Source organism: Taudactylus pleione, unplaced genomic scaffold, assembly GCF_031769625.1.
Source record: "Taudactylus pleione unplaced genomic scaffold, aTauple2 ptg000454l, whole genome shotgun sequence".
NCBI classification, from domain to species: Eukaryota; Metazoa; Chordata; class Amphibia; order Anura; family Myobatrachidae; genus Taudactylus; species Taudactylus pleione.
Window position 1 is genome coordinate 13,001,660 of NW_028284856.1, and position 144,179 is coordinate 13,145,838.

At 44.8% G+C, this 144,179-nt stretch overlaps 2 protein-coding genes and 1 pseudogene across 2 annotated transcripts in view; 1 reads left to right on the plus strand and 2 right to left on the minus strand.

Moving 5' to 3' along the window:
* Positions 1-6,257: 6,257 nt before the first annotated feature.
* Positions 6,258-109,599, minus strand: LOC148505450 (uncharacterized). The gene is made up of 16 exons (XM_088448267.1): positions 109,549-109,599; positions 88,266-88,351; positions 72,787-73,003; positions 70,872-70,999; positions 68,901-69,021; positions 55,444-55,632; positions 53,024-53,244; positions 50,592-50,715; positions 47,217-47,284; positions 46,219-46,276; positions 35,349-35,416; positions 30,643-30,719; positions 30,456-30,538; positions 26,618-26,716; positions 22,245-22,367; positions 6,258-7,074 (listed from the first exon to the last, which is right to left on the minus strand). Exons 1-16 carry the CDS (start codon positions 109,549-109,551, stop codon positions 7,036-7,038), a joined length of 1,704 nt encoding a protein of 567 aa, XP_088304393.1. The 5' UTR covers positions 109,552-109,599; the 3' UTR covers positions 6,258-7,035.
* Positions 85,459-86,354, plus strand: LOC148505451 (uncharacterized; annotated as a pseudogene).
* Positions 109,600-118,955: 9,356 nt separating the features above from the next.
* The window catches only part of TEX15 (testis expressed 15, meiosis and synapsis associated), a 108,222-nt gene continuing 82,998 nt past the window's right edge, over positions 118,956-144,179 (minus strand). Inside the window, exons 8-11 of the mRNA XM_088448394.1 lie at positions 129,139-134,528; positions 127,855-127,925; positions 123,257-124,263; positions 118,956-119,812 (exon numbers count right to left, since the gene is read on the minus strand). Of these exons, the coding sequence (XP_088304520.1) occupies positions 119,799-119,812; positions 123,257-124,263; positions 127,855-127,925; positions 129,139-134,528 (6,482 nt within the window). The 3' untranslated portion in view covers positions 118,956-119,798. The remainder of the gene's footprint in view (positions 119,813-123,256; positions 124,264-127,854; positions 127,926-129,138; positions 134,529-144,179) is intronic.

A 144,179-nucleotide genomic window follows, 5' to 3' on the forward strand; every position in this document is an offset into this window, starting at 1 on the left:
AGACAGAGTAACAGCTTAGTCGAAGTTGATAATTATTAGTTATTAGAGATATGTGGTTCGGTTTTGCAGTGGAGATTGCATGTGCTGGGATCTATCCATGCTGCTGGTAGCTGATCCTGAACTGTTTGTTATTATTTTATAAGATTTTTGATAAATTATTTGCATGAACTATATGGTTAACGTCTTCTACTTCTACTTACATTGGCCTCACAAATGGTACAGATGCCTTGACAAATGTCAGAATTTGGGTAAAAATGATTCCATACGAAAGAGTCGGCTTTTTTGGGCTTATGCCCAGGCATGACAATGGCCTTCTTGTTATCACTGGCACTAACTGCTGCCACTGGTGGCTGACTTACTTTGACACAAACAACATCCTCCTCCTGAATTTTCTAAACTTCTTGTTGTCCAACACATTCATCATCAACATCCTCATTAGCCTCAGATAAACACACATCCCCCTCATCCTGGTGCACTTCCACTGTAGCATCCTCAATTTTTATCTCATCCTCATTACTTTTAGTACTACTCATCCTCACATTTGCAGAGGGTGCAAAGATGGTTGAAGGAGGCTTCTCTACAATTATAGCATCAGAAATGTCAGACTCACACATAGCTCTCATGAACACCCTTAAACTTTTCTCTGGGATATGTGAAGTTTGTGAGCACATAGTATGTTCTTCAGCCTCCATGTTATTTTTGTGCCCTGATTTGCCTATTTTAAAGGTGACACCTCTAGACTACGAGCGAGAAGGTGTTGCATGCGAGGTTACAGAAAATGCGTGACTGTGTTTAGCCCTGGTTTCTGCAATAGCCATTCTAGACATGAAACAACAGTAGCAGTGTTATATCCAATGCCTACACCACGTGAAACTCTAGAACCAGGCTAGCGAGAACTTCTGCCAATAACAACCGCCCGTTGTTCCCCTAGAACTGGGATATGTTCACTGGTACTTAGGCAGCCGCCTGGACTTACAGCTCAAGGCAGTAGCAATTCACATGGAGGAGCAAAAGGATTCAATGGTGAAAGCAACAGTAGGAATGGAGACTAAATAGTGGATAGTAGATATGAATATAGATCCACAACAGGAGGTGGTACACTATTGATGCAGCAAGAAGCTGGTTCAAGATTCTGTTTGTAGCAAATGTGGTATGGTTATAAGAGTAGAAAAAAATAGCATGAGGCCCATACTGAAGAGTTTAATAATTGATTTGGCTTTGAGAGCCGCTGTTGTGGCTTGGAGCCCGTGCTGAGGAGAGAAAAATATTTAAGTTGGCTTTGAGTGCCGAGGGTGCGGCTTGGAGCCGATGCTGTGGAGTTTGACAACTGATTTGGCTTTGAGAGCCGATGTTGTGGCTCAGAGTCCGTACTGAAGTGTTTGACAATTGATTTGGCTTTGAGAGCCAATGTTGTGGTTTAGAGTCCATACTGAAGAGTTTGACAATTGATTTGCTTGGAGAGCCGATGTTGTGGCTTGAGCACTGAACATGGTACAATGTCCTGATAAATAGTACCTAGATTTGAGTACAAGTTAGTGTACAAATTATCATCCAAAGTCCTGACAGACAGTACGTAAGTTTGAGTACAAGTTAGTGTACAAGTTTGTGTACAAATTAGCGTCCAGAGTCCTGACGGACAATATGTATGTTTGAGTACAAGTTAGTGTACAAGTTTGTGTATAAGTTAGCATCCAAAGTCTTGACAGAAAATACAAAGGTCTAAGTACAAGTTTGTGTACAGGTTGATGGTGCGGCTAAGGAGCTGTAGGACAGGCCACAAGAGCAGCTGGGAGACAAAACCGAGGAGACAGAGATCTTTCCAGCAGATTTAACAGGATTCTGCTCATGCCGCTGATCCAAGAGAACCCACAGGAATGCTATGGTTGGTGAGGTGGCAAAGGTCCAGCGAGTACAAATAGGAGAATCATCCAAACAGATTGTGCTATGGACACCTGAGGAGACCGGAACCACCGCATCATACACAGGTAAATTTCCGGAGAGAGACAAGTCGTGACCACGCCTTGTAACAGCAGGACGACCAGCCTCAAGGTAAGGTCATGGTCTGAGCCTTTCCTTGCCACTGCGTGTGGTGTATGGCATGTTGGCAGTTTTACAGTTTTTGGCAGTAATTTTTTTCTTTATTGTTGGAGGTAAAGTTTTCTTTAAGATTGTGAAATATTGTTTTAATTTCAGGTGCATGTTCTTAAACCTTCATTCCACTTGATGTCCTTTAGTAGATGTTAAATAAGTACTATGACTGACAGCAGCCGCAGCACTAGTACTAGGTTGCTCCTGCTGTTCTATTAACTGATCCATGATTGGTTTTATTGTTTTCAGCAGGACAGGAGTAAAGCTATGTTGTTCAATTTAACTGTCCACACACCAAGTGAACATACAACAATGAGATAGGGAAAGGAGGGACTGTTACCTTTATCATGCAGTTTTATTAAAAGACTGGATATTTTTTATGACACCACCAAAAAGTTGTTTTGCTTTCCACTTATGACTATTGGCGGCAGATGATGGGGGGATACCACAGCACACAATAACTGACACTGAAAAACACACTCTGCAATTTTTTTTAAATTCCTTTACAAAACACTGGCAAATGTTTACATGCACCAGAGGAATCGGTATGAAATCCTGCCGGCCACATGGCTGGCGGTTCGATTCCCGGCAGCGCCTGGCTGACAACAGCAGAGTTCCCGGCAGTGGAAGCCTGACAGTGCTGGAAATCCCGATCATGGATAGGTAAGTACTAACTAACTTAACCTAACCCCCTAACCCTCCTTAGGGGTGCCAACACTAACCTCCCCCCAAGTGCCTAACCCTAATCCCCCATCTAAGTGCCTAACCCTAACCCCCCCTTTCCCCGCTGCCTAAACCTATGTTTCCCGGGGGGTGCCTAACCCTAACCTTCCCTCCCCCTAGCCTAACCCTCCCAGGGGGTGCCTCACCCTAAGTGCCCCCCCGGGTGCCCTAAACCTAACCCTCCCCCCGGGGCTGTCCACTCGCGGCGCCCGGCATCCCTTCGATCGGGATGCCGGGCGCCAGTCTCCCGGCGTCAGGGAAATGTCAGGCGCCTACATCTAGACGCCCGGCATTTCATCCCTCGCCAGGATATGACAGTCGGGAAGCCGGCTGCCGGTATTAATACCGGCAGCCAGCTTACCGATTGTATACCGCAACAGGAACAGAACAAATCTCCTTTGCAAGAAATGTTTTGGGGTGCAGATGATGGGGGAATACCACCGCACACAGAACAATAATGTATACTGCATCTCACATCTCACACATTTCTTGATATATACAATATTATTAAATTGAATTAGAAAAGACTGCAGGGTTTGTTTTGGACAACTACAAAAATGTATTATTTTCTTTGCAAATATTTTTTTTTTAGAACAGGAAAGCACTCAAAGGAGGTTTTCGTAGGGTGCACTCAGACACAGTAGAGTTTTTAATAGACAGATAATCTTGAAATCAGCACTGTTCCTGCCCTCATTCACAAGTCACAAGCAATATACTGCAGATTTCCTTGAGAATAAAAAAAAGTGCAGATTCACTTTAACAAACAAACAAGAGCCTATTTTCTTTTTTGCCGGACCACACACAGGGCCTGATTCAGACTTGGGAATAGAGAGAGATATCTCTCTCAACTGATCATCTTGGTGAAGCCATGCTGCACTGCAGGTGGGGCGGATTTAAAATGTGCAGAGAGATTTAGATTTGGGAGGAGTGTTTCCCAACTGACATCTAAATGGTAGAGTAATAACAAAGCTGTGCAGTATTTGTGGGCTACATGCAAAATCAGCCAGTATTTACCCCACATGTTAAAAAATGTATATATTTACACCCCTTGCATTGCAACATGGTTTGTTCAGGTTCACAGTTGAGAGAGATATCTCACTCTATTCCCAACTCTGAATCAGGCCCACAGTACAGTAGCCTGTTTGCTTGCAGTGTGTGAGTGTGCATGTGCAGTGTATACTATTGTGGAGAACTACAGTAATAAAATGTACAGTATAATAACCAGAGCCATAGAGATCATATGGAACACTGTAGAAGCAGAAAGGACAGCCTCTAAGGCAAGAGCTCTGCCGAATGGGACTGCCTCTTCTGCTTAGCCGCTGACACCAGCCCCCTGCAGTTACAAGCTGCCTGCACCTCAGATACGGACGTCACTCACCGAATACAGGAACTTGCCAGCACGGGAAATGCAGCACGAAGAACCGACTGCAGCAGCAGTGAGACGACTTGGTCCACATCTGAATATCGACAGAATCCGGTATGCCCGCTGGATAAGTAGAAATGGGGCAAGGTAGGAGGTGCGCGTACCCACAGGACATTTATTTGTATTCAACAATTTTTTGTTTTTTATTTTCTATTTTTAAACCCTTTTTTCATTTCTTCCTTTATCCCCTTTTTAACATGGCTATCTGTTATCAACTTTAAAAACCTGAAAACCATATGGGACTTGTGACAACAAGAGGTTTTTCTTACAAACGGCATTGTTATCTGATGTAGTCAATTAGTAACCATTTGTTTCTGTGAGAAATACAAACTTTTGGAACACCACCTGTCTACATAAAAGAACTACTTGCCTATTTATAATCAACTCTCAAGGCATTCCAGGTTCTACGTTGAGGATTAGAATATATTCCGTGGATTGCAATTTACATTGGCATTTGGTTCACACCCAATTTGCCCACTTTTGAACATACTGCTACATACGTTACATCTATATTGCCATATTGTTGCCATTGACATTTGTAGTGTACATACAATCTTGTTTTTTATGATTATTTGCATATCAATGTGAAAATTTCACTTTACTATATTTTATCAGGAATACATTAAATACATACTATTTATTAATTCATGTGACAATGTTTATTTCATATATACATCACCACCTTGTTTGGTAAAGTACACCATCTGTGAGCCCTATAAGACCCAACCCACAAACCATCTTTGCTATCCTAGTTATCTAGAAAGGGATCACAGAGGTCTGTGGCAGCCTTAGAGATAAATTAATCCCTTTTGCTTTCCCTCACCTCTCCTTTATTCTCCCTTCCCTCCATCTTCCGACATCATTGAGCGCGGATACATCTCCATTATCAAGCATATGCAAGTGTGTACCCACTATGTTGACCCTTGCACACTCCCGTGGGGTCATTCATCGCATGTACAGATCTGCAGTACATGCTGGTCAAGTCGTCAATGTCTTGAACGATGGAAGGCAAGTGAATGGAGTCGGTGCTCGACATATCGGGCGGTGTACACGGCGATGTATCAGCCTGTCAGGCGTGGCTGCGTATGACTCATTTATACTGGCCAATGGCAGGAGTTGGGCAGAATGAGAATGTTAATTGTCTAAGAAAGAGTAGGTTCAGTGGTTTGTGGAGCAGAGAAAATATTTTATTTTGTGAAGCAAGACTATTGGAATAAGAGGTTTTATAGACATTATTTTCTGTGCAGAAGGGCGCACACAGCCATTTCTGTTCCACAAAAGAACCTGTATTATAGTAGATCACAGCTGATGAAGATCAGGTCAATGTACAGTAGAGTATAAAAAAAAAAAAAAAAGCTTTAAACAAACAAAATGCCCCATGGAATAATTATTTTATGTCCTCTGACTCATATGAGTAATTGATTAATTTTAGCCATAAACAAGATAAACATCAGTGTATTTTAGGACACAAACTGAAATGGGAGCTTGTAAAGTGCTTGTACCACTTCAGATGTTCCTTACAAATCTATATGCATTTCTAGTTTATGGCAGTGTATCAAAAGTAGAGCACTTGGTTGACCTTTTAGGTGCAACAATGTAAAGTGACTGAGGTCCAGATGATTTGATGTAGCAATCAGTATAAAAAGGTACTTTGAAAGTATACTAGTGATAACAGCTGTTTTTTTTCCAAAACAATAAAAACAATACTTAAATCTTGCTTGTCAGATAGACTTTGTGTGACTTATTGTAATGTGCCCATGGCATTTTGCTAAATGTACTGTATTATTTTCTTTTATTTCTTTTTTTTTCTTATATTACAATCAGTAACAGAACATCTACTATATAGCTAAACTATTATTTATTGTTCTATGTGATTAGGGACATCTAGTGTCCAGAAGGAAATATGAAAATAAACCTGTTAATACTTTCTTTAATAGTACATCAATAAAATAACAGGAATATTGAACCCATTATTTGAATACTTCTTTCAACCGGTTTGAAAGAACCAGTGCTGTACCTCAAAGTGTCAAAAAAAACCTATATGTTTAAAAATATTTTGAATTCCAAATGTAATGTGACAATGACACGTACAATTTCTGTTCCCGGTATGGCATCTACTGAACTATATGTGTCTCTAATTTAGCAATGAATGTTTCTTGATAGGATTTAACACCAGTGGCAGAGCAATTCAACTTTTAAATAAAAATAAAGAAATTGCTCACCAACATATACAGGTTGAGTCTCCCATATCCAAATATTCCGAAATATGGAATATTCCGAAATACGGAATAATTTTGGCATGACTGAGATAATGAAACCTTTGATTGTTGATGGTTTAATGTACACAAACTTTGTCTAAGGCACAAATTATTAAAAATATGGTATAAAATGACCTTCAGGCTGTGTGTATAAGGTGTAAATGAAGCATAAATTTATTTCATGTATGTACACAAACTTTGCTTGAGCACAAAATTATTGAAAATATTGTATAAAATTACCTGCAGGCTGTGTGTATAAGGTGTATATAACACATAAATGCATTGTGTGTGTATATTGGGATCCCATTCCCAAGATATTTCATTATGGTATGCAATTATTCCAAAATACGGAATATTCCATTATCCACAATACCCCTGGTCCCAAGCGTTTTGGATATGGGAGACTCAACCGTAATACACTTTCAAATTAAAGTTAAAAATGGCCGCACAAATTAGGTGAAAATCATCCTATGGAACTGTTGCTTTGCTTTCTTTAATTTTAGTGTAATTTTTCATAAAAATGTTGATGTCCTTCTTTTCCAACTAATTTGTTGTTTGATCTTGAAGGAGTTTCAAAGAATCCTGCAATTAGAAAACATAATGACATCATGCCACATATGCTACAACATGTAAAGCATCCAATACATTCGCTTTATGTTTTCAATTTATTCATTTTTTTACATATAGAACATGGGCTGCGTGGCACATATACCAGCAGCCTTGTATTCTCAGCAAATCAGAATGGGGGCCGCAAGAAGTAAGACTGTATCTCTGGGGCCCCCTCTGACATTTGCTATGGGACCCGGAAAGTCACACATGTAATAATAACATTAGTATAGTAACCCATCACTGTCATGATTAAATACTTTGGGCCTAATTCAGAGATGTAAATAAATTTGATATTTACGTACATTACTGATGTTTGCAGATTTGCGCATGCACAGGAGCCGCACTGCACATGTGCAGATCTTTGTATGCCATGTCGGTCGCAGTGCCCCAAAAGCTGCAGCATGATGGACATGCTGCTGGCGGTGGCGATGAGCATTCCAGAAAATGGGGGCATGTCGTCCCCATTTTCTGGGCAAGTTGAAGCCAGTGGCTGCGTCCTTGGACACAGCCTCATTGGCCCCTGCAGCATGATTTGCCTGGACATCCTGAGTAAACTGTTCACACATTTGATCCAATGCTGTGTCTTTGGATGCAGCAGCAGATCACAGAAGCCGGCAGGAGGTGTTTATATGCACAAGAGGCCTCCTGGGGCTTTTACGTATTACTGCACAGCCACTGTGTATAATAGAAATATTTAGGAGAAAGCTTAAAAGTTGAAACTAGTGATGGGGTAGTCTTACAATGGTGACTAATTTTTTCTGTTTTCATCATGTGCATTTGAAGCTGGTTCAATAAAACTGCAAAAGGTCATGGAGAGTGCTTTCCCAATGGTATTACTGCATAGCAGAACTACAGTGTGCTCTGTATTTGCTCTATGTTATGTACAAGATCAACAACTAGACACGTCTACTTAATTTGTAACTTATCAAAGTAGCCACCTTTTGCACATATAACCACCAATGTACATTCATTCTTTCTACAATGGAAATCAAAAATTGTTTGGTAAGTTATTCCCAGCACTGTTGCAGAAGTTGCCACAAATGTTTTGCACTTGATAGTTGCTTTGGTTGACTGTTCTGTCCAGCTCATGCCAATGCAGTTTAGTGGAGTATTAGTCTGAGGACTGTGCTTGCCATTCCATGATTTGAAGCCTACTGTCTTGTTCTTTCCCTTGAAGATAGTTTTGACATACACTAGCCTGTAGGCAGAGGTGGGCTGGTACGGCTATTGTCCAGGAAGCTGTGGCCCTCTACCTTTGACTAATGCCAGCCAATAGCCGCTGGGCACTAGAACCCAGTGGCTCTCTACAGAGGCGCAACCTCTGACATGCACATTCTATGCATGTGTAGCTCACTGCCACATCTCTCCCCAAGAAGATAGTAAGTTGAAGGTGGAGGGAGTTTGAGTGACCGTGGGCTGCAGTATGGAGTGATGGGGCAGGAAGATGGAGAGAGAGGAGGCTGAAGTGGCAGGGGGCAGAAGGCTGGAGTGATGGGGCAGGAGGATGGAATGACAGGAGGCTGGAGTGATAGGGTGGTAGGATTGAGTGACAGGAGGCAGGATGTTGGAGTGACAGGGGGCAGGAGGCTGGAGTGACAGGAGGCTGGAGTGATGGGGAACAGGAGGCAGGAGTGATGGGACAGGAGGATGGAGTGACATGTGGCTGGAGTAAAGGGACAGGAGGATGGAGTGATGCGATAGGAGGTTGGGATGATGGGGACAGGAGGATGGAGTGACAAGTTGCTTGATTGACAGGGAGCTGGAAAGAGGACACTGGAGTGAAAGTGGGCAGGTGGATGGAGTGACAGGTGACAAGAGGCTGGAGTGACATGGCATGAGGCTGGAGTATGAGGCACAAGGCTGGAGTGACAGGGGCTAGAGCCTGGAAAGACGGGAGGCTGGAGAGACAAAGGGGGCAGGGGGCAGGAGAGACACAGGGGGCATGAGACTGGAGAGATACAAAGGGCAGGAGGCTGGAGAGTACACTGGGCAAGAGGTGACATGGAGTCTGGTTGCACCACTGTTGTATGTTGATGACATTGGTTACATTCTTATAATAGTTTTGGTGTTATAGTTGTAATGCTTTGTCCTGTCACAGGATTGGCCCACGTGACAAGCAGCACTACTCAGACTGGTGGCAGCAGTACCTGAACCCACCACTCACACCAATGTCATAGTTTGCCATGTGCACAGACTGTTATGTAGCATATCCTATTCAAGTGAATGTGGGCCAGAAGCACCTCTCCTCCTACCCCTTACCGGCCACACACGGTGCCACACCTTTCTCTTGCATTGATTATGTCAATAAATTTTGTTTTTGTTATTGCTCAGCTTTAACTTGACGAATCAAGATGAAACATGTCATGTCCTTTCATCCAGGTACTGGGAACCAAATAACAACCCTAAATAGCTACCTAGCTGAGCTCCAGGAGTGGATGAGTGCCAGTTGACTGTGACTGAACCCTGATAAAACAGAGGTCCTAATGAAAGGTCACAGGACAAAGTTACAGCATAGCCAACCAACAGGACTCACGCTTCGGGGTTAAGAACTACAAAACACTCTGACTTCCGGCTACGCCCACTATGCAGTGAGTTGTGTGTGGCTAGGGCTCCGCTCCAGACCCGGTGAATTACACACCTCAAGGCTGTTTGACAGCCTCCACTCTGCCCCTGAAGCTTCCTCTGGCACCCGAGACCCCGCTTACCTGCATGGAAAAGTATTTCCCCTCCTCAATGCCGGGGAAATCACAGAGGAATCGTGCTGACCGCCGCCCCTCCGAATCCAAGATGGCGGCCGCGACTCCGCAGCAGGGAGAATCGATTCCTACTATTACACAACAGGCTGCTCAGTTATCCTCAGAGCCTGCTACAGGTACCGCTGATTCTTTCATAACTTATGGGGAGGTGGCCCAAGCAATTAAAGAGGCTATGAGACCTATGCTTCAGGAACAGGCAGATCTTTTTCAGCAGACAATGTCTGCCTTAAAGGGCCAGATGCAGCAGATCTCTCAAAGAGTCTCTGAAACTGAAAACTTGTCTGGATCTAATTTTCATGAACTTAACACTATGAAAGCTGAATTTGTCACACTGCATAAATCTCACCAGCAATTACTTTCTAAAGTCGACGACCTTTAGAACAGGTCGCGTCGGAACAATTTAAGAGTCGCAGGTCTCCCGGAGACCATTAAAGGGACAGACCTTGTTAATTTTTTTATCTACACAACTCCCAGCCCTTTTGGATGTTGCTGAGAACTGTCAGGATATCATTGTGGAGAGGGCTCACCGTTTGGGTCCACAAAGAAACACCCCTGACAGGAGACCTCGAGTTATCATATTTTCCGATGCCTGTATTATGTCCATAAAGATATTATATGGTCAGCATCCCGCAAATGCCGTAACCTCACATGGGAAGGTCACCGCCTATTTATATTCCAAGACTTTTCTACAGAAGTTACCAAGGCTAGGAAGGAATTTTCCCATATTTGCCAACATTTAATTCAAAATGGTCGTCACTTTGCTTTATTATTCCCAGCACGTTTGAGATTATATGAATGTGACACATATAAAGATTTTACCACTGCAGCAGATGCTGAAGCATATACTCGGGAGTTATTTGAATCCGAAAAAGACTCCACACTGTCTTCTCCTGCTTCTCCCACGAGGGTCTGAGCATAATGTGTTCTACTGACATTGCCGTTTAGTCTGTTTATATCCTGTGTCACCCTTTGGTTGACAATGAATAATATATTCAGTTATAATGCACGTTGTTTTACAAATTTGAAAATATTCTCTGCTGAAAGATAGATTGTAGGTCGTTTTGCTGGGTCTGGTTAGGAGTCCACTGGCCAGGACTTTTTCTTATTGGCGCTTATCCACCTGCGCCAACCGCAAGCCTTAATTTTGATTATGAAACAGCCTGTTTGCAATTACAAGCATTTATCATTGCTTTTCACAGTGGCTGTGTTTCTATTGCCCCATTGTATGTCTTCTCCCCATTGTGTTCACTCCTCCTCCCCCTGTCCATATATGTATTTCTTTTTCTCTTTGCCATGTCCTTGTGATGGGTTTGATATATTGGCTCATTGGAATTATAGCACATATCCTCTTAGTATCATCTTAAATTAATGTTATGTCACAGATAAGATTTGGCACTTGGAATGTGGGAGGATTCCACTCCCCAGTTAAATGCAAAAAAAATTATAATATATTTAAATAAATTACATCTAGATATGGTGTGTTTACAAGAGACGCATCTAGTTGCGACGGAGGTTGCTAAACTTAATATGTTGGGATGGAGAGTATTGGCGTCATCCCCATACAACTCCAAGTCTAGAGGTGTGGTGGTGATGGCCAGACATGATCTACCTGTTACATTCAGACCCGCTCGCGAGTGCAGGGTGCTCGCAAGCGGGTCGATGTTGCCCCACTGCGCATGCGCGCGACGGAGGGAGCTCCGTCGTGCGTATGCGCGAGACCCGGATAGCGACGGGCTCTCCGTCTCTCCGGGTCTCGCACCAAAGGGGGCGTGCTGTTGATGTTGATTGACAGCACGCCCCCTTTGGTGGGCGTGCCGGGGGCATGGCTGCCAGACGGAGGCATTCCCATGGGGATGCCTACCGTCTGAAGCCGGCCCCACTGACATCACTAGTGATGTCAGTGGGAGTGATTTTGGCTCTGATAGAGCCAAAATCACTCCAGGGCTTGCGGCAGCGAGACCCTACCGCAGGGTCTCCGTCACAAGATCATCGCGACCATCATCATGGACGCTCGCATAAGCTGTGGGTAACCAGGAGGACGCTCCATTTTCATGGGGGAGGGCCCTGATTCAGAGCGAGCGCTCTGGTCAGAGCATTTGGCTCTGAATCAGGCCCTGAGACAGATCCTGAAGGTCGATATGCCATCCTGGAAAATTCCATTTATGATGTACCTTATGTGATCTGTACTATTTATGCACCTAACCAGTATGACAGGAGATTTTTACGATCTGTTCTCTCAAAACTATACCCTATATGCAATGAAAACGTAATTTTTTGTGGAGATTTTAATTTAATAGCTTCAAAGGAGATGGATTGTCAACACCCATCCCGTCGATCTGCACACATGCCCAGATATGGTATACCGTATGTCATGCAGCAACTAAAGCTCATTGATGTTTGGAGAGACAAACATCCCACTGAAAAAGATTACTCCTGCTTGTCAGCTGCCCATGGCTCATTATCCCGTCTGGACTACATTTTGATGTCCGACTCCATATTTTTGAAATCACTTGATAGTTGCATCGAACCAATAGGTCTCTCAGACCACGCGTTGGTCTGGGTTGATCTTGCAGTCAATGTAGATAAAGGCCCATTTCGCCAATGGCGCTTCCCGTCCAGCCTAATGTCCTCAGTGAAATTTCGTAAAAAAATTGAATCCTCATGGCAGAACTACAGGCAGGATAACCTTTCACCTTAAAAGGCCCGCAACCGTCCACTTTGGTTAAAAGACTCCGTACATCCACCGGCTCTTACACTTCTTCTAGCAAACAAATAGTCGAAGAATTTCGTTCTTTTTATGCCAAATTATATGCTGCATCCCCCCCTGACGAAGCAAGCAGAGATTCGTTCTGGGCCACGTTTACCCCTCCTCAATTACCTTCCGACTTGGCTGCTTCCTTAACCGCCCCGATTTCTGCATCAGAGGTACAAAAAATTATACAAGGTATGAGTTCGGGTAAAGCCCCAGGCCCTGACGGACTTAGCGGGGAATTTTATAAATTTCTTTCCCCCAAAATTATAGATACATTAACGTCTGTATATAATCGCATTTTAACTACTAAGACCTTACCATCTTACTTCAACTCAGCAATCCTAAAAGTCCTACCCAAACCAGGCAAAGACCTGGAATGCTGTGGCTCATATAGACCTATCTCTCTTCTTAATAATGACTACAAAATATTATTAAAAATATTAGCTGAGCGAATGAAAATAATACTTCCCAGACTGGTTCATGAAGATCAGACTGGGTTTATATGGGGGCGTCACTCAACGGTCAATATATGTAGAGTACTGGCAGCGTCCAATTGGGTACAGTCATTAAATACCAGGGATTTACATACCATCTTATTGTTTGATGCCGAAAAGGCCTTCGACCTGGTGTCTTGGCACCATTTATTTTTCACACTTCATAAATTTGGATTCCAGTCAGATTTTATTATGCTTCTTACCTCACTATATACTCATTCATCCTCACAAATTGTCTGTAATGGCTATGCCTCAGATCCCTTCCCTATATACAAGGATACCAGACAGGGTTGTCCCCTGTCACCACTCCTGTTTGCACTCGCTTTGGAGCCGCTTGCTATGGCACTACGCGCTTCCATGGTATTTCGGGGAATCCGGGTTGGAGCAGTTACACTACAGGTAGCATTATTTGCTGATGACATGCTTTTATTTATGTCCGACCCAGCTTCCTCGATGCCGGCGGTGATGTGCCTTATTGACTTATTTGGATCTTTTGCGGGTTACAGGGTGAATGTGGCCAAGTCGGAATATTTGCCGCTCTCTGGTACACCAGATGATTTTCATTCCATACCCATATTTTCAAATTTTCGTTTAGCACGCCCAACCTTAAAATATTTGGGGATACACATTCCTTTTGATCCTGGGAAATTATACTCAGTAAACTTCACCCCATTACTCCGATCTATATCAAAATTATTGACAGACTGGTTATCTTTACCTTTGTCCTTACTGGGTCGCATTGCCGTCTTGAAGAGTGTTATATTCCCCAAAATGTCATACCCTATGCAGATGTTGATGATCTCTCTCACCAAAACAGATCTATATGTGCTCCAAAAAATATTCACTACATTTATTTGGAATCGTGGAAAATCAAGGATTACCTTGGCTAGACTTAGTTTGCCCCGTAGAGAAGGAGGATTGAGTGTCCCTGATCTTCTCTTTATCAGTTGCCTTTAGATATATCTCAGATTGGTTACTGAATCGTTCTGTTTATACTTTCCTGGATGTGGAGAAAGAGTTATTTAAACCATACTCCCTGAGTGCTCTCCTCCACACCCCCAAAAAATCAATTCCCCAATAAATTCTATCAAACCCTCTATTTAATAGCACCTAACTAGCCTGCATAGCGATTAATCTCAGGCTGAAAAGGGATTGGCATTACACTCCATTTATTTCTATTTGTGGTAATCCGCTATTCCCCCCTGCTATGACTAATAAGGGTTTTGCAGGATGGAAGAGGAAGGGGATTCTAATAATCAATTATGTATTCGATCCGGGGGGTGACATACTACCATTCGTCAATATCAGAAATACCTTTAATGTCTCAAACAATTGTTTTTATATGTATCTCCAACTGCGACACTATATTTCTAGTTAACCTAAAGCCTATTTAACCTCAGATGGATCTGACCCACTAGTCTCACTCCTGTCTCTGATAAAATCCCGAACCTACCATACTAAACTATTAACTGACATGTTGAGTAAGACTGACTCCCACAATGCCTGGAACTCTTTACATAATAGCTGGTCCAGGGACATTCCATCTTTCCCGGAATCTAACAGCTCTCTCTTACATTTTGATTGTACAATGAAGCACCTGCAGCGACCTACCTTTTTAACCCTGAACTTTTATATTAAGATTGAAAGTTTCCCTTGTTTTTTCCATTTAACCCCTCGTTACCTGTACCACCAGGAGCCTTTGTTTGCATGTGGACAGGCAATAAATCACATTTTTAATCTCCCTTTGAGTCCATGTACTAGTGTTTATATGGTTTAGCCGGACAACCACTCCCACACCCATACTCATTGGACCGTCGAGCAAAGACTGCAGGTGAATCAGCGGGCTTGCGGCAGGATCTGGGTAAGTACTCACAACATACTTTACACCATTCTTGCCTGCCTGCACCTGATGCTCGGGTCTCCCTTTTTTCACATATGGGATACGTTTGAGGATGAGAGCCGAGATACCGAATAATATACCAGTGGACAAAGGGAGATCCTCCTTCTTTTGCACCATTAACTGTCATTAAAAGAACCAGCTGACGACCCTATAAGAACATACTGCCACAAGTTATTGCCGACCCAGTTTTGTAAGATTACATAGTGACTGAACTGCCTTCAAGTGAACACCCTACCCACAGTTCATACGGTGGTTTACACCGGGACTTATATACTACATCCCCCATCCCCCCCCCTTTTCCCATACATATCCCTATATATACCCATGAGCCAGATATGTGTCATCGTCCACAACCACCTTACCCACAATTCTAAACTCAGAGTGCTCACACCTACCCTTGTCTATCATATTGTTTAGGAGGTTGGGATACCTCATTGTTTGTGTGTAGCAGCTAGACTTAGAAAAATACTCCTGTAGCGCAAAGCTTCAGGAAGTACACTATAAAGTACTGAATAGAGCATATATTTCACAACACCAGAGGAAATATATGGTCCCTAATGAGACAGGTCGATGCCTTAAATGTAATCATGAATCACAATTTTTGGGAGTGCAGGAAGATTCGCCGATTTTGGAATAAGATAATTGTGTTTATTAATAATATCTTTTCCTTACACTTACGCCCAGACCCTTTAGCGGTTCTATGTCTTATTTATACCAATTGGGAACTGGGCCCATACAAAAGATCCATTATTCCTTTACTTTCTATTATTTTAACTACTGCCAAAAAAGTTATTTTAAAACAATGGACCAGTAAGACCCCACCCTTTATTTCTGAAGTTGAACATTTATTACTTAAAAACTTATATTTCGACAGGAGGGCTTCATTTCCAGATGTCGAGAAGGGAGTAGTACAATTTTATAGGAGATGGGGTCCTTAAATTGATTATTTGCAACCACAGACCCAAACCCAAATATTACAGGCGTTTGAAAACACGAACTGGCATCTGCTGAGACAGCTGATTTAAATACTAAGGGTATGATTCTGTATATTTCACTATAAGTTAATAATACATATACTATCACTGTATATGTGACGTTATGCGATATGACTGACGGATACGGAAAAATAGGAGCCTGATTATATCCGGATTGAGAAATCGTGAGGTTCAAAATACAACTTCTTTTTGAGAATTTTCCCTATGTCCCTCCCACCCCACCTATTGTGTTTTCCTACTTGTATGTCTGTCTTGTGTACCCATCCCCCTTTTTTATTAACATTTTTACCTCTTGGATTGTTGCACAAAAGAAAAATGATGGAGATATTTGTTACTTTGCCTTATTTCTATGTAGACAGTGACTCTTTTTCTATTATCTGTTCAAACTACACAAATGGGTAAAAATCAGAGCAGGTCTTTGAGTACAGATTTTCATATATTCTTAAATCAGTATTAAAACCCCAATGTGTATCATTGCTATAAGTACCGTTACTGCTGTATAGAGAGATGGTTGTTCAACTATATATTTTATACTCTGTCTACACTATCCATCTATGCCGAATTGTTATTGTAATGCCTATTTGTATCTAATACAAAGCGTCTAATTCTTTTGTATGTAATTATTATATAATCTCAATAAAAAGATTTAACAAAAAAAAAAAAAAGAACTACAAAACACTTGATATATGTAGAATCTTGGTGTTGTCCTGGATAGCGGCTTGACAATTAAACATCAGTTATCAGTCACAATAAAATCCTCATTCCTTCATCTGAGAAATATACTATAGCCAGAATCAAGCACTTAATTCCCTCAGAAGATTTGCCTAAAGTCATACATGCATTTATATCTGTCCCACCATGCAGCTATCGGACATGGGCTGTTCTACTGATCGGGCGTGTGGGTGAGGCGTGCACGTTGATTGACATGCCCCTGCAGCAGACTGGGCTGAAGCTGCATTGTGGTGGGTCTTGGATTCCTCGGCGATGAAGTCACGCTGCACATTTTCTCTGTGTGTGACTGTGTCAAGTGCTGGGGGAGAAGACGAAGAGCCAAAGAGCAGGCAGTACACATAAAACTGGCTACCATGACTGGAGCAGTAGGAAGCTAAACTGAGAGCAAAAGGAGCAGTCCGGCTCCCAAAATGAATGTAAATTGAAGGGGGCTGAGGTTACTCAGGGGGCTGGAGGCTGGACTGATAGGGGCCTGGAGGGGAGGCAGGAGGTCGGAATGATGGCATGGACACGGGGCTGAAGGCTGTAACAACAGAGGGCTGGAGGGGACAGGGGGCTAGAATGACAGGTGGCTGGAGGGGACACAGGGGGCTGAAGGCTGGAATGAAAGGGGGCTGGAATGACAGGGGGCTTGAAGGGACACAGAGGGCTGAAGGCTGGAATAACAGGGGGCTGGAGCCTGGAGGGGACACAGGGGACTGGAGGCTGGAATGATGGGGCTGAAGGATGGAATGACAGGAGGCTGGAGGGGACACAGGAGGCTGAAGGCTGGAATGACAGGGGGCTTGAGGCTGGAATGACAAGGGCTGGAGGGGACAGAGGGGCTGGAATGACAGAGGCTGGAGGGGATATGGTGCTGATGCAAAAACAGGAGGACTGGAGGCTGTAATGACAGCGGGGTGGAATGACAGTGGGCTGGAGGCTGAAATTACAGGGGGCTGGAGGGGACACGGGGCTGGAGGCTAGAATGACAGGGGGCTGGAGGCTGGAATGATGGGGGGATGGAGGGGACAGAGAGGTCTGGAATGACAGAGGGCTGGAGGATAAACAGAGGGCTGGAGGCTGGAATGACAGGGGACACAGAGGGCTGGAAGCTGGAAAGGCAGAGGGCTGGAGGGGACACATGGGGCTGAAGTCTGGAATGACGGGACTGGAGGCTGGAATGATGGGGGGCTGGATGGGAAAGAAGGGGCTGGAATGATGGGGCTGGTGAGTACACAGAGGGCTGGAGGCTGGAATTACAGGGGGCTGGAGGGGACACAGAGGGCTAGAAGCTTGATAGACAGGGCTGGAGGGAACATAGGTGGCTGGAGGGGACACAGGGGGCACAATTCTGGTTGAACGTCTTTTGTATGATGATGACAATGGTTATAATCCTACACAAACAGGCATCTTCCGTACCATGTGATTTTCAGCGTGAATAATGACTACTAATTGAGGACACTGGAGCTCATTCAGACCCGGATGCTAAGCTGCGCTCTCTCGCAGCCGTCAGGGGCCAGGTAAGCAAATTCTGCGATCGCTAGGCCAGGCTTAAAGACGCCCTCTATGTCTTAGAGAGTGACGGCAGAGTGATCGAACGCCGATGTAAAGAAGCCCACTCTTCTTTTCATCTCCAGGAAGTGTATGATTAATCAGTAACAGCGAAAGCCAACGCTGCTGCTCGCAGCCGTTGAGATAGACCCTGCCCCACCGCAAGCACTGCGATCACTGCAGGCTGAAATAGAACTAGGTGACGTGTATAATGACGCTGCCATGCTAATTATGCACGCCCAAAGAATGGCGGTTTGACGCTCAGACACACCTGCATTCGTTCATCCACTCCCCCGTTTTCTTGTACCGTCCCCTGTTACCACTCACAGTAGCGCTCAGTCTTTGTGCTACAAGTGCATGATTCTTGATTGCAGTGACTGGCTCGCACACGAGCAATGCGACGCATACACATGTGCAGATGGGCGACTATCGGTCATAGCGCGCGATCGTGGCTTAGCGAGCGGGTCTCAATCAGGCCCACTGTCTGCCCATGAAAGATCATTTTCTTCAGAGGTTCCCCATTGCCTAGAAACCACCATATAGTGGGGCACCAAACGGAATTTTCGCCCTGGGCTCTACTTGGTCTAGAACCGGCCCTGATATGACACACAAGGTCCCCCTCCTACAGATGGCTAAAACCAGATTAATGAGGAGTGTGAGGACCCAGGCGACATGTACTTCACTACCAGGGCACCCATTGGTATCCATGATGAAGGACAGATCGCCGACGCGGTGGCAAGCACATCCGTGCCACCACTGCACATGAAGAAATGGGTGGGTACTTTGGTTGGAGGACCTCCCCCTCACATGGAACCACTTTTGCAAAGCTAATGAGAGGAGCTCCTCACCATATGAGCAAGAGATTTCTTTAATGTCCACTGTCAAGGTCAGCAGCATCACTAAGTTCTACTGGTTCTGCTTACAACGTTCTGCTGGTTCTGCTTACAATTCAGTTAAAAGGTTAACTCAGAGAATAATCATATATATGGGTCTGTGACCCAGCATATATATGTACAGTTGTATTGGTGGATTTCATATGCTGTGCATAAAGGGCCTGATTTAGATGTGGACCATCCAGCTAACATGCAAATGCAGCAGGAGGTGTCTGTAGGATATATACTCCTCCTGCATGCAGTTGCCATTTCAGTGCAGCATCCATAGATCACCATCACGATCATCAGTCGCAATGGTCGCTGCCCTTCATGACACGTAGCAATGCCGCTTGTGACACATACCCCATACCCCAACTTCAAAATTCCGACTGTATTGGATAGTTGAATTTAAATACATTTGTACTAGATCCTCTGAGTAACTTGATTTTTTGCATGATTGCAATGCAGATTTTACAAATGTTTGGCTCTTGTGTGGGTAAGTTGGGGAGCAGCATCCTTTGCAGTTCTTGGACATCATAGCCTAGTAGCACGCATTCTGTCCATCAGTGACATGGAGGATCAGCAGCCAGCACTTCCACTACAAAGAAGTTGCCAGCTGCTACTCTTTCATACTGTATATGCAGCTGATGTCTAGTGTGGAGAATAAGCAGGGAAAATTGATCTCTGGATCAATGACTTTATGGCACTCAGGGGCTGAATCAGAGTTGGTAGCACAGTGGCTGTAGCTGCAGGCAGCCGCAGAAGGCTGATGTACTACAATATGCTAATGTAAGAATCCAACAACTAATTTGGGGATTAGAGTCTGTACTAGCGATAACCAGTGCCGCCCCTTGATCAGGCCCGGCTCAAGGCATGTTCGACCAGTGTGGTCAAACAGGGGCGCCACCCCATAGAGGGCGCACCCCTTCCAGCCATTCCCAATTTCAGAGGGACAGTCCTGTTTTTTGGGCAGTACCCCACTGTTCTACCGTCCTGCGGGCGGTCAGGATGTTGGGCACCTCAATTGCTGCAGCTGTGCAGTGGTGCCGGCCCCTGGGAACAAGAATGAATGAAGCACGGGTACAAGTGGAATCAATTCAGTGCAGGGAGAGAGCTGGGGGCAGCCAAGCTACTGACAGGGAGCAAATCAAGCTGGAGCCGGCACTGCCCTTGATGTTATGCCGGCCACCGCAGCTGTCATCACTATTATCTGCACTTTCATTAGCCCCATGTTAGGTACAAGAGATACGTCAGGAAAAGTCTTCCCTTCCCCATACACATAAGCCAAAATCACCTGTGACACTCCCACAAGTCAGCGTTGTTGCATACAATAATATTGTCATCACCTAGTACATAACCCAAAACGCAATATTTCATGGAAAGGCAGATGTTGCGTCTGACACAGAATCGGTCAGACATATGCAAAGATGTATAAATTTATTTCTGCCACGCGCTGTATGTAAATACTTGCTGTCTGCATCCGTGAACAGAGGGCCTGATACAGACCCGCTCGCGAGCGTAATGGGCTCGCAAGTGGGTCAATGGTGGCCCAGTGCACATGCGCACGACGGAGCCAGATCCGTCGTGCGCAACGCTGAGACCCGGTTAGCGACAGGCAAACCGTCGCTCCGGGTCTCGTACCAAAGGGGGCTGCTGAGAATGTTGAGTGACAGCACGCTCCCAAACGGAGGCATTCCCATGTGAACGCCTCCGTTTGGGGCCGGCCTGACTGACATCACGAGTGACTCTGTGAGAGCCGAAATCTCTCTGGGGCTTGCGGCAACGAGACCCTACCACAAGGGTCTCGTCGCAAGCCCGGTGGTTGCAACGGTCTTGACCATCGCGACCATCTTCCTGGCCGCTCGCTATAGCTGTGGGTGGCCACCCACAGCTATGCGAGCGGCCAGGAGGCCGCTCAAAAAAACAACAAGGCCGGCCCTGATTCAGAGCGAGCGCTCTGTCAGAGCGTCCGGCTCTGAATCACACCAGAGATCCAAGAGACTCCAAATCAGATTTTAGGTCTCCACTAAACATTGGCTCTCTAGGTGACTGCCTTAGGTCACTTAATGGCAGCTCTGGCTGCGGTTGTCAGAGTTTATTAGGTGATACATAATTCTAGCAGTACAATTGTCTTATTTTGTATTATTACTCAGGTATATACTGTATTTTGTCTGATGTGTTAATGTCTAAACATGGTAGAACAGAAGCACAGATTAATCTATGGTGTAATACATGGAAAACTGAAGGCTGATTGTCAACTAGCCAGCAGAGCAAAGTTCGGTTTGGGTGGCACAACATTGTGGGGTTGAAAATATATCCACATTCTCACAAAATGATGCACCATCACCCTTTTATTAATTGTATCTTTTGTATCCAACTCACACCACATCCTGGTCTTAATAATTACACCCCCTGTTCTCTTGTATTGCTTCAGCATGGCCCTGCTCTACTAATGTAATAAACAAAAGCACTGGAATCTAGTGCTAGTGACACATACTGTATAATAAGGGCACTACCCGACTTTAGGATATAAATTAAACTTAAGCATACTTGCCTACCCTCTCGACTCTGGGTTCCCGGAAAGGCAGGCAAGCCTCCCGGCACCCGCCGACCAGTCCGCACCCCCCCCCTACAGTAACAATACAATCCCCCACAGGGGGTGGTGGTGACGAGATTCGTGCTGAATCGAGTCATCATGGCCCCGCCCCCTGGTTCACAATGCCGGAGCATCATCCCCCATATCATGCCCCCTTTCAGATGTGACACACCTCCCCACCATGGAAGCCTGACAGCTCCCTCCTGGAAAGAGGGAGCTGAAAGTAGGCAAGCAATCAATAACTGGGCCGACCCAGAGGAGGACTCTGAAGTCTTACTCCATGAGCATTCCCAGTCACACCTGCAACCCTACAAATGTACTGTAGACCCATGATTATTCCCAAGTCCGACTCCTAAAACCAGAATGGAGGATGAGTCCATGTATGCGCCATGTGGACGAAAAGGTAGATTTTCTCAATCAGAAAAGCTCTGTATGCTTACATGAAATGCAGTTTGAAAAATTACATTAGTATGTGGTTAATAAATAAATATAGTAAGCTATAGGAATTTTAACCTTAATTGCCTGTACTCTGCTTATCCATAGCATTGCCTTCCTGTCATCTGGATCCTTGGAACGTCTTACAATTCCATTATAGGCTTGTCTTAGGTGCTTCACTTCAATAATGACAGCAGTAATCTGTTTAGAGCAAATAGTACATATTTTATTACTTTAATATTCTTACATTTTCAACAATACCAATAAAAATATATAAATATATAAATAAAACAACTATACATCAGTACATGAGCTAACATAAGATAACAATTAAAAGCAAAGATTCAACCAAAGGCATGGTGGAGTATGGAGGAAGTGAAGTGTGGAGTACAGCGACTCAGTGTGAATAGTACAGCAAGTAGTGAAAATCATGACGTGGGGAGCAATAGGAAGTATATCAGCACTCAATGTAGCGTTGCCCATCAAGTGGATGGACAGACAGTGGGAGACAAAGGACAGATGGTGGGAGACAAGGGAAACAAAATCCATTGGTGGCAGGGATAGTGCTAGGAGGAGCGAAGGAGGGAAGAGGACTCAGCTTATGAGGTCTTAAAGCCTAACAAAGAAGCATGTAACAAGGTGGGTGAACTGGGAAAAGAGTAGATGGGTGGTTAAAAGACCTGAATAATGAATTATGGGGACTGCTGATATGATTTTATGAAGAGGTGAGTCTTAAGGGCTTGTTGAAGGTGTGGATGTTGGGAGAGATTCTGAGAGGTGAGGGAGCGAGTTCTACATCAGTGGGGCAGCACAGGAGAAATCTTGGTTGGAAAGAGAGAATTGGTGAGTAGAGTGGAGAGTACGAGATGCAGTTTGCAGAGGAGGTAGACCAACACATAGTGGCAGGACAGTTAAATGAGATAGGTTGCTCCACTAGGGTTACCACCTTTTCATTTTCAGGTTCCAGGACAGGGGGCATGGCAAGGGAAGCGGTCAAAACCACAGTAGAGTTACAACAAATTTATTTTATATTTCAGACTTGCACATGCACCTTTATATGCTTTCTGTGCCACAAGTACCTTATATGCCATCAGAGCCCCATCATGCCCTTATATGTCAGCCCAGAACACCCTCATGCCCCTTTATATGCAAATTATTCCAGATTAGCCTGATTATAGGTGTGTTGGCAAAAATGGAACTATTTATAAGTGTTTATAGTTGCTGCAAAATGTAGGTACCTGGTTCAGACCGAAGTTACTTGACACAGATTCACTTAATAACAGATTCACTTAACATAATATATACTGTATGTATAGGGCAGGTAAAGGATATGTACAGAGTTGTATATTTTCACTTCCTTAATGCATTTTAACAGTTGAATTCAGCCCTGAGATACTGACTGTGTGACAAACAGTATATCAACAAAACTACTAGTCATAAATAAATTCAATAGAGTATTTAATACACTGATAAACAATACTTACAATAATTACACAGATAACTTATTATTAGACATGTGCGCCTACCCTCGTGTTTTTTTTTTTTGTTTTGGATCTGGATCCCCCATCTGAATTGGTTTTGCCAAAACCTCACCTCCTTGTTTTTTTTTTGTGTTTTGGTTTTGGATCTGGATTTTTTCTTAAAAAATCATAAAAACAGCTAAAATCACATAATTTGGGCCTGTTTTTGTTCCTACAGTGTAATTAACTTCAATAACATTTATTTCCAGTAATTTCCAATCAATTTTGACCACCTCACAATATTATTTGCTTTATCTAGTTAAGGCCAAAAGGTTGCATCCAGCTAGCTGGCTGACTAAGCGAAGTGACACAGTGGGCGGCACTAACATGTGGCAGTTCAGCTTCTAATTTCCAACGCGGATACAGTGTGTTATACATTGTGGGTTGGATACACCTATAGTGCACTTACTCTGACAGCATTGTCGGCAGAGCGGGGTTGCTGACGGTGTCCTCAGTACATGGAATGGCAGTGTCCTCAGTGAAGGGTACCGGTGATGTCGGCAGTGCGGGGGTGCCAGCAGTGTCTTTAGTGCAGGTTTGCTGCCTGTGTCGGCAGTGCGGGGGTTGCTGGCGGTGTCCTCAGTACATGAAATGGCAGTGCTGCGGTGCTGGCAGTGTTCTTAGTGAAGGGTACCGGCGGTGTCGGCAGAGCGGGGGTGCCAGTGGTGTCCTCAGTGCAAGTTTGCTGACTGTGTCGGCAGTGCAGGGGTGTTCTCAATGCAGGGTGCCGGCAGAGCGGGGGTGCCAGCAGTGTCCTCAGTGCATGTGATGCTGACAGTGTCGGCAGTGCAGGAGTGCTGGTGGTGTCCTCATTGTGGGAGTGTCAGCAGTGTGGGGATCGCTGACGGTGTCCTCAGTACGTGGGGCAGCCGTGCAGGGGTGCCAGCAGCAGTGGTGTCGGCAGCAGGGGATGCTGCCAGTGGGGGTGCCGGCAGTGTCGGCAGTGGGGGGTGCTGGTGGGGGTCAGGCGGTGGGGTATGGCGGGCACCATCATCTTCTTCAGTGTTCATTTTCAATGGGCTTAACGCTGATTGGCTGAGAGCCGTGACAGACGGCTCTCTCAGCCAATCAGCGTTAAGCCCGCTCAATACAAAACCTCGCGACCCGACTGCGGGGTCGCAAGGTTTTGCCTTGGGTGAGGGATCCGGGGCAGGCAGGGAGATTCGAGCTTCGCTCGGATCGCCCCGGATCCCCGAAATTTGGGTGGGTTCGGATCTCTGAGATCCGAACCCGCTCATCTCTACTTATTATAGAACAAGAATGTCAGATCTGGCTTCATATTGCATCTCACCATCACTGACAGAACAAGTCATACAGTAAAGGTAACGCAAATTCTGGAATGTCCTACATATAGAGGGCAAACAAGTGCCATTCATCCACTATTGGTAGCATTAGTCCTCTACTTTCAGCTGGAAAAACCATACAAAACTTGATTTTGTCTCTTCACTTGCAATTTATTAGAAATTATTTTTTTTAATTTTAATTTGTTCATAGAATCAGTAATAAAATGACAGCTACCCCACATCATGAAAGAACAACCTGATCTTCTCAGCTACTCACATCATAAGGAGCAATATTTTTCTCCTACCTAATAGACATAATATTGATATGCAAACCCATTAACTCAAGAGAATCAGGTGAGAATCGCATGAGAGGAAGACCTGATACTGTAGGAGAAGGCTGTTGTAGTCCAGTCAGAAAATGAGAACTACACACGGGACGATTTGCTCCATGAACGGGGTGTGCTGATTGTTGTTAATGATGCTGAGCAGAAACACTGAACGAAATCATGAACGATTTTGTTCAGTGCCAGGCTCCCTCCCTCATCCCTGAACATGTTCAACCTGACATTAACGTCAAGTTGGACAGAAGGTTCGAGCTATGAACGTTAACTACCAACTACAAATGGGGATATCGTTATCGTTCAGTCATCAAAAAATTGCTGCGTGTTAAGATTATCAGACTGTATGTGGGGAGTGAAGAAGAGGGAGTATAGATGACTATTGACCATCGTTGGTTAACAACCATTGATGGTTAACTACCAGAGAGTGATGGTGTTACCATCAATGGTGAAGAGTCAATGGTTCTCCACTATGATGTCACAGATCCCCGAAATGTTTTCCTTTCTCCCTAGTTCTGCACCCTGGTGTGACTTTCAAAGTTCCGATGCCACCTCTGATTGGCCTGCTGACTATTGCGTAATACCGCAGGGATGAGACAAGATCGTCAATAGTTTACCATTTATGTTCACCCACCAATGGCCATCCATAGGAAAGAGTTGTGTCATTGTAGCAAATTTAAAGCTGTAAAGGGTAATCCAGCAATCCAACTTCAGGTTATATGAGATTCAATGGGATCTCCACTATTTGTAAGGGGATGTGTTGCATATTAAATCAAGAAGGGGTTGGGCAACACGGATGGTGTAATGGTTAGCATTACTGCCTCATAGCACTAAGGTTCTGGGATCAATTTACACCACGGCCCTAACTGTGTGGAGTTTGTATATTCTCCCAGTGTTTGCATGGGTTTACTCGGGGTACTCTGGTTTCCTCTCACAATCCACAAATATACTGGTAGGTTAATTGGCTCCTAACAAAACATTAACCCTAGTGTGTATGTGTGTGAGCATGTGGTAAGGAATATAGATTGTAAGCTCCACTGGGGCAGGGACTCTGCAGAATATATGTGCGCTATATAAATAACTGGTAATAAATAATCCAAAAATGGATTTGCAGATTTTGCATACACAATTATTAATTTCCTATTTACATGAATACATTTATTTTTCCATGCAAAACGATTAGCCAGAATATCAAAGTCATGAGTACCATCATACCTGTAGTACAACATAGAATGTTATAATTTGAGCTCTTTGTCATACAATCTATTTATGTACAAAAATTAATTGCTTACATATTTTATTCTATGTACCTGATTAACTCTCTTGTTATAGTTTTCTCTCAAGTCAGTGTGTTCATTCAGGAGTTGTTGTACTTCTTCCCTGCTTTTGTCACTGGTTATTTTACAATCCTATTATTTAAGAAAAAAATTAAAAATAATGACACTATTGAAACAAGAAGTATGAGGTGATCAGAGGTAGAACACTGCAGTTATTGATAACACTTACAGTGCATGATTACATTTATGTGACTTTAGGGGCGAGATGCACTAAACGGAAAATGCGGTAAAAACACAGTTTCCGGGTTTTTACTGCATTTTCCGTATACACTATTGTCCTGGCCGCCGGGCTCTGATACGGTGGGTAATGCCAGCTTTTGCTGGCGTTACCCTATAGAAACCTATGGGCTTCTACCACATCGCGCTGCTATGAGGGATCAGATCGAATCCCCCCCAGCATGCCCCGCGGCCACTGCGTCACTCTGCGTCACTCTGCGCATGCGCAGATGGACTCCCGGGTCATAAACCCGGAAGTCCAGGGCGCAGCGGACATCGCAAAGGGTAGCTCTTATCGGAAGAGCTGTCCTCTGCTGTACTGATCACATATATTAGTGCATATGCGATCAGAACAAATGCGGTGTGTGGCAGTAAGTTTTGCACAGTTAGTGCATCTCGCCCCAGGTAACCTACAGTATTTGAAGAGCACCTTGGGCAAGGAAGCGGCTGTGCATACCGCATACATGCCTACCCTCCCAGGAATTCGCGGGAGGCTCCCGATTTTCCAGGTAACTCCCCCCCCCGGAGGGGTAGGCACTTCTCCTGCGTTCTGCCCACATCCTAGTAAAGTGGGCAGAATGGGGAGAATTTCCACAGCGATCGCAGGTCTCCGTGCAGGGGGCGGGGCTTAATGACACAATTCTTCATGATTTGTGTCATTTGGCCCCACCCTATTTAAATTTGATCCAATCACGGCACTTTGCCACATGGGGGCAGGGCTTAATGACGCAGATTGTCAGGCCCAGCCCCCCGTCGCCACCCTCCTGCTTGTCTTACCCGGGCATCTCCCGGGAACAGAAATATAAAGGTAGGCAAGTATGGCATATCATCCAGTTTATAGGAGGTGTCTATAGGAAGCAGACGCATCCTGACAGCAATAGCGATCTGAGGGCCTGATGCAGCAAGGAACGCAGTTGCTAATACGCATGCAATTGGCCGATTGTTGCGTACGGTGCATGCATCGCATTGCACGTGCGCGAACTAGCCATTGTGAACGGGACTGCGATCGCAGTGACTACGCACACCCATTGCAGAGTGATTAATAGGAACTACCATTTGTGGTTGGTGACAGAGGGGTGGTTGGAGAAACGCAGGTGTGCCAGGGCGTTTGAACGCCATTGCATGGGCGCGCATAAATTATCCACCGCTAAACCATACACAGCCTGAGGCATGATAGCGTGCGCTGAAGTTAGCAATTTCTGAGTAAGGTCAAAGCTTGTGCAAGTGTGCATGAGGCTGTGATGGTACTCTATTGTACCGATGGTTTCAGAGTCTTGCTAAACATTACGGATGTGTGTAAGGTAAAGTGGGCATCCTTGAGTAGTGCAGCGGCAGCATAGCAATCGCAATGAATTAGCATACTATCACAGTTGAACTGCATGCGTAATCGCAGTTGCATTCCGTAGTGAATCAGGCAATGAGAGTAGCGTCTGTAGACGTTGCCTCAGATAACCATTGCGACCATCGTCTTGATGATGGCAGCACCTGCCAGTCTGAGTAAGGTTCAGCTTACTCAGGCTGGCAGCTTGCAAGGCCAGGAAATCTGCATCCACCGACGGGGCCGACATGGAACGCAGCCCAAGCACGCCCCTGCTCTGACCGCTAAATGCCACAGCATGCGGGGCCGGTACAAGGTTTCTTCCCACCCTAGGCATTTCTTCAGCCTTGCACCCCCCCACCCTCGGATAGCTACACAAGCCCTTATACAGTGCCCCCAGTAGTGGCCCCCTATGCAGTGCTCCCAGTAATGGTCCCCCTATGCAGTGCCCATTATATAATGCCCCCAGTAGTAGTCCCCCTATGCAGTGCCCCTAATATAATGCCCCCCAGTAGTAGTCCCACCTACGCATTGCCCCAGGTAGTGGTCCCCCTATGCAGTTCCCCTTATATAACACCCCCAGTAGTAGTCCCCCCTGTTCAGTGCCCCTTATATAGTGCCCCCAGAACTAGTCCCCCCCTGTGCAGTTCCCCCAGTAGTAGCCTCCCCAGCAGTGCCCCCAGTAGAAGTTGTGCCCCCAGTAGTAGCCTCCCCCAAACAATGCCACCAGTAGAAATAGTGCCCCTAATAGTAGCCTCCCCCCAGTAGTAGCCTCCCCAGCAGTGCCCCCAGTAGTAGCCTCCCCCCCAGCAATGCCCCCAGTAGTAATAGTGGCCCCAATAGTAGCCTCCCCCCACAGTGCCCCCATTAGTAGCCTCCCCCCAGCAGTGCTTAGCCTCCTCCCTGCAGTAGTCATGCCCACAGTAGTAGCCTCCCCCAGCAATGCCCCATAGTAATCGTGCCCCCAGTAGTAGCCTCCCCCCAGCAGAGCCCCCAGTAGTGATCCCCCCCAGCAATGCCCCCAGTAGTGATCCCCCCAGCAGTGCCCCCAGTAGTGGTCCCCCCCCAGCGTTGCCCCCAGTACTGATCTCCCTTCCAGCAGTGCCCCCAGTAGTAGCCTCCCCCCAGCAGTGCCCCCAGTAGTGATCTCCCCCACTGCAGTGCCCCCAGTAGTAGTCGTGCGGTGTCCCCAATAGTAGCCTCCCCCCAGCAGTGCCCCCAGTAGTGCTCTCCCCTCCAGCAGTAATCCTAGCCAATCACACACGTAAAAAATTAATAAAAAACTCCACTTACCTTAATCCCCGCTCGGGTGTCCGCTCCTCTGTCCCCTGGGCGGGCCCGCTCTGCATGATGGGAGAGACGTCATGACAAGGGTCTCGTCGCAAGCCCGATGGTCGCGATGGTCTTGACTGTCGCGACCATCTTCCTGGCCGCTCGCTATAGCTGTGGGTGGTCACCCACAGCTATACGAGCGGCCAGGAGGTCGCTCTAAAAATTCAGAAGGACGGCCCTGATTCAGAGCGAGCGCTCTGTCAGAGCGTCTGGCTCTGAATCAGCGCCAGAATGCTGTGGTAAGGCACTGTCTGACATTAAGTGATAGCTCCTTTGGCACTGCTTTATTTATTTATAGCTCCCAGGATCTGACTTTTATCTCCTTTGAATCATTGTTATTAGTCCATAGAGGAGATTGCATTATATTTTCTGATCATTTAACTTAAATTGACAGAATACATGTGCTAGAGTGATATTACACAGGGTACACAGCTTATTACTGCAATTACTGCCCCGAGCAGCTTTCACTGGAGTGGGGACCCCTATGGGAAGTTCCCTTCTCAGCTATGCTCCTACTTCGCAAATATACATTGCACCTATATTAATGTGAGTACTACTAATCATGGTCTCTCTACCACCATTATTATTATTTCAGGTCTCGTAATATTTTTTAAAAGACCTTTCAAATAACACTTTATGGTCAAGCCTGGGAACACCAACATTACTTTAAATAGCAAAGCAGTGACTTTGTTTAATCTCATACTGAACATGGCGTCTTGTAAGCCGCTGTCAGCGACCCACCCGTGTCTGGCTAGCCTCCCCCCTGTAACCTCCCAAGGACACCCACAGAAATGACAGCCATTGCGTCCAAATTCGTTATGCAGTAACCATCGGGAGGCATTCGCACTGCAACTCGGACCCTCGCGCAGTCTTACATCGGCCATGCGGCACCGACACAGTGTCCACCTCTAAATCAGGCCTCTTGTGCGGTCTTGTATGGTTTACCTGTAGTTCTTTTAGAGTCTGTAGCAGAAATGGTAACACTTGTTCTTTTTCATGATCTAATCTTTCGTTGTTCACAAGAAGACCTTAAGAGATAAATAATAAGAGACAACACTAAGAAATGCTGTCATATATCTTTACAAAGTGTAAAGTAAAGTTTCATTGTACTGTATATACTGCAGATACTTACATTCTAATTTTCTGAGTAAATCTGCCAGATGTTGATAGCAAGCAACAATAATCTCAGTATTCATTGCAGATCGTTTACTGGAAGGAAAACAAAATGTCTTATTATCCAAAATATGAACTGAACAGTCCAACACACATTTAGTAATTACCATGTGCTCGCAACTACAATAACCCAGGGCCAGCCATCATTCTAAAACATGTTAATTGAAAATTATATTTGCAAGCACAACATCACAATGTCCCAATAAAAAATATATAATTATCACAACATACACAAGCAAAGCTAGGCTAAGTATAAATATGTGTTCTCTAGTGTAAACATATAGGGCCTGAATAATGCTGGGTACACACTGACCGATATATATTATACGCAGGGCCGGTGCAAGGTTTACGGGCGCCCTAGGCAACAATTCATCAACCGCCCCTGCTCCATCCAATTCATAATATGCCACGCATCAGTCTCCCTAGTTAAATAACATGCCACACAGCAGTGTCCCAAATTCATAATATACTATATAGAATATTACACACAGCAGGGCGCCAAAATCATAATGTACCTCATAACACTGCCGCAAATTCATATATTAATAAATTAATTGCCACACAACTGTTCCACAAATTCATTATATGCCACTCAGCCATGAATTATGCCATTTATTTATTTTTTTAATGGACTCAGCGGCGCCCTCCAATGCAAGGGCCCTTAGGCGGCTGCCTAAGGTTGCCTAATGGTAGCACCGGCCCTGATTATACGTACAGGGCCTGATACTAAGATGGACGCAAATCCTCTCATGACTACGATTCTGCAGGCAACAGATTACCAAACGACTTAGCTGATGTCTTACACATGCAAGACCCAGAAAGCTATGCCAAGCAGACATCGCGGGTTTCCAAACACACAGAGGGCTCTCTTGCTGCGAGCAAGGACGCAGTGGCTAATTTATGGACGTCCATAAAAAAGTGTTTAACCATTTCGACACGCCTGCGTTTTTCTAACCACCCCCCATTACCTCCCCCAAACGCTGACTACCTGTCACTCACTTTGCGAGTGAATCCTCTGTGTGAGCGTGATTGCAAAACAATCATTGTGAGTGCGCAATGCGGCTTTCGCGCATGCACAATGGCTAACAATCACTCAAAATATCGGCATTGGGTGCGGGTCTGAATCAGGCCCATTAATTGGATGCTTGACATGGTCAAGACCTTGTAATAGTTACCCACACTGTGATTTCTATTTTGGTACATGCTTTAATAATTATGGAATGTATCTAATGTTGTTTGTTACATTCTTGATATTAAGTTACAATGAAAACTGTTACAATTAATTCCAATGGTCCTACTTTATTAATGGTGCATCAGCCCATCTTCAACTCATTTGTATATTTCATTTGGTGCAAGACTAAACTTCTTGGCCTGGTGAGCGTGAGCTTACGCTCTCTGCTGCTGGCAAAAAAAGTTGCAGTTCTGCAACCTATTCAGTGTCAGTTGCATTTACAGGCCTGTAGCTGCACCTCCATCCCCTGCATGTGGGATACGTTCAGTATCCCAACTCAGGGGATGCCGGTGCTTGAAATATCCCAACAAGGGCCGGATTATAGGCAGGGCAACAGGGCCGGTCGTCCCGGGGCCCCCACTCCTAGGGGGGCCCCACACCTTGTTCCCTGCTATTGCTACTTAGACCGGCGCTGCGGTGTTCCTCGGGAGGCAGTCAGCCGGGTAGCGCTGAGCACTTGGGATCAGAGAGCGGCGCTGCTCCAGCCGGTGGCAGGCAGGCTATGTGGTGCCTGTGGTGGGCTGTACGGCAGTGCGGGCGTGACTTCAGAGGTCACGTCGCGCAGCCCCACTCCAGCCCACCCGGCCTCAACCGCAACTGAACGAATCCTGCCTGAAGCCCACGGAGGTGAGCAGACAGGAGGGTGACAAGTAGTGTGAGTGAAATAATGTTTTTATTGTTTTTATTTAAGTGTGGTGCTGCTGGGCTGGGTGTGGGGGGCACACTATTACATTTTATATATATATATATATATATATATATACACACACATACACATACACAGTATCTTTGATCATTGATAGGGGCCCCCACAGACTTTAATCCGGCCCTGATCCCGACCGCCGGCATCCCGAAGGTAAGCAGCTGGGTTTGGAGGATGGGTTAGGGTTAAGCACTATGGGGAGGGTTAGGGTTAGGCACTATAGGGGAGGGTTAGGGGAGGTTAGGTTTAGGCACTAGGGGGGAGGTTAGGTTCAGGCATTGGGGAGGGAGGGTTAGGGTTAGCATAGGGAGAGGAGGAGGGTTAGGATACCTACTGACAAGAGACGGTGTCCTAACCCTGTCGGGATGCTGGCGTTGGGATTTTGACCACTGGAATCCCGAGCGCCGGCATCCCATACCCATCCCCTTCATGTACCTGGGTCCGATGTGACTGGAGTACGAATGGAGGCTGTGAGAACTGAAAATGCTAAAGATATCAGTACACAATGCATATGTATGGCTGTGAAATCAAATTCTGGGGCACCCATGTGACAGGATATTTAAACTTTCCAGAGCTCATTCCCGATAGGCAATGCCATCTAGACACTTCCCCAAGAGTCCCAGCGTCCCCCATGGCTCACACATGCGCTGGACTATGACCGCTTATACGCAGAAGTACTCCCAGGTCATGAGCCCGGAAATCCTCACACCGCAATGGACAGTTAAATCAGAAGAGTTGTCCTTTGCAGTTTTAATTGCAAATCTTCATGTATACAGCGTTAATAAACACAGCTATGCATACAATCAGTGGTGAGATGCATCACATTCACAATGTATTCCGCCCATAATCGCCTTAATGCTAATATGTTTCAGAATTATAAATAATTTCCTCAATTGCAATGAAATAATCTAATGCATGATACATTTTATTCCATGTATAGATTGTAAGATTGCCATGTGTAGATTGTAAGATTGCCATGTATAAATTGTACATTTGCCATGTATAGATTGGAAGATTGCCATGTATAAATTGTAAGCTTTCCATGTATAGATTGTACATTTGCCATGTATAAATTGTAAGCTTTCCATGTATAGATTGTACATTTGCCATGTATAAATTGTAAGCTTTCCATGTATAGATTGTAAACTTGCCATGTATAAATTGTACTCTTGTCATGTATAGATTGTAAGCATGCCATGTATAGATTGTAAGATTGCCATGTATAAAATGTAAGCATGCCATGTATAGATTGCAATCATGCCATGTATAGATTGCAATCATGCCATGTATAGATTGTAAGCATGCCATGTATAGATTGTAAGATTGCCATGTATAGATTGTACGCTTGCCGTGAATAGATTGTAAACTTGCCATGTATAGATTGTAAGTTTGTTGTGTATAGATTGTAAGCTTAACGTATATAGATTTTAAGCTTGCCCTGTATAGATTTTAAGCTTGCCATGTATAGATTGTAAGCTTGCCGTGTATAAATTGTAAGCTCGTCGTGTATAGATTGTAAGCTTGCCATGTATAGATTGTAAGCTTGCCATGTACAGATTGTAAGCTTGCCGTGTATAAATTGTAAGCTTGTCGTGTATAGATTGTAAGCTTGCCATGTATAGATTGTAAACTTGTCGTGTATAGATTGTAAGCTTGCCATGTACAGATTGTAAGTTTGCACACAGAAGACCTGAGTCATAGTTGTACATTACTGTACAGTCGCTGCGACTTTATATGCAGCAGCTGTGCAATAACATGCTAATGCCGCAGGAGGTGTCATGTGTAAATAGACGCCTCCTGCCAGTTTCTGTGATCGGTCATCTGAGTAACCTTCAGGTTACTCAGGAGGCCGGTGGTTCACGCAGCTGAAGCCAGTGACGTTTCATACAAGGGCGCAGCCACTTAAAGCGGCATGCCCAGAAATTAGGGCCCACACGCCCCCGTATTCTGGTACACTGTCTAACGCAGCCCTCGCTCCGCCCCCAAACACCCGCAGTCTGTCAATCAGGCTGCAGCATCCGGGCACTACAAGCGAGCACACAGAAGGAGAGCTACACATTATCAGTACAGATCCTGCACATGTGCTGATCTTCAAACATCGGAGTTGTACGCAAACCGTCGGGTTTGTATACAATAATGAACAGGCCCAGAGTCCTTTCTTATTGTCAGTTACTATCCAGTCTTATGTTTGTTTGCAATTGAGATTTTTTTAGGCTTCTGATTACTGCAAATCTTAGCAAGTGAAGCTGCCGCCCAGAACACAACATAGGCGCCCACCGGAGCCATCGCAAACTTATTCGCAACTGTATACATATACGCAGACTATACGCAGGAACTACAAACATTGACGGATATGGTAGCCCTATGGCTATGCTGACTGGCCGTGGAAGTAGCGACGCAAGTGCCATGTTTCACTACGTACATGATCGCAGCTGACAACAGATACACGCCCTGAAAACAGCCATGACATGTCTGCGTTTTTGCTTCCACTCCCAGTTACTTCCCGCAAACGGTGCCTTCCTGGGAATTACTCCATGATAAGAATCTCAGAGTGACAGTGATCACAAAAGCATTTTACACATACACAGGGTGATCATTGCGCAGATAATCGCTCACTTGTGTGAACATCGGTGATTGTGTACAAACATGAATTAGGCCCTCTGTTTGTTCTGAATTGTAAATTACTGTGGAATATGTTGGTGCTGTATAACTATTAATAATAAGTAGTTACCTTGATTTTGTATGACTATCCATCCTTGAAGAACTTTGCTCACTCTTCAAATTAGATTCTTCTACAGCCTAAACATAAAAAAAAAAGTAGGAAAAATAGCATACAGCATAAACGCAAAACAAGCACATAGACACAACAGAAACAGGCTTTAAGAGTTTCAGGGGTCTATTTACTAAGCAGTGTTAGGAGACAGAGGGCCTGATTCAGACCCGGTTGCTCTGAATCAGGGCCGGGTTTTTTTTCAGAACGGCCTCCTGGCCGCTCGCATAGCTGTGGGTGACCACCCACAGCTACAGCGAGCAGCCATGATGATGGTCGCGATGGTCAAGACCAGGCTTGCGGCGAGACCCTTGGTCTCATGGCCGCAAGCCCCAGAGAGATTTCGGCTCTAACAGAGCCGGAATCTCTCCACTGACATCACTTTTGATGTCAGTGGGGCTGGCCCCAAACGGTAGGCGTTCTCATGGGAACGCCTCCGTTTGGGCAGCCACCCCCCTGGCCCACCCACCAAAGGGGGCGAGCTGTCACTCAACATCGACAGCACACCCCTTTGGTGCGAGACCCGGAGCAACGGATTGCCCGGCGCTATCCGGGTCTCGCGCATGCGCACGACGGAGCCGGCTCCGTCGTGCGCATGCGCACTGGGCCACAATCGACCCGCTTGTGAGCGCATAGCGCTCGCGAGCGGGTCTGAATCAGGCCCTGTGTGCCCTGAGAAATCAAAATCACAAATCCCTGAGGAGAGTGCAAGTGTGTCCGCGGTTGCCATTTGCTAGCCAGACCTAAATACTAGTGTACTGGAGGATCCTCCAAGTTCCAACATTCGTGCGCATGCGCTCTGGGCCACCATTGAACCGGTTGCGAGCGCATAGCGCTTGCGACCGGGTCTGAATCAGGCCCCGAGTGAAAAGTGATTAAGAAAGTGATACGGTGCCAGCCAATCAGCTCCCTACTGTCATCTCACAACCTGTGTTTGAAAAATGACAGTTGAGAGCTGATTGGCTGGTACCTTATCACTTTCTTATCACTTTTCACTCTGTCTCCTAACACTGCTTAGTAAATAGACCCCAAAAGTTAAATATTGCAACTGCAAAAGCAGACGCAATTCGGTCGATGGTGTGTACTGCGCATGTGTATGCATCGCAGTGTGCATGAGGTAGCATTGCGAATGCTCACGCAGATACACAGCCATTGCAGCGTGAGTGATGGGATGTCAGCGTTTGTGGGTGGTGACGTCGGAGTGGTCGGAGAAACGCAGGTGTGCCTGTCCATTTGAACGCCATGGTATGGGCATGCTTAAATTAGCCACTGGATGACATACGCAGCTTGTGTACTTACTGCGTGCGACGAGGTTAGCAATTTCTGAGTAAGGTCAGAGCTGCTGTAAATGTGTGTGAGGGGCCGATGTTACTCGATGTTCCTGACGTATACACAGGACTGTAAGGTATTATGGATGTGAGATAGTGGTAGTGGGCATCTCTATCCTGGCTGTGCGACGGCTTTGCAATAGAATTCATTAGCATATTTTTGCTGCAGACCAGCGTGCGTAATCGCAGCTGCGATCATAATAGCGATCCATAGTGAATCAGGCCCTAAGACTGATTTCCTCATACCAGAATTTTTTCCAGAATTTTTTCCAGAGTTGAAGCAAAGGCAGTTGGTTGCAGTGCAGCATGGAGGAGGGATAGGTGGCACCAAGGATTTGTGTAAGACTGTACAGATCCAGCTGGGTTAAATGCAAGCCTATCTTGGAAGCTTGAAGAGTGCATGAGTGTTTGTATTTGTGGTGTGGTTACTGGACTGGTAGATTGTTTAATAGCAGGAATGCATTCGGAACAATTTTAGGGAAACTGGGATACTGAATCTTTAATTGCTGGTGGTGGGTATATTGTAGAACGCAGGAAACAATGGGATAAATTTGTACTTATATACTCAGAAGTGTTACTAATGAAATTGACATTAATTCTGAGTTATAAAACAATGCCACAATGTACCACTTCTAATTTAAATTCAGTCACTGGGGTCTATGTACTAAGCTTTGGGGGAAGATGTAATAACCTTTGGAGAGTGATAAAGTGGAGAGAGACAAAATATCAACTAATCAGCTCCTAACTGTCACTTTACAGGCTGTGTTTCAAAAATGGCAGTTAGGAGCTCATTGGTTTGTACTTTATATCCATCCATTTTATCTATCTCAATGCAGGTAATGGCATCCTGCTTGCAACATGGTCGTACCTTACCGGTAATCTCACTCAGTGATGCATGGTGTTTTGTGCTTGTATGTTTTATTCATTTCTGCTTCTTTGCTCTGCTTTGTTACTCTCCAGCTAATTCTTCCCTGATCCAGGCCTTTAGGGAGATGTGCAGATTTTCAGACTCATTATCTCTTTATCCCACACTGGACACCATGATGAGTGGGGATAAGCAAGTTAGTTGTCTTGCTGGGTTGGGTATGGGATATCGGCGGTCATGATGCCAGTGGTCAGAATACCTACAGCGGTATCCCGACTGTCAGAATCCCGACTTCCTCATTGGTGTGTTTGTGTCTTCATATTTGATTTAAATATTGTCTTGCTGTCTTTCCACGATTTTTGATTGGTTGCAGTGGCATTTACTAGTTCAAAGTGTAAGCAGTATGTTTATTAGAGGTCGATTTTGGTAGATTTTGTCTTTTTTGCTGTATTTTTAGGTGATTTTAAGTCAATTTTGCAAATCACCCGATTCCTCGGCAGCCCAGTCTGAAACTGCCAATCAGCCATAACATTAAAACCACCTCCGTAATATTAGGTCCCCCTTGTGCCGTCAAAATAGCTCTAGCCCGTCGAGGCATTGACTCCACAAGACATGTGAAGGTATTCTGTGGTATCTGGCACCAAGACATTAGCAGCAGATCCTTCTAAGTCCTGCAATTTGTGAAGTGGGCCTTCCATGGCTCGGACTTGTTTTTGCAGCACATCCCACAGATGGTCAATCGCATTGAAATCCAGGGAATTTGGAGGCCAAGTTAAATCCTTGAACACGTTGTCATCTTCCTTGAGCCTTGTGTGCCTATGACTCTGTCGCCGGTTCACTGGTTGTCCCTCCTTGGACCACTTTTGGTAGGTACTAACCACTGCATACTGGGAATACCCCACAAGACCTGCCATTTTGGAGATGCTCTGACCCAGTCATCAGCCATTATAATTTGGCCCTTATCAAAGTCACTCAGATCCTCATGATTGTCCATTTTTCCTGTTTCCAATTCATCAACTTGAAGAACTGACTGTTCACTTGCTGCCTAATATATCCCACCCCTTCACATGTGCCACTGTAATGAGCTAATCAATGTTATTCAGATGACCTATCAGTGGTTTTATTGTTATGGCTGATGGGTTTATATATAGTTTTAAAATTATGTGGCCCTTACTTTCCCGGCAAAATATTTTATTTAGATAAAACTTTCCTAAACCCTTTTTACCAATTTATTAATCACCTAAATCCATGGTGGGGAGCCTCTTGTTTCATCCATATTTTTATCCTTAAAGAATTATATTTATATATATTTATATATAACATAGACGATACATACTGCTCTGAGACCTTTTATGTCTTTACACAGAAGTTTGAAGTTTTTTGTAAGACACTGGTGCCATCTTGTGTCTCGTTTTAACTATTGCATATATAAAGTTAGATGCTTTGTTTGGTCTTTTACGTGTAAATAAAAAGCAGTTGCTGAAAATGTAGCATATTTTCAAACAACAGCTCTCTTTTTATAAATGAATGCACATGTTAGGGCCAATTAGGCTTCTTTTCTGAGAACCATCTAAAGATATTGAGAGAAGAATTGTGATACTCCACTTCCCCCATCATTTTTTTAATGAAATAATGGATTAATGAAAACGATCAATATGTGGATGTACTTTGTTTTAATATATGTGCAAGCAATTACTCAGTTATTTCATGCTATCCTAATTAGGAGCCTGAATGGTCAGAGGGTAGAAAAATATATTGGCAAATCAGTAATGACCATCACTTCTCGTTGAGTGGCAAATCATTGGGATGCACACAGTGAGCAACTGCCAGAGAAAGCTTTAAATGCCAGCGGTAAGTTTGAATTTTCTGCTCCCTGTGATGTCAGCAGTCACCTGACCACTAGCAGGGCCGTAGAAAGACGGCTCAAGGCTGGGGAAAAGGGATGACCTAATCGTGGGAGGCATGGCCACGCCCCCTTAGAAAAAAAAGAAAAACATATGTGCAGCAGCGTGAAGCGGTGCCGTGTGCTGGGGGGGGCGCTGTGAGCTCCTCAGCCCGGCATACATCCGAGGGGGGGGGGGGCGTGATCAGTGAGATTTCCCCCCCCACCCCCCTACAGGCAGAGGAGAGGATACCGTTGTTGGTGCTGCAGTGAACAGTCTCCCTCTGCAGCCCGGCACAGAGCAGCGCGTACTGGGCTGCTGACAGTTAAGAGGGAGAGGGGGTGTGATGTGGGACCGGCCCCCCACCAGTCCCCTCCAACAAGCCCTGGCCCGTGTTATTAGTACCCGCCCATTCCCCCTCCCCCCGGCTGGTGTCCTTGACCACTAGTCCAGGAGAATCAATATACAAAATGCATATAAACAGCGTAAATTAGGATATTTAGTAGACATCAAAATACAATAAAGTAGTTTAACCAAAACTTCAAAGTAAACTTTATACCATATAGCTGTAGGTATTTCAGTCTTAGGGGTCAATTCAATTAGATGCGAGTTTGCAAAAGCATACTTGTATCATGAAACACATACATTGCGGCAATGCACACACTTGCAAAATGTGAGAACCAATTACAAATGGCGGGATCGCGCAACTTTTCTACAATAAGTCACCGGGAAGAAGTGCATAAAAAAGTCGGGAAATCATTCTAAACCCCAGAAATTGACAACTGAGATAGCAGGACCATATATAAGCTTTAGTGACAATAAGAAAAGTGCTGGAGCGTCTTAAATGGTGTCAAATGGTTGATTTTTGCATTCTTTATTAATGGTAGAAAAATTATAGAAAGCGTTTTTAACAAAATAAAGTCTTTACAGTATCTTGAGGTACAGAAAAGTGTGTAAAGTTCTTTTTCAATGTTTTAGACAAGTTTTAAAAAATGGGAAGAAAAACTGTTTTAGGTATAATTCCCTCTTCCCATCAATACACCTCTACATACCTGTCTCACATCATTTAACCCATTATTGAGCTTTTTTAGAAAATGTTAAATTAAAACTGACATGTCTTTATTGGCTAAGTCCCTCCAGGTGGGGAGCACCACCAGTTCTTCGTTGTGAACCGACATTTTTACCTCAAAATCAAATAAATAAATACTTTTTCACCTGCTCATATGGTGCACACAAAAAAATAAAAGTGTGAATATTCTAAAAAAAAAAAATGCAATGCTAGTTTGGAATTGATTTGCAAATGCAGTGCGAGTTCGCCGTGAGGACAACTCACAGGACCCATCTCACTCCTAATTGAACTGACCTTTTAGACACTTAAGCTGGCCACACACGGTGCGATATGCACCATGCGACGCGACGGGGGATCCGTCGTCCGACATATTGGGTGGTCCCCACACACGGTGCTATCGGGTGGCTGACCGGCCAATGCCGGCTCCCCCCTCCACCACCCGCATAGCGCTGCATGGGATCGCACATTACATCCCCAGATTGACTGAACCTGCAATAAGATCTGGGAGGCACTATACGACCCCATGGGTGCATGCTCTGTCCGATATCATGCCCATACACGGTACGATAGAGCAGCCAAATTGTACCAATCCGTCAGATCGGCTGCTTTATCACACCATGTATGGGCACCTTTGATCCTGATGTGTTAAATTCTCCCACAGTTGATGTTGTACATATTACACATAAAATAAATACAGTGTAATACTTTAAATAATAAGTCCACACCAAATGTTTCTAAATAAATAAAGAATGGTGGATATATAACCCAGAAGCCAGAGGGAGAAATCACTGCACTCTGTTGGACTGACTCTTGGCCTATCCATTAGCAGATAAATTTGAAAGATGAACGATATATCGTTCAGTTGTTCAATGTATCTGTCATGGATAGGCCCTGAACGATGACAGATGCGGCCGACAAATTGTGTCTTTTGTCTCTCCAATATATTGGTCAATTATCGCTTATCGCTGATAGATATTAGAAATATCTGTCCGTTTATAAGCAGTAAACGACGAACGATATTTTTAATGAAAATTAATAGAAACATTAAAAAAAATCCACTCCCTGAATGATGTCATGCAATAGCGTACGTCGTTCGCAAAAATCTGTCATGTACATGACAGATATCTGTCACCGCAGCCCCAGGAATTTTCAAGGGATAAATCTTTTGTCTTTCATCGTAGAGAAAGATCTGCTGAAATGTAGATTATAGTGAGCATATCACAGGATCCTTCAGAGAAGACCATTTCAGAATCTTAGGATTCCAAAATAACCTGTGATATGCACTATGAATCTACATGTCACTAAGAGTGTGCTGGCAGTCAAGATGAGAATTTCACCGCAGTACCCGAAAGTGAAAAATGGGTACTGTGCTTGGCAAGCCCTGTCAGCATGAGATTTTTAAGCAATTCTTGTTTTGAATAGATTTGTTAAAGGGTAGTGCACCAGGATTGGTATCCTGCTTCTCTGATTATCTTGTTTGAGGATTGATTTAAATTGATCTGTAGACCAGTACCGGACAGAGAGAAGATTGTTCACATTCTTCTGAATTTACACCCATCTGCCATAACATTAAAATCAGCTGCCTAATATTGTGTAGGTTCCCCTCATGCCACAAAAACAGCTCCACAAGACCTCTGAAGGTGTCCTGTAATATCTGGTGCCAACACTTAACAGAAGTTCCTTTAAGTACATTAAATTGTGAGGTAGGGATCCATGGCACTGGCCTTATTTTCCAGCACATTACACAGATTGAGATCTGGTTAATTTGGATGTCAAGTTAACACCTTGAACTCTTATTATGTTCCTCAAACCACTCCTGACCAATTTTTGCAGTGTGGCAGGGCACATTATCCTGATGAAAGAGGCCACTACTGTACCATCAGGGAATACTGTTGCCATGAAGGAACATTGCCTAGAGCATCACACTGCCTCTGCATTCTTCCCACAGTACATCCTGGTGCCATCGCTGCCCCAGGTAAACAACATACACTCACCTGACTGTCCACATGATGTAAAAGAAAACACGATTCATCAGACCAAGCCACCTTCTTCCATTGCTCCATGGTCCACTTCTGAAGCTCACCTGCCCATTGTAGGGGCTTTTGGCGGTGGACAGAGGTCAGTAGGGCACTCTGGCCGGTCTGTGGCGATCTAGCCCCATACACTGCAACCTGCGATGCACTGTGTGTTCTGACACCTTTCTATCATTGGCCAATTGCGGTCTGTTCACGCCTCTAAGTCTGAACGAGCGAGCAAAACTTGCGGTTGTTATTTTGAAAAATACGCCCCCTTGCCGCTCGCACCATACGTCATGTCCGCTATTTATTAGATTAATCGAGTACATCAAACAGCGTATGAACTGCTCGCTATTCTTGTGGCTGGTTTTTTCAACCGCTATTTTGCGAGCAGTTCTGAGTAAAAAAAAACCAAGTGACGTGGTCAATGACGCTGCTGTATTAATTATGCACTCCCTTAAAACGCCCGTTTTGACCTTTAAGCACGCCTGCGTTCGGATCTCCACTCCCCCGTTTTCAAGCACCTTCCCCTGTTACCGCCCACATACGCCTCTTTCTGTCACTCAAAATAGCAGGCATTCGCTATATAGCGAACAAACGATTTTCGGCCGCACTGACTGGTTCGCGCATGCGTATTAAAATCCGTATGCATGCGCAGATGTGCGAACATCGGTCAGAACGAACGAGCGGGCGCTTACGAACGGCTCTGAATCAGGGCCATAGCCAGCATTAATGTTTTTTGAGCAATTTGTGCTACTGTAGCTCTTCTGTGGGATTGGATCAGATGGGCTAGCCTGCTCTCCCCACACATATCAATGAGCCTTAGACGCCCATAACCGTGTTGGTTAGTTAGTTGACCGGTTGTCCTTCCTTGGACCACTTTTGGTAAATAATACCACTGTATAATGGGAACACCCTACAAGACCTGACATTTTGGAGATGCTCTGACCCAGTCATCTATCCATCACAATTTGGCCCTTGTTAAAGTCACTCAGATACTTACACTTGCCCAATTTTCTGCTTCCAATAGAAGAACTGACTGTTCACTTGCTGCCTAATATAATACACCTCTCAGCAGGTGCCATTATAACAAGATAATCAATGTTATTCACTTCACCTATCAGTGGTTTACTGTACATTATGGGTGTATCATAAAAGGGTAGCAGATTTTAGCTTTTCCATCACCTTTAGATCACCCTACCTACATTTAGTTAGATATTTGTGCCTACTGGACTTTATGATTTGTTTATTATTTTATATTGTCCTTATTGTAGAATGAAAATTGTAAACCATAAAATATAAGAGAATAAGATAACAGTCTAGTTATTTCCTATATAACAGTAACGCCAAGTATTTGTTGCATTAGATTTACAGGAGGGTCCCGCAGACAATTCAGATAGGTACCGGACCATCGCCAAAAAGCACTGAAAATGGAATATTGCCATATTCAATTATAAATTAAGTAATTTGGTATTTATGGGAAGCGGTTTGTGTCTCTTTGTCCCGCCACTACCTGTCATCTCAATTCTGTACAGTGCTCTACTGTAATAGCGACTTCTCTTATGATCCCTCCATTGGTCCAATAAACCGTTAAATGAATGAAGCGTGCGTGGAAATAATGAAAATAGCACACATCAAACAGTGCTGTATTTGTGGAACGCTGAAAAGCGGAATGCCCCATTCATATTGGGATATGTTTGTACTCACAGTTGTTGATAGGCTGCAAATCTGTGTTTTTGTGGAGTGCAGAAGGAGCAATATTAGCATTCCCGTATGTCTGGCTAACTACTAAGAATCTGGGGTGACACTCGCAGAAACTAATGGAAGGTACATATCACAGCGTGGGCCTGATTCAGAGAGACGGTACAGTGTCTATGCTGCACACAGTTGACCGATGTTTTACATCTGGCAATGCATCTGAGTCACACAGCACATGAGTCCCGATTGTTAGTGCCCAGGGAAGCAGGACAAAATGCAGGGTATGAAAATGTTTGTGGGCGTTCCTAAACGTAACAGGTGGTGGCTAAGCTGACACCAGCATGTCGCTGACAGCAGCTGCATTCAAAGATGCTGGACCGCTCACACAGGAGGCCATATTTAGAAGGAGAAACTGTGCCTGCCACAGGTCTGGTGCAAGTTTTGACGGTGTGACCGAGACGGAAATGCACTCTCTCTGCTGCAAATGGGAGTCTTATTTTTGTGAAAATCAGCTGTGGCATTAGCATAAGATACATTAGCATAAGATACAGACGTGACTGCGTCCATCTCAAAATCAGCCCCTTTGTCTCTTCCCACTCACCTACTGTCTCCAGTTGCCACAGTGCCTCATCCACCAGGAATTCTGTTTGCCTTCTGAAACCATCGATGCAGCCCATGAAGTGTACTACTACTACTACCACTTGTCCAATCAAGGTCTAGGGCCATTTGGATTATATAGGACACATTGGATTCTCATTTGGCTGATCTAATTAAGTGGAAAATCTTGGACCCTGATGAATGCTCATGAGAGCCTGCTTTGCAGATTAATGATATTTTTGCTGATTTCTTTCTTCCATTCCCAACACCAAGAAAAGCCAAAGGTGTGTGTTAGTCACCCAGGAGGGAGGAGAGTAATGTCAGGATAGAAAATCAGCCAGAGCATGCTCAGACTTTCTTTTAGAATAGAAATGAGTAATGTCCAGGGATAATACTTCCCTCCACACTCTTCCAAATGTTAGGGATTCCCTAAATTCCATGGAAATAAGAGTAATATATATGACAGATGTCATGTATATTCAAAATGACTCCAAATACGTGGTCAAGAGGCTGCATTTAACCTACTTGGAGGGGGTTATTAAAACTGATGGGGTTTTTTTGTAGAGTTTAAAGCATGAAATGTAAAACGCATGTAAAATCTGCAATGGGAAGCTTTGTAAGAAGTCAGTATGAGCAAGCTAAACAGTAGCTCTTCCAATTCATTGTTCCTTGTGAACTGCGTTGTGAAGATAACTTATATTTGTGAAAGGTTTTTTTGAAATAGGTTCCTTGTTGAATTCAATGCAAATAAATTACAAAAATTGAGAGTTGTGCTGTAAATAAAAGAAGGCAGTCACATTTTTTGGGATCCTGTTTTTTAACAAATTACTTGTGTCACGTTCCAAACTGAAAGCAACGTAAGTAATCCATCAGTAAAAATATCTAGGACCTCTATGGAGAGCAGTGAAATACATGGCAAGTCACAGTTGCCTATGCAGATGGCAAACATAGCACATCAAAGTGACCAATGCATCCCTAGCTAGGGGTGCTCACTGACAGTATTGTATTACATGACTGTAACTAGGGGTGTGCGAGCTGTGCTGTCTTTCAGGGCCCTGTGGGTGGCAAGGTCACTGCCCCACAGCCCCTGCATCTTGCTAACATGTACAGCTGTCCATTGCATCCCGAGGACACTCCAGACAGTGCAGTGCTTACAGGTGCTGACAGTCCCGTCCCCTCAGCATGACATCATGCTGAGGGGACGGGGCTGGCACAGGGTGTAGTGCCGCCCTGTTTCAGCACTGCTGTATTACTATATGTGATTAAATGGTAACTCTATAAATATGACTTCAACTTGTTTCACAAAGATGTTAATGTAAAACACATAATAATAATAATAATAATAATAATAATAATAATAATATTAAACGATTTACCAAAGATTGTGTGGTTTCATTCCAGCTGTTTTTATCTTTTTCTTTTTGTATATTTTTCCTGAAATATAAAGTATGTACATTATATTCACAATTCATTATGCAATATTTGTCTATGTTATCTAGAACAGGTTAGCCCAATCTCATGGCCTTGAGCTTTGATTGCTGGCAGGACTTTATTTTTAAAGTAAATGAAATAATCACATTAGCAATCAAAATGAATCCATGACTGATAAATAGATAATTAATGTGGCCTCTGCTGGCCTTTGAGGTCAGAGGTTATACACCCTTGTCCTAGAACTTGAACACTGGGGCCACTAATGTACCACTCTCACCAGGGTCAGTATAAGAGAGGAGAGGGCCCATGTGCAGGCTCCTCTCTGGGAGCACAGTCTGGCTTTGTGCATATGCATGTCTCCAGGAATATCTCTATGATGACTTCTATACTGCGCATGCTCAAATCACTGAGAAAATGCAACACAACAACCCACCCAGTGCTGAGATGTTATTTCCTCAATTAATACATACATGTGCTTGTTGTCCCTTATATACCCAGATGTTTTTCTTTGTCTACTACCTGTACTGTATTTTATTAACAAATATAGCACTTATATAGGATATGCAAATTCTGTTGGCTTAGGAGTTAGAATTGGAATAAAGGGGTAACGGAATAAATGGGGTAGAAAATGCAAAAGTTGCTTTCACCCTTTGCGCACATCCCCGGTAAATATGGACAATCTGGGGACAGTCCATCACCGTTAATATGTAAATACAGTAGAGATGAGCGGTTCGGATTTGGTTCGGTTAAGTTAGAATCTGAAAAACAAATCTTATTGGCTATCCGGCTATCACGTGTTTTGGATAGTCAATAAGATAAATCTGAACTTGCGCTAATTTGGCAAACAGAACCAAGTAAAACCAAACCGCTCATCTCTAGTATACAGTATACAGTATACAGTATACCGCATGAGTACAACATGCAAATATTATATAATATGTACCTATCACAGTCCATCTGAACCTCACTTCCTCGTGTTCTGTCTTCATCTTTACATTCATATTTTACTGCCTGTAAAAATAACAACTGTCATCTTATTTAAAAATAAAAATGTATAATTACATAGAGGAGGAAAACAAAGTCATCACACACTGCCACTGACCACATAAAGACCCAGAGACAATTTATTGAACAGAGCTATAAAAGATATCATGCCGTCTCTCTGGTGTTACAAGAACAAGGATGTTACAGGAATGTTTTTAATATAGGTTTTATTTAGGTTTATTTTAATCACTATGCTGTTGATTCAGAGGTGGACGCTAATGCCGCTGCGACAGCGACATTTTGTGGAGTCGCAGCGGCGATAATATGCAAATGCTAGCTTCATGAAAAATGAATGTAGGGGTGGTGCCAACGGGTGCCCAATCTCTGTGACCTAAGGAGAACTAGTGGGGTAATCCCAAAGGGAATAGAATTGAAAACAGGCAAATGTCTTTCAGCCCCGGAGATATTCTCCAGTTTTAAATGCTAGTTTCAGCCTTCCCCTTGTACACTAGTGTGCGCCAAACAGTGCAGAGACACCCCTGAATGGTGCAACTCCACTGGTGGTTCTGAATACTCCACAACCGGCGCATCATCGCATCCACCATCAACACTTACACCAGCCAAAGGCTGGCACAATGTCTCACAATGTCATTTCTTTGAACATGGCCTCTGTAGCTGCAACTCTGTGTTTGCGAATACAGCCACGTCCACTGACACGCCCATGAGATGGCCTTTTTTCGCGTTCACTTCAGGCCATCTCACAGACATCACCCAGGAACACCCATGGTTGGTCTGGAAAAGCTACTGGGCTGTTTGCCACTAATAAATAGGAGGTACTGCACTTTTTATTCCCTCCTCTACAGAGACCACACAACCTGTGCTAACCAATAGTGAGACCCCAAGTTTCCAGGATTCCCCCTAATCATGATAATCAGACTGGGCTAGCAAGCTCATAGAAATGTTTAGATACTATAAGCTGTACTGACAGGTTTTCACCCAGCATTGTAATAATAATTATTGTAGCATTAATAATTACTGATGTGCAAGTTAGGGATGGGCATCGGAAGAACACCATCTAATGGTGGACAGGTTTCCGCCATCGAATTTTGCAATGCGATGGTAACTTGCAAAAAATAATTTGATGTATGAACCATCACAATGGTTTGCGCATGTGCAATATAAACTAGTATGCGCAATAGGGACTCGTGGCCTCGGCTTGATGTTAAACAGCAGAATTCAGATGAATTTTTACATTGGATAACCATCCATTCAACACCAATTTATGATGGCCAAGTCATCGGAAAGCCACCATGGAATGGTAAAAACAGTGCCGTTGTAAGAAAAGCATTGATTGTGTTAAACCATTGAGAATTTATGTGCATCCCCAGGGCTAGTCTGACTACTAAAGCAAGGGAAAAATGATGGATTGTAGCACCATTGACTAATTTAACCAGATTTATCTATTCTTTTGAATGATGTGCTTCTAACTGCAGGATATATGCAATGTCAACAGTCTCTATGTTGGCAATAACTATGTAGACAAGAGAAAGCGGACACAAGAATCCTTAAACTGTTTAAATGCTACTTACAGCATTTTAACTGTGCAGGAATTCATGCCGCTTTAGGAGCATGTTTAAAGTTAGCTTTGAGTAGTATTTCACCTGTGTCGGGATTACTGTGTTGTCGTTCTCCTGTCTACATAGTCACTGTTGACATAGTGACTGTAGGCTTGGTACCTGCAACCCCGTAGGAATTACTTAATCTAACAACCTGAGAGATGACAAGTTTTTCTGCAGTGTAAGTCTGGGGCCAGTAGTGTTACAACCACAGTATCAATGGGAATCTGTATGGAGGTTTCATTGATTGCATCACATTTCAGTAGAATCAGAACGAAATGTCAATTAGATAATACAAGGCAGGGATTTTTAGGGGGCTGGTATTGGGAGTCTGAGATTGCGGTGGGATTCTTTTTACTTTCTTTATAGTTCTTAGTAAAATGGACTAGTCTTATATCTGATATATTGGTAATGCACATTTACATACAACAACATCATAATGTGCATCCTAGTAGAAAATATAACTATTATTTTATATGGCAGTGGTTCCCAAAGTTTCTTGAATCACGGCACCCTAGCATATCTGCATTTGTTTCATGGCACCTGTAAGCCAAAAGAGAAATTCAGAAAATTTATTAAATTAAGTAAATTGTCCTTATAGGTCATCCTTAGGTTCTTTTGAGCTTCGGTTTGTCCACATACAATATTTCATGATTGGCAGCCACCAGCACTGGTTTTGTCTATCACATTGACCATAAATCATTTGATTTGGTCCTAGACCTGCAACCTGTGGCACCCCTCAGAGGCGTCACCGTGTCTAGTGACACCAAGTGCGCACTCCATATCCCCCACGCGCAACAGAGCCGTGCTTGACATAAAGGTCATGGCCTCTCAGGAAATCCCTCTCGGGGCTAGTATCCCCCCGGAGGCTAGTGTCTGCACGGTCAGCTCCTCCTTTCTGACAGGAGCCCAGTGCTGCAGGAGAATGTCACACTGCAGTATCCGGCTCCTGTCACTGAGGCTGAGCTGGCATTTTGGTGTCACCCTCTCCGAAAGTACGGCACGCACCCCCATAGTGACACCTATGGCACCCCTACAAGTGCCCTACGGCACCCAGTTTGGGAACCACTGTTATATAGGGTTTAGAATATTTAGCTTATTGAGTTAAAAATATTGCCTTATCATATGTTTCAAAATAAAGTATAATAAAATGTAACAATCTGGCACATTTCCCATAGTATTTGCGGAAAAATTGAAAAAAGTCAAGTGCTTCAGAGAGAGAAGGTGCAATAACCACCTCCCATCAGAATGCAATAATAATAATAACAATGGGCCCCAGTTACTAACGACACAAATAACAGCGGAAATTTTAGTTTAGTATCACTGTGATACAAAAGAAAATTCCACTGGTATTTAGTAATACTTACCCCTCCGGCGAGGTCCCGCGATGTCAAGCAAAGTCCTCGTCCTCAACAACGTCCTCCGCTGGGCTGCTGGCAGCCTAACGCTGCCAGTGACGGTACTTCAGTGTTATGCGCATGCGCGATGGAAGGCTTCGCTGAAGCCGGAAAGGCACCGCCGGGTCTCCATTGTCGGTAACAGGGCCCGCATCGCTCTCGCCATCTAAAAGATGGCGAGAGCAATGCTGTAAAAACAGCGGTAATCTAAGAATACCGCTGTTTACTAAATACAGAAAGATGGTATAACCAATTTAGCGAGCGCTAAAGGGGTTATATTTCGTTAGTAAATGGGGCCCTGTGTCTTTTAGCACCATATACCTTTTTTCTTCTAAGCCTCTGCGAATAGCTGGAGCTGTTTGATAATCCAGACAATGAGCTCCCACCTGCTGGATCCTTGGAGCTTTTCTTTCCATCTTTATTGACCTCAATATCTGCATAGTTTCTGGAAGAAATAATGATTTGTTTCTGTCATTAATATACACAATAGTTTGTATACCAATGATGAAAAGACCCCACCAATCCACCAATGATTAATAGACTGGTGAAATATAAAATATTAATTTTATTAATTGCAATAACGTATTCATACAGTAACTTTCAGCCAAGTTGGTAGCCGGTTGGGACATATAGGCATCGTTATCCTAGATGGTCAAATTCATACAAATGTCATTAGATTGTATATCAGCAACTGCGAAGGAAACCTTTTATGCAGAAGAAAAGCTCCATCAGGGTGTGCACAATGACCCACTTGAGATCGTTTCTTTGGCCTGCCCACAACTGGTCCTGATGTAACTAATTAAAGTCATATCGGGTTGGATTCTGTCATTTAACCAACAAGTTGCTGAATTTTTTATACCAATTCTCCAGTTGATAAGATGAATGTTTCTCCAGTTATTAATATGAATGTAATGTTATTAACTTTTCTGTTGACTGAATAAAAAAGTTGTTTCTAACAATTCTACTTGTGAGCTAGAGAGTTCAGCCAGCATGGATCAATTTTTATTACATACACCCCTACCCTATTTACTTAATTACTACATTTACTTTATTAGTTACTATTACTAGAAGGCAAACACACCTACCTGTTTACATTGTCACAACAACAGCGCTGATCTCAGATAAGACTGTTGCTGCCAGAGTCCTGTTTTTCATTCCTTTGGACACAGAGGGCCTCATTTATCAACAAGTTTTATCATTCATAATGAGTGATAAAACTCATTGCGTATATAATGGTGCTTCAGCCAATCAGCTCCCAACTGTCATCTGTTTGAATAATGACAGTTGGGAGCTGATTGGCTGGAGCACCATTTATCATATGCAGCAAGTTTTATCACTCGTTGTGAATGATAAAACTCATTGATAAATAAGGCCTGGTATTTGCTTCCTGTATGTTATGTGGCAACCTTACTGTACATATTTTCATTACTTATCTTGTGGCATGATGAATGCCTCCATACAGTTTTTAAACTCACAGAAAGTTTAAGACATAATTATCACAAGTGATAATTATGTGATTATGAATAGACCCCACATTTTCTAACCGAGGAAATGTTATTGTATAAGCTGCTTGCTGCATCTTCAGTTCTGCATTGGATTTCACTGTTTAACTATTTAATATTAGACTTGTGTGAGTTGTCATATCACAGATCAGAGAAACATTTCTTGCTGCTTTGTGACATAATGTGAACTGGGGACACTGTGTGACATAATCTGAAATGGGGGTACTGTGCGACATAATGTGAACTGGGGGCACTGTGTGACATAATGCGAACTGGGGGCACTGTGTGACATAATGTGAACTGGGTCACTGTGTGACATAATGCGAACTGGGGGCACTGTGTGAATTAATGTGAACTGGGGCACTGTGTGACATAATGCGAACCGGGGACACTGTGTGACATAATGCGAACGGGGGGCACTGTGTGACATAATGTGAACTGGGGGCACTGTGTCACATAATGTGAACTGGGGGCACTGTGTCACATAATGCGAACTGGGGGCACTGTGTCACATAAAGTGAACTGGGGGCACTGTGTGACATAATGTGAACTGGGGGCACTGTGTGACATAATGCGAACTGGGGGCACTGTGTGACATAATGCGAATGGGGGGCACTGTGTGACATAATGTGAACTGGGGGCACTGTGTCACATAATGTAAACTGGGGGCACTGTGTCACATAATGCAAACTGGGGGCACTGTGTCACATAATGTGAACTGGGGGCACTGTGTGACATAATGTGAACTGGGGCACTGTGTCACATAATGTGAACTGGGGGCACTGTGTCACATAATGTGAACTGTGGGCACTGTGTCACATAATGTGAACTGGGGGCACATTATTTTAAAACTTTGTATGTCTTTTTCTAACAACTAATTGTTTATTTTTTACCGATTGCTCAGCTGAACACACTTTTGTATAAAAATGGGAATAGTGGTGGAAAGGCATTATAGATCACAGTTAGTTTTGACACATGAAAGTAGATCACAACCTATTTGAAGATGAACATATGTTGCATGTAGTGTTACCAAATAAGTCCTATAAATCCAAAGACATGAAACACGCATTCTGTATGACTACACACTGTAGATATGCGCAATGCATGGAATGACCATAAGTTGTTTCTCCTGAAGTGGAAATGTTTATTGACTGAAATATTATTTTAAAAACCTCCTTATCCTTTCCCACAAGCTAGAAAGTGTATCTGTTTGATTAGTATTGTGTATTTTTTTTTACATGCCCATTATACCTTTTGTTTTGCTTCACAAAATGGTGTTTTGCTTTTCCTTTTTTCTTCATTATACCAAACAGCAGCTCTTTATGTGACATTAATCTCTGCTTTTCTCTTTGCAAATTTTCAACCTGTAAGTGGAGGGATTTCCTCTCAGTCTCACATCCTTTTACATCATTTCCCAAAACAAGGTTTTGCTGTTTCAGAGCAGACACTTCAAGGTAAAGGCTCTCATTAATCTGTTTAAAAATAATAATAATAATAATAATAATAATAATAATAATAAAAAAATTATATATATATATATATATATATATATATATATAGCACACAAACGTTTGACTATTATCCTGTATTACACATGTACAGAAAAAAATGTTTACAAATTAATTTACAAATACCTTATCATGTATGGCTCAATTTATTTATGTCACAAACATGCAGCAAATATCACAGTACGCTGTGACATTCATTTGCAAGTTGATATAATATGAAATTATACATTATGTAGAATATGTAATTCACTCACTGTTATCACAATAAAATAATAAATATCAAGCTACCCACTGTTACCTTCCCCAATTGGAGAACCTGTATATTTTTACTAGCAGGGACACCCGGCATTACCCGGGTTGAAGACTGGACCCTGAAGTACACCTGCAGCCTTTGTTTACATTGTTCTGGCATATAACCCCATTCCATTTATCCTGAAAAGGACTCCACTGTTTGCTAACATGCATGCAAACAGTGGTGTAACTACCATGGGTGCAAGGGGTGTGGCTGCTATGATGCCCGAGCTGCCTCTGTGGCACACCGCTTCCCCTGCATCCAGTCACGCACTGTCCAGTCAGGGCCACCGAGGAGGCCTCGGGTGTCAGCGGTGTTGATCTGGTGCCAGCCTGCCAGCTGATTACAGCTGGCGCACCATCAGACAGACATGGATAGACAGCTCCGCCGGTCGCGGCCCGGCAGCCAATCAACAGTGGCGGCTCCTGGGCTCTGTGTGGAGGCATATGTATGGAGTTTTGTTTACGTCTGGGGGTGCCTTTTAAGAACTTGCTATGTCGCTCACAAGGTTCTAGTTACTCCCTTGCATGCAATCACAGACGTCTGACTAATATATATGGTCACTTTAAAAAGGACTAACTCTTTAATATGAACTTGCATAAGTCATAAAGTTTGACACTTTAGACTGAGGTGAAAAGGACACTTTTGTAGCCTTCACACAGGTTTTTGGCAGACTGCCAATTTCCACTGGATCCAGCCCTGAGACCTGTATAATGTAAGAGTGTCCACATTTTTAGGGATTGTGTGACAGTGTGTGGCCCTGATAAAGTTTAAACCTAGGCAAAAATGTAATCCTGGTCAAACTACACCACCATGCCAACTTTGGTGGAGCTAGGTCTGGCCAGGCATGCTTTCTTGCTGATTATATAGATATGTCAGAATTACTAGTGTAAGTAATTATAGGAATGTGCTGTAGTATTAAAAAAAATGAAAGTAATTTTTAAGAAGTCATCATCTTTTTTCCTCTGTATGTGGCCTTTGCATCCCTGTGTGCCTTTTTTTCTTTATTATATAGTTATACATTTTTGGTTGTGGATAACGTGATGTTTTTAGCTATTTCTGTATTATCATAATTTTCATCATGAGGGTGGTATATGAAGAGTAAGTGTAGGATATAACAAGTGTTTGGAGACGGTATATGTGTGTTATGCTGGGACACTCTGGAAGTGATAACACTGACATTGCAACAGGTACCTGGATTCACCTAAATTACAAGTTGTTACAACAGTTATTACTGTTTCTGAGACTAGTTATAAGAATGAAAATATATAGAAAAAAAGAAGGTGCCGTTACTGTGTATCCCTGGGAATCAGCACAAAAGAACCTTGCTTTGAGACATCATCTCGATTGCAGGACAACAAGATGGACATCAACATTCATTTATATTACACAGGAAGCAGGCAAACCGTAATGTTATCTGTCATAACCCAATAGCCATCACACATGTCTGATTTGTGTCTGCCAAATCATTGTGATTGCCTTAGTCCACATTGACCTATTATGTGCACACACATCCGTCACACCAGCGAACAACAGAAATGTTGCATTAAATCAGACTGTTTCTCTGGGTGACTACAAATAGTAGTCTGACCATTTACAGTTGTATTCCCATACGTGCCATAGGAAATTACAAATTGAATGGAAAAAGCGCATTACTGTATTTATGACCAATGTACAAATCATACAGACGTAGTGGCTATTTAATCCTGTTGTGTCACACAGAAGATAAATCCCTGTTTAATGAAAATGTGAATAAGAAGACGTAGCTGGTAACATGCAGTACCAGTGCTAATGAGATAGGCAGTGCTTAACATCTCATCCACCATAATCGTGATTTAAATGAAAAAAAAACTGTTTATAGAAAGACTGACGTTTCTGCTGGCTGCTATTTGAGACTGCAGCTTCACACATTCCTTTTCCAATCCCTTGGAGGTGACTTTCTCTTGATGGAGTCCAGAATGAAGTGATGTGATCTGCAGATCTAAGGCATCTCTCTCCCGCTGTGCACTGCCACACATTAGTTCTGCATTTTGCCTCAGTTCTTCTTGCATCTGCATGTACTGAAACACATTGTATAAGTTAGACATTCCAGTGTTTAATAATGGGGCTATCTAATCTATACCATAAAATAAACAACTGCACCAATCACCTTCAAGTTCTAACTAGTATTTATAAGGTACATTTAATAGATGATAGCTAGAAGCTCATTGGTTGTTATTGACAACTTCTAGACTCTTTAAAAAACTTGATATACAGTATGGGGGTCATTCAGACCCGGTCGTTAGCGCCGATGCGCTCGGACCGGGTCGATGGCCCCCCACAGAGCATGCGCACGACGGCGCCGGCGCCGTCGCGCGCATGCGTGAGACCCGCTACGACCGACAGCGCCGGTCGTAGCGGGTCTCGAACCAAAGGGTGCGAGCTGTCGATGTTGATTGACAGCTCGCCCCGTTTGGAAGGCGGGCCGGGGGGTGGCAGCCCAAAGGGAGGCGTTCCCATGGGAACGCCTACCGTTTGGGGGCGGCCCCACTGACATCACTAGTGATGTCAGTGGAGAGCTTCCAGCTCAGACAGAGCCAGAAGCTCTCTGGGGCTTACGACAAGGGAGACCCTACCCTAGGGTCTCGTCGTAAGCACCGATGGTCGCGATGGTCTCTGACCATCGCGACCATCACCGGAGCGGTCGTTAGAGCTGTGGGTGTTAACCCACAGCCTAACGACCGCAACAGAGGTGGCCGGTCAGGATGCAAGTGGCCGCCCAGTTTCTGAGCGACCGCTTGCATCCTCCGACCGCCTCTGAATGAGGCCCAATATCTCTAGTCCCTACTGAAGTGAAGATTAGTCCAAATAGATGGATCTTACGCCAGCTTTTATTTGCTGCTGATTTTATATCTATTTCAATCGTTACCTTCATAACACAATAGTATGTAATGTACTAATTATTAAACGTAGCCTATCTCACATTTTACACTTGCTCATCTTATTATATAAGTTGCCTCACTCGTAGCTAGCTTCAGGTTATGGTGCATACACACGGTCAGATTTTTCTTCAGATCTGAACAATAACGATTTAAAAAATCGTTCAATAGTTCATATCTGAAGGAAAATCTGACATATCTGACATATCTGTCAGATCTGTCAGATGAACGTTTGAACGATGCGCATTCCCGATGGTCAGATAACGATATCTGACATCTGATGTGTTTGCAGTCAGACTTGGACGATTCCATTCATTTTAATGCAGTCAAAAATCGTTCAATCGTTCAAATCTTTGGTAAAATCGTTCAAATCGTTCAATCGTTCATCTGACAGATCTGACAAATCTGACCGTGTGTATGTTCCATTATTCTATGGGATCAATCCAGTGGCGTCACAAGGGGGGTGCAGGGGGTGCGGGGGTGTCCAAGGGGGTGACACCAAAAAGCCACACTCTCCGCCCGCAGTCACACAGCTGCCTGTGCCCTCCCCCGCCGTCAATGAGATAACCACAGGGCCGCCGAGAGGGGCGGAGCATATCAGTGGCCATGCAAGGAGCCGGGTCCCGGGCAGGGGATCCGCCCGCTGCCCGCCCACACCCCACCCACTTTTGCTGCAACCGCCCATCCCGGACCATCATGCTGGAAGGTTTCTTTCTTTTTGTTTTTTTAAGACAGCGCGCGGCGCCTGACGTCATGTTGTCACACTGCGCCGCCGCTGCTGAAAGAGAGGAGCTCAGGAGCCTACTTCCCGTCACTACTCCGCCCGCCACCACCACTGCTGGAAGAGAGGAGCCTTCAAGAAGAAGGTAGGTGAAACAAGGTGGCTGTCTGAACACACAAGTGGGGGAAGGCTGCCTGGGGACACAAGTGGGGGAAGGCTGCCTGGGGACACAAGTGGGGGAAGGCTGCCTGGGCAAGAAAAACTGCGCTAATATACAGACAGATATAAAATATAAATTAATTTATTAGAACCAAAAATCAAAAATAAAAATAAATGAAAATATAAAAAATTAATATAGATAATGAATGGTGAATGGAGTAGTGAAATATTAGAATGACCACATATTATCTAAAAGTATTGTAAATAAATATCAAACATATATTAAATAATATTGAAAAATGAATATATACACAATATATAACATACATATGACAATGGAAAACACATGATCCACAGTAAATGAAATTTGGCTAGATTGATTCGCTGGTATAAAGAAATAGCACGAATATTGTTGTGTTTGAAATTATCGAACATCGACCCGCTTGCGAGCGTCCCGACGCTCACGAGCGGGTCTAAATGACCCCCTATATCCTATATCCTGTAACGAGCTCCTGCAAAGTGTACCAGTACTCGCAGCCTTTGATTTCAGTGTGTGGAAGTCTAATACAGCTTCTGGTGCAGAGAGATTTGAAAGCCGCGGCCGCGCTTATCCACCAACCTTACTCTCCTGCATACTTCCGGCCCTGATCACCGGCAGGTAATCACCGTTGTGCAGCTGGACAGAGAGCCATACCACCCGATACTTACAGCTGCGAGATACGGAGGTTGTTTCCTTCTCCGGCCATCATCTTTCACCGTACAGCCGGATAGAGAATTATACTATTTACATCAGCAGCTGCCTGAGACTTTGAGGCTGGTCAGTACTATTACTCTTCTATTTAATATTGTGCGCCCGACAGGGTGACACTCTGAATTTTTCAACTTATGAATTACCTCTTTAAACACTAATTCCAGACAGTATACTATTGTGGATACCTAAAAGGATACTTGAATTGCAGGCTTGCAGTTACAGTGTTGCTCTATTACGCTACTAATTAACAAGTGTGATAAACATCGTTATTTGATGCAATTGAACCTCCCTCACACAATGACTGTTGTTTAATAATTTCAAACACAACAATATTTGTGCTATTTCTTTATACCAGCGAATCAATCTAGCCAAATTTCATTTACTGTGGATCATGTGTTTTCCATTGTCATATGTATGTTATTAATTGTGTATATATCCATTTTTCAATATTATTTAATATATGTTTGATATTTATTTACAATACTTCTAGATAATATGTGGTCATTCTAATATTTCACTACTCCATCCACCATTCATTATCTATATAAATTTTTTATATTTTCATTTATTTTTATTTTTGATTTTTGGTTCTAATAAATTAATTTAGATTTTATATCTGTCTGTATATTAGCGAAGTTTTTCTTGCCCAGGCAGCCTTCCCCCACTTGTGTCCCCAGGCAGCCTTCCCCCACTTTTGTGTTCAGACAGCCACCTTGTTTCACCTACCTTCTTCTTGAAGGCTCCTCTCTTCCAGCAGCGGTGTTGGCGGGCGGAGTAGTGACGGGAAGTAGGCTCCTGAGCTCCTCTCTTTCAGCAGCGGCGGCGCAGTGTGACAACATGACGTCACGCGCCGCGCGCTGTCTTAAAAAAACAAAAAGAAAGAAACCTTCCAGCATGATGGTCCGGGATGGGCGGTTGCAGCAAAAGTGGGTGGGGTGTGGGCGGGCAGCGGGCGGATCCCCTGCCCGGGACCCGGCTCCTTGCATGGCCACTGATATGCTCCGCCCCTCTCGGCGGCCCTGTGGTTATCTCATTGACGGCGGGGAGGGCGCAGGCAGCTGTGTGACGGCGGGCGGAGAGTGTGGCTTTTTGGTGTCACCCCCTTGGACACCCCCGCACCCCCTGCACCCCCCTTGTGACGCCACTGGATTGATCCCATAGAATAATGCAGCACCGTTGTGCAGCCGGACAGAGAGCCATACCACCCGATACTTACAGCTGCGAGATACGGAGGTTGTTTCCTTCTCCGGCCATCATCTTTCACCGTACAGCCGGATAGAGAATTATGCTATTTACATCAGCAGCTGCCTGAGACTTTGAGGCTGGTCAGTACTATTACTCTTCTTTTTAATATTGTGCGCCCGACAGGGTGACACTCTGAATTTTTCAACTTATGAATTACCTCTTTAAACACTAATTCCAGACAGTATACTATTGTGGATACCTAAAAGGATACTTGAATTGCAGGCTTGCAGTTACAGTGTTGCTCTATTACGCTACTAATTAACAAGTGTGATAAACATCGTTATTTGATGCAATTGAACCTCCCTGACACAATGACTGTTGTTTAATAATTTCAAACACAACAATATTTGTGCTATTTCTTTATACCAGCGAATCAATCTAGCCAAATTTCATTTACTGTGGATCATGTGTTTTCCATTGTCATATGTATGTTATTAATTGTGTATGTATTCATTTTTCAATATTATTTAATATATTTTTGATATTTATTTACAATACTTTTAGATAATATGTGGTCATTCTAATATTTCACTACTCCATCCACCATTCATGATCTATATTCATTTTTTATATTTTCATTTATTTTGATTTTTGATTTTTGGTTCTAATAAATTAATTTAGATTTTATATCTGTCTGTATATTAGCACAGTTTTTCTTGCCTATTTATGTTCTTGTGTGGGGTTGCAATTTCCCCTTATCCCTAACTGCTGCAGCTACAGATATTACAAGTGTTATTTAAGTGCTTTGGTCTATCTTCGTTTTCCGAAGGCTGCCTGGGGACACAAGTGGGGGAAGACTGCCTGGGGACACAAGTGGGGGAAGGCTGTCTGGGGACCCAAGTGGGGGAAGGCTGCCTAGGAACACAAGTGGGGGAAGGCTGCCTGGGGACACAAGTGGGGGAAGGCTGCCTGGGGACACAAGTGGGGGAAGGCTGCCTGGGGACACAAGTGGGGGAAGGCTGTGGTGCAGGTATGTGGAGGTGTAAATGATGTGAGACAGGTATGTGGAGGTGTAAATTATGTAGGACAGGTATGTGAAGGTGTACATGATGTGGGACAGGTATGTGGAGGTGTAGATGATTTGGGACAGGTATGTGGAGGTGTAAATGATGTGGGACAGGTATGTGGAGGTGTAAATGATGTGGGACAGGTATGTGGAGGTGTAAATGATGTGGTGCAGGTATGTGGAGGTGAAAATGATGTAGCACAGGTATGTGGAGGTGTAAATGATGTGGGGCAGGTATGTGAAGGTGTAAATGATGTGGGACAAGTATGTGGAGGTGTAAATTATGTGGGACAGGTATGTGGAGGTGTAAATTATGTGGGACAGGTATGTGGAGGTGTAAATGATGTAGGACAGGTATGTGGAGGTGTAAATGATGTAGGACAGGTATGTGGAGGTGTAAATGATGTAGGACAAGTATGTGGAGGTGTAAATGATGTGGGACAGGTATGTGGAGGTGTAGATGATGTGGGACAGGTATGTGGAGGTGTAAATGATGTGGGACAGGTATGTGGAGGTGTAAATTATGTGGGTCAGGTATGTGGAGGTGTAAATGATGTAGGACAGGTATGTGGTGGTGTAAATGATGTAGGACAGGTATGTGGAGGTGTAAATGATGTGGGATAGGTATGTGGAAGTGTAAATGATGTAGGACAGGTATGTGGAGGTGTAAATGATGTGGGTCAGGGATGTGGAGGTGTAAATGATGTGGGTCAGGTATGTGGAGGTGTAAATGATGTGGGACAGGTATGTGGAGGTGTAAATGATGTGGGACAGGTATGTGGAGGTGTAAATGATGTGGGTCAGGGATGTGGAGGTGTAAATGATGTGGGTCAGGGATGTGGAGGTGTAAATTATATGGGACAGGTATGTGGAGGTGTAAATGATGTGGGACAGGTATGTGCAGGTGTAAATTATGTGGGACAGGTATGTGGAGGTGTAAATGATGTGGGATAGGTATGTGAAGGTGCTGTATTGATGCAAGAGAAGGGTTAGAACTTGCAGATGAGAGGTAAAAGTGTTTATTACAACTTTTTACAAACTTGCATAAACACTAAAAACCACTATTCAGACATTTTCCTGTGCCCCAAAATACTGGAAATACTTTAATTTGCTGAAAAACACTTGCTTGCTTTCATATCTCCACCATTAATAAAAAGTGCAAAAAATCAGCAATTTGACACCTTTTAAAAACCACCAGTACCACTAACGACCTCCAATTGTCATGCTATCTCAGCTGTCCCTATTCTGGGGTCCAGGATGATTTCCCCACTGTTTCATGAACTTCTCCCAGGTTGCTACTACCTCAAAATGGCATTTCTAATTAGATCTCGCATTTCTCAGGTGCGCAAATTCATGCAATGTATTTGAGTTTCATGAAATAAACACACTTTTTCAATCTTGCACCTAATTGGAATGATCCCTATGTCTATGTACCCAGACGGATAATAAAATTTTCCAACAATTTAATTTGTGATCGATATTTAGAAAAGGATCACTATTTAAATGTAATTTCCTGTAATTCTATCTTTAAATGTTAATAATGTGTTTTGCACAATGACATTATAAGCCAGCATAGCTTGGAACATGAAGCATATGCATTCCTGATGACTCTGAACATGCAGATATTGGATAGGTCAGTATAGAATCAGTGCTGAAGAATCATTTACTACAGTGCCCAAGACTGTAGAAAGATCACACACGTACAGTAAATGTGCTCTCTGACTTATTATATGTTAGTTTGCTTTTCTTATTAGCGCATGCGCAGGTCTCTCACAATCGGAGTAGTGTGCAAGCCATTGGGTCTGCATATTACTCTGAATCAGGTCCTCTGTACATAATCAATATGGAACGCATGCACCAGAGGCGTCTTAAGAGAGGAGGGGGCCCATGAGCATTCCCCATCCGGAGCCCCCTCCTCTCTCCCCGGCGGCCGGCCACGTCATCACAGCAGTAAACTCTTGGCACTAGTCTGTGCAGGTCACAGGGAAAATGGTGCAGCCACCATTTTCCCATCGATTTCCCTAATGCGCATGCGCAAAACGCAGGGAAAATGGCAGCGGTGGCCATTTTTCAGGTGTTTTGTCCAGTGCTGCAGTCTGGCGCAGGACTTAGGAGGGGTAAGTATTAAAACAGATAGGTGCAGGGTGTGCAGTGTGGGCCCCCTCTGGGATCAGGGGCCCGTGAGCACCACACACCCTGCACCTATTATAAATACGCTCCTGGCATGCACAGTGCAACTTTTTAGGGATTTAAACTAGGGGTGAGCGGGTTCGGATTTCTGAAATCCGAACCCCCCCGAGCCCCCCCGATCCGAGTCCGATCCGAATCAGGCTCGACTTTTCCCGCCTGACTCGGATCTGAAATCGAAGCAAAACGTCATCATCCCGCCTTCCGAGTCTCGCGGGTTTTGGATCCTATATAAGGTACCCACGTCGGCGCCATTTTCTCACTCGGCTGTGGACAGTGAAGAGGGAGGGTGGGAGTTAGGGCTGTGTAGTGTAGTGTAGTGTAGTGCTGCTGTTGTCCACTACTTCAAAGTCCATAGGGGCTGGCTGTGTTGTGCTGTGCTGCTGTTGTTAATAGGGGCTGTGTCCACTACTTCAAAGTACATAGGGGCTGGCTGGACTGTGTTGTGCAGTCAGTTCTCCATAGGGGCTGTGTCCACTCCAAAGTCCTGTGCAGTGTCCCAGTCCTAAAGAGGTGCTGTAGTGTTGTCCAGGGGGTGCTCTGTCCATCAGGGGTGCTCCCCCCAAGTGCTAAAAAAATAATATATTTTCTGTGTTTGTGAATTGTGTGCGCAGTAGCCGCACGTGCATCAACAAAGTAGTGCCAAGCGTGCGCCTGTGTCATAAGAAAAGGGCCGGCTGGCTTGACCGTTAAAGGGTGCTGTAACCCCCGAAAGTACACTCCAGTCCAAACCAAAAAAAAATTATTTTCTGTGTTTGTGAATTGTGTGCGCAGTAGCCGCACGTGCATCAACAAAGTAGTGCCAAGCGTGCGCCTGTGTCATAAGTAAAGGGCCGGCTGGCTTGACCGTTAAGGGTGCTGTAACCCCCGAAAGTACACTCCAGTCCAAACCAAAAAAAAAATTATTTTCTGTGTTTGTGAATTGTGTGCGCAGTAGCCGCACGTGCATCAACAAAGTAGTGCCAAGCGTGCGCCTGTGTCATAAGTAAAGGGCCGGCTGGCTTGACCGTTAAGGGTGCTGTAACCCCCGAAAGTACACTCCAGTCCAAACCAAAAAAAAAATTATTTTCTGTGTTTGTGAATTGTGTGCGCAGTAGCCGCACGTGCATCAACAAAGTAGTGCCAAGCGTGCGCCTGTGTCATAAGTAAAGGGCTGGCTGGCTTGACCGTTAAGGGTGCTGTAACCCCCGAAAGTACACTCCAGTCCAAACCAAAAAAAAAATTATTTTCTGTGTTTGTGAATTGTGTGCGCAGTAGCCGCACGTGCATCAACAAAGTAGTGCCAAGCGTGCGCCTGTGTCATAAGTAAAGGGCCGGCTGGCTTGACCGTTAAAGGGTGCTGTAACCCCCGAAAGTACACTCCAGTCCAAACCAAAAAAAAAATTATTTTCTGTGTTTGTGAATTGTGTGCGCAGTAGCCGCACGTGCATCAACAAAGTAGTGCCAAGCGTGCGCCTGTGTCATAAGTAAAGGGCCGGCTGGCTTGACCATTAAAGGGTTCTGTAACCCCCAAAGTACACTCCAAACCAAAAAAATATATATTTTCTGTGTTTGTGACTTGTGTGCACTGTGGCTGCACGTGCATCAACAAAGGAGCAGCGCCAAGCGTGCGCCTGTGTCCCATAAGTAAAGAGCCGGCTGGCTCATTTCTTAAAGGGTGGTGTAACCCACAAAGTGCACTACTCTCCAGCAAAAATAAAAAAATATTTTCTGTGTTTGTGTGCGCTTTAGCCGCACGTATATATATCAATATAACATAAATGGAGGACCAAACTTTCTCTGATAAAAATAAAATAGGGAAAGATCAAGAACCACTTCCTACTAGTGCTGTTGCTGCTGCTGGGAGTTGTTCATCATCCCAGAGAGGAAGTAGGAACATCACTACTTTTACTAAACAATTGACCCTCCAACAGTCCCTAGCGATGAGGATGAAGTACGACAGCAGTCATCCTGAAGCAAAAGGTATAACTGAGGCCTTGACTGCTATGTTGGTGTTAGACGTGCGTCCGGTATCCGACATTAGTGCAGTGGGATTTAGACAATTGATGGAGGTAGTGTGTCCTCGGTTCCAAATCCCGTCTAGATTCCACCTGCATCCTCAAAGCAGCAGCGACAAGCGTGCGTCTGTCTGTTAAAGGGTGGTGACACCCTCAAAGTGTGCTACACAAACAATTAAAATATTGTTCTTTTTTTTTCTGTCTTTGTGAAATGTGTGGGCTGTAGCCGCACCTGCATCCTTAAAGCAGCAGCGACAAGCGTGCGTCTGTCTGTTAAAGGGTGGTGACACCCTCAAAGTGTGCTACACAAACAATAAAAATATTCTTCTTCTTTTATCTGTCTATGTGAATTGTGTGGGCTGTAGCCGCACCTGCATCCTTAAAGCAGCAGCGACAAGCGTGCGTCTGTCTGTTAAAGGGTGGTGACACCCTCAAAGTGTGCTACACAAACAATTAAAATATTGTTCTTTTTTTTTCTGTCTTTGTGAATTGTGTGGGCTGTAGCCGCACTTGCATCCTCAAAGCAGCAGCGACAAGCGTGCGTCTGTCTGTTAAAGGGTGTTGTAACTCTCAAAGTGCTCCAAAAAATCAAAACATTTTTTCTAATGTGTTTGTGACTTGTGTGCGATGTAGCCACACTTGCATCCTCAAAGCAGCAGCGACAAGCGTGCGTCTGTCTGTTAAAGGGTGGTGACACCCTCAAAGTGTGCTACACAAACAATAAAAATATTCTTCTTCTTTTTTCTGTCTTTGTGAATTGTGTGGGCTGTAGCCGCACCTGCATCCTTAAAGCAGCAGCGACAAGCGTGCGTCTGTCTGTTAAAGGGTGGTGTAACTCACGAAGTGCTCCAAAAAATAAAAAACTATTTTTTTAATGTGTTTGTGACTTGTGTGCGATGTAGCCGCACTTGCATCCTCAAAGCAGCAGCGACAAGCGTGCGTCTGTCTGTTAAAGGGTGGTGACACCGTCAAAGTGTGCTACACAAACAATAAAAAATATTCTTCTTTTTTCTGTCTTTGTGAATTGTGTGGGCTGTAGCCGCACCTGCATCCTTAAAGCAGCAGCGACAAGCGTGCATCTGTCTGTTAAAGGGTGGTGACACCCTCAAAGTGTGCTACACAAACAATTAAAATATTGTTCTTTTTTCTGTCTTTGTGAATTGTGTGGGCTGTAGCCGCACCTGCATCCTTAAAGCAGCTGCGACAAGCGTGCGTCTGTCTGTTAAAGGGTGGTGACACCCTCAAAGTGTGCTACACAAACAATTAAAATATTGTTCTTTTTTTTTCGGTCTTTGTGAAATGTGTGGGCTGTAGCCGCACCTGCATCCTTAAAGCAGCAGCGACAAGCGTGCGTCTGTCTGTTAAAGGGTGGTGACACCCTCAAAGTGTGCTACACAAACAATAAAAATATTCTTCTTCTTTTATCTGTCTATGTGAATTGTGTGGGCTGTAGCCGCACCTGCATCCTTAAAGCAGCAGCGACAAGCGTGCGTCTGTCTGTTAAAGGGTGGTGACACCCTCAAAGTGTTCTACACAAACAATTAAAATATTGTTCTTTTTTTTCGGTCTTTGTGAAATGTGTGGGCTGTAGCCGCACCTGCATCCTTAAAGCAGCAGCGACAAGCGTGCGTCTGTCTGTTAAAGGGTGGTGTAACTCTCAAAGTGCTCCAAAAAATAAAAAACGATTTTTTTTATGTGTTTGTGACTTGTGTGCGATGTAGCCGCACTTGCATCCTCAAAGCAGCAGCGACAAGCGTGCGTCTGTCTGTTAAAGGGTGGTGACACCCTCAAAGTGTGCTACACAAACAATAAAAATATTCTTCTTTTTTCTGTCTTTGTGAATTGTGTGGGCTGTAGCCGCACCTGCATCCTTAAAGCAGCAGCGACAAGCGTGCGTCTGTCTGTTAAAGGGTGGTGACACCCTCAAAGTGTGCTACACAAACAATTAAAATATTGTTCTTTTTTTTTCAGTCTTTGTGAAATGTGTGGGCTGTAGCCGCACCTGCATCCTTAAAGCAGCAGCGACAAGCGTGCGTCTGTCTGTTAAAGGGTGGTGACACCCTCAAAGTGTGCTACACAAAGAATAAAAATATTCTTCTTCTTTTTTCTGTCTTTGTGAATTGTGTGGGCTGTAGCCGCACTTGCATCCTCAAAGCAGCAGCGACAAGCGTGCGTCTGTCTGTTAGAGGGTGGTGTAACCCTCAAAGTGTGCTCCACAAACAATAAAAATATTCTTTTTTTTTTTCTGTCTTTGTGAATTGTGTGGGCTGTAGCCGCACTTGAATCCTCAAAGCAGCAGCGACAAGCGTGCGTCTGTCTGTTAAAGGATTACATCGGTGACAGCATCCAAGTAGGCATGTCAGACAGTCCGTACCTGTACTGGCAGGAAAAAGAAGCAATTTGGAGGTCCCTGTACAAACTGGCTCTATTTTACCTGAGTTGCCCCCCCTCCAGTGTGTACTCCGAAAGAGTGTTTAGTGCAGCCGGGAACCTTGTTAGCGAAAGGTGTAGGAGGTTGCTTCCACAAAATGTGGAGAAGATGATGTTCATAAAATGAATGATCAACTCTTCCAGGGAGACCAGCCTCCAGAACGTACAGAGGGACCTGTGGTTCCAGCAGGGATGAATTAATACTCTGTGAGGATGAGGATGTACATAACACTGAAGAGGGTGAGGAATCTGTGGATGAGGAGGATGAGGACGACTTCTTGCCTCCGTAGAGCCAGTTTGTGCAGGGACAGATTAATTGCCAGCTTGTTTTGTGGGGGCCCAAACGAACCAATCATTTCAGCCACAGTTGTGTGGCAGACCCTGGCGCTGAAATGATTGGTTTGTTAAAGTGTGCATGTCCTGTTTATACAACATAAGGGTGGGTGGGAGGGCCCAAGGACAATTCCATCTTGCACCTCTTTTTTTTCTTTGCATTATGTACAGTTTGGGGCCTAGTTTTTCAATGCCATCCTGTCTGCCACTGCAGTTTCACGCCTAGATGGGTCACGTGTTTGTGCCGCCCACTCGTGTCGCTTAGCATAGTCATCCAGCTACCTCGGTGCAACCTTTTGGACATAAAAACACTATTGTGAGGTGTGAGGTATTCAGAATAGACTGGAAATGAGTGGAAATTAAGGTTATTGAGGTTAATAATAGCATAGGAGCAGAAAAACCTACAAATTCTGTGATTTTAGCTGTTTTTATGCTTTTTTTCAAAAAAATACAGATCCAAAACACAAAACCCAGAACCCAAAACACGGAAGGGTGGTTTTGGCAAAACCAATCCAGATCCAAAACACGAAGAAAGATCCAGATCCAAAACCAAAACACAAAACACGAAAAGTGGCCGGTGCACACCCCTAATTTAAACGCATGTGCAGTAGCAAAAAATTACCAACTTATGTGAACTTTGGATCCAACTCAGAATTAGCCCCTGTCTGTGGCCAACATTAATTAAGTAATTATCATTAAGAATGGTGAATTCATGAACACTGGGCTTAGACATCTGTCCCATACTGTAGTTTTTAAAAATGTTTATTTTTTAATTGCAATATGACTTGCAGAAATCAATGCTGTACATACTAGACTTTTATGTTAAAACAAGAAAATCAAAATCTTAAGCGCTCCTCCTCATGAGGTAAAGTCAAATATTATTCAATTTCAGTGACACAAAGTCTTAAGTCTTTAGATAAAAAGTCTCAAATGATGAATATATTTAAAATGTTGAATATGTTTAAAAGCTTCTCCTTTTCTTCTGGACGGTAATCTTCAACACACTAGCATAAAAACCCCTTCAGTGTTAAACAGCATCTCAAAGGAATCACAAGATACGATCTCTCATAGTGCAGTATTATCACATTTATTTCCAAAAAATATTTTAAAAAATCATAAAAGCATAGAATGAATAAAAATGGCAGCGTACCACAAATAACCTTTTTAGAAAGGCACAGTAACAGGCATAAGGGGTGATTATAGCTACCCCAACAAGCAGTTCACCTCTCTGGTATATGTTCCTCCTAGACAACTAGGTAGTGGCAGCCCCACAGATCAACGCGTTTCAGCTCAGAAGCCTTTGTCAAGTATCTCATGCGGAGAAGCGCTTAAGATTTTGTTTTTCTTGTTTTGGTATTTCTGTGACGTGTGTCAGTCACATTCTTAAGCATTGGAGCACGGGGGTGTATACACTTCTTTAGACTTTTATGTTGACCAGACGTTTGACTGTATAATTTTTATATATTCAACAAAATCATATTTAGATCAAATTAGACTAATACAGATAACTATAGGACACTCATGAACTTTACATATAAAGCTCCATTTATTAATATTGACGACATAATAAGAAATAATTACCTCTGCTTCATCATATTTTCTTTCTTCGTACAAACTCTGTCTATATGAATTGTTACTTGATGGATCATGGCTTCTCATTTTTAGTTTGATGTAATTCATTTCCCTTTCCAACGCAATAATCCTATAGACAGATGACATAGTCTATGTGCAATTCTTATTAAAGACAAACAAGTTAGAGAAGGCTGAAGTTGCTGTAGAACTTTGCAGGGGAACATTTTGCAGGATCCTACAGTATTCCAGACATAATTTGTATATTCCTCATTTGGGCCTGTTGAAGAATTCAAAATCTATGAGTTTCTCACCTCACCTCATGGAAGGTAATATCTTGCACCTACTGTAAGTAACAGAGGGCGTGATTCAGAGGTGGATGCAGTCTGGGTCGGTGTGTCTTCAGCCGCAGCAAATCTGAGAAGACATACTTGCCGACTTTTATTATCTCCTCTCTGGGAGAAGCCTGGAGAGGAGATGCAGCTGACAGCTTCAGGGGTGGGGCTCTCCAACTCATTAGGCGATTTGTGGATCCGTGGAGAGGGGGTGGGCCCAAATTACACGTTTTTAGTAATTTTAGCCCCACCCCCTCCCTACGGACTCAATATTATCCGTATTAACTCCACATTATGTCCAATTCACTAGGAAGTGGGTGGGATGCAAGAGATCCACCTACTCTTCTGAGGTCAGGAGCCTCTAGGAGAGTAGGCAAGTATGTGAGAAGATATGCTGCTGGCACAGAAGCCAGATGCCCAAATCCAGTTTCTTACATCTGCTGCATGTGTCTGAAGATGCAGCATCACACAAACGCCAGGGACATCGGTCAGTTATCGGCATAACCCTTAACCTCCCAACATTTGTCCCAGATGAATCGGGACTTCCGCGCGCCTGTGGCACACGCCCCCGAAAAGGGGCATGGCCTGATAGTAAAGTGGGTGTGGCCTGGTGTCACCCCCCATTTACATTACTAAGGGGCGTGCCAGCATCTCCGAGATGCTGGGCTGCCCCCTGGCTTCACCTTGTACTGTGAATAGATGCTGGACGCATGCGCACAGCATCTATTCTCGCTCTGCATACCTGCTGCTGTGCTATGCAGAGCAGCGGTGTATGCTTCCCCCAACTACCCCCTCACCGCGGGACACTGTGGCCCGCAGGTGGGACAGCGGAACAGTCCCAGAAAAACGGGACTGTCCTGCTGAATGCGGGACAGTTGGGATGTATGCCTATGGTTGCTCATAATGTGCATTGCAAGAAATGCTGCCGAGCCCAGTGAATCTGCAGTGAAAGACACAGTCGCTGGCTTCGGCATGCCCCCAAAACGCCAGTGACATGTTTGCATTTTTAACGCACCTCCCCGTCACCACTCCCAAATAGTTGCAGTATGTCAATCAAAAAAAAAACAGCTAGTTGTGATCAATCTGTGTTCACCTCTTGATCAGGCCCAGAGATACAATAGGGAGTATTTAAAGGGAAATATAGACAGAACTGCCTGTGTCCAAAGAGGAACAGGTAAGAGGTGTGTTATTTACTTATATTTACACTTGGCTACTGTTCTGTAATGCCGAGGATTGCTGAACTTTGGGGACACCCAGGAGAGTAGACCAGCACAACAGTGCTCCTCTTACCTGAACGTCCCTCAGGATTCTCTGCCAGAGGGGATATGTAAATAGTATGCTAGCATGCATATACTGAGTAATTACGGTAATAAACTATACACTTGTCATTGGATAAGAAAAGTGGCAGAATTGAATAGCAGCATGATAATTGTATGTTTATGTGGCAGTATTACTATGCACAGTTTGTATAGATATAATATATTATCACTGCACACGCTTATGATTATCTTTGTATTCTTTGCATTATGGATCCCGCTACCTCCTGTTATGTATTTTTGCATATAGCATATATTATATTGGTATTGCTTTATGGTAATATATGTAGCATTATTTTTAATAACACATATTATTGCATCATGGCACATACCTATTATTGTCACTGACAACTGATAAATGTCTAGAAGGCTGAGGTTCGTTCATGTTGCTATAACGCAATTTCAGAAAATCTGAATAGATATTGTTATATTTCAAGTCAGACAATCTCGACTCCAAATGCTGCACAATGTAAAATGAGAAAGAGTGTCAGTTAGTTCATCCTTTTGCATAGGATGCATTAAATGGAATAGCTACAAATTTAGAATAGGACTTTAATTTCGGATTATTTTCAATAGCTGCAGTTAGAGCTTGTACAAACAGGGGTGACAGTTGACTTATAGATTCATATTACATGTATAATGATATATTGAAAAACCTATAAGAGGACCACACATTGCACTTTGAAATAAAACGGGGTGAGCTGGAGACTAGAGTACCATCAAGTGGTCCCTACACATATATCGCCATGGGGCATGGCCTTGCACTGTTTCACACGTGAATTAGAAAATATATAGTATTATACATAATATGGGATGCGGTTATAATGCTAACTATGAAGATTCCGATGCTCAGAATGCCGGCGCCGGAAACCCGACACCTGTCAGAATCCCAGTACCGGCATCCCGACCGCCGAAATCCCGAAGGTAAGTAGCGGGGTTAGGGGGAGGGTTAGGGTTAGGCACTAAGGGGCAAGGTTAGGGTAAGGCACCGGAAAGGGAGGATTAGGGTGAGGGGAGACGTTAGTATACCGACCGACATGTGTCGGTATTCCAACCCTGTCGAGATGCTGATGTTTGGATTCTGACCACCAGGATCCCGAAAGCCAGCATCCGTGACCCAACCCACATAATATATAGAGCAATCAAAGCTTTACATGAACTTTCACTTCTATAAGGGGCCCATTTAGTAATTATCAGTTTATTTTACCTGATAATTATATTTTGTTAACGCCACTATTTGCAGCAATAAGAAATTATCTACGCCCTGGATGTATTATTGAACACATGCAGGGACAGGGGCCTCCAATAGAAGCCCTTCCCTGCGATGTGCAAAAGTAAGGTGATGGTATTAGCGATCACTTTGGGGTCTATTCACTAAGCAGTGTTAGGAGACAGAGTGAAAAGTGATAAGGTGCCAGCCAATCAGCTCCTAACTGCCATCTCACAGGCTGTGTTTGAAAAATGACAGTTGGGAGCTGATTGGCTGGCACCTTATCACTTTTCACTCTGTCTCCTAACACTGCTTAGTAAATAGACCCCTTTATTTTCAATTGCTTCGGGCCTCGGCACTACTGCAAATGTGCAGTCTGCGGACATGCGCGAGTGGTGAGTGCTGGGGAGGGATCCTGCAGATCCTTCTCCTGGTGCTTCTTGTAATCTGTAGCCCATAGACTCTAATCGCTAATGCCATCGCATTCCAGAGTTTGGTATATTTGGAAAGATAGCAGCCGCCATATGCTTCTATGGGGGTTGCTTTTGCAGTCTAAAACTTATCTTCTATATCTGCTTCAGTCCCCTGTAGATACATTTGGGATCTACTTATTACTTATCATTTGCGGGTCACTGCAGGTCCCCCCTGAAAACTAGAGATGAGCAGTATGGTTCCACGTTCGGATCTGAATAATGGCATCTTATTGGCTATTTGTTTGGATAGCCAATGAGATAAATCTGAACTTGTGCTAATTTGGCAAACAGAACAGAGTAGAACAGAACCTCTCATCTCTACTGGAAACGGGCATTTTGGGGGAATTTCCTGCAAATAATATTTGATATATAAGCCCCAAAATTATATTTAGGAGAAAGTTATAGAACAATAACAAGAAAATTCAACATAGCCCAGAATATGCATCTATTTTGTGAATAAAATAGTATAATGTATACATTCATTGTTATAGTGTACTGTGCATTAGTCATAGAAAAGACATTACATTAATTCATTGTTACCAAAATCCATTTGTTTACACAGACCTCTTGCCTTATCAGTAAACTCTCAAGTGTTGCTTGACTGTGGGTAATGTCACTGTCCCGCTGCTGTAAGCAATTCCTCTGATGTTCTAGAGCACCGTGTGCATTCCTAAGGCTTTCTCCCAGCGCTGATCTTCGCTTCTCTGATCTTATGATCTCATTTCTCAGCTCATTCTCCAGGAGCCCACCACAGGAATCAAGGAAATCAGTGCTAGATGAACTGAAATAAGGGGTATACATCCAAACTTCAATTTACAATGTAAATATTAATCATGAAACAAGTCTTTACAGTAAATTGGTGAGGAAATGTGACCAATTTTAATCACAATTCGACATTTTTAGAATAGATCCGTTGTTATATATAGTATACAGGGGAGCACGCAGGGGGGGTTTCTGAGTACCCAGAAACTCCCCCTGCTCACCGATCACTAAGTATAGTGCGGAGTGTGGTCCGCACTACACACTAACAATCACACCGCCGCCGGCACCAAGTAGTACCGGTGTGTTTATTTTAGCAGCCAATGAGAGTCATACAGACCCTCATTGGCTGCTGCGTCCACGAAGGGAGCTGGTTGGAGCTCACTCATGAGCTCCGCCTTCCGGCTCCCCCCACAGCGGGTGAGGGGAGAGACGTCATGACGTCTCTCCCATAGTGCAGAGCAGGCTGGGAGGAGCGGACAGCGGCGGTTGTGGGGATTCAGGTAAGTTGTGGGGTTTTTTGTGTGTGTATATGTAAGGGGCACTGACACTGCATGGGGGGGCACTACTGGAGGCACTATATATGGGGCGTGGCCGCTACTAGGGGCACTGTATAGGGGGTGCTGCTGGGGGCACTGTATAGGGGGGGCGCTACTGGGGGCACTGTATAGAGGTGGCGCTACTGGGGGCACTGAATAGGGGGGTGGCCCAATCTGGGGGCACTACATAAGGGGCACTACTGGGGAAGACTACTACTGGGGGCACTATATAAGGGGCACTGCATAGGGGGAACTACTACTGGAGGCATTGCATAGGGGGGACTACTACTGGGGGCACTATATAGGGGGCACTGCAAATGGGGAACCAATACTGGGGGTACTATATAAGGGGCACTACTGGGGGGACCACTACTGGGGGCTCTATATAAGGGGTACTACTGGGGCCATTGCATAAGGGGGACTACTCTTGGGACACTGCAAAAGGGTGACCACTACTCGGGTGAGGGGGGTCTTTAATAAATCATGCTGGCTGTATTTATTTGCCTGCTGCATTCATATTTTTTTAGTGATAGAGGTGTGTGTGTCTATGTCAGTCAGTGTGTGTGTACCCCGTCATAGGCTGAGTGTTATATATTTTACTGTAGTGGTCCTAAATCCTGTGTAAGCTGTTTCTATCTATCTATCTATCTATCTATCTATCTATCAATCTTTTTGTGGCTAGATGTTTTTACATTGGTTCAGTAACCAAGGATTTGGAAACCCCCCCTTTCAAAATCCTGCATTTGCAACTAGTATACTGAATCCTGTTTTCTGGTCACCTTTTTCCATGGGCAATCAAAGTTTTTTCTTTTTAAGTCAAGTCAACCCCATTATTACTAAACAAGTCACGCTGTTCCATCTACCATGCATGCTGAACTGGCAATACAGATTCAATGGAAATGTTGAAGCTACATCAGAGCAATCTTTGTGGCACTTCTGTTTAAAACTCTGCCAGCATTGGTGCCAGGTCAGCTACTGCATTGGTGTCACGGCTAGTTCAGGGGAATATTCTACTGAAGAGCTGAAAGCTGAGCTCCCGGGTTGTGGAAGGAATCGGAGGCGAGGAGCCTGGATGTATGTCTTCCTCATCCACAAGTATCGGATGTTGGCGAGACCTGAACAAAGGCGCAAAGTCTAACCTGCTGGGAGGTGTTCATCAGTGACCCCTCCAAGTGGGATATGGGTTTAAGCAGCACCCAGTAAGCAGATGGCGTCCCTTTGATCAGGTATCCCATACAGGTGGGAAATGGATGGTGATAACACTGACGAGGCCCCGGAGAATGTACCTCTGAAAAAGGCACTAGCAAGGATTTTGTATGTGGATTTTGTACTGAGTACGCGGGTAAGGTATCAGATACACCACTGGCACAGGAAAGTGACACTGTGGTTGTACTCAGAGGATGTACTGAGTATGCGGGTAAGGTATACAATCGCACCGCTGGCACAGGAGAGTGACACTGTGGTTGTACTCAGAGGATGTACTGAGTATGCGGGTAAGGTATCCAGTCGCACCGCTGGTATAGGAGAGTGACACTGTGGTTGTACTCGGAGGATGTACAGAGCACGCGGGCAAGGTATCCAGTTGCACTGCTGGCACAGGAGAGTAACTAGAGATGACTTGAGAGTAAACAGCAAGGGAACCTGGAACGAAGTGACGGCAAGCAAACACTAGTAGTAACAACGTGGTACAAGCAACTTCCTGCTTTCCGTAGCCTAGTTATATACCCTAAGGTAGCAGTTCATTGGAGGATAGCATCAGCTGATGACAACCACTCTACCATTGGGTAATGGGTAATCAAGCGATGAAGATGGTCATGGCTGCGTCCATGCAGCAACCAAGACACGGAGCAGCTCATGGATGTCTACGTGGTCCCTAGGCATAATCCTAGGGACCACGCGTCACTCGCCACGGCACCTGATGTCTGACCGCTCGAGAGATCAGGGGAAGCCGGTGCTGGGGCAAGTAATGGCCAATCCTAGGCCACAACCTGACAGTACCCCCCCTTTCAGGATGGACTCCGGACACCCACAAGGCTTATCAGGTAATCTTCTATGAAAAGCTCAAACAAATTGAGGAGCATGGATGCCAGAGGCCTTAATCCATGTTCGTTCTTCAGGTCTGTATCCTTTTCAATCAATAAGATACTGAAGGAATTAGACCGATGTCTACGGTCTGAGGTTTTTCGTAGAGCGGAATGCACTTGAGACCATATTTGCGAAAAATTCTGTAGTGTAGAGGTCACTGCTGGTACATCAAACACTGGCAATTTTTTAAATTCTGGTACTCTGGGATGCAGGCCAAAAAGTGTGAAGAATGGAGTACGACCTGTGGACGAATGGTACGAACTATTGTGAGCAAACTCTGCCCAGGGTAGAGTGTCCGCCCAGTTATCTTGAGACGAGGACATATGGATTCGTAGAAAAGTCTCCAGGTCCTGATTGACCCTCTCCGTGGAACCATTAGATTGGGGGTGATAGGCAGTGGAAAATTTTTATTTAACTTGAAAGATGGAACAGAGGGCCCTCCAGAATTTTGCCATGAACTGTACCCCGCGATCTGAGACAATCTTGGTCGGAAGACCATTTAGACGGAAGATGTTGACGACAAATAATTGAGCCAGCGGAAGGCAGTTTCTTCAGAGGAATATAGTGTACCATTTTCGAGAATGATCCACCACTACCCAGATGGTGATGAACCCATTGGATATAGGTAAATCGGTTACAACGTCCATGGATAGGTGTGTCCAGGGGCGAAGCAGTACAGAGAGGCAGTAGGGTACCGGCTGGAGCCTGCCTGGATATTTTATATTGAGCACACTGTGGGCATGAGGAAACATACTCTGTTATTTCGGACTTCATGGCGGGTCACCAATATGACCGTTATAGAAATTCCAGGGTGTTTACGGATACCTGTGTGTCTGGAAAAGCGAGAGGCATGAGCCCAATTCAATAGTTGTTTGCGTAGATCCGGGGTCACAAAGGTTCTCCCAGGAGGGGGTTGGATGCAGGTATTGGCGAATACTTTGGATTCCAGAACTGGCGTTTCTTTAATATGTTCAGTAGATGTTTCAGAGGAGAAGGAACGGGAGAGAGCATCCGCCTTTTGGTTGAGTGAACCAGGACGATAAGTCAAAGTAAAATTGAAACCGGAAAAGAAAATTGCCCAACGAGCCAGACGAGGACTAAGGCACTGGATGTTTTTCATATACAGTAGGTTTCGATGATCCGTATAAACGGTGATGGGGAACGTGGCCCCTTTGAGGAGATACCGCCATTCCTCAAAGGCCAATTTAATTGCCAACAATTCCTGCTCCACAATGGGGTAATTTCTCTCAGCTAGAGAAACTTCTTTGAGAAAAATCCACAAGGATAGAATTTGTTATCCTCGAATTTCTGAGAGAGTACTGCTCCCACGGCTTCAGAGGATGCGTCTACTTCTAGAAAGAACGGGCTGTTAACGTCCGGTTGTCTCAGCAGTGGAGCCGAAATAAAGGCTTGCTTCAGGATTTGAAAGGCGGTATCAGCGTCCGGAGGCCATTGCGATGGGGTCACCCCTTTTCAAGTTAATGAGGAAATGGGTGCCGTAAGGGTGGAAAACCCCTTGATGAGTTTCCGGTAGTAATTCGCGAACCCCAGGAATCTTTGTACCGCCTTCAGCAAATTGGGGCGAGACCAGTCCAGAATAGCCTGTACTTTCTTAGGATCCATCTCAAGGCCAGAACCCGAGAGAATGTAGCCAAGAAATGGAACGGTCTGTACCTCAAACAAGCATTTCTCTGCCTTACAGTACAGATGATTCTTGCGTAGACAAGTCAGGACCTCCTTGACTTGAGCTCGGTGTTTGTCAATACTAGAGGAGAATATTAGGATGTCATCTAAATATACTACCACGGAGACATAAAGTAAGTCCCGAAAAATCTCATTCGCGAAGTTTTGGAAAACAACAGGGGCATTGCAGAGACCGAAGGGCATCACCAAATATTCAAAATGACCGTCTCGGGTATTAAATGCCGTTTTCCATTTGTCTCCGGCCCGGATCCTGATGAGGTTATAGGCCCCTTGTAGATCTAATTTGGTGAATATCGTGGCACCCTTTAAACGATCAAACAATTCCGAGATGAGGGGTATCGGATAACGATTTTTGATAGTTATGTTGTTTAGGCCCCGGTAATCGATGCAGGGATGCAGACCTCCATCTTTTTTGGCCACGAAGAAGAACCTTGCACCGGCTGGCAAGGAGGATGGTCGAATTAATCCTTTTTGAAGATTTTCCTGAATGTAGGCCGACATGGCCTCAGACTCAGGTAAGGACAGCGGATATGTACAACCACGAGAGGATCCTTGCCGGGAACCAAATCAATAGGACAGTCCCACTCCCGATGCGGAGGCAGAGTATCGGCACCTGTTTTAGAAAATACATCACTGAAAGAGAGGTACTGGGGGGGTATTTGCGCAGTTGCTGCCATACAGAGCTTATTGACTGGTTTAATCTGAGGAAGGCAGGATACATGACATGCTTCTCCCCAGGACAGGATTTGCTTGGTACCCCAGTCTATGTTGGGAGAATGCTTGCACAGCCAGGGATATCCGAGAATGACTTCCGTGAGAGGCTTTAGGTATAACTAAAAATTGGATTACTTCCGTGTGGAGAGCACCCACATGGACCTCCACAGGTTGAGTATGAAGGGATACAGTCCCATTAGTCATTTGGGTACCATCCATGGCAGATAGGGTAAGTGCATGTTCAAGGGAGAAGACCAGAATTTGGAGTCTCTGGATGAGTTCAGCGGTGATGAAGTTCTCTGCAGCCCCTGAATCAAGGAGAGAGAGAACAATTTTAGGACCGAGCATTAACTCCAAGGTAATGGACAAGGCAGACTCAGCTTTAAGTGGAGACGAAGACATAACTCCCAACCTGGTGTCTCCAGAACCGTTTAGGAGCTGGAGTTTCCCAGACGGGTAGGACAGGCAGCGACCAGATGACCGGTCTCTCAGCAGTACATATACAAATTTTCTCATCGATTCCGCTGACGCTCCTCAACAGAGAGACAAGCTCGATTAATCTGCATCGGTTCATAGCTAGTTGGCTCAGGCAGAGGGGTGACGGTAGTAGTAGTGGGCCAGAACTTGAAACGATCTCACCTATTCACTCTGACGCTCCCAATAGCGTAAGTCCACCTTATTGCAGAGAGAACTGAGGTCATTAAGGGTAGTAAGAAGGTCCCGTGTGCAAGGTCATCCTTAATGCGATCCGACAGCCCGCTCCAGAAGGCGGAAATTAGGGCCTCTTCATTCCATTTTAGCTCAGATGCCAACGTCTGGTACTGGATGATGTACTGGCTAACTGGGCAATTCCCTTGACGAAGGCGCAGGATCTCGGCTGCTGCTGACGTAGTTCTTCCTGGTTCGTCAAAGATCCTTCGAAAAGCTGAAAGGAATACGGAATAATTATCCAACAGAGGATCAGACCTTTCCCAAAGGGGTGAAACCCAGTCTAGAGCAGAGCCGGACAATAGGGACACAATATAGGCCACCTTGGATTTTGGTGATGGGAAGTTCATAGGCTGTAGCGTGAAATGCACATCGCATTGGTTCAGGAACCCACGGCAAAATTTAGGAGTCCCATCGAATTTATTAGGTGTCGGGAGGTGCAGATGGGGTAGTGCGGATGGTGCGGGAATGACAGGGACCGCTGGTTGGTTCATGTGACCAGAGGGGCCTGCAAGGTATCCTGACGAGCAGACATCTCCTGTAGAAATTGGGCTATTTGCCACTGTGAAGCCTCTAGACCCTCCAAATGCCTGGCAATGCTTTGGAGCAGGTCAGCCCTCGGATCCTGTCCACTAGCCGAATCCATTTGGCCAGTGCAAACTGTCACGGTATGGCGTGGGCTTGGACCCGGAGTGGAGTCAGATGCGGAATGGAGGCTTGTTCATTGATACTGGAAGGCAGCTGGTCTTAACGGAGTATGAGTCATGAGGTGAGTGGTTACACGGAGGGCGAGGTGCCGCTGAAGGAATGCGGACTATACTCAGCGACCGGGCTCGGTTGGTCCGCAGCGGGTAGCGGGTACAGATGGCAACTGATATGCAGAACAGGCGAGGTAGAGAGCTGAGAAGTGGTAACACTGAGACACTCTGGAACTGCAGCAAGTATGGAGCAAGGGAGCACAGGAACTAGCTCACAGCTATGCTGTGATAAACGTTGCACTGGCAACTAAAGGACCTCTTGACAGCCCATTAGTACCCTCAAGTAGTGCAGGATTGGCTGCAAAACACTCCCAGGACAGCTGTGACCTGATTGGCTCCCACCAGACACCTGACCAAAATCCAACATGGCCGCGCCCAGTAGTCTCCAGTGCAATGCACTGTCAGTTTCACCTGCTCACACCTCCCTCCAGATGAGTCCCCTTAGTCTGTGGGGACCCCCATTGCCCAGCGCCACTCTCCAGGACCTTGCTCCACCGCCAGAAGGAACGCGCCAGAGCGACCGGCGAGGTAAGAGTCGCGATCCTGGCAGCCTGACAGCCCGAATCGTGACATGATGACTTTAAGAATGCGGTATGGTCCAATGAAGTGTGAAGCAAATTTTATGCTCTGAACCTTCAAACAAATGTTCTTAGATGATAGCCACACCCTGTCTCCGACTCTCCGATCTGCAAATTATTTGTAGTTACTGGTAGTTTTTTTCAAAGAACAATGAATATTTTTCCATAAATTTGAAAAGGAACCAACAAGGTTGGTAACAGCACTGCTGGCTCACTTATAATTATATAAGCACATATACAAGCTGTTTTGTTTAACCATGTAGACATCACTGCTGGGTGGAATATAATTATATTGGTACCTATTGTGGTTCACAGACAAAGGATAACATTTGTCAGTGCCAATAAAGTGGAATTAAACCACAAAATGGCTTCTATAATGTTTACATGGAACACCCGGTAACCTATGTGTTGGGATCCTATTTTTCTCATTTTGTTATTAGGTTGTCTTGTGACTTTCCTCCTGCCACCTGTCCTGTGGATCAGGATATTCTGATTTGCTTGGGAAATCTGGTCATCATGCAGGCTGCAATACATCCAGTGTGAGCATTAGACTGTGATATTCCTTCCAAGCTGATTATTCTCCTGGGTTTTCTTCTATCTGTAAACTGTGCAGATTCCTGATTAGAACAGTGTGTGTAGTCCAAATAGTAGTCATGTGTGTGCTGGGGAGGGGGGTTTCCAGGCAGTGGGAAACCCCCCCCCTGCGTTTGCCTATGGTAGATCACTCTATTATCGTCCTTTTGAATAACCCTATGGAAGCACAGAATAGCCGCGGGAACCGAGACGCCTGATCCATTTTTACTGTGTACGGGGTCGCAGATGCAGGCTGAGACACGCCCCAAAACGTTTGCAACATGCCTGTATTTGAGCCGCCATTTCCGTTACCTCCCCTAAACTGTCCCTGCCTGCTACTCACTTTGCGAATAAATCCTCTCATTGTCGCAAGACCACTGTGGCACATTCGTAGTGCGAGTCCAATGCCAGCGCAGACCACTGATAATCGCTCAACTACGGGAACATAGGAATAGCGTCCATCTCTGAATCGGGCCCTTTGTGAGAGCGTGCCGGCTGGCTCATTATTAATATGTGGAGTGACGTGATTCACACTAAAACCCAATTACTTCAATAGCTGAAAGCAACTGTAGGTATGGAAGCAAAGAAGTGAGGCATTACTGTACAGATATGTCCTCACACACCTAGCCTCACTACAGCATGCAGAGCAAGATGCCTAGCGCAAGTGACCCGATTCTTATTTGGCCAAAAATGCGTCTTAGTCGCATAGCGATGTAATTAAGAAACACCGCAAGACTGCACGGATTCATTTAATAATTAACACTTGTATATCTGAGTGAGACTGAGTAAACTGCAAAGCACAATGGAACTTGTCGTGGAAAGAAGCCGTTGGCGCTGCAACATAGCACTTCGTATACAGATTCAGATATACACGTGTGACATATCAAATGAATCAGTGCAGTCTCCTGGTGTGTCTTAGTCACATCGCATTGCCACTAAGACACATTTTTGGGCAAAACAGATGCCCAGTGCTAACAGATTCATAGAGATCCTCGGGCGTTGGTGCTGTTTGGCGCGACTGCAGCAAAAAATAACCGAAGTTCGGATAGATCTGAAGGCATATAAACACCTAGGCAGGGATACATGGAGTTAATAAATTAGGTAGGAAGGTTAGCTTAATGATTGACAGGTTGACACTGTGTTCGGATTGGTGAGTGCTGATTTAAGGGGTGTGGTCAGTAGGAGTGTGGGTAGGTCTGTAGAGTTAATCTGCCTCTTTTGAACTTGATCTGCGTGCTGTTCGGACGCAGGTCGTATGGTTCTGTGTTTGAAGAGCTTTTTTTTCTCTACAATCTTCTAATTCTTTCCCTCTCTATTCTCACATCTTAACTTTCTCCTTCTTCTTCCTATCTAACCTCTATTCTCTTTCTTTCACTGTCTAATCTAACTATGTCTCGCCCCCAGCGTGCCCGATCTGTCCCCGCCCGGCTGGCTGATGCTGCCGGGCTGGGGCTCATGCCGCTGGTCCCTCCGCCTGCCCCCAACGCTAGTTACCCCCGCCGGTCCTCCCGCAGATCTGGAGGTGCCGACGGGGAAGGTGCGGTGGTGCTGCTCAGAGCCGCGCGCCGCTCTCACAGGCGCGCGCGGCGTCCACTCCACGATGCCGCCGGCCACCCCGGCTGAGTCCCGCTCTGGGGATTTAATCAGCCGGGGGTCAGAGGACGCCAGGCCTCGCGGGCGCCGCTCGTGCGGGCGCGCGCAGCACAGTTGAAGTAATGGTCACCCCGGCTGCGTCCCACTCCGGGATGCCGGCCAGCCGGGGGACCAAAAGGAGACATAAGGGAGTGAGTCGGGAGCCTGCCAGGGCTCCGGCTCACTCCATAACGGTGGGGGGGTGGAGCCAGTGCCCATTTTCTCAGGGCCAGGGTCAGCAGCCATCTTGCAGCGGGGGTGTGAATCAGGGGCAGCATGGTCTGCTTGCTGCCATGGGATCCCCCCTGGCAGCCCCTGTACCCCCTTTGGTCGATGGCCACCAGCCAGGCTGGTCAGGCAGGTGCAGCACTGGATAACACTGCCATTGCTGGGCTGCTGGTGGCAGTGGTGAGCGCTCTCACGCCCCTGCTGTCTCAGCAGCATGGGGCTGCAGGGACGCCTGCGGCCTCTTCAGGGGCTGCGTCTGTCAATGTGCGGGCACAGCTAGGTCCAATCCTACAGCAGTTAGGTAATTTGTGCGCCTCCCCCTCGCAGCATCACCTGTTGCCGCGGTTTCCTTTGCCCCAGTAGCCGATGCGGGTGATGTTTCACATGATTCCGCATCTGTATCTTCTGTTACAGCTGACAGCGGGGCGGACGCTCCCTTGGCTGCACCTACGGTGATCACAGTCAACCCAACTACCTCGGGTTCCCCCGGGGTTGGCGTCATCGCGGATCCTGGTTCCCGGAACGTGGTCGATGTACATGCTGGTGAGTGCGATAGTTCATCCGATATTATCTCCTCTTCCAGTTCTATGTCTTCTTCGGGCGATAGTTCCCGCAGGGCTAGGCGCAGGCGATCCAAGCGATCACGACGCCATCATTCTAGGAGACGCCGTCATTCCAGTGACAGATCATCAGGTAGTAGCACTAGCGTAGAGGGTGGGTCCGGTCCAGCCGACGTAGTACACTGCGCAAATACAGAAGTCACAAGGGGTTTACGGACGCGTGTTAGGAAGCGCATTCGCCTGGGACGCTATGTAGACATGTTCACCCTCACGGCTAAAGCTAAAAAAGAGTCCGCCGCAGCAAAAAAGAAAGGAGGCATAGGGGTGGAGGCTTATAAGTCCTATACTAACTGGTTGTCGGGCTTTTGTGTCTTTTCTGCCTGCTATTTAAAAACCAGACCGTCCGAATACCTTAATGTTATTCGATATCTTCACTTGATTCACGTTCTGTTCCGGTCGTCTCGGGCCTGGCGTCACTATGACGAGGAATTTCGCAGGAAACAGGATAGGGTAGTTAATCTTGAGCTGGGTTGTAAAGATGTAGAAGTCTGGATGGAGGTTTCTCAGTCTGCGGGGAGTACGCCTGAACCGTCCCAAGGTCGTCAGGTGCAATCCGCGACCACGGTGCCCGCTAGGACTACTGGTAATAATCAGGCGAAAAGGAAAGTGTTTCGCCTTTAACCACGGCAACTGCACGATGGGGGGTCAGTGTCGTTTTCGACACCTCTGCATCCGTTGCAACGCAGGCCACCCCAGCAAAGATTGCCCCAGAAACAGCAGGGGTCCCCCAGCAGCTGGCTCTGGGCCCGCACCTAAGCGGGTTACCTCTGGATCCTCTAAGTAAAGCTATGTCCCCGATTCGGTTGGATGCCATGACCAAGTGGCTTAATTGGTATCCATTACGCGTTGATGCAGATTTTTTACGTTCAGGGTTTACAGAGGGTTTCCGCCTTCCAGTTTCGGGGGCAGTAAGTTCAGGATGTGCCAGGAATCTCCGTTCTGCCTACGATTTGCCACAAATAGTCAGAGCCAAGGTGATGAAGGAGGTCAGTCTAGGCCGCATGATTGGGCCCTTTGACTTACCTCCGGTCACGGGCCTGATTCTTTCTCCTGTAGGAGTGGTTCCCAAGAAAGCCCCAGGTAGTTACCGGCTTATACAACATCTGTCCCACCCCCCAGGAACGTCGGTCAACGATGCCATTGCCGAGGTCGATAGTTCCGTGCATTACCAATCGTTTGACGCGGCTCTCGGGCTGGTTTGCGCCTCAGGCACGGGCTCGCTTTTAGCCAAAGTGGATATCGAATCCGCATTCAGGCTGTTACCCTTGCATCCAGATTCTTTCCATTTCATGGGTTTCAGGTTGGCAGACGGGTATTATTTGGATAAATGTCTCCCGATGGGTTGCTCAGCGTCATGTGCTTTCTTTGAGCGGTTTAGTTCCTTCCTCCATTGGTGTGTTACCACGGGATCCGGCGAGGTGGGTCTGGCTCACTACTTAGATGATTTTTTATGTGTGGGTCCTTCCAATTCTGATCGTTGCGATCGCCTCCTTTTTTCGCTACAAGCGCTCTTCACGGAATTTGGAGTCCCAATCGCGCATGACAAGACGGAAGGTCCTTCCACTTGTTTAATCTTCTTAGGTATTGAGATCGATACTATTGCTAGGTGTTGTCGCCTGCCTCAGGACAAAATTTGTCGTTTGCAGGACGCCATACTTCTTGTGCTAGCATCAGGGAAGGTCACTCTCAGACAGGGTCAATCTTTGCTTGGTTTGCTGAACTTTGCTTGCAAGGTTATCCCTATGGGGAGAGTCTTCTGTCGCAAGCTACAGCGTGCTTTAGGAACTTTGCGTTTACCTCATCATTTCCTGCGTTTGTCCGCGGAGCACAGACTTGATCTCGCAGTTTGGGACGTTTTTCTGTCAGGTTTCAATGGGGTGCGTATTTGGCCGTCAGTTCTGCAAACGAACCGTGGCCTGCAGCTCTTCACAGACGCTGCGGGTTCCTCTGGTTTTGGAGCCTTCTTGGATGGGTCTTGGTGCTTCGCCACATGGCCAGAGGAGTGGGTAAGGTTGGGACTGACCTCAAACTTACTTCTCCTTAAACTCTTCCCCATCATTGTATCACTCGAACTCTGGGGTTGGCGCTTGCGCGACCAGTCAGTGGTGTTCTGGTGTGATAATTTGGGGGTTGTACAGGCCATCAACAACCAAAGATCCTCGTTCCTCCCGGTGCTGCAACTTCTAGCTTACCTGGTGCTGCGCGCGTTGCAAATTAATATTAGCTTTACCGCTAGGCACGTCCCTGAGGTTGACAATGCTATTGCTGACGCGCTGTCTAGGCAAGATTGGGTGAGGTTCAGGGCATTGGCTCCCTCAGCAGCTTTAAGAGGTGAATCATGTCCATCTCATTGTTGGCAGATAATCAAGCCGGCATGGAGGATCTCGCACGTCGGTCCGTAGTCCCTCGGACCTTGACTGCGTATCAGGCCTCGTGGCACCAATGGGAATGCTTCTTACAGAGTCGGAGATCAGCAGGTACTTCCAAGCTTGCACTCATGATAGAATTTGTGTGGAGTCTGTTTGGTGAAGGCAGGTCGCGGGCTTATGTAGCCCAGAGGCTGGCCGGCATTTCCTACTTTTTGCAACTTGCAGGAAGTAGGGATGCCACTAAGGATTTTTTTGATACAAAAGGCTCTTAGAGGCTGGTCGCGTGCAAGCCCGGCGCCCCATTGGTCCGGACCTATTATTACGGTTAATTGAGTGTTTGCCAGTTATATGTTCGTCCCCTTTTGAAGCGTTGCTTTTCCGGCTCACTTTTGCGATGGCCTTCCATGGGGCTTTTCGCATCAGCGAGTTGGTTGCACAGTCTCGTTCTGCCCCTCCCCCGCTGCTGCGATCTCACATTGTCCTTCGTGGCTCCATGCTTTGCCGTATTCAACGATCTAAGACTGATCAGCTGGGTAGGGGTCGATGGGTGTCCCTGCAATCCTCTCCGATGGAGGGAATTTGTCCGGTGCACCTTGCGTCCCAATATATCAGTTACCGCCCCGCGCTTGAAGGGGCTTGGCTCATGCATTTAGATGGTTCCCCTCTAACTAAATTTCAGTTTCGGTCGGTTTTTTATAGTTGCATACGACACGTCGGGCTTTCCACATCGGAGTTCGGTACTCATTCCTTTCGGATTGGCGCAGCGACTTTTGCAGCTTCTTCAGGTTCTTCTCCACAGGAGATCCAGGCCCTGGGGCGGTGGAAGTCCGACGCATTCAGAAGATATGTCCGTGTGGAGTCTTGATGTACTTTGTTTCAGGCTTGAGTGCTTCGGCCAACTCGTCACCTTTTAGGTGGGGGTCTCGGGGGATTTTGCCCTGTTTTTTGCCCTGCATTGGACACTGATTGGTTATCTACAATATAAATTTATTGAATATGATAGTCGAAAAATAAAAAGATCCAGCAGGTTTTTTGTAGGTTTTTACCTCGGGTCAAGCCTTCCTTCCCCCCTCTTCCCACCCCACCCACCATCTCCCTCTGCAATATTTTAGTCACAGTATCTCATGTATTTTTCTGTGTATTGCAGGTGGCATCCAGGATTGTAAGCCCATTTGGTTTGTCGGTCATTCCTATATGTTTTGGGCGGGGCAGTCCCGCTTTGCAACAGATGCTTCTGTTTTCCCTCGTTGGGATAGAGTGAGGTGGTTAGGCCACAGAGGTATGCGTTGGAGATCGTTATTGCCCTGTCTACAGACGGCAGCTGAGAATTTCGGTTCTCCTATAGTCTTGGTGATTCACCTGGGCGGGAATGATTTGTTGTGCCAGCAGACGTCTCTCGAGTTGCGGCACGATATTATCCGAGATTTGGGTGTATTGCTCAGTATGTGGCCTGATTGTGTGATTGTATGGTCCGACATTATTGCCAGGCTTTCCTGGAGGTGCAGGTATAGTGTGGTGGGGCTGGACAAGGCCAGAAAGAGAGTGAATAGATGGGTGTCCGAGAGAGTTTTGCAAATGGGAGGTTTGGTGGTGCGTCACCCTCTAATTAGGGTACAAGATGCCCATCTTTTTCGTAGGGATGGGGTTCACCTCACGGAGGAGGGGCTATTTTTATTTCTTGAAGGTATAGGTTTAGTGTTAGGAGGTTTAGTTTGTTAGGTGGTATGGTGGCGTACATGTTTCATTGGGAACATGTGTGGCGAGAAAGAACGGCAGTCTATATAAAGCGTCCACCTTGCTGCAGTAATTGGCGGTGCGCCCCCCTTCAATGCACTGGTTAGGCTGATTTTACCCTACTGGGGTCAGCGGCACCTCTCGTCGGAGTGGGCTAATAATAGTGCATTGGGATGGGGGCTGGATACCGTCCAACACACATTATCTGCCGATAGGTAGTTTAAAATAACCGAAGTTCGGATAGATCTGAGGGCATATAAACACCTAGGCAGGGATACGTGGAGTTAATAAATTAGGTAGGAAGGTTAGCTTAATGATTGACAGGTTGACACTGTGTTCGGATTGGTGAGTGCTGATTTAAGGGGTGTGGTCAGTAGGAGTGTGGGTAGGTCTGTAGAGTTAATCTGCCTCTTTTGAACTTGATCTCCCACCCTCCCTCCCCGATTTTCCTTTTGTGTCTTGTGTCGGCTTTATTTGCAATGGCGAGAAAGAACGGCAGTCTATATAAAGCGTCCACCTTGCTGCAGTAATTGGCGATGCGCCCCCCTTCAATGCACTGGTTAGGCTGATTTTACCCTACTGGGGTCAGCAGCACCTCTCGTCGGAGTGGGCTAATAATAGTGCATTGGGATGGGGGCTGGATACCGTCCAACTTGCCAGAGAGGGATATCAGCCCTTGCAAGTTGTTATATCACTCTGACACTTGAATTGGGATAGTGGCCCTTTTCAGTGAGTGCATTACATCCTTGCCTAAGTCAAGTGGGGCGTCAGATGACTTGCCATTCTTTCTTATTCCACCATACTATGTTGTAAAAATAAATAAAGCTGACCATATGTTTTTATCGCATATACTTTTTCTGTCTCTTTATTTTAGTTAAGTTGTAATAACATGTTTATGGTTGCACACATTATCTGCCGATAGGTAGTTTAAGTGTATAAGGATACATCTATAGATACTGTAAGTGACTGACTGAGTTAACTTCTCACACAATAAATCATATATTCATTATGCAATATAAAGTACATGTGTGAACTAAATAACCTTAGAATTCCACTGTCTAGTTCATCTGATTGGTAAGCTGAAATTTTCCTTCTTGGGGATCTGCATCCAAATGGATAAAGCAGGTTCTAAAAAATAAAAATGATTAACAATTTTTTATTAACAGAATTTGTACGATATGATCAGCATATAACAATAAATATGTTATGAAGGGCTAACATTGCATTTCTCTCCCTGGGGTATTTTCCATACTATTTATACAGTAATAATACACAGTCTGTATTCTAATCATTATCTAGAGGAAATCTTTTGCTAATATTATTTTACTGGAGAATGGAAACCTGTATCTGCACCAGAGCAATTATCTCACCAATGGGCCATACTTGCCTATTTTTGAAAAAGCATTTCAGGGAGATTGTGAAAGCATCACCTATAAGCGCGTGCTAAAGTGGACGTGTACTGCTACATCTGGGGGTGTGCCATAACATTGCCTTACATCCAGTGGTCGAAGTGGGGCGGTATACGGCGGTATGACATACCGCCACTTCCCGGCCCCACTTCATTTTAGATGTAGAAAACATTGCACCAGCGCTGGGATCCAGTATGGGATCCCAGCGCTGGAACAGCGGCGGCAATGTGTTAAGATGTGTCCCGCAGGGGACACATCTCAATCAGTGCAGTGGAGGTGCTGACATGTAGCCGGGACAAAGTACCTGGTCCCGGCTGCACTGTAAGCACCACGTACTGGGCGGCTGCCGGCCAATCACGAGGCTCGCAGCCGCCAGCCAATCGCGGGACTCGCGGCCGCCAGCCAATTGCAGGGCTCGCAGCCGCCAGCCAATGAGAAGCTGCCAAATAGCAGCTTCTCATTGGCTCGCAGCGGCGCCAATGAGAAGCTGCCAAATGGCAGCTTCTCATTGGCTCGCACCGGAGCCAGATAAACTGGAGGGAAGACCCGAGGATCCTGGTGGCTCCACTCCAGCAGCGCAGGTAAGAGAGAATTAGAGAGAGGGGAGGGTTTGAGAGAGGGAATAGAGAGAGGGGCAGACAGAGGCAGGCTAGCTATTGTAGGGGGTGAAAGAGAGAGGGAATCAGTAAGGGCAGGGTGTGAGAGAGGGGAGCAGGCAGGGAGAAGTGTGTGTGTGTGTGTGTGTGTGTGTGTGTGTGTGGGGGGGGTTAGAAGTACAATGGAGTGATATGGAAGCAGGGGCCCATAGGGGGTGGGGGGAAGATTCAATCTCCATACCCCCACCTCTAAATTACCACTTCGAGCACTGCTTACATCCAAATGAAAACGAGCCCAAAAGCAGTTAGTAAGATCTATTTGTTACTTTTCAAAAAATGTCTGTAGCCATAGGGATCATTGTGCCTTATAACCAATGCAGGGATATTATACCAATGATCCCATTTTAATGTATATATCTCTGGGTTTTTTTTTATATAACAGCTTCATAATAGGGGTAAGGTGCAATCAGGGAGATTGCTGGACTCTTCAGGGAGACAGGGAGATTGCTACTATTTCAGGGAGTCTCCCTGATAATGAGGGAGGGTTGGCAAGTATGCAATGGGCTCAGAGTTGGACGTAATCACACAAAATACTGTATGCGCACACTTGCATCCATATGCAGGGTTGCCTACCCTCCCGATTTGGGCGGGAGCCTCCCGATAATCGGGTGCAGCTCCCGCCCCCCCGGAGAGACAGGCAAGCCTCCTGGCGGCCGCCGATCCCCCGACATCCCCCCGCAATTTACACCTAACCCCCGCTGCGAGGGCAGCCAGTGACGCGATTCGCGTAATTTTGGCCCCGCCCCCTGCCTCACAATGCCTGTATTATCGGCATTGAGTAGCGGGGGCGGGACCAAAATGACGCGATCGCGTGACCCTGCCCCCGTGATGCCTACAATTGCCAGGCACCCATCCAGACACGCCCCCTTTTTTGCCCACGCCCCCCGCTGCCCTGCCGATCTGGCTGCTCCCTCCCGGAAGGAGCAGCCAGAAAGTCGGCAACTATGATCCATATGGAGACTCCTCTTACACCTACTGTTTAGAGATGAGGAATGGGGGATGGAAGGGTAGGTAAGCGAAGGGTGAGTACAGTGAGGGCATAGTCACATGACTGCTTTACAATCAGAGGTGGAACAGCTGAATTTGCACCTGTTGCAGGCACTCTAACCCTGGCACAGGATCCATGCTGGTAATTATAATGATCAGCAAGAATTGTTGTAAAGGGAGAGAGAAACGAAAAATAATTGTTTAAAAATAAAAACAATGTGGCTTTCCACAAAATAGGGATTTAAGCATCAGCAATCTTTAGGGGATGAAGAGCATGACGTCCTCCCACAAACCCACAACCAGCACTAGGCTATGACAGGTTGAGCTGATCAAGTAAACCTGCAGTGTGAGATCCCCAAAAACACCCATTTTCGGGGAGTACCTGCAAATATAAGTATCCCTTAGATATCTATGTGGGACTGCAGCAGAGATATTAGAGATATCTGCTGCAATCACCCATGTATGACCACGAAAGCAACTTCCATTGGTTTCTATGGGGGCTTCTTAAATGCTTCATTTACTAAGCTTGGCCTCGGTAGCTGATGCCATCATCAGACGGCATTGTAGCCTATAGGGTACACTCTGCAATAGTCACAGAGAGGGATCCGTAGGATTGTCTTTTATTAAATCTTTCTACATATAAACATATTTGCTCTTGCAGTATTTGCACAGGTATACTTCCGAGTATAACTTTGTGAGTGAGTTATCAATGGTTTGTAATAATGAGTTATTAATTATGATTAGTTACTATTAAATGGTCAAAGTAGCACATTTGCTTAAAGGTTGTGAAATTAATAGTGGAAATAAATTCCTCATAATTTTCTAGGATACCTTATAAAGAGATGTCTAGCAAATCATGCAAAGCCACGTAAGTGTCTGGTCACAATGATAGTTCATTGAGGACACATCTGTAGCTCAAATAAAACAGGGTTTTATTCTATCGGGTGTGTATATTAATACAGGTTAAGTCTTCCATATCCAAATATTCCGAAATATAGATTTTTTTTTTTTAGCATGATTGAGATAGTGAAACCCAGTGGCGTCCCTCCCCGCAGTGTCAGTGGAGGGACACTGTGCACGCGGCGCAGCCTCTCGCGGCCGAAAAGGGGGCATGGCCTCGCAAGAAGTGGCCATGTGAGAAGGGGGCGTTGCCTCGCGGCCCGAACCCCTGTGTGGAGTGCTGGCCGGCTCCCTTAGTGTCAGGAGCCGAGTGCTGCACTTAATGCTACAGTGCAGCACTCGGCTCCTGCAGTGGCGTCACAAGGGGGGTGCGGGCCACCCCAGGTGTCACCCTCCAAGGGGGTGACACCAAAAGCCACATACTCCCCCGCCGTCACACAGCTGCTTGCACACTCCCCAACCGTCACACAGCTGAGCTGCTTGCAGGGCTGCTGAGAGTGGGGCGGAGCACACCAGAAGACGCTGCAAAGTCCCGCTCCTCCTCCCACTTTCACGGCCGCCGTCCGTCCTGGGCCACTGTGCTTAAAAGTTAGTTTTTTTTAAAAGAAAGCAGTTAGCGCCTGATGTCAAAGCATCACACTGTGCCGTCACTGCTGGAAGAGGAGCCGACTGCCCGCCCACTACTCCGCCTACCACTGCTGGAAGAGAGGAGCTGTCAAGGAGAAAGTAAGTGAAGCAAGAGGGCTGGCTGGGGACAGAAGTGGAGGCTGGCTGGCTGTGGACAGAAGTGAGGGCTGGCTGGGGATAGAAGTGGAGGCTGGCTGGCTGTGGACAGAAGTGAGGGCTGGCTGGCTGGGGACAGAAGTGAGGGCTGGCTGGCTGGGGACAGAAGTGAGGGCTGGCTGGCTGGGGACAGTAGTGGGGGTTGGCTGGCTGGCTAGGGATACAGAAGTGGGGGTGGCTGGCAGTCTGGGGACACAGAAGTGGGGGCAGGCTGTCTGGGGACACAGAAGGGGGAACAGGCTGTCTGTAAACACAAAAGGGGGGCAGGCTGTCTGGGGACACAGAAGGGGGGACTGGCTGTGGACACAGAAGGGGGGGCAGGCTGTCTGGGAACACAAAAGGGGGGCAGGCTCTTTGGGGACACAGAAGGGAGGGCTGGCTGGCTTTGGACATACAAGAGTGGGCAGGCTGGCTGGGAACACAAAAGGGGGGGCAGGTTGTCTGAGGATACAGAAGGGGGGGCAGGTTGTCTGAGGACACAAAAGGGAGTCAGGCCATTTGGGGACACAGAAGGGGGGGCTGGCTGTCTGGGGACACAGAAGGGGGGGCAGGCTGTCTGGTGACACAGAAGGGGGGCAGACTGAGGACACAGAGGGGGGGCAGACTGTCGGAGGACACAGAGGGGGGGCAGACTGTCTGAGGACACAGAGGGGGGGGCAGACTGTTTGGGGACATAGAAGGGGGGCTGGCTGGCTGTCTGGGGACACAGAAGGGGGGGCTGGCTGCTGGAGACACAGAAAGGATGCTGGTTAGCTGGGGACACATGCTATTTTCTGTGGGGGAGCAATGTTATTTATCTCTGGGGAGCAATGTTATTCATCTCTGTGGGGGAGCAATGTGTTTTTTTCCCTGTGGGGGGGCGACGCGACTGATGGTGTACCTTGGAAATTTTAACAGGTCTTGCTGTCCCTAATCCTATGGTTATGTTAACATTATTTATTCATAAAGGTAGTCTTTTTATTTGAGACCACACCCCTAATTGTGAGACTATCTTAAGCTTTTTTTGTAGGGGGGGTGTATTTTGGATGTTCGCACTGGGAGCTCCAGCCCCTAGAAACGGCCCTGCCACTGTGGCTGCACGCAGGGGTAGGCTCTCCGGGCCAGTCGAATGTTCGGTCTGGACTGCTACTGTTGTGTAGTGCAGCTATGCCATCATAGTTAGTGCCCGCTGTCAGGGCCGCCATCAGGGGGGGACTGCTGGGACTGGAGTCCCGGGCCCGGACACCAGTGAGAAAGGGGGGGCCGCTCCACCCCCCCCTGTCATTTTCTAGCACAGAGGAGGGGGCTGGCTGGACACACACACAGGAGGGGGCTGGCTGGACAGATAAGGGGGCCTGGGCTGGACACATAAGCTGGCCTGGGGTGGACACATATGGGGGGCCTGGGCTGGACACATAAGGGTGTTCTGGACTGGACACATAAGGGGGGGTCTGTGCTGGACACATAAGGGGGGGTCTGGGTGGGACACCTAAGGGGGGCCTGGGCTGGACACATAAAGGCGACTGGCTGGACAGATAAGGGGGACTGGCTGTACACATAAAGGGGGCCTGGGCTGGATACATAAGGGGGGCCTGGGCTGGACACATAAGGGGGACTGGCTGGACAAATAAGGGGGCTGGTGGACAGATAAGGGGGGAATGGCTGGACAGATAAGGAGGAATGGCTGGACACATAAGGGGGAATGGCTGGACGCATAAGGGGAGCTGGCTGGACACACACAGAAGGGGGCTGGCTGGACACATAAGGGGGCCTGTCTGGACACATAAGGGGGCCTGGCTGGACACATAAGGGGGCCTGGCTGGACACATAAGGGGGCCTGGCTGGACACATAAGGGGGCCAAGCTGGATATACACAGAAAGGGGGCTGATGGACACATAATGGGGGCTGGCTGGACACACACATTAGGGGGTCTGGCTGTATGTACACAAGAGGGGTATGGCTGGACGCACAGAAAGGGGGGCTGGCTGGATGCACATAAGAGGGCAGGCTTGATATTTTTTTGGCAAATTTTTTTTTGATGGAATAAGGTAGTGGGGGAAGGAGGGCCCTGCCAATTTTGTCAGTCCCGGGCCTCACAATTTCTGCCCACTGTATCTCGCCGATGCGGAGCTACAGGTCCCATGAGATGATGTCATCATCTCGTGAGTCCCTGTCTCTCTCTGCTCCTGGCTCCGGCCGCGACTGGCAGAAAAGTGACAGGCAGCAGGTTGTATGGGCGGGTATATTCTTTCCCGGGTGGTGGCCACGGCAATAGCTTTAGTGTTCACTGTAGAGCTAGGGCACATCTGCACGCGCCCAAAAAGGGGGAGTGACCAATGAAAAGGGGCGAGTCTTTATGATGTGTCCCCCTTTCGTCACTTTTGGGGGTGTGCCCGGCATGTCCGGGCAGCCCCCAAGCTCCGCGGTCACTGTGAATCAATGCCGGTCGGGAAGGTGTGGGCGGACTGGCGGCAGCAGTATTTTGGTCCATGCCGTCAGACAGTCCTCCTCTCTTCTCTACTCAGAATGCAGGGCGTGACGTCATCACGCACACCGGCATTCTGGACCGGCATTCAGTACTGGACTGCTGGACTGGTAAGGGGGGAGAGAGCGTGGAGCTGCGCACCTTGGTCCCGATTTATTTATTTTTTTTGGTGGAGGGGGGGTGACACCAATCCTAGTGATGCCTCTGGGCTCCTTTCAGTGAGAGGGAGTCCATACCTTGGTGTCACCCCTCGGCGTGTGACACCCGGGTGCAGACCACACCCCATTGTGACGCCACTGGTAGAACCATCAAAAAGCAAAGGTTTCATGTACATAAACTTTGTTTAAGGCAGAAAATTATTAAAAATAAAGTTTAAAATTACCTTCAGACTGTGAGCCTGATTCAGAGCCGCTCGCAAGCGGCCCAATGTTTCTGCACTGCACATGCGCCGCGACCGGTGTGCGTGTGCGCGAGCCCTGCCGAGTGACTGAAGTTCTGTCGCTATGAGGCTCGCAACAAGACAGGGCGGCTGTCGATGATGACAGCCGCCCCGTTTTGTGGGCGGGTAGGGGGGGTGGCTGGACAAACGCAGGCGTTCCCTTAATAATGCCTGGCATTTGTAGGGAGGTCTAACTGACATCACAAGTGATGTCAGTAGTGGACTTCCTGCTCTATTAGAGCAGGAAGTCCACTCGGGCTTGCGGCAGCCTAGACCCTACCGTAGGGTCTCGTCGCAATGCCGATGGTGGCGATTATCACGATGGTCTCCTGGCCGCTCGCACAAGCTGTGGGTGGTCTCCCACAGCTTTGCGAGTGGCCAGAGAACAAAAAAAAACAAAAACGCCCCCAATCCCTGCGAGCGGGCAGCAGCAGCGACCGGGTTTGAATCAGGCCCTGTGTGTATAAGGTGTATATGAAACATAAATTCATTTCATGTATGTACACAAACTTTGTTTGAGCAACAAAATGATTAAAAATAATGTATAGAAATAATTGCAGGCTGTGTGTATAAAGTGTATATACAACATAAATGCTTTCTGTGTTTAGATTTGGGCCCTATTCCCAAGATATCTCATTATGGTATGTAATTATTCCAAAATACAGAATATTCGGATATCCAAAATACCCCTGGTCCCAAGCATTTTGGATATGGGAGACTCAACCTGTACTGTAATCTCATAGGAGGTAAACCAACTGGTCCCATCACAGTCACAGCATGCCATAGGATCTTCCCATCAAGTTCTTAGTATTCCGAACCTCGTATCCACTTCATATTGTTAAACCAATCTAAACTACAGAGAGAATGCTAGGGAATACCTCCTAACTGTCCTTATTTCAGCAGGACCGTCCTGCTTTACAGGCACTGTCCCACCCGTGGGTTGCAGTTGGGGAGGACACTCTCACACCACTGCTCTGCATAGCTGAGCACCGATGAATGGATGACTCGCTCATGCACATGTCATTAATTTCCAATTTGCTGTCTCTGGAAGAGGCTCGGGGCTGTCCAACAGCTCTCGGTGCGCTGGGCAAGTCCCCAGCATGACAAAAATGGGGTTGTGACTTGCGGGCAAGGAATTTCCTGTGAGGCCACTCCCCTTACCAATAGGCCATGCCCCCTAATTTTAACAGACTTTTATATAGTTTGATTTTGGAAAATTGCTTTTCTGAATGTTTTAGATACTACAGGAAACATAATAGTTTATGGGCGCTGTATGAATTGTTTTGAGTTAAATATTTATATATCTTTTCTTAAAACAATCCATAAAAAGAAATATACTTTGCTAATCCAGTAATTGGAAAATAAATTATATTAATATGTAAGAAAATTAGTTTAGTTTGCCTGGGCTAAAACATATGCCTAATGCATAGATCATTCATCAGTAATTAAGATATTTTTGTAGCTAATTGTGACAACTGAAAGCATATCACTAATTCCTGGAACGGTTTTGTTCCAGCTCTCAAAGCTCTTGATAGTTATAAAAATCCTTTTTATAAACACACATACTTGAGCAAAGGCTATGATTGAGTTTACTGTTCAGAAATAAAGTTTCAGGATACTACAATATGGGGTCAATCCAATTAGGTGCAAATTGCGAGTTTGTTTCATGAAACTCGCAGACTTCACACAAATGCGCGCTCCCGAAAATTCTCCAGTCCAATTAAAAATGCCTATTCGCAGTACTCTCACAGCCGAGGTTTGCGAATTGGCTGCCAAATGCGATGTGAGAGAAGTGCATGAAGAAATGGGGAGACCATCCTGGACCCCCCAAAATTGATAATTTTGATAGCAGGACTTCATAGAAGGTTTGGAAAGTATTAGTATTAGCGGCATTAGGAAAGTACTGAAGGTTTTTTTTTAAATGCATAAAAATTATAAGAAGCAAACTTTTTAATTTAATCTCAAACAAATGACATTGAAAAATGAAAAAAAAAGGAGGAAAAAATTATACTTTGGGGTACTTTGAAAATTTTTACAAATAAATTATAAAAAAACTATCATTTTTTAATTAAAAAAATACTGTAATTTAATTTGGGGTGCCTAAACTAGCGACAAAGTTGATTTTGGGGTAATGTGATGCCATTTTTTTACCCCCAAAAAATGACATGTAATTATTGGACTAATTAAGATAATTAGAAACTTCCAATTGCCTAATTAGTCATTAGGGGGGGTGTCCAAGGGGTTCAGCTTGATGTGTGGACATTTTAAAAATAAATTAAAGATTTTCCTTTCTATCTCTCACCCTCAGGGAGGTGCAAATGGAAAAATGCTAATTCAATCTGACTGGTTCAGTGCAAGTTGCTAATTGGATTGGAAAAGAAATTCGCTGTGTGAATTCGAAGAGAAAACAGCACCTCGCAATTCGAACATAGTTAGATTGACCCCCATAACTGAGCTTGTAGTTTTCTGTGTGTGGGCCAGCTTATCTGGCAAATGGGAAGAGGGGAACGGGGGTGTCTGAATCTGTGTACAGTTTTCATCTATACTTATCGCCTGTTGGCTATCTCCGGTTTTGGAATAGGATAGCACGATAAACGGGAGTGCACAAACATGCTATAAGCTGCAAATTCGGGCAATAGGCGCAAAAACTTTCTCGGAGAAAACTTATCGTTATCACGGCTAATTGGATACCCCCTTAGTCTCTTATGCTTCAGACTGTAGGAGGGTGGTCTTCAGCATTTAGAGATTAAGGTTGGACAGCTGGAGAAGTGTTTAACTGATATGGCAGATACGAGCAATGTTATTATGGGTAGATAGGTGTGCAAGTCATTTAAAGACACAAGTGCCATGTGTAGCGATAGCCTGCTGACGTGGAAGGGGTACAGTGTAGGTGTTGATTGGACCCACAATAGTTAAGGTGCCCATACACGGTGCGATATAGCAGCCGGTCTGATGGATTGGTATGATATCGCTGCAATATTGTACGGTGTGTGGGCATGATATCGGCCAGTGCGTGCTCCCGTGGGATCGTACATCGCACCACCAGAACTTACTGCAGGTTCACTTGATCTGGGGATGCTATGTATGATCCCATTTAGCGCTGTGCGGGTGGGGGAGGGGGTGCTGGCATATCAGGCGGTCGGCCACCTGATCGCTCCGTGTGTAGGGACCGCCCGATATGTCGGCTGTCGGATCCCCAATCGCGTTGCAAGGTGCATATCGCACCGTGTATGGGCGGCTTTAGATTAACGAACATCAGAATTACAATTGACCTTCCACTATTGATGGGGAAAAAATAAATAATTAAATACATTTTAAAATAAAATCAACCATTGAACTTGCAATATTGATGTTTGTGAACTCTTGCCGGCTGACAATATACTATGGGGGAAATGTAATAGCCTGCGAGATGCAGCCATTGGCATGATTCTGGTGAGCCTGCACAATGTTTTTAAAGAGGCAATAATTTAAAAGGCACAACCAACCCGGTCTTGCCTTTTAAATTATTTTACTTTAAAACATTGGGCTGAGACGCCAGAATCGTGCCTATACAGTACCTGCATCTCCTAGGCTTACATTTCCCCCTTAAACGGCACTAGAATGAGGTGTTAAAGGCTTAATTCACTGTCAGTAAACAGCTGAATGTCAAGAGAAGCACACGGCAATACACCACTGTAACCTAAAAAGGTCCTTGCACACTGGGAGCATCTGGCACCCAAGCTGTTTTGCAGCTGGTGAAACTCCTCTCTCTGGTTTACATCAGGCTGCATCACAGAGTTGCCTACAGTAGTGGCATAGGTACCCTGGCTCAATGTAAGGCAGATTCAAACTCCCAGTGAGCTGTACTCAGAGACAAACATAGGGCCTGATTCAGAGCCGCTCGTAAGCGGCCGCTCGTTCGCTCCGAGCGATGTTCGCACATCTGCGCATGCGTATGGTTCGTAATGCGCATGCGCCAACCAGTCAGTGCGGTCGGAAATCGTGTGTTCGCAAAATAGCGAGTGCCTGCTAATTTGAGTGACAGGATGAGGCGTTTGTGGGTGGTAACAGGGGAAGGTGCTTGAAAACGGGGAATGGAGATCCAAACACAGGCGTGCCAAACGGTCAAAACGGGCGTTTTAAGGGTGTGCATAATTAACAAAGCAGCGTCATCGACCACGTCACTTGGTTGTTTCTTAGCCTGAACTGTTCGCATGATTGCGGTAGGAAAATCCAACCACAAGCACTGTGAGTAGTTCAGACGCCTTTCGATGTACTCGATTAATCTAATAAATAGCGGAGATGACGTAGGATGCGAGCGGCCAGGGGGCATCTTTACAAAATAGCGAACGCATGTTTCGTTCGCTCGCTCAGACATAGAGGCGTCAACAGACCGCAAAGAGCAAGAGCTCAATTTAAATAGCCGGCCCCTTTTTCTGAACGAGCGAGCGCAAATTGCGGCCGGCTCTGAATCAGGCCCATATAGTGAAGAGAGAGAGAGTCCTCCTGATTGTGCTGGGAAATGCACATCCCTAGTTGTAATGTGTATTTCCCAGCACAATAATGCTGTTGTACAGTGCATTTCCCATTTGTTGTAACATGCATTTGTATTTGTAGTAGTGGAGTTAAGTAGGCTTAGGCTTTAGGGTATCTTAGTCCATATTTGCTGTTTCATTAAGAGAATACATACCAGTAAGCTGCAGATATATTATCCAGTAATGTTTTACATTTTAATAGAATATTGCACCAGATAATTTATACTAATATTATAAGAATGTTGTGTCTGTCTGTCTGTCTGTTCCAGGTTGGCACAAAAACACTGAAGAGATTTTCATGTAAACTGCATCATTGTGTAGTGAAAACTCCTAGAAATAACCTGCAATTAGTTTCATCTCAATCCCTCAAGTTAAACCTAAATAACAAAAACAAAATGTATTGACATCATCAATGCAAGAGATAGGTGTGGCACCATGTGCACGACTGATAAGCGGTGGGGGAGAGGTGCTATTTTGAATAGAACAGGCTTCATAGCAGTCTGTGCACAGGGCACACAGTGACATTGGTGTGAGTGGTGGGTGAAGGCGCTGCTGCCACCTATCTGTGTAGCGCTGCTGGTCACACGGGCCACTCCCACGACAGGGACCCTCTGCAAAGCAATACAACTCAAATTTAAAAAAAAGTGTTAGTGGAAGCAATTCATTGTGGGCGAAGCCGTGGGCAACAGCTAGTTGTAAAATAAAGGGATGAACCCCAAGACAGCACATACATTTAGAGCAATGCAGATCCTTCAAAGTTGCAGTCTGTGAATATGAATCTCAGTCCTAAATACTCAACTTGGAAAAGGTATAAGCTTAACGGTGACTGTTATCTGTGTTAAAGATAGATTCCTAACAGATTTCTGGCCTTCGAGAATTAGTTCTCTTAAAACCTACAATTAGGACAGAAAAATGTATCTTTAGATATACTGTAGGGAACCGGTATGTAATGCCGGCTGTCGGGATGCCTCCTATCAAAATACAGACAGCGGCATCCCGATAGTTGGTATCCCGACACGGGTCGGGTAAGTATACCTACCCTTCCCCCTTCTCCCCCTGCCCCTCCCCACACCACACACTAACGCTCCTCGTTAATACCAAAACCTAACCCTCCCCCCTTCGTGCCTAAACCTAACCCTCTCTTCTTAGTGCCTAACCCTAACCTCCCCCCAAAAAACAACACCTAACCCTAACCCCGCTACGCTGCCTAAACCTACCCCCCCAGTGGTGGGCGCCCCAGACTTACCTCATTCAGGCTGGCGTCCTTCTGGATGCCGGCGTCGGGATTAAGATACAGTAGGCATCGGTATTTCGATGCCTATCTTAAATCACATGTTGGACTTTCGGCAGCATTTCATCTGCCAGTCTGATAACTACATCTCTACTGCGGCAGTGATGCTTATCACACTAATAGTTTAGCTGCAGGAAGTTTGTCTAATACTGTTATCTAATACTGCTTCCCCTGGAGCCCAAATGCCACTTGACATATACTGTATGTTAGTCCTGACAAGTCAAATATTTATCAGATAAACAGCTCTCAGGTACAGTAATCACTGGATTCTGCCATGGTTGTGAGAAAACAGGTCCCTACAAACAGCAGTGCAAAAATGCACAAAACTTTATGGAACATCCCCACAGTGTTACTACAGGAGTTGATAAAGCATCAGGCAAGAAGTCCCAAAATTACCTGGAGTGGGTTAAATATAATTATTTGGGGGCTGTAAGACAAATGTATCACAGATAACAAGCTTCTCTAAGAAAAATAGAACAAATTCCCCAGAATCTCTAAAGAAAGTTTAGTTGACACAATAGCCAAGATAACCAAAGACTTTTACCAAAATATTACAAACATATCTCTTTAGAACAAAATTGAGAATTTAAAGACCAGTGGTGTAACTAGGGTATTTGGAGCCCAGGGCAAGTTAAAAAAAACATAGCCCCCCCCTGCCGCGTGGTGAAAAAGTGGTCGTGCCACATACCACAAGGGACGTGGCCACTGAAAAATTACATGACACTCGTCGCTCTGGGAACATTTCTTTCCATTCCATATGCACCTTAATGCCACCAGTAGTAGTGCCCATCTTGCAATGCCCACAGTAGTAGTGCCCCTTATGCAATGCCCCCAGTAGTGCACCCTTATACACTGACCCTGTAGTGCCACTTATACAGTGCCCCCAGTAGTGCCACTTAGTGCCCCCAGTAGTGATCCCTCTCTATGCAGTGCCCCTTATACAGTGCCCCCACCCAGTAGTGGTCCCCCTATGCAGTGCCCCTTATACAGTACCCCCAGTAGTGGTCTCTCCTATGCAGTACTCCCAGTAATGGTCCCTCCTATGCAGTGCCCCCAGTAGTGACAATACAAAACACAAGACACACACAAAACAAAATACTTACCTGAATCCCCACTCCTGTGCCTGCCGCAGTAAGCTCCTTCGTCCTCCCACTCGGCACTAAGGGAGGGACGTCATGACGTCTCTCCCTTCACCCACTGTGCGAGCCGGAAGGCGGAGCTCATAAGTAAGCTTCAGCCCAGCTCCGGCCGAAGGTGCAGCAGCCAATGAGCGTCTGTCTGACTCTCATTGGCTGCTAAAACAAACACACTGCCACTGGGTAGTACGAGTGTACATCTAATGTTTCCGGCTTTACAGATACATGTGAGGCCTTAGAGGTGGTGCGTCCTAGAACAAAAGTAAATACAAGAGCCTATTGTGATCGTCGTCGGGAATCTGTTGATGGTATTGTGACCGTTGGGGTGGTCACCACCGATATTGCCATAAACATTTTTTAGCATTAAAACCATACAAACCAATAATTACTCTGTTTAACCTGTATTACACAAGGTTATGTTGTGTTTTTTCTCTTACATGTATAAACATTAAAATTGAACCTGAAGAGGAGAACATCTGCTTAAAGAATTGAAGGGAAGTTTTGTGATTGTTTTAACCACCATTTGCATATTTTTGGATGACTTTTATTTAGTGGGCAAAATTTACTAAGCGGCGGGTTCCCAGTGCTGGGTAAACTGGGAAAAATTTTATTTTTTCCAAAACACAAACAAACAAAGAAAGTAATCTGCTCACAACGTGCTGCTGTGATAATAGTAAAGAAACCACCAACTAAATATAATAAAAATATTTTATATTACAAACACATAAAATTGGTATCACATCATAGAAAAACACACTTGTAGCAAACACCTTATAAATATACAAAAGGAAACTCCTCTATATTAATTACACAGTAGGAAATAATTCATAAGCACTAAATGTGCCTAATATAGAATAAACTCCGGGTTTGTTGAGGAATCGCAGTCCACAGCACATGTAGTTTGTGGAGATAAATACGTAAGCACACAAGTCACTCACATTCAAAGTATAAGCCAAATGTAGAGCAATCAATGTAAGCTCAATGGAAGTCCTGAGGAGAGCAATATAAATGGCAATCTTCTTGAGTTTCAATCCCAACCCCCAAACCCCAAAAAAACCAAACAAACGAGTTTCATCAGAGGAATCGAGGAATCGAATCCTCTGATGAATTGACTAAGCTCCAGCAAAAGTGACGCTTAGTATATTTTACCATTTGTTACATTAACTGATATAAATGTCACATCCATCACAAGAGACAATTTTAGTGATACAAACTGATGATGAATGGGGATTAGATTACATTATCTTTGACAGCCCACTCAAGACTTCACCAGAAGTTACATGAATACACCACAATATACTGTATAAAAACAAACAGAAAGGAATTGAGTCATAATAAAAATCCAGTGTATTACTTATCTCACAGATCTGGGCCAAAATGTCGTATCCTGCGATTTGCGGGCACCTGTGCAATTCTGACTAGATAGCGGGTCGATTTATAGCGGCAATTAGCTTTAAAGCAAGTCCGAAATCATGTGGGTGCCCACAAACTGCAGGCTATTACATCTGCACCATAAGCTGCTGATTAAGTTGAAGAGTTAGTGATGACCATCTAAAAAAATGAACAGAAAAAGATATACAGTACCAATCAACGCTGTATGAATAAACATATAAAATATGAAAAGCAGAATAAAGTTACATATCTCATTGAATTAAAACATAAACATCAAAATGTATCGAACATCAATCAGGATCCAGTCACATTGTTGACAGTTAACATGTCAACACCAGAATCACATCCTCATGTCGACATGTTCACAATATCTATATCAGAAATGTGGTCATGTGACATGTTGACATTCTATCACGTCAACATGTCATCAGTGTAGACATGATGAATGCTAACATACTCTAGTCACTGATGGCCAGGGATGGTTTGGCCATTATCTTTAGCGGGAAAAATCCAGATGGGCCGATTGGCTTGTGATGCCGCTTCTTAATTGTGGCCCCGCCCCGGAATCGCGTCACCCGGCTGTTAGTTCTTTATTAGCATGAGAGGCAGCTCCGCTGCCTATCACTGTCTGCTGCCCGCGGCCTGTCTGAGAAGAGGCTTTCCTATTAACCCCACCCAGAATACCCATGTAAGACGCTGCTACACCAGCGAGGAACAGTGTACTACAGCACTAGTCAGGCGGTAGGTGGGGTAAGTTGCGGGGCTGGGGGCCGCCCAGGCAGCCAGCCCAATTGTCTCCTCTCCACTCTGTCCCCTCCACAGGCTGTGAAGTTAAAGTTTCATTTCACAACCTGGGTAGGAGGCAGAGAGAAGAGGAGACAATCGGGCTGGCTGCAGTTGTTGCTAATTTTAATTTTTTTATGTGTTATTATGTTTTGATTTTTTTTCTATGCACTAGCCCAATCTATGAATTAGAAAATGCTTTGCTCTTTCAAAAATTAATTTTTAGTTATTTAAACAGTTATATACTGAGTAAAAGTGCAGCAAGTTCTAAGGCGGCAAGAGCAGGTAGGAGATAACTTATTTTGGGGGAGATGTATTATAGCGGCACTTAACGTGCCGCTATAACGCTTCCTGCTTCGCCTCTTTACCAAGGCGAAGCAGGAAGCACTAACGATGAGAGCCCTGGAGCTGGCAGCCACCGCAGCAGGAACAGCGCTGTCCCTGCTGTGGGGATAGGGCATCGCCAAGCTGTCGATAGCGACAGCTGCAGTGGACCGGACAGGCGAACTGACCATTCACACATAGCCCATATCGGTGCTGCTATCTTGTATATAGCTGCGCTCCTGTCATTTACCGCCCAGAGCCCCAATCGTACATGGGGGAGAAGCGGTATCAGCGCACGTAATGTGCGCTGATGCCGTTTCGCCAGTTAATACATCTGCCCCTTTGTCCTTTATTGTACAGTATGTTCATTTTGCTGTTGTATGGGAATACATATGGCAGTTCAACATTCATTTAGACTGCCTATGTTGGAGACCTGTTGCTAGCACCAGTACATCGAAAACATTAAAATGCTACTTGATGTATGTTAATGGTGTTGCCAACCTAACTTTAATGCGGGATGTAGTTATGATCCTAGCGGTCGGGATGCCGTCGCTCAGACTGCCGGCACCCGAATCCTGTCACCAGCATCCTGACCACTGACATCCCGACGGTAAGTATTGGGGTTAGGGGGAAGGTTAGGCACTAGGAGGGTAGGCTGCTTGGGGTCAGATTTAGCCTACCTACCGGTAGGTGTTGCCTTTTAACCCGGTTGGGATGCCAGCGTCGGGATTCTGAGCCCCGGTATCCCATACCCAAACCCTTTAATACATGCTGTAAAAGCAGCATGTTTAAAGTTATTGCAACACAGTTAAAAAACTTTAAGTAGCATTTATACATTGTTGGCATAATGGTCCCAGTAACATGGCTCCAACATCTGCAGTGTTGACATGATTGTCGCTATCCCCACTGCATATCATTGTATGGTTGTACTGTCACATAGCTCTGAGACGGACTGTCATGAACCTGTACCTCCTCCAATGCTATTCAATGGCATAGCAACTGCTGGTGGATACTATATTTATAGTGGGTTCCTGGTGACATGCTTATATAATATGATAAAGTGACATGTCCAAAGAGATAACACCCACCCTCATAGCCCAAACTTTGACAATTTGTTTTAAAATTGGTTTATACACCAATCGATGCACCACCCCTGCAATAGCTCTGCCCACCTCTGCATCCCCACCAGGCAGTCCTGAATCTATTTTTATAGAAAACTAGCACTGATTACATCACATTAAATTCTCTAACAGAGCATTGAGGAGAGGAAGCCAACAAGGTGCAATGGCAGAAAACTATAGTGTTTTGCAGTCACATTATGGGGCTGACAGAGTTGAACGCAACTTGGCTGTATTGCGTGCACAAAACTAAATTCTTATATTCACCAGTATGCAAAATTGTACACCTCTGCTGTTCCTAGCCCCCAATTTTGTCGGCACGCCCTGAGCCTAGTTTTTGGTGGCCACCACTTTTCGCTTGCATTTACTACCAACACCCCAATCCCAGCAGCACTCTGACACATACACCACCTAAACCACATTCAACATCAACACCCCAGCTTCACCATCACACCCACCAATTCACTATCAAATCCCCCAGCAGCACCCAGTCATACATTCCCCCTGCCTTCACTGCCAACACCCCAGCAGTACTCAGACACTCTTCCCCCCTCCTGCATTCACTTACAACACCCCAGCAGTACTCAGACACTCTTCCCCCCTCCTGCATTCACTTACAACACCCCAGCAGCACCCCTCTGCATTCACTGCAGAACCCAGACACCCACACTCCCATCCTGCATTCACTAAAGCTGCATACACATGTAAAGATTTTCTGTCCAACCATCCAACTAGTTGATTGATTGGTTGGAATGAAAATCTGGTAAGGTATGAAAGCAAAGAACAGTCGGCAATTTGCTCCCAAAATGGACAAAAACTGTTGTTTGAACAAATTGTTTAGATCAAACATTTGACAAACTTGTCTAACGACCATTTTCATCTGTTATCTGGTATTTAGGAGCAAATTGCTGATCATCATTTACTCCCATACATTACCAGATTTTAATTCCAACCAATCGACTAGTTGGACAGAAAATCTTTACGTGTGTATGCAGCTTAAGAAACACTCACCTTCCCCTGCATTGACTGCCAACACTACAGCAGCACCCAGACACTCTCCCCAACCCCTGCATTCACTGCCAATGCACCAACACTCCCAGACACTCACCCCAGCACACAAACACTGCCTGTTGCTGATCAAGGACTTTCACTCTTGTCATTTGCTGCTCTCACAGCAACAGCAGAGGAAGCAGGTCCCACATGTGTGAGGGGGAAGAGCCAACAAATAAGGGAGGGGCCATGCACTGGTGTCCAAGTATTAGTGAATGTACTGCAGCTGCTTAAATATATTATAGCTTGTTGTTAAAAATACTAACTTTTACATGTGCTTTATGAACATAAACACAAACTTATCCCTGCTGCAATCTGTTTTGTTTTTTATTTTTTAAATATATTTTTATTAAAGGAAATGAACATGTCATTGCTTAAGGTCCATTGAAAATAAAGACTATCTATAATAACAGTGTTTGGCGACTACCTAAAACTGTAAGCAGAAAAGGTATAAGTAAATAAGAACACATGTCAGATAAAAACGGTATTATATAGTCTTGTATAAAGGTAGAAGGGGGGATTGACAAAATCAAACCATTGAACATCAGACATACATCAAAATCAAAATGGGGGGTACCATCGGCGAGGGTCATTAAATTATAACATGTTAGTTGTGTTGATGTGCGAAGGGTGGATTTAGCCTGAGGTGAGAGAGTAATGGTGTGTACACACTTGGCGATCAGGAAAGACAGTACAATTACAACATCGTAATCGTAGTCATTCCTGATTCCCTGTAGTACTTACACTGAACAATGTGTCGTTCAGTGTAGGCACCCTGCATCATTCCTGAACATGGCCAATCTGTCGTTATCGGCAGATTGTCCTGCATGTTCAGGCGATGATAGATGTTGGAAACGACCAGCGGGAGCGCGCATTGCTGATCGTTTCCATCATTATAGTGCACGATTACTGAGCGATTGCACGATTACGAATATAGCGGAGGCCCTGAAGGTACCAATTGTGAACTACTCTAGAGGAATGCCCATCATGAAAAGCTGGATTACCTATCAATGGAAGGAAAAGAGATTTTGACAGCATTAGCTTCCGACGTGATTGTAGTGTTCACCAAGCATCCCAAATCAACAAATGATCACGTAGTGGAGGGGGATGGCCCACAGGACGGGTATAAAGGAGGCTAATGAGATTTATATCAGGACTAAAGGCCTGGTCTATGGCAAAATCGGTATTCGTGGCTGTACCCCCAATCCAATCTAATGCGTATCTGTAATTATCCACAAGGGCATAATCCCTGAAGCAGGGGAGATTCACTCCTCCTTGAGCCGGTTATTGTCAGAGTTTAAACAAAGAAATACAGTGTGTGGGTGTTTATCTACCCAAATAAATTTACTCATGGCTGCATTTATTAGATGGAGATCTGTTTTTTTAATAAAAAGGGGAAGCATTTGGAGGGTGTACAGTATCCTAGGGAAAGTGACCATCTTACTTAAATGGCGCAATCTGTTTTTAATTCCTAACATTTCTTCATACACTTGAAATACTTCATTTGTGTTATAAATTTGAGACGGTTAGAACAAGAAAAGGCATTGAAAGCGACAATATAAAATCTCCAGAACAAAAATAATTGCAGTGGCCTAGTAATCTCTTCATATAGGTCCCCAGTCTGTTACAATTTGGTAGTGCGTACATTAATAAGGTTACTATGTTACTGCTTGTAAAGTACAGTATAAATATTATGCAACCGCAAGTGAGTCTCTAACATACCTGTGTGATAGAACTGTATTATATGCATTTTGTGATATGCTTTCAATTTTGTTTTTAGAAAGTAATTTGGTTAACCCTTTCCTCCTTGCAACCTATGTCAAATATAGGTTGTTGTCTTAACTTTTTATTCAAGGATATTCATGTACAATAGCTTCCCTAACGTTTTTCAGAATATAAATGCTACAGTATATATATTATACATAGTTTCATAACTGAAACTAAATTTTCTGGAAACATTATGGATTGCAGCATAAAAACATAATGGGTTTGATGCAGCATTGGCTACAATTGCAGACTGTATTTCAGTTTTTTGAAATACAGATGTGTCCTCATACATCTAGCCTCAATACGCCATGCAGCACAACTTGCCTGGCGTGAGTGAGCCGGCAGGTTCCGTGCAGCTCTGCCAGCATCTGGTGTCTTTTTTTGCCGAAGTCGCAATGTAAGGCGCACCAGCAGACTGTGCTGATTACGTTGATATGTGACACATGTATATCTGTGAGTACTTAAATTTGTATATGAACCACAAAGGAACCTGGAATGAAAAAAATCTGTGGCCGCAACATTGTAGCACCTCGTATACAGATTTAGAGACTCTGTCGCGCTCGGATATAAGTGTCGCATATAAAACTAATTACAGTAGCACAGTCTGCTGGTGCGTCCTAGTCACATAGCGAATTATTCAAAAAGACATCCGGTGCTAGCAGAGTCTAACGGGACCTTGCGCACTGAGAGGGACTTTTTGGAGTGACTACAGCAAAGATGTATAAGGACACATCTCTATGTACAACATCAACTATCTTAAAATGCATGCACCAGTAACATACGGGCCTGATTTATGCCGGGTGTATGTCACACGATCACTTCCCAATTGCACCCATGCTTTTAAGCCTTTTATTTTTTTGCAACAAACGCTTACGACATTAGACATGCATAAAACTGCAGAAAAGTCTCTAATGCAGCAAAAACAACCCCTTTGCATACACGAAAATATACAGATATGCCATGGAGACAAATCGCCCATTAGTGTTAGTGGGACATTCACAGTTGCAAACAGTTAGTGCTGGGTATCATTGTCTGCTATTTGCACCTAACCAAATAATCTGCCTTTCTCAGGTGCAACTGTCTATGTCCCAGCCTGCAGGTTTTTACAACTTTACGGTACTGTACCACCTGTGAGGCGCAAACAAGTGTAAATGTCACAATCACACAAATCTACATGGGTACATGTCTAGTTTTCAGGCAGCACACAATTTATGCTACTCAAACGGACGTAACCCTCACTTTGCATCATCCCCAATATGTGCCACTCCTGGTTACCTGCTTAATGTATTATAATAAATACTGACAACTTACCATGGTGGATGCCTATGCTCCAGGTGTCTTGAAAGAGCAATTTAGTTTTTGTTTCAGTACTCATTTCTAGTATACATTATACACCGCTAGTCCAAGCTCTATAAAGTATTATGCTTAGTGCTCTCATTCCAATTCTCTTACATGTTATGAAAAGAATCCGTCTCCAGGAGAAACACCCCACCCACCAACATGAGATTAAAGAAAGCTCAATCAAGCTTTACCCTTGCCAGTTAAACATTGAAGAGAATGAGTTATTGCAGTAATAGGTATGTGTTTGCCTAATCCTAACATTGCTTCATACACACTGTATAAACTATGTGGACTGAAATAAAAAAAGAACAGAGAGTAGGTAGATTTTTAGTGATTGTACAATTAATGGAATGGGTATTCAGCCATAGGTGCCAAAATCAATCTTTCACTTCTTTCAGGCATAACGCCCATTGATTGCTAAGAACAGTGTATTAAAACTACATTTAAAGAGATAATACTAGTACAGTATGGAAAACAGTACTGCACATTATGAAACAGGTATTTATCAAAACAGTATTAAAGTCTTAAATGTAGTTGCAATCACATGGCTTAGAGTACATAGAGAAATGGTAGTATCCTCCTTCTAGCTCCAGAGTTCCTACATACTGCTGGTAGATTTTCGCAATCCCTGCAGTTTTCTCATACTGCATCTGCTGTGCAGGAGCCTGTGGTTACAGTTAATGCAGCTCACAATACAAAATCACATGGCAGATGCCTTTACACTTATTGTATTGTATTATTCTTGTTACTGTAGTTTGGTATCCCTTAATATGTTGGGCACCTTTTCAGTTCTTTGATTGCGCTGTCGAGTCTGTAGGGATGTAGTCAGGATCCTGGCGGGGACCATCCCAATAGTTACAATGGCAGTAAAATCCTGACAGGTCAAAATACAGACAAATCATGACAGTATTAGGATTAGGCACTAGGGGGAAGGTTAAGTAGTGGTAGAGGAAGGTTAGGCTACTGGAGGGGAAGGTCAGGGTTGGGCTACAGGAGGGGAAGGTCAGGGTTGGGCTACGGGAGGGGTGGCTTAAGGTAGTGGTTCCCAGTCTTTTTTGAATGAATCGTGGTGCCCTAGAGTACCAGCATTGTTTTCAAGGCACCCCTAAGCCAAAAGTTTGTTAATGAGAAATTCAGAAAAAATAATTAGAAGGTAAATTATGCTTACCTGTCATCCTTAGGTTCAGTTATGTGGTGGTGGACAGGTTTGTGCTTCTGTCTGTCCACATATTTACATTACATTGACTATAAATTATTTAAATTGGTGCTGGACCACCAAGCTGAGGCACCCCAGAGTGCTACGGCACACAGTTTGGGAACCACTGGTTTAAGGTTTGATTACATACCAAAATTCCTCTGGATTATGACCTTCGAGATTACGTTGTCGGTACGGTGAACGTTGACATGGTCACCGCTGGGATATCATATCCAACCTGTCCAATAGTACGATGGGCTTCTGACAGTAGTACAATTTTTAAAAGCAGTAGACATATTCTTGTTATATTGACCTACCAGAGATTCAAGGTTCATAAAGGGTAAAATAGTTCCTTGAGATCTACTTTAATATACAGAAGAATAAACAAGAAATTTACAAGGAAATGTGACATACAAAAGGATAAGGTTCAAGAATGCATAGAATTTGCAACTGTAGACTTATGGCGCATACACACGGTCAAATTTTCTGTCATACACGATTTTAAAAATCATTCAATCTTTCATATCTGAAAGAAAATTTGACATGTGAGCCTGCAACGATGAACGATGCGCGTTCTCGTTTGTCAGATAACGATATCTGACATCTGATGTGTTTGCAGTCAGATTTGGACGATTCCATTAATTTTAATACAATACACAATAATAATCTAATGCGCTCAAAGTCACAATGGGGGTAACTAAAATATGGGTACAGTAATATGGAAGGTGAATCCCATGCACGTGATACGTAAACTGGTAACGTGGTTATGCTGATATAGTAGAGGAAGTCAACAGGTGGCGTCCCAACCTGAGTTGATCCTTTTCAGTCACTTCTTCAACAAGTGAAGCGATGGGTATAAAGAGGATGATCGCACTGTGTGGGGTAACACAAGTGCGGGGGTACCTGTATGTTGGAGTCTCTGTTTCAGGCTGTCTGGAGTTCGCCGGGTTTCTCTCTAGGGACGCAACAAGCGGCACACCTGGTCCTGGTGGTCCGCTTAGCGTCAACCTGGAGTGTAGCTCCGTGGTTGGTACAGCAGGTTTTGCGGTATTGCCGTTGGGTTGGTGAGCCGCGTTACTGCTGTGCCTTCCTCTCCTTCTCTCGTCCTGAGTGGAACAGTCTCCTCTGTGTTGCAGCGCTGATCGTCCGGCTCCTATGTTCTTCCGGGTAGAGCGCGCTCTAGGGGCAGGTAGCGGTCACGTGATTCGGAATTCAGGGAAATTTCAGTATCATGCAGGAGATTGAGGACCTCATTCAGAGTCGGTCGAAGCGGCCGCACGGTAGTACGCCACCGATGTTCGCTATACTGCGCATGAGTAAAGTTCGCAATGCGCGTGCGCAAACTAGCCGCTACGATCAGAAATGTATCTCTCCTTGAACACAGCCAGGTCAGTAGTTTGAGTGACAGATGGAGGCGTTTGTGGGTGGTAACAGGGGAAGGTGCTTGAAAACGGGGGTGGAGATCCGAACGCAGGCGTGCCTAATTATGCGGACGGCGTTTTGTGGGAGTGCATACGGTTTATGGGAGTGCATAATTAACAAAGTAGCGTCATGGCACATGTGATATGGGAGGTTTTTACACTGACATGATCGTAGAGCTTAAGAGAGGGTATGGTCAACCTTAAGCTCTACGACCAGTTTCGATGGTTGCCGATGGTCTCAATTAATCCTTATATGCCCGGAGATGACGTGCAATGCGTAACAGAAGGGGGCGTATTTTTTGTCTTCCGACCACTTCCTCCCCTTGGTCGGCCAACTACCGATCCGAACTTAGGGACGCAACTTGCGAGGGAATCATTTGCATATACGGCCCCTTTTTGCGTACGACCGTGCGGCCGCTTCGGCCGACTCTGAATGAGGTCCTGAGTGTGGGTCCCAACGCGTTTCGGCCCTTTAGGCCTTCCTCTGGGGGTATGTTTACTTATCACGTGCATGGGATTCACCTTCCATATTACTGTACCCATATTTTAGTTACCTCCATTGTGACTTTGACTACAAACAGTATAACCTATTCTATTTTGTTGTGGTTGTTTTACTACATTAAATGCTGTGTACTTTCACTATCTCTAGTCCATAGTGTGTATGACACATCACTACGTCACATGGTATTACGGCCACTGTGTTGTACATATTACTCGAGAATCATCAGTCATATACTCCTTAAAATACAGTAGACAACACCAGTACAGCATCAGGGGGAGCGCATTAGATTATTATTGTGTATTGTATTTAACCTCAGAGGGATTGGCACCCTCATATCTAAGTGCCGCATACCCCTAGATATAAACCAGTGCGCAGGAATACCGAATCTCTCATTAATTTTAATAGTCTAAAATCTGTAAAATCGTTCATCTGACCGTGTGTATGCACCATTATAGTGATCGAAGAAAAAATGGTGTTACCTACTCTGGGCGCTACTCTGATATAACCATTAAGGAAGCAGATGAAATGAGAGGGTTTCAGAATTTAAACATGAAAGAAGCCCTAGATCTTTTCTGTGAACATTCAATTGACATTCAATAAAAGTAAGACTGAAGTTAATTTTTTGGATTTGTCTATTTACATAAAAGAAAAAAATATATATACGAAAACCTTCCACAAACCCATAGACACCTACAACTATATTCCAAAAAACAGCGAACACCATCAAAACTTGCTCAATGGTGTCCCTAAAGGACAATTTACAAGAGACAGAAGGAATTGCAGTGAGGATAATGTGTGTAAAACAAAAATAGATGAATCGAAGAAAGAATTCATCAAAAAGGGTTACAAAGAACATGATATGGAGGATATTGCGAACACTATTCTACAAACAGAAAGAACAGAATTTTTGAGGATAAAACCACCGGTAAATAAACAACCAAAGAACTTTCAATGGTCATTTATAACCGGATACGATTCAGATCACAAAAAGATAGAATCCATCATTAATAAACATTGGTATATACTAAAAGAAGACCCTATCCTGAAAAATATAATCCCTACAAAACCACAATTCATTTACAAAAAAGCACCCAACCTCAAAAATCGTTTAGCAAGGAGTGCTTTATAAGAAAAACGTTCAAACCCGATTCAAACCAAAGGTTTCCCCCGGTGTGGAGTGTGTATAGCCTGCAAACAAGTAAAAAGCACTAACTACAAATACATAGAAACAGAGGTCAATAATGTGAAAATCAAGATTGAAGATTTCATAACTTGCAATTCAACCAACGTCATATATCTAATTGTCTGCTCATGCAATAAAGCATATATTGGAAGAACGTAAAGATCCCTTAAAATCAGAATAGGAGAACATATCTTCATATCTCCATCTTCTTCCGGTTACTGTGAATGGAACCACACTAACATGGCCACCGTAATCAAGTCACAGACATACACTAAGGACCGATAGGGAATAGAAAAAATCCTTTCAAAAATGGCATTTCCTGTAGAATAAGTCCCACACCAAGATGGCCGCCGTAGCATTCCGGTCATGGAAAAAAAGAAACAAGCTTCCAGCCATATTGTTATGTATATCACTAAAGAGATTAATCAGTGAACACAAAAAGCAGAAACACTAGGAACAAGATCGGCTAATCCCACGACGTCACTTCCGCCCATCTGCAGTCCGCAAACCGGAAGTGGGGCAGGAAGGACTGTCCAACACGCCCACCTCATCATACAGACAGCTATAAAATGACAAGGTACACAGGTAAGCAGCAGCCTTGAGGAAGAGACTATACGTCTCGAAACACGTTGGCCACCTGCACCTGTGTCATCTCCTGGACCCTAAAGCTCAACTAGAGGATTTCCTCCCCGGTTGGGGTCAAGCTATTGGAGCCACTGCAGGGCAACCCGGGTATCCTGCAGCTAACACCTGCCGGCTCCCCACTTCTCCTCGGGTAGGTTTTCCATATATATGAACCTACCATTGACAGTGGATTCACCTATGCATATACTACTAATATTGCACCCATCCAGTGTATTTTTATGCTGGTAATTCCAATTTTATGCGATAATTGCTTTGCATTCCCTTTGATTTTTTTGAACATTGCATTGCGTTTGAACTCATATATCGTGTATCCCACGGGATTGTGACCCACGACTACTGCATTTATCAGTTTGGACTCATATGTGTCCCAATGTCTTTGTGAATTACCTTATATTCATGTTTTATTTCATTATTTTATTGAATAAATGTATGTTTCATGTTTAAATTCTGAAATCCTCTAATTTCATCTGCTTCCTTAATGGTTATATCAGAGTAGCACCCAGAGTAGGTAACACCACTTTTTCTTCGATCAGTCTATTGTTTTTTCACTAGGGAAAACCACTTACCCACCAGGCCCGCTCACTCAGGAGCGCCCAGGTTCACATAGACACCTATTTTTCACCATTATAGTGAGTCTATTATAATAGAAAATATGTTGAATAGCACTGAACAGCAGACAATGTGGGAAAACAGCATTAGAATATACAGTGCTACTTTGATTCAAGCTGAAAAAGGTATTTAAACTTCAAGTAGTAGAGCCCTCCTATAGATCAAGCTTATTTATTAACAATGAAAAATCTCAAAAGATTACACTTGCAAGGGTAGAAAAAATGGGGAAGTCTGATTCTGAAAACTCTTCTCCTCCTCCAGCTGTTCACAGGAACTTGTGGTAAGCTTGTGCACCAGATCTAGCTGGTCAGGATCAATTCACCAACCTATTTCACTACATGATTTTTCAGATTAACACTGTTTTATATGCTAGCTGTACAAGTACTTGCATGACCAGGGGCAAGAAAAATCTTTCAAATCCTATATAATGGTGTGGTATATTAAACGAAGTACATATATTTGGTAATTTAGGGCCTGATTCAAAGTTGTATGCAAATTCCACTGCGATTCCGTTGTGTCAAAATCTGCAAATGTCGCAGTTGCAGTAATTTCTAATGTGATGCCCACTAGTGCCGTCTTAAATCTACCGCTTGCGTACAAGGTCACACCATTGATCTTCTGAGTAAACCTATGGTGACTCATAATGATTGTCGGAAGTAAGCTACCACTGAATACAAACTGTTGCTGCTCCACAAAAGTGTCCATTTTGTAAACCTATGCGGTCTGTCACAAACCTAGACGCACAGTGGAATCAAAGCTGCTTTTGTAACGTGAAGACTTAGGGCCTGATTCAGAGCCGGTCGCTATTTGCGCTCGCTCGTCCAGAAAATAGGGGTGGCTATTCAAATGAACCGTTCGCTGTTTGCGGTCTGTTCACGCCTCTAGGTCTGAACAAGCGATCAAAACTTGCGGTCGTTTTTTGGGAAACTACGCCCCCTGGCCGCTCGCATCCTACGTCATGTCCGCTATTTATTAAACGAGTACATCGAACAGGGTATGAGCTGCTCGCTATTCTTGTGGTTGGTTTTTGCTACCACAATTTTGCGAGTTCTGGCTGAAAAAAAACCCAGTGACGTTGTCAATGACGCTGATGTTTTAATTATGCACACCCATAAAACGCCCGTTTTGACCTTTAAGCACGCCTGCGATCGGATCTCCACTCCCCGTTTTCAAGCACCCTCCTCTGTTACCACCCACATACGCCTCATTCTGTCACTCAAAATAGCAGGCATTCGCTATTTTGCGAGCACAAGATTTTCGGCCGCACTGACTGGTTCGCGCATGCGTATTACGATCTGTACGCATGCGCAGTTGGGCAAACATCGCTCAGAGCGAACGAGCAGCCACTTGCGTCCGGCTCTGAATCAGGCCCTTAATTTTTTAATTTGTAAATGACCGATATTGTTGACATTTTTATTTTTCAGCATAGCAAAAACATTGGAAAATTGTTAAACATGACCTTGTCATAAAGGTATAAAATACCTCAATGACGCAAAGGTAAAGCAGTCTGCTAACAGATCATTTTGTGTACAGATAGAAATTCTATTTGATCGTGTACGTTTGCACTAAACATATTGATTTGTAAAAGAAGCATATACAATTTTTTTTTTAATCCAGTCAGATTTTAAAACTTTCACATAAGGTTTATATTTTTTTGATATGCATAGTAGTACCTCCTGGTCACTAAGTGACATCTGCAAGTGCAGAATTAAAGTATCAGAGGGAACTTTATTCCTAACTAACCAAATATTTAAAACAGAGGCCCTGATTCAGAGCCGGACGCTTGCTCTGAATAAGGGTGTTTTTTTTTTTTTTTTTTGTGTGGCCTCCTGGCCGCTCGCATAGCTGTGACCGAGCGGCCAGGTTGATGGTCGCGATGGTCAAGACCATCGCGACCATCGGGATTGTGACGAGACCCTTGTGGTAGGGTCTCGTGGCCGCAAGCCCCAGAGAGCTTTCAGCTCTAACAGAGCCGGAAGCTCTCCACTGACATCACTTGTGATGTCAGTGGGGCCGCCCCCAAACGACAAGCGTTCTCATGGGAACGCCTCCGTTTGGGCAGCCACCCCCCCCGGCCCACCCACCAAAGGGGGCAAGCTGTCACTCAACATCGACAGCTCGCCCCCTTTGTTGCGAGACCCGGAGCGACGGAGTGCCTGTCGATATCTGGGTCTCGCGCATGCGCACGACGGAGCCGGCTCCGTCGTGGGCATGCGCTCTGGGCCACCATCGACCCGGTTGCGAGCGCCCAGCGCTTGCGACCGGGTCTGAATCAGGCCCAGAGATTTCAGCCATGGAGTAGGAGCTTATGAAGGAAGACTTTCATTTTATTTGTATTTAAAGAATTATGGTGCGTACACACTGCACGATCAATCAGCGGTAACGATATCGCTGACTGATCGACCTGCACCTTCCCGGTGTTTTGGATGATCGGTATCGATCATCCAGCACACCACCAACCCACCGACGGGCCAGCGACCCGCGATCAACGATCGCAGGTCCCTATGTAACCTGGTCGATATCGACCAGGTTGGCCTCCATGCATGGGAGACGGTCAATTTCATTCATACGTGCCAGTGCATCACTGGTCGTTTGAGGGTTGGTAGGCACCAAAAAATTGACGATCTGAACGATAACGATATGGTCGATATCTTTCATAGTGTGCATGTTTATTGTACCGTGTGTACGCACCATAAGGGCCTGATTCAGAGATGGACACAATGTTGAAATTTACGCAATTTGAGAGATTGTTTGCTATTGCACGTGTGTAAGCCACACTGCACAGCATTTTTTTACGATTACGCTCACACAGAGGATGTCAGACTGTTTAAACTGTTTTCTGGGTGTGCATAAATTGGCCACTGCATGCTTGCTCGCAGCAGGAGAGCTCTGTACTCAGAAGGCCTGCATTCAGTTTTTCCGGTTTTGTTTGTGAGCAGCAGATGAGATGCTGTCAGTAGGTATCTCTAAGCACTGAGCGGCGAGTGACTCATTAGCATATTTTCTCAAATGCGATCCATGAGAGATCGCAGCTGCGATGGCATTTGCGTCCATCTCTGAACCAGGCCCTAAATGCATACACATTTTACAAGCATTTCTACTTGCATTCAGGTAGTCATTAGATATCACTCCAATAACCTCAATGCATTTAGTCTGTGTTAAAAGCATTGAATAGACAAATCAGTGTTCACAAAATGCTCCAGAAAATGAGTAACCTCACAAGTAGGTATGAAGTCCTGGGAGGTAATGGTTTTAAGACCTATTTTCTTGTGATATACTAGCGTTACCCTGTTGCCACTGGGTATGAGGCATAAATCCCATTAATATATAATGTGCTAATAAATATTACCTTATGATGTTTTTTTTGTTAGCAACACAGTAAATGTTTGTGGCTGGAAGTGTCTTGAGAAAAGGAAGTTGTCAGTCACTAAACTATGCTGACACATCAGTGAATACTTGTGTTACACGCTGTCATTCACATGGGCAACAATGACAAACAGCCTCTCTGTGCTTGCACCTTTTCCTTTCAGCTCTGATACTGATTACTGCCTGGGTCATTGGTAGATGTGTATTAGCATAGGGATCAATGATCCCCATTCCCCCTGGAACACCAAGCAATTAAATGTAGCCATGATTTCAGAATTTTCTACACTTATAAAGTAGACACAAATGTCCTCTGTCCATAGTATTAGACCACGATTGTGACTTCTCATTGCACTAAGTTGTTTAGATGATAAAAAAAGACTACACAGAAACCATATCTAATAGTAAATAAAAAATGAAATAGTGATATGTACATAAAAAGTTGAGGCAAATAAAACATTATGAGATGTCAAAATATTTTAATAATGCTCACACTACCAATACAGGCAAAACATGTATAACACAAGTTGAGTTCACTCAGTAATTTATTACCTTAAAATATTAAAGATGATTTACTCATTCCATTCCATTTTTTCTGCTGCCATATGGCTGGTTCATTAAGCGCTATTAATTCCCCTGTCGTGACTCCTGTGCCGATTCCCAGCTGCCATTCACATGGGCAGCAATGGTAAACCGAGCACTTCTGGGTTTGTACCTGTTCCTTTCAGATCTATCAGTAATCAGTTATTCATTGCTGCCCAGGTTATTGACAGCTATGTATTACCATAGGAATCATGGTCCCTATTCCTCCAGGAAGGACCTTTTCCAAAACAGCGCTCAAGCAGAGCAGCAGAAAAGAGCGACAATTTCCAAATCATCATATCAACACGTTCACATTTTTCTCTAATAAATACAAGAACATCAAAATGAATGACTACACAACGCATTCTTAAAACAATAAGTAACAAAGACAAATATCCATTGAAGTGCCCTGAGAAAACCTCTTGTATAAAAAATTATAAAACATATAAAAATAAGTATATTTTGCTTTCAAAAAAAGAAATACTGGAGTGATATTCAAACTTTAATTATTATAATGCAAACATACAAAAATACTTATAAAAAATACAAAATACTTATAAAAAATCCTAAATACTTAGCAAACAGTAACCATATTTTGAATGGACTTAAAAAAACATTGGTGCTCCTGAATCTTCTAATGTTATTGGTATAGACAAAACTACACGCATTGAAGATGAGTGTCATTAATTGACATGTTCTTGTCCAACTTTCTGTAGCATATTACTGCCAAGAATCTGCAAAAAGAAGTTAAATATAAATATATGTTAAACATAGCACAAGAATTTAACGATTCATAGCAGTAACTACTTATTCTACAGCCAATACTACTTAATGCACATGGGATGATAATGGAGGCCAAGGAAAAGACATTTTAAAGCTGTGCTACCACCTACGTAACAGAATTTACTAATGTGCCCCTACCCCTAGCTGGAACCCAGGAGGCTTCTACTGATAGGTATTCATAACAGAACCGTCAACTGAATTTAGTTCGCCTCTTTGAAATACTGTAGCTGTAGAGGCTCTGGCTATAGGGAAGGGCACATGACGGGATACAGTCAGTATCCCGGCAGCCGCGATGCCGGCACTGATATTACCAGCACCAGAAACCTGACGCCGATCACAATCCCTATCACAATTACCGAAGGTAAGCAGCAGGGTTTTGGGGTGCGGGGTTAGGCACTACGGGGGGACGGTTAAGTTTATGGTGTTGGGAGGCGGGGTGGAGTTAGGTTCAGGCACTAAGGGGGTAAGTTAGAGGGGGGAGGATAGGGTTAGGCACCAAAGAGGGAGGGTTAGGGTAGGGAGAGGGTTCGCATACCAAATAACAAGTGTCGGTATGCTAGCCCTGTTGGGATTCTGACAGCCGGGATCCTGACTGCCGGCATCCCATAACGATTCCCACGTGACACCCTGTCGGGATTCCGACTGCTGGCATCCCATAACGGTTCCCACGTGACAGTTCAGCTTTACTGCAGTAATGCGCAACCTGAATAGAAATCCTTTGATACTTTCCAACATGACATTATTCTTAATGTACTTCTTAGTTTAGTACCTGCATCGATATTCTGCTATTGGACTGATTCAGAGCCTCCCCTGTCATATTCCTGAGATTTGATATAAAAATCATTAGAATAATACAAAGAAGATATTTATAACTTATAAACATCTTCTTTGGTTATTGTAATCATTTTATAGTTAACACTCAACAGCTTTGAGGAGCTCCCTGGGAGGACAGTACTAATGTCCGGTGGTCCGCGATATTTCAGTTGTTGTTTTGCCAAGCCCTATGGATGCCTACTTTGGAACAAAGAGGATGTGATCCGCGCACAGGAGGAGGTTAGTATGGATTTTGTTTTTCAGGTACTCGTGGATTATCTACTTGGCAAAGAGGATGCGAAATGGCTTCAGGGATACTTAGGTGAGTATGTGAGATAGTGAATGTGCATGTATGTTTTACTAAACTTTTACTTTCACGGTGTGTGTGTTCTGTGGTTTTTTAAATATTTATTTTGCAGTGGAACTACAGGTACTGCTGGTACTTGTGGTTCTCCAAGTACCAGCATGCAGGGGGAGGCTTGCTGGGACCTGTAGTTCCACTGCAAAAAACAATATTTTTAACTCCTTCAAATGCACAACACTTTACATAATCAACCCAGGCCCTCCGCTCCAGGGGGGTGCCGGAGAGGGGGACCCCTTTATTGGAGGGGATCCCCGGCCTGTCTAACGGTCAGGGGAAATGCTTTGGCCAGGGGACCCAGTGAAAGGGTTTCCACTGACTGTGGCATTCCCCCCCCCCCCCCCCCCAAGACAAAGTTTGGTGCTGGTTATGGAAATTACAGGGGACCCCTACGCTTTTTGTCCCCTGCATTTCCAGAGCCAGGACCGGCTCAGAGCCCAATGATGGTTGCGCTAAATACAGGGGATCCCTACGTCGTTTGTCTCCTGTATTTTGGCAACCAGAGCTGTTTCTGAATAGCCTGGTGCTAGTTGTGTTTAATACAGGGGACCCCAACATCGCTTGTCCTCTGTATTTAGCAAAGTCAGTTGTTGGTTTCCAAAGCCTGGTACTGATTCTTTTTTTTGCGGGGAGGTTCATTTTTTTTTTTAAACACAGACGGATCTCACTGATTCGTCCGTGCATCTGTGTTTATTTATTTATTTTTTTACACACATATGCATGTCACGGATCTCCCTGATCAGTGCATGCATCTGTCTGCTGTTGCACACGATCTGATGAATATGAAAATCATTAGATTGTGCACAATAGATTTGGTGTACATCGTGCACTGGAGCTGCCAGGGAGAGTTCAAGGGAGATTGTTAACAACATTGTAGGCACCTTAACACCTCCCCATTGGATGGCACTCTATAAAAGGGTAATCTAAAAGTATTGGTTAATTGAACTTAAAATAGGGTAACGAAACTTCACATTTAATTAGTAAAATACATATATGTTAAACTGGAGATAAATGTCAGGTGCCTGTTAGAGTTACTATGTAATTTTTCCACTGGAAGAGAATTCCTCCATTGAGTTGCAACATTTCACTACATAACAATAAAATATCATATCCTGTGCTAACAAAGACAAGACAGTATGTCCAGTGGTGCATAATATGTCTCAGTAAGTGACACACTGATTTAAAGGGCTACCATGTAAATAGCACAAACCAGAAGTCTATTCTACTATTTTGGAATTCATTTGAATGTAACATGTAGAAATCAAAACTAATAATATATTATATATATATATATATATATATATATATATATATATATATATATATATATATATATATATATATATAAAAATATAAAATAAATCAGATGTCCTGACTGACTGATCAACAGCCAGCCCATACTCCTGAACCTAGAAACATGAAAATCGGGGAGTATATGCCTTTCATGATGTAGATGCCCACTAAGAAGGGATTTTTCAAAATTCGACTCCTAAGGGGGTGAAATGGGCTAAAACGTTTCCTCTCCCTGTGCAATGTCCTGTCTGACTGTCTCATCATGGCTGTAGCATAGTTCATATTCAAACACCAACTGTCACCCCAAGTGCGACCAAACATCACTGGCAGTTGGTGTGGCTCCCCTATTTGAATAGTGAGGGAAGGGAATGTGTTACTACACAGATGAGGGAGGGGAATGTCAAATGTGTTACCATGGGGTGAAGGAAGAGAATGTGTTACTACAGGGGTGAGCGGGGGTAATGTGTTACTACGGAGGGGAGTTACTACAGGAGTGAGTGTAATGCATTACTACAGATGTGAGGGAGGAGAATCTGTTACTCCAGAGGCAAAGGAGGGAAATAAGTTACTAGAGATGTGAGTGAGGGGTTAATGTGTTACTACAGTTGTGAGGGATTGTACTTCTACACAGGTAAGGTAGGGGAATGGTGAATATGTTACAACACAGGCGAGGGTGGGAAAGGTGTTACTACAAAGGTGAGGGAATGGAACGTGTTAGTACATAGGTGAGGGAGGGTAATGTCATACTATAGCCGTAATGCATTACTATAGAAGTGAAGGCTTAATGTGTTATTGGAGCGGTGAGATGGAAATGGAAAAAAGTAAATATCTATGGTCTGCCCTTATGAAACCGGGTACATCTGCTAGTTTATTCTAAATCTCTTATAGGATTATTAAGTGACTAATATTAAAAATGTTATTTACTTACGCCATGGCCACAATGAATTCGCTGTGGAATTGTAAGTGTATGAATTTGGCACTGAATTCTGTGTTGATGCAGAGGAATGATCACTGTAACTGTATGGCATAGTGGCTCCAAAAGGACCAGAAGATGGATACATCTGTGCCTGCATCTGACTGGTGTAGTTGGTATACGGCTGGTTTGTAGCATAAGAATTCTGCAGTCCAGGAAATGTAGGCGATTGGTCATAGGGATTGGTGTGCTGTGTATTGTAGGCCACTCCGTGATATCCCTGAGCCATTACATTAGCATTACTGGTATTTTGATACCATAAATATAATGAATACTGCCAAGGATTGGCACATCCTGGGTACTGGGGATATGGGCTGCTCATCGATGTCATTGGCTGGCTGTTCCACTCTGTAGGTTTATGTTGCAGTTGTTCAATCTGAGAATTATTTCCTTCTTTTCCTTCTTCAACTTCAGGAACAGGATTTACTGGATCCAGGTCCTTTGTGTTTGTCTCTCTGGAGCATCCATCCACACTAGTCACATTGTCAGTTCTTAAAGGCTGGATTGAAAATGTGTCTTTGATCCTCAAGGCTTCTTCTTTTAATTTGATAGTATGGGCATCAGGAGCTTCACTGATATTTTCAGGATCTGGTCCAGTGGAAATGACTGCTTCAGCGCAAGGTCTGACAACGCGAGTACTATCTGCCCCAGCCTGGTCTTTAGAATGCATGTCTGTAGTAACTGAGACTTCTGGTGAGTCAGCTAAAGAAGAGGAAGACTGTGATCTATTAATGAAGCCTTGGGGGGATGATGGGTTTATTTTGGAATCGTTCTCCCTTCTTTTGCCGATTTCTGAAGCAGTAGCTATTTCTTTTACGTATTCCTGCTTTTTACTGTTTGGACTTGAAAGGACAAGTGCTTTGCTTTCCTTCTGTGGTGAATCTTTCGTATAACTCTTTGTTACAGGTCTCTGGTTGGTACGTTGGAGAACAGTAGTACTAAATCTGATTGGTGATATTGCCCTGAAACAGATAATGAAAATGTTGCTTTATACATTGAATGGCTCAGACTAGATATAATGGTGGCACTGAGTAAATGTTACACCTATGATAATTCATTCCAAGTAAAGTGTACTTTCCCCTAATACATCTTTGTATGTTCCTTTGGGGAATTTGTATTTTATTGCACAATGACACAAGTTAATCTAAAAAGTTATATTGCTGAACTCTAAAGTAGTTTGAATGGTTATTAACTAAGGAAACAGTATAACATATATAATACAAATATAACACAAGATGCACAATAAGGTGAAGTATGTTCCAAAAATCTTATGATCTTCTTATATTCACAAACAGTGATAACAAAGAAGTGTAGTATAAACTATCGTGATGCAAATGTATTTGCTGTTGCAGAGGACCAGTAAGTTACATATTTTTATTTAAGATCCCTGTCTACTTGGAAATAGTTACAACAAATTAAAGATTGTCCCCATCTTGAGCTGTATGGCCCTTAATCGAACACTATGAATGCCTCTCTTTACTCCTATATTAGTAGGTGTGAGTAGCAGGGCGCTGGACAGACAGGGCTTCTCCAATAGACTCCTGCATAAACATAATAGCTGTCACACGTGCAACAGAAAATTGCAACTTACTGCAGGTATTTATAACGATCTATAACACAAATGAAAAAAAAATTTAAGCCATTAGAGCAAAGGTTCCCAAACGTGGTCCTCAAGGCACCCCAACAATTCAGGTTTTAGAGACATCCATGTCTGAGCACAGGTGGTTAAGTCAAATTGACTGAGGTACTAATTAGGTCACCTGTGGTTAAGGACAGAGTATGGGAACTTCTGAATTAGAGTACAAGTATTAGCATCAGTGGGCCACCATGGCTCTATACAAAACACTAGGGATTACGTATATATGTGTATAATAAACCAAAAGTGTAAATTATTGTAAAGATATCACATTCTTTCGCATTAATATTTGGTTGACTAAAAGTATAATTAACAGATATCTATTGGGGCATGGTCTTCGTTATTTAGTAACGGTCAGTATGTTGAAATGTCTTTTTCTTTTGTCTTAATGCTTTTTTTTATGCCATTTTATTGTGATATTTTTATAGGAATACAGACGGATATAATAGCAACCGGTTGCAATCTTTTTACTGTTACATTGTGCAATAAATAACTTTATATAAGTATTCTAGAGTATTTGAGTGTTTCATTCACATGCCAGACCTCTTTAATAATTAGCGCAAAAACTAATATATATTTATTTTTGGTGTTCTATATCCCCATTCACTAACCAAACCTATTTTCTATTTTAAAGAAAAACATTATCCAGTACAAAAACAAAGAAAAAAGTACCACCATCTGAATCAGAGTTATACGCTAATGCCACCGTAAGCTACAAATTTGTACGCATCGGCTGTGCAGAAATATGCAAATGTCGCAGCCACCAGGATTTGTAATAGGACGCCCACCAGCGGCTTTGCAAATTCAAGATGCAAAGATGCAGTACAAAGATGCAGCATCAGTCACAGATCAGTCCACTATCAGACTTCAGAATAAACCTATGGTCACACAAAATGGCTGCGTGTACTGAGACGCTGGAGCCATGTTTACTGTTACAGGATTGCAGACGCAGCCTGAGACACCCCCCCTGAAATGGCCGCGACACGCTTGCATTTTTGCTGCCACTCCCCCATAATCTTCCCCAAATGTTTCATGACTGTCAATCACTTTGCGAATAAATCCTCACTGCGAGGGACATCGGTAATGCACAGTTTACAGATAATTGCTCAACATAGCATACAACTCTGAATTAGGCCCATTATTTTTCTCTGCTGATATTTGTATTAAAAATTGTACGGGACAAGAATAAACCCAGTCTCTGCGCTCCCCTATGGACTAGGCTGATGCTGTGATCTAGCTACTGAAACAGATTCCATCTTACCCCGAAAGTATCAGTACTTGCTTCATTGGAAATATTATGTTCCAGGGTGGGCATGGGAATGCCAGCACAGTGAAAACATCATTTTAATGTCCTATTAACTATCACTTTGGAATAAAACCTTACCTTCTACTAAAATATTTGTTAAGTTTTATTTATGTCTTTAAAAGACACTTTAATAATTTGTAATATTTTAATTGTATTGGTATTTTTGTATCTGTGGGTCAAGGTAAGAGAGGAGGTAGCGTGGCTTAGGAGTCCCAGGGAAGACAGATGCCCAATGGGCTGGCTTGTCTCTTAAAACTCTTGCAGCAGTGATGTCATTAGGCATGTACTGTACATCCAGGACACAAGCCCCTTCTGTAATGCTTAGTGCGCCAAATTAATTTTGCCTTTGGCTGAGTAGAAGTCCGTCAGCTTTCACCTGGTAGTAAATAACGCGTGGATGTGAGATGGCGCAGAAAATGAACGCTTCCTTCGCATGACGTCACTCACTGAAGAAGCCATGGCGTAGCATAGCAAGTGAATTTGAAGGGCAGGGATCTTCTAATCACTGCTGCTGTGATATATGGGTCTCATTCAGACCCGCTCGCGAGCGCAGGACGCTTGCAAGCGGGTCGATGTTAACCAAATGCGCATCCGCACGACGGAGGGAGCTCCATCGTGCGCATGCGCGAGACCCGGACAGCGACAGCCAAGCTGTCGCTCCGGGTCTCGCATCAAAGGGGGCGTGCTGTCGATGTTGATTGACAGCATGCCCCTTTGGTGGGCGTTCCGGGGGCGTTGCTGCCAGACGGAGGCGTTCCCATGGGAACGCCTACCGTCTGAAGCCGGCCCCACTGACATCAGTAGTGATGTCAGTGGGAGTGATTTTGGCTCTGATAGAGCGAGACCCTACCGCAGGGTCTCCGTCGCAAGCCCGATGGTCGCGATGGTCTTGACCATCGCGACCATCATCATGGACGCTCGTTTAAGCTGTGGGTGGTAACTTTTTAATCTATATATATAACATAAGAGTGCCCCACAAAGAGAGCCTACTTTTTCTTCTTTTTCTTTGACATAGCTGTATTTTGGCTCTGGGGAGCACCACCAATAAGAGCGATTTAGAAACCCCAAAAATAATTTTTTGGATATCATCTGTGTAAATATTGGTAATCGATACATAAATATATGAGAATATTGCATTTCTGTGCGGAGATCACTTTCTCTTTTTTCTATGTACTGCATATATGTTGTCTGTTTAAAAGCAATAATGTATAACATTCTGCAGGTCAGCTCCCTGATTATGTATTGTTGATCACAAGTTTTGATGGGATACAAATTGATCCTACACATTGTTTTTTTTAAATATATGCTATTTGTTGCAATATCTTACATGTTACTGGCATAGAGGTTTTCTACACCCTAACAACAGTCACCATACGGTTCATCATACACAGGTATCAAAAACCTGATCTTTTGATTGGATTTCCCTTGACTACTTATTGGACGGCACGTGGAGCAAGCTGTATTATCTATAAATTATATTGTATAATGTAATTAGAAAATTATAAAGAGAAACATGGTGACCTTCTATTACGTGTGTGTGTGTGTGTGGTGTGCGTGTGTGTGTGTGTGTGTGCGTGCGTGCGTTACACATCATTAGATGACATTTAATACCTTAAACTACTTTTCACTCTGTTCTCCTCTCTCTTTTTTTTCCCGGACAACTTTCCAGGGCACTTTATGACCTGAAGACAAACCAACAAAAGAGATTTTTTAGTATTTTTTTTTTCTTACTACTAAAGTCCGGTACATGACAGGATTATCTGGCAACTTTGTAGAAAAATGTTGATACAGTAATATAAAGTGTGCCCCTATCTTCTCTTAAGAACAGCAAAATAAACATATGGGGGCTGATTTTGAGTCGCATGCCAAAGTGGCTATAGCTGTGAGCAGCCACAGAAGTCGCTTTAGTACCTTATGCTAATGCCAGTATCCATTCAACTGATTCGGGGGATCGTGCATGTGACAGTGGTAACCAGTGCTGCCCACTGGTTTTACACTGGAAGCCGCAACTGTCATCATTAATATATGTACTTGTGCCAGCCCCATGCTAGGTGCAAGAGAGAATTCTGAAACAGGCCTCCCCTCCATATACAGGACTCAGGACTCACATAGAGCTTTTGCTATACGCCCAAGGCACTCCCATAAGTCAGGATGGTTACTTGCGATTGCATTGTCATCGCCCAGTTCACACCTCAAAGTGCCAGTCAGTATCTGACTACGAATAGGAAACAAATACACAAAGATACATAAAATTGTATCTATGGATGCGGTCTATGCAAAACTCACCATTTGCCTACATGAACAGATATCTGTGTGATTCAGAATCGGCCCCATAAAACACAAATATTTTCACTTTTGTCATTCAGTTCTAACACCAAAAGGATTTTTTCTGCTTAAACTGCTTAAAGGTGGATCAATGGACACTCACCCAGAATGTTTTCAAAACAGCTGCATACCTGACATAGAAATCCAGTGAAGTGAAGGGGAAACACTTCAGTCACTTAGATGCAAATTCCGTTCTGAAAGCTAAATCTCTAATTTCTTCTTCACTTCAAAGCGTCACCACAAATAGATTTAGTTTCTTGGACACTAGGCCTGATTTAGAGTTGTTTGCATACCAAATGGCCAATGTTCACGCAAGTGATCTGATGGCTGTGCTCTCGGACACAGCAGCGGATCACAGAAGCTGACAGGAGGTGTCTACCAACACCTCCTGCGACATTAGCATAGGATTGTACAGCTGCTGCATACAAAGTCGCAGTGGCTGTGCAATAGCATGTAACTCTGAATCAGGCCTTCTGTACTTTACTAGATAAAAACGCGGAGTTGAAACAGGACCGTCTGACACCACCCCTTGTATGATGCACTGGACAGACACAACATAATAACACAAACCTTTTGCTTTTTGGGTATGAAGGAAGTTGTACTCTGATTGGAGATCCTTTTCCTGGCAGATGGATCATTTAGCATGCTTTTCTGTTGCATCTTCTTTACTTGCTCATGTTTTTTCCGGTTTTGCAGAATCTGGATTGTAAATAAATCAACTGCAGATTGGTCTGCTTTTAAAACAAAAACTTTTGTTATCTCAATAGTTTTCATTATCTTCACTGTATGTGCCATTTTCCCTAAATCTTTCTTTGGAGTGGACATTAAAACGTCAAGATAATCGGAAAGCTGTTTGTAGTTGTAGTCCAGCTCTGCTGACGAGTTTCCATAGTGTAAAGAGGCAACGTATGGGGAAAAGTGGATGTATGTGCTAACTGTAGACTTAGACCTCAAAACAAAGTTTTTGAGATCTGACAGCTCGGAGAGTTCTCTAGTCATGATCTGAAAAGCATATGAGTAATTAACAGAATTTGTGCAGTCGCAGATGACTTCCAATTCTGACTTTATTTCTGTTATTGTGCGATCTATGACATCTATGACATTAGGTGTCAAGTTTTCCTGCAGAAAGGACACCAGCCTATCTTGGTTACGTAGTAGATCAGAGAGTAGTGCGTTATCATACCATAGTAATCCCCTTGATCTTTTCTTCTGTGAGGACATTATGCAATTAAGAAAGTGTAATGTTTCATATGTCATTACTAATTCAATGTATGCTTCAATAGCTCCAGTCTTTAAAAGTGTAGGTAGCAGGTCCTTTCTTTCAGTGATCTCTAATACATTACTTTCTCTGATTAGAACTTTATTGACGTCACACTCCTGCAAGTGCTGAAAGCATTTTATTTGGAACTCCAATTCTTGTTTGCAGACCTGGACCATCTGTTTTAGCAGACTAGGCTTTGCACACCGAGCTTGGTCTATGATCTTGCCAACAAAGAACACATCTTGTGATGGAGAAAACCCAAGGCTCCTGTTTGAATTGAAGCTCTCATCCCACAAGTCACCTTGCTTTTCAGTAAACTTAGTTTCCTCATTGGGGAAACAATACACTTCATGCAACTTCGATAAAGCAAAGCTGTTTTTTTGAGCCATAGATTCCTTTGTAATGGTTAACTTTTTTTGCCCACTATATTTTTTTCTTTCCCTAAAAAACATCATTTTTGCTGCATCAAAGAGCAAGTGCTCGATTCCAAAGAGAGACAGTTGCATACTCATATTCACAGAGGTCTTAATGAAATAAATTTTTGCTGAAATGATTTCTAAAAGACATAATGCATGTTCCTTCTTTCCTGAATCACACTTGGGAAGATTAAGGAAGGCAGTTATGATCTCTAAAGTGCTTTTTTGCAAAGCTGCCAGATCATCTATTGTATCTCCAAGATGTACTCCGCAGCTGAAAGGAACAGAGAGTGAGAACGCTGAATGGTCACAGCCATGCTTTAGCACATCTTCACATTCCTTCAGTTCTCTCTTGTACTTCAAGTAAACATAATAACAACTATTCTGGGCATGTATTGCGTTCAGGAACTCAGAAAGTTGAGCGTAATGGTTCTCTAGTGTAGCAAATGCATCGTGCTTCAGTTTATTTTGAAATGCTGTATAGAAATGTGACTGTTGTTGATAGCCAGACTCCCCCTTAAGTAATTCAGTGTAGAGAGATCGATCATACCAGAGAAGACTACGAAAAGTGGGCCTTCCTTCCATATAGTGCATCCTATTCTCAATATAGTGATCGGTTTCCATCATCATCTGCAACTCAAGAAACGCCTCTACAGCTTGTGGCTTCAGTGCACATCTGAAGCAGGTTTTTAGATTCTGCTCAAAAAACAATCTCCTGTCGACAATCACATCTTTTAAAACACACTGCTGCTTCTTCTCAAAAGATCTAATGAAGACAGGTAGCATTGGTTTGCACAATAATTTAAAGACTTGCAAAGCTTTAAAGGAATTTGTCTTGCTTGCTTTCAGCAAAATAGTAGATAATTTTACTAATAAACTTGGCATTGTAACACTTTTTGTTGTGACACCTTCTTTGCTTCTCTTTCTTTTGCCTGTAAGCCGACTGCAGTCTTTGCTACTTGAGTGGGACATTGTTTTGGTACATTTTGAAAGTTTCTTACCATGGGACGAGCTTTGTTTCCGGATCTGCGAAAATGTCCTCATTGTGCAACTTGCATATCTCCTTCTTGTTGCAGTGTCCTGCAATTTCCAATCTGTTCCATCTGTTTCACAACTTGCAGCAGAAACCTCCTTGCTTTCAGGTGGTGTTTTTGGAGAAGAAATACCTGGGAGTGCATTTTCTTTGTTTGATATTGTAACAGTAGAAATATCACGGTGATCTTCAGATGTTTCTGGGGAACAAATGTTGCTTTTGAAGGGAGAGGAAGCGGACAATTGTTTTCCTGAAGTTGAATTGCCAGCACCTTTAGCTAGTGGCGAATCTTGTGTAGATACTCCATTAATCACTTCAGATGACTCTGTGAGACATTTTCTATTTGCTGAAAGAGACTTTTGTTTCTGAACCTCTGAGGAAATTACATTGGATGAAGAATTTGTAGTTGGTATCACCTGGCTACTTCTGCTTTCACGTTTTGAATTTTCAACTTGCTTGACTTCTGTTCTCTCCTTGCTTTGTTTTAGACTTTTGACATTCCTATTTTTGACATTATGATTTTCCTGGACATTGCAGGTTTTAGGCACACTCTGTCTCTCTCCAGCCTTTGCCGCAATCTGCAGAGATTTTTGAACCCTTTTATGTGCTTTCCTTAAGTGAAGTATAGCTCGGTCTAGTTTTTTGGATATGCGCTTGCTCTTACATAAGGGAATCTCATCAGATAACATACCTAAAACTACTTTAATATTTTTTTCTGACTGAGAGAACTTGTTAATTCTTCTAACAGATTTTTTTATAAGAAGTGAAGGTATCCTTTTGTTCTTTAGTTTCTTCTTCATTGGAGGATGACTCAGTGTGTTTAAGGTTTTCACAGAAGCCAATTTACCATCTGTCTTTGTCTCAGATGTATTCTGATTATGAAAAAAATCTTTATCATCTGATTGTATCATTTTGGTCTCCTCAATACAAGAAGAAACCGGTTCAATGGATGTTTTGTAATCCTGTAAATTAACTGGAGCAACCTGAATGTCTGAGCCATGAGAATTTATATTAACAGTTTTTAAAGTCTCAAATGTTCGATTTAAGTCTTCTTTAACTCCCATGGATGGATGCATTTCTCCAGCTAAGTTGCTCACACAACTGTCCACACACACATAATGACAGTTTACAACAGTAATTTCCATATCAGGAAAGATCCTCATGCCACTGGGCTCTTTTACTCGTCTTAATGGAGGATTTTGTAACTCTGCTATCGTTGCATTTACTTCTTCCATCTCCATTCCAAAAAGACTTTTCCAGTCTATTCGGTTCTCTAACTCAATCACACAGCGTAAACGGTCAGCAGTTGTATCTCCAATTACATTTATATCTCCATCTACACATGTACCTCCATCCATTACATTTATATCTCCATCTACACATGTACCTCCATCCATTACATTTATATCTCCATCTACACATGTACCTCCATCCATTACATTTATATCTCCATCTACACATGTACCTCCATCCATTACAGTTATATTTCCATCTACACATGTACCTTCATCCATAACATTTATATCTCCATCTACACATGTATCTCCATCCATTAAACTTATATCTCCATCTACACATGTATCCTTTGCCAATGCCAATTTGTCTCCTCCCAATTCCACTGAATGCGGAGATTCAATTGCATTGTCAAGACAGATGTTTTTGGCAACCAAATCGGCATCGCTAGAAGTATTGCTCACACTTATTTGTGTGGGAAGGTCAACTAATGAATTTTCTGAACTGTCTGTTTTACATAGGTCTTTAATGCTGGTGCCATTGTCAAATTTGTAAGCTGACTGAAGAACAAGGCTGCGCTTTTCATTTTTAGTTTTTCTACCGAAACCATTTGTAGAACTTGTATCAGCTTTATCAATTACTGTTATTTGTTTTGTTTTAGGGTTCTTTAATTCCTTAGCTTTGCATGTAGCCCCTTTGTGTAAACTCAGCTTTTGTAATTTCTTTTCATGCGATTTATTCTCTTCAACTTTCTGACAATTTACCTTCTGATGGGGTAACGGAGGATCTACAATCCTGGTCACTTTCTTATCACTTCTTGAGGCATGTATTCCTGCTGTGAAGACCTTTTCAACTTTATTTGGAGTCCTCTTTAGATCATTAGGTCTATTTTTACCAATGGGGTAGGCTTCAGCTTTACATACACTACCTTTAGCAATGTCAGGAGATTCTCTTTTGCGATTAACATGTGTAACAGAGCTATGGGCAGTCTTGAAAGCATATGTCTTGCCGGTTACAGTGCTTTTATCCACTGCATGGTTTTTGTGAGCTGAAGATTCATCAGTGCAATTTTCATTTAAACTATTTGTCCTTACAAGAAGTTTGTTTTTTTGGCTTGTATCTTGAGGTATGCACTGACTGCCTTCATTCTGTCCACTATCAGTCCCTGAAGAAACCAACTGGCTTTTGTTTTGAAGACGGCCATTTTCTTTGCCTTTAGTAGTACATGCTGACCACACAGCTGCTTCGGAACAAGTTGATGGACTGTTTTCAGTTATTTTAATCTTCTCGCCTCCTTTTGCAATGTCTAATTGATTTGCAAACATCTTGTAGTATTTATCATATGTGCATAGCTTTCTAGAAAGTACTGCTTTTTCCGCATTAGATAACTTTTGTAAAGACTGGACCTTTGCATCTCTCTCCTTTTTATTTAATGACAAGAATGATGAATACTTCTTTAATTTTGTCATTAATTGTTCTTTAGGCATGAAATGGTCAGAAAAACGCCTTTCCTCAAAACTTAAGTACAGTGATGTTTCATTGATGTTGTTTTCACAGCTCGCAAAATTCTCATTGCTGCCCTCCTTTTCTTTGATACTAGACACCTTGTTTTCAGAAAGAGGCAGATTTTGTTTTTGATGACTAGTTGGGTACTGGTCAGCTGGCATTGGAGCTTCCTGCTCACATCTTTTTAAGAGTCTTGGGTCTTTAATACATTTTGATGTAATCACCATACATGAAGTCATTAAATTCTCTAAAGTAAAAAGGTTGTGTTGGTGGAATGTACTTATTTCAGGAACAGTGACTTGTTCCTGAAATGCAGTTGATGTCATTGGGATATCAGAACATTGATCTGGTAATGAAATAGCCTGTGGTTCTTTTTCGGAGCAATTTGCCTGGGAAGTTTGTTTCCCAGGAGGTTTCAACAAATTTGAACGAACACTTTTAAAAATAATAGTGGCATCCTTTCCTTTCCCGATTCTTTGGGCCACTGTACAGCTGGCAAATGAATCATTTCCTGTAAGGTAAAAGAACATAAAAATATGAGATATGGTAAGAACTTACCCTTGTTATCTCTATTTCTACGAAGTCCATAGGGTTCCACAGGATACCTTGGGGTATAGGTGTGACGTCAGTCGCAGGGCACCAAAGAGTTAAGCTTTCAGCCTCCCAGGATGCACTAGGTCCCCCTCCTATACCCCGCCCCCGGGCCAAGGCACCTCAGTTAGTTACCAAGCCATAGGCCGGAGGAGGAGAAGGAAGAGAGAGAACAAAGATCTGGACACATACAAGAATCACATTCTCACCAGATGGAGACGGAAAACCGGTGACCAGAGCAAAGCCCATCTGCAGCACAGGTGCGACAGGGCGGGAGTCCTGTGGAACCCTATGGACTTCGTAGAAATAGAGATAACAAGGGTAAGTTCTTACCATATCTCATATTTTCTACTTCAGGGTCCATAGGGTATCCACAGGATACCTTGGGGATGTCCCAAAGCAGTATCCTTTAAGGGTGGGGACGCTCCTGTGCAGAAAGGAGAATCCGCCGCCCGAAGGAAGCATCCTGAGAGGCGAAGGTGTCAAACCTGTAATACCTCACGAAGGTATGGACAGAAGACCACGTAGCAGCCTTGCAGATCTGAACTGCCGAGGCACCACGTCGAGCTGCCCACGAAGGACCCACAGACCTAGTGGAATGAGCCTTCAGAGAAGGAGGGACCGGTAGGCCTTCATGAAGATAAGCTTCAGAAATAGCCATACGGATCCAGGCTGCCAAAGTTTGCTTTGAAGCAGGCCAACCCTTTTTACGGAAGCCAAAGAGGACAAACAAAGCGTCCGACTTCCTAAACGAAGAAGTGCGGTCAACATAAGTCCTTAAGGCCCGCACAACATCCAAAGAGGCCTCACCCACGGAAAGACCCGGTGAGTTAAAGGCCGGAATAACTATTTCCTCGTTAATATGAAACTGGGAAACAACTTTGGGAAGAAACTCGGGCCGAGTGCGGAGCACTGCCCTGTTCCCATAAAAAACCAAGAAAGGGGGTCTACAAGAAAGAGCCCCTAACTCAGAAACACGTCTGGCCGAAGCAATGGCCAGAAGGAAAACAGTCTTAGCTGTTAGCCATTTAAGATCCACTGAGCCCAGTGGTTCAAACGGCGGTCCTTGGAGAGCCCTCAGGACCACAGCCAAATCCCAAGGCGCCACAGGTGGAACAAAGGGCGGCTGAATGCGGAGAACACCCTGCATAAAGGTGCGCACATCCGGGATTGTAGCAATCCTACGGTGAAACCAGACAGATAGGGCCGAAACCTGTACCTTCAAAGAAGCAAGGCGAAGCCCATGATCTAGTCCCGCTTGCAGGAAGGCGAGAATCCGAGACAGACGAAACTCCCGCGGTGCATAACCTCTCGGTCGACACCACTGGAAGAACGTATGCCACACGCGATGGTATATCCTAGCGGAAGACGGTTTCCGAGCTCGTAACATGGTACGCACCACAGAGCTGGAAAACCCCCGGGACCTCAGCATGGCCGTCTCAACAGCCACGCCGTCAAAGACAGCCGAGTCAGGTCCGGGTGAAGGCAAGGACCCTGAGACAGAAGGTCCGGTCGTAGCGGCAACCGCAGAGGAATGTCCACGGACAGACCCTGAAGGTCTGAGAACCAGTGCCGTCTGGGCCACGCGGGAGCTATCAACAGGAGCGTCCCTCCTTCCTGTTTGAATTTCCGGATTACCCGTGGAAGAAGGGAGACCGGAGGGAACAGGTATGCGAACCGGAACGTCCACCGGACGGACAGAGCATCCACCAGAGACGCCCCTTCGTCTCTTGTGCGAGACCCGTACACCGGCAACTTGTTGTTGTGCCGGGACGCCATGAGGTCGATTTCTGGAAGACCCCACCTGTCCACCAGTAGTTGAAAAACGTCCGGGTGCAGGGACCATTCCCCCGGATGAACGTCCTGGCGACTTAGAAAGTCCGCCTCCCAATTGAGCACTCCCGGGATGAAGACCGCTGATATGGCCGGAAGATTGCGCTCCGCCCAAACCAGGATCCGAGAGACCTCTACGAGAGCCGCCCGACTGCGAGTTCCTCCTTGCCTGTTTATGTAAGCCACGGTGGTAGCATTGTCCGACTGGACCTGCACCGGGCGACCCTGGAGAAACCGCTGTGCCTGCTGGAGAGCATTGAAGACCGCACGGAGTTCCAAGATATTTATTGGAAGCTCCGCTTCTGTCGGCGTCCACCTGCCCTGGAACAAGTGTGGACCCGAAACTGCTCCCCAGCCCCGAAGACTGGCGTCCGTTGTCAACAGGACCCAATTTGGAACCCAGAACGGACGTCCCTTGTTGAGGTGGGTCGTCTGTAACCACCACGTAAGGGACAGGCGAACCTCCTGGGTGAGCACAATCGTCTGGGACTTCAGAGACTGAGTCAGCCCGTTCCACTTGGACAGGATCAGGTGCTGCAGAGGTCTGGAGTGAAACTGGGCATATTCCACCATGTCGAACACCGACACCATGGAGCCCAGTAACCTCATCGCCGAGTGTAAGGACACCCGGCGGCTGTGCAGACAACTGCGCACCCTTGACTGTAAAGCAGAGATCTTGTCCTCCGTCACGAAGATCCTTTGCTGTCCCGAGTCCAATAAGGCTCCAAGATGCAGAATCCTCCGAGACGGGATTAGAGTGGACTTCTGCCAGTTGATTAGCCAGCCGTGCCGTTGCAGCAGTGCAATGGTCAGGTCCAAGTGGCGTAACAGGAGCTCTGGAGATCCTGCCACCAATAACAGGTCGTCCAAATACGGCAACATGCGGACTCCCTGCAGCCGCAGAGAAGCCGCCATGACCGCCATCACCTTGGTGAAAACACGTGGTGCTGTTGCCAGGCCAAAAGGTAACGCCCGAAACTGGAAGTGGTCGCTGCTGATTGCAAACCTGAGGAACTGTTGATGGCGCAAAAGAATAGGGACATGCAGGTAAGCGTCCTGTATGTCCAATGACACCAAGTAGTCCCCAGGTTCCAGCGCCAGAATGATGGACCGTAGGGTCTCCATCCGAAACTTCGGGACCCGCAAAGACTTGTTGAGTGCTTTGAGGTTGAGAATCGGACGATATGACCCATTGGGTTTCTGTACCAAAAATAGATTTGAATAGAAACCCTGGCCCCTCTGGGAGAATGGAACCGCCACTATAACTCCAGCCTGGAGCATAGTGTGCAATACCTTCCGCAGCTCCGTAGCCTTGTTCCGGTCTGATGGGAGACCCGTGGTGAAGAAGCGAGCCGGGGGTCTGTGCCGGAAGGAGAGGGCGTATCCGTGGGAAACCACCTCCAGAACCCAAGTGTCTGTCGTAGTGGTCGACCAACACTGGGCGAACTGTAGCAGGCGGCCTCCCACCCTGGGATCCCCCAAAGGGAGACCCGGACCGTCAGGCCGCAGGCTTGTCATCTGGCTTGGGGGCCGGACGTCTGGTACTCCATGCCTGCTTCCGGGGCTTGACCGATTTCTTAGGGCCAGCCTGTCGAGGAAACGACTGTGGTTTGGGCCTGCCCTGGGCCCTAGATGACCGAAAGGACGATGGTCCCGAACCAGAAGGAGCAGCGGCCGACGGGAGACAGGCAGATTTGGCTGCCGCCAGCGTGGCCACAACCTTATCCAGATCCGGACCGAAGAGAACTTCTCCGGTAAACGGCAACGCTTCCAGACCTTTCTTGGAATCTGCGTCCGCCTTCCAGGATCGCAGCCACAAGGTGCGACGAGCAGCTACCGCTGCTGAAGAAATTCTAGACACCAGAGTACTAATGTCTAGAGCCGCCTCGTTGATGTAGGTGGCCGAATCACGGAGAGTGCCAATCAACTCCGCCTGATCGGCCGGACAGTCGGATTCAAAAGAAGCCTCTAATGAATCCGCCCAGCGCTCCATCGCTCTGGCAACCCAGCAAATGGCCATAGCCGGCCGTGCTGCCCCCCCTGCAAGGGAATAAGCGGACTTCAGGCAGATTTCTACCTTGCGGTCCGTAGCATCCTTAAGGGAGGACATGGATGGCATCGGCAATGTGGCACTACGGACAAGACGGGTCACGTGAGAATCCACCTGTGGAGGGGATTCCCACTTCGCAAAATAATTATCCGCGAACGGATAAGCCACCGCCAGGCGTCTCTGCGGCTGGTATCTTTTGCCAGGTTGTTTCCACGCCTCCTCTAAATGGTCCACCAACTGACCCGAAAGAGGAAAGACTGTGGCATCGCCCTTCACATCTTTGAAAAAGGCATACTTAGATTTAGCCGCTGGGGGAACTTCGTCCTCAATCACCAAGGCTGTGCGGACCGCCCGAATAAGTCCAGGAATATATACTTTGGACTTAGCATCAGCGTCCTTAGTATGGAGAGGTTCCTGATCGTAAGGATCTAGAATCTCCCCATCATCAGACGTCCCTTCGTCATCCTCATAAGGAGCGGACAGAGACGCCACCGGCCTTTTATGAGACCGCATCACAGACTCCCCTTGCAACACATCCGACAAGTGCTGTACAGAACTCGTCAGGGAGTTAACCCACGCTGGCTCCTGAGAACCCGGGAGCGGGGAAATAGGGAGACTGTGGGGTACCACCAATTGTCGTGGGAACCCCTGCATGGGTGACGACACCACAGACTGCTGGGACAAACCCATCGGAGTAAACGCGGGCTGCGGAGCTAACTGGCCCACTAAAGCTGTTAACGCCTGAGCGAAACAAGCCCAGGGTGGCTCCTGTACCGGTGCTGTAACCGTAATAGGCCGCGCCATGGACAAACACTGCCGGCAAAGGCCCTCCGCGCTACCCTCCCCCTCCGCTAACGGTACTTTGCACGTGGTACACTGTAGCCGGAGGGGAAAATCACTTTCAGACATGATGGCACCACGTATGTGACCTCTCTCACCAATTAAGTATTAAATAGGCGAGAGACCACCCTGCAGCACCGCACCGCAAGGGCTTTAGCAGAAAGAACAGGGACAGTAATAAAGCTGACAGTTTAGAGAAGAAAAGATTACAGGCAGCAGCGCTAGCACAGTCACATACAATGCAGAAAAATAACAATTCCTGCACTAACAGCGCTGATCACTCAACTACACAGACACAGGGCCTGGTAGGACACAGCGCTGCATACACAGAACTGACCACAGCGGAGGAGAGGTATGCGGGGGGACCCAGACCACGATGCTTCCGTCCAGCGCTTCCAGCAGCGTTCACCATGCGTTCTGGAGAAGATGGCCGCCGAGGAGCAGAGAGGAGGCTGGCCTGGGGGAGGAGCGCTGCCACAGGACCAGTCGGCAGCATGCAGAGAGGGCTGTGTGCAGCGGGGGAGGCGCCGGCTGTGAGACAGGGAAGGCGCGCTCCCCTGGCATGCATTTAACCCCTGGGACGCCGCAGCGCTACCGCTCTGCTGCGGTCCGCTGTCCCAGGGGGTAGTGGAAGCGCAGGTTGGTCGCCTGGCTCCACGCTGCAGCCAGTCCCCAGGGAGCCCCCTGCCTGGGGACTTAGGACCATGTGATCAGCGGGGACCCACCGCGGGACCACGCTGCTTACCTCTGTCCCCCTTGAATCCGGCCATGGTCCGGAGCATCTGGGGTCACCGCTAGCTGTGACCCCAGACGCCCACCAGCATCCCCGGATCAGTACCGGCGTTCTGGTACCGGCGGGGTGTAGGGAAGACAGCATGGACGTCAGGACTGACTGTCCATGCTGTTCATCCAGTTGTGCAGCCACAGCTGCATGAAGAATAAGCTTCAGGGGCTCTTCTAGCCCCCACTCCAACAGGTGCACCCGACTCCGGCCGGGCACCAAACTAAACTGAGGTGCCTTGGCCCGGGGGCGGGGTATAGGAGGGGGACCTAGTGCATCCTGGGAGGCTGAAAGCTTAACTCTTTGGTGCCCTGCGACTGACGTCACACCTATACCCCAAGGTATCCTGTGGATACCCTATGGACCCTGAAGTAGAAATAAACATCAGAAATGACAATAGTAAAGAGTGTAGAACATTTAGTTTATATGAATGACACAATCTAGCATCAGTTAAATGTGGCACTGTTTGCGCTTTACTCTGCCCAACTATTACTGAAATATGATGGGTTATTGTGGTACAATCCATTGTGTTAATTGCACCTGGGGGCATCAGAATGGTTTATGCATATATGCTCAACACGCTGTCTACTGAGGTGCAGCTTTCACAAGTCCTTGCTACTCTTTGTTCTGTGGATACGGGTTTGCAGATAAGGCTGTCAACATGGCTTGTATGGGCCCCAACAAGCAGCCTTCATCACCACCCCATTCATCATCATCTCTACATGAGACACATTTACACAGCCACCTGTTGTTCCCCGGGATCCATGCTGCAGCTTTACTAATCAAATGAGGCTGGAGGGTAAATTTACTAAAGGTCGCCTTTATTCGGTCTCAAATTGATCTAAATTGATCCACATCGATGTTGCATTTCTGGGACTAAATCACACATTTACTAACAATAAAAAAATTGATATAGCTCCAGAAACACATTGATGTTTATGCTATAACTATTATTTTTTGCTAGAAACAGGAGGTGACAATCTAACTACGCAGTAGTTTGTGTCGCCGAGCCTGCACAATTGTGATAGAAAGGGGACAGGTATTTACCACAGATAGTGGCAGAAGAGATGTGTGTGGTATATTGGGCAGAGAGATAGAATATTCATTGTATTATATTCGGTTCTGCCCTCACTACATCGGACCTACCTATCCATTTATATAGAGTATGTAGACACGGTTACCTCAGCACTGAGGTATAAACAATGTTGTTTGTTTTTCCATTAGAAGCCAGAATGAAAAAGTTGTTGGAAGCCCCTTCTCTTGAACATGCCACATACGAGTACAACTGCCAATGGGAAAAGCAAGGAGTTTGCAGGTCAATACCTGGGGGGTATATTTACTAAATTGCGGGTTTATAGAAGTGAGTTGTTGCCCATAGCAACCAATCAGATTCTATTTATCATTTATCTAGCACCTTGGAAGATAATAGATAGAATCTGATTTGTTGTTATGGGCAACAAATCCACTTCTAAAAACCTGCACTTTAGTAAATATACCCCCTTCTGACCTTGGCCCTTATTGATGGTCATTGCAAAAGAGAGTCGGATTGGATATTGCAATCTCTTTGATATGAGTGGGATGCGAGAAATTAACACATCCTTTCCTGTACCATTCCTGTTATGATAATGGATTAAATGACCTGGGCTTTGAGAGTATTTATGCAAATTCTTGTACCACTGCAAAGCTTTGAAACATCAAGGTTTCTAAGCAGCATTATTTACCTTCAAAAATAATTTGTGCAGAGGCATCCCTGGTGGTTCCTGGCACTTTAGAAATTCAGCTGGATAATGCACAGACCATTGTATATGAAACTGTGCTTGGTGGAAATTAGTAACTGTCAGTGCAGGTGCAGTGTGACAGTTGATCCTCCAACTCACTGCTCTTCAGTTGGAGCTCTGCCACTGGTACATGTCAGCCTGTGCCTTCAGATCAGTGCAGTTTTGGGCACTGGAAGGACATCCTGAGCAAGCTTGCTTAAACCAAAATTTAAAATCAGAGACTCCACGGCCTACTTGGTGGGCACCATATAGACGTCCATGGCCCTGACTAAATTCAAACATAGCCAAAACCCTAATCCTGCTCAAACTACACCACCATGCCAAATTTGGTGCCCTAGGTACATTTTTGGTTTAAAGATTGATGGAATAGTTAAAATTTTACAACCAAAAAACAGGTGAGGTGTAGAAATTACTAGTGAATGACCACATAATGCTAGCAAATAAACAGGCAAGTCCAGAAAATAAATAATATGACTTGCATCAATAAAACAGTCAATAGATCTAATCTAAGATTGTATGCTCTGAAATGTAAGATTACTGTATTAAACCTGAAAATGGTCATTCATTGGTAGTGATAATTCACTGGCAGATACAACCTACTGTCCTACAACTAATATGAGCTACAGATTTGTCCTCGGACGTCTTTGCTGCAGTTCCGCCAAATAGCCCATTTCGGCGCGAGGTCCCGTGAGACTCTGCCTGTGCTGAGCGTCTTTTTTGCTGACAATGCCTCTGAGTCGCAATGCGATGCAACTAGGACACATCAGGAGACTGTGCTGATTAATTTGATATGCAACACTTGAATATCTGTGTGCGACTGGTCTCTGAATCAACATGCAAAGTGCTACGATGCATTACCTGCAGCTTTTTTTCCACGCCAAGTTCCGATTAGACTCAGTCGCACACAAATATACAAGCGTCGCATAATAAATTAATCGTCACAGTCTGCTGTTGCGTCTTAGTTGCATCATTCTGAGACTTAAGGTGCGTACACACTTGACGATATTTTGGACGACTGAACGATCACGATATCGCACAATAAATTAATCGTCACAGTCTGCTGGTGCGTCTTAGTTGCATCACACTGAGACTTAAGGTGCGTACGCAACTGTTGATATTTTGGATGACTGAACAACAACGATATCGTTATCGTTCACTATATCGGCCAGTTTGTATGCAAAAACGATGAACGATAACGACCAACGATGCGCGGGGATAAGGGAGTGAGCCCGGCACTGAACGATATCGTGAATGATATCGTGCAGTGTGTGTGCTCAATGTCGTTAACGACATTGAGCACACCCCTGCCGGGGACTCACTAAACGATGTCGCTCATGGAGCTAATCGTCTAGTGTGTATGCCCCATTAGATGCTTTTTAGGCAAACAAAGGCGCCCGATGCTAGCAGAGTTACACGGGACTTGGCGGCTCCCTCACTCCACGCATGTCACGCTGCGTGGCTTATTGAGGCTAGATATAGGAGGATATCTATATACTGACCCACATAATGAACAAAGGAAGATTAGAAAAGACACACATATTACCTCCATAGTAGGGGAAGGCAGAGCTAGTTGTTACAGAGGCAAGTTGTTACCGTGAATCTAAAACCAAGACCATATTGCGCCGCGACTTGTGCGACTGGGAAGAAGTTTGAACAGTCAGTGCTCAGTGAAACGACGCAGACGCAGATGTGTTTATGTAATAGGTACCTAAGCAAACTCGTTTTTCTTGCTCCAAAAGTAATATTTTTCACCTAGATTTGAAGTCGTATCTTGGCTGGACTGTTAAAGGTAAGGGTTTATCATTAATTTTATTAGAAGCACAGACCATTAGTTTATTTATTATCATTGTTATAATCGTGAATTGAAGCACGAATATCGAACTATGGCCATCTTGGTTATCTGACTTCACTTGGGGCAAGTTGTTACACAATATTGAGGCAAGTTGTTAGTTGTAACAATGTGCCCCATAGTTAGTGGCGGATTTCCCAAAAGGCACGTGCCAAGGGGTACCACTTAGGGGCACCCCCGCACGCGCTGCATTTGAGCAGCAGGCCTTTTTTTATTTTGTACCCTGAGAGGGAGAGTGACTTCCTTGTGAGCAGGGGGGCTGAGCAACACAGACAGCGCAGAGCAGGGCTGCTGTCGAAACCTGTCCAGGAGTAAGTCCAGAGTATTGCATGTAAAGGGTGGGCTCATATTGCTTGCATAAAAGGTGATTCAGTAGCATTTACTTGCACTAATTGCGAATCAAAAATCGGCAGTGAAGACGATGAGTGACGTCTCTCATT

Coding starts and splice junctions, on each gene's coding strand:
- LOC148505450 (XM_088448267.1), bottom strand. Junction 30,720..35,348: donor GATAGTCATACAAAATCAAG/GTAACTACTTAT, acceptor TTTTCCTTCCAG/TAAACGATCTGCAATGAATA. Junction 7,075..22,244: donor GCAGAGTACAGGCAATTAAG/GTTAAAATTCCT, acceptor TTCTAATTGCAG/GATTCTTTGAAACTCCTTCA.